We start from the raw sequence: 104,314 nt of genomic DNA, 5'->3' as shown, positions 1-104,314 counted from the left end.
TTCAAAGCTATATATTGATTCGATAATGATGTTCTTATGGATTGATCTTCTTTTTCCAGAATCGGTGAGCTATATTATGCTGCTTTTGTCACTGTAACTACTTGTTAATGCTTTGGCTTTATACATCTCTCAAGACTTTTGTTATGTTATGATCACTCTCCTCTTGATTGCTTGCTTCACAAACATGTTTAGGGCTTCATTTTTTTTCATATTGGTCTCTTTTGGTTTGAATTGATTATATCCTTCATTTGATGCCAGTCCTCCACAAAGAAGGTAATAGTGTCCATGTGATGATCTTGACTCTGAATCCAAAAGGTGTTGACATTCATGAGACTTGAGACACTAGGTGCTTGTGTTGCTGAAATTTTAGTTTCTCTCCTAAAGCTCATATCTTTTGGATGTTCAGGTTTTGAGACGAGACAGGGTCTACCTTCTCTGTGGTAGTGTCATTGGTTGCTAAACAAGGCCACAGGGGGGAAAACATGTGTATGATATGACGTGGAGAGGAAGCAAAGTAAGCTTGGTGGAGATGAGCTTGTTGCTGAGCTGGAAAATTCATGAACAATACTACATTATCCTTACTCTTGTTCTATGGTCTAATCCTTCAACTAGTCCAGGTCTTTCGTCTATAGAACAGCTGTGGCTAATATATGACAATACTACATTATCCTTACTCTTGCTTGCTTTCGGATACTGATTAGGATCATCTAGTTTTTCTTTAATAAAAAGCAGTTAATCATCAGAAGATTCACATAGCCATGAGGGTCCAAATGCTAGAGAGAAGAGAGCATTCTCACTAAAAAAGACTCCAGAAAATTCACTACATGTGTCAACTATACAGATAGCCAGTGAAGTCAATATTACACTACATAGAGACAAATCACAAATCACTTAGAAGTTCAGTTAATGACTCATCTTGGTTGACACTTCGGGCTCCTGAAAGATGAATGGTCGCCAACTGTAAAGCTTTTGTTGCTGCTGTAATATTGGTCTGACAGTCTTCTAGGTGTGCAACTGAATTTGCGTTGAGCTTGATCAAGGGAAAATGTGTTAACCATGACCGAAGCTTGTTCAGCTAGTCTATGTGCTTCAGTAAGTCGTTGAGATATACCATCAGGTGCTGGTGGTGGTGCTGAATCATTAACATGAGGTGGTGGTGGTGGGGCCTTGTTAACAGGAGGAGGTGGTGGCAGCAGTTGTGGTGGTGAATCGCTTGCAAAGTTACAGGAAGGGTATACCTCGCCGGAGAAATCTGAGATGATCGGAGAAGACGACGAGGAAGAAACGATTCTTTCACTTTCTCTCTGCCTTCGTAACGAACTCTGTTACCGCTACTCTGTTTTATAAACAATAAAATTGTTGATGGGCTCTTTTCTTTATTGGGCCAAATAACATTTATCATACCCATTTTAAAACCCACCTTCGATGTAAGTGTCCCACAAAATACGACACGTGTAATCATCAGGTGAGCCATCTGCTTCTCTTCTCTCCTCTCTTACGGATAGTAAGCAATAAAAAAAAATAGAAGTTTCTTCCTATTTTATTAATAAAAAATTAGATTTATCATTATTCCGCTCCCAGAAAAATATCTTCGGCTCAGGAGAAAGACTGTGATCGATGGCGGAGGGTGAAGTTACGCCCCCACCTCGTAAAGTTCTCATCATATCCGCTGGTGCTAGCCACTCCGTCGCTCTCCTCTGTACGTCTCACTCCCTAGAAAATGAGTTTAGTAATAGTTCGATGTTTGATTTTGAACGTTTTGATTTTTGGTTTTGGTTTGGTAGCTGGAGAGGTTGTTTGCTCATGGGGTCGAGGAGAGGATGGACAGTTAGGTCACGGAGACGCAGAGGATCGATCTTCCCCGACGCAGCTAAGCGCCTTGGATGAACACCAAATCGTTTCCGTTACCTGTGGTGCTGACCACACCGTTGCTTATTCACAGTCACGCTTGGAGGTCTATAGTTGGGGATGGTTTGCTTCTCATCAATTATCTCTTTACTATTTTTAATATCAATTTTTGGTGGTTAGATTGTGTTTTGTGAACAGTTACTTATACACTCGTTTGTACACATGTGTTTTTGCAGGGGAGATTTTGGGAGATTAGGCCATGGGAACTCGAGTGACTTGTTTACTCCGCTCCCAATCAAAGCATTGCACGGTGTTCGTATAAAGCAGATTGCTTGTGGGGATAGTCATTGTTTGGCTGTGACAATGGATGGAGAGGTGCAGAGGTATTTTACTCTTGTTAGCTATTCTTCTTCTCCTTATGTGCAATCAACAATCGCAGTAAAATGGCTTTTTATCCATAGTTTTTTATAATGTCAATAGATTCAAGTGTAGTTTTATGTATTTTGGTTATTTTGATATATGTGTATAAAGCTGGGGGCGCAACCAGAATGGTCAACTTGGTTTAGGGAACACAGAAGATTCTCTAGTGCCTCAAAAGATACAAGCCTTTGAGGTTTGTGTCGCTAGCTATATATTCTTCTTGTGGAATCATGTTAACATCTATTTGTCATTGTAGCTTTCTGAACTTACCAAACACACTGTGATTCAGAATTGAGTCAATGTTGGGTCCATACATTTTCGCAACTTGCTCTTTTTGAAAATACGAGTAATACTAATTAAGGGTCCACATCTGGTGGAGACATTTTCAAAATATAGTAAAAGTTACCGTATGTAGGATAGGAAACTAATACATGAGGGGGTCTAAAAATAGCTATAACTTTGTGTTATTATACTATCCGCAAACACAGATGTAAGGTAGGGTCTATTGATAATAGCTCTGACCAAGTAAATTAGAAGATTTATTGATCGTAGACTGTAAGTAGGTTGGTTACTTAATCCAAAGTGTTACATCGACGCTTCAAATTCTTAATGGGTGCAGGGAATACGAATCAAAATGGTTGCAGCTGGTGCAGAACACACTGCTGCGGTTACAGAAGATGGTGATCTTTATGGATGGGGATGGGGAAGATATGGAAATTTGGGATTAGGTGACCGGAATGACCGCTTGGTTCCTGAAAGAGTTACCTCTGCTGGTGTAAGAAGCTATCAGACTCTTGCTCTATATTTATTTGAAACACCTGCTATTTGTTTACACTTGCATTTGAAATTCAGTATACATGAAATGATTCAAATATAGTTCAATGAGCCTTGCCCTTGATTATACACTGCACTATATGTTCTCCTTAATCTGAACAACAGAGCATGGATCATTGAGATCATGCACCCTCACTAATACTCACTTTCGTGGTTGTGGGAAATAAAATTGTAGGGTGAGAAGATGTCGATGGTTGCTTGTGGATGGCGACACACAATATCAGTTTCTTACTCTGGAGCATTATATACTTATGGATGGAGCAAATATGGACAACTAGGACATGGAGACTTGGAGGATCACCTTGTTCCTCACAAACTGGAAGCGCTAGGCAACAGCGTTATCTCTCAGGTTTCACCTAGGCCTCCTAAATTGCTTATATTTATTCATTAAATAGGATTAATACTTGGGTGTTTTTCTTATTCTCGCTGCATGAATTAAGTAGTAAAAGTTTCTGACAGTTATTGTTTGTTGAAGAAGACCGTCTCATTGTATATATCTCTGCTGGTTGTGTTCTTCTGGCTCAAGATCTTCGGGATCATTTTTGGTTATTTTTCAGATTTCGGGAGGTTGGAGACATACAATGGCATTGACTTCTGATGGAAAACTATATGGATGGGGTTGGAATAAGGTCAAGCTATATCATCTACACATTAATCTGAGTTTTGCTTTCAGTTGCTTTAGGCATGCGCTTGAATAGTGTTTTAAGCAACAAAATCGACTATACTTGTCAGCAAGATATGCAATCCTTATACTGCGTTGCTAAAAGTAACTCACCTTGAATAGGGCAAGCTTCTAACTTACGCTCCTTTTTAGCACGCAGTTTGGACAAGTAGGAGTGGGCAATAACTTAGATCAGTGTTCTCCTGTGCAAGTGCGATTTCCCGACGATCAGGCATGTTGCTTTGACTTAATGACCCCTACAAGATTTTAAGCAGACAGCCTTTTTCACACTCTACATAATAATCAGCTCATGTCTCAATTTTGTTGCTTTTCTTTGCTAATACACACAAATATTTTCACAGAAAGTAGTTCAGGTCTCATGTGGATGGAGACATACCTTGGCTGTGACTGAAAGAAACAATGTGTTTGCTTGGGGCAGAGGTACAAATGGACAGCTCGGTATTGGAGAATCACTTGACAGGTGAAAGTGTGATAATTTTAGTTCAGTGTAACACAAATAAGAAGATCGGCCAAAGCCATTGCTTTACAGTTGCATTCAGTACCCATCGTTGACAACGTGAAATGGATGTTTGGTTTTCTGTCTTTGTAGGAATTCTCCAAAGATCATAGAGGCACTGAGGGCCTGACTGGTTCAAACGCAGCGGTTGCGGTTGCGGTTGCGGGAGTTTGTGGACGTGGGCGGTTGCGGTTTCTAACGGTTTTAAGAGATTTGTACGACTGGTACTGCGGTTAAAAATTGATGCGTTTGCGGGTGACTTATGACTGGTTAACTACCTAATGCGGTAATAGTCAAATAATAAATTAACAATATTTACATTTAATATAATTATAAAAAATATCAAAAATCATAAAATTATATTAAATATAAAATTTATATTTAGAAATTTATAATTTTAATTTTTAAAAATTTATTGAAATTGTTTTTATTATAAAATTTTATATTATTAATTAAAATATAATAGATATATTTTAATATTTTCATAATTTCAATTTTAAAGTTTTTATTAAATATTTTTACTTTTGTATATATATTGTTTTAAAAAAAAAGAAATTTTTTTTACCCTCCCGCAACCGCCCGCAACCGCAAACGCTAGCTGGAGCCAGCTTTTGAATTTATGAGATTCAGAGCGGTTTGAAACGGTTTGAAGCGGTTTAGAGCGATTTGAGTGATTGTTGCAAACCGCCGACAACCGCTACCAACCGCAAAAGCTGCGTTTGCGGGTGGTAGCGGGAAAACCAGTCGCCCCCTGAGTGTTGATGGAGCAAGTGGACAACATATAGAATCTTCTAGTTTTGATCCATCTTCAGGTGAAAAAGGACAAAAAAAACTTACAGTTTTTAAGTATTCTTAGAGTCATATATTTTAATTTCTCCATTGGGTTGTTGCAGGGAAAAGTTGGGTGTCACCTTCAGAGAGATATGCGGTTGTTCCTGGTGAAACTGTAAGCTTCTTTCCTTCTTACTTCCTAAGAATCTCTGTCCAAATGGCACAAGTGTCGTTTTGCTGCACCTGCTGAAAATGTTAGCATCAGTAAAAGATTGAAAGGCTTATAGATGTTTTAACGATTGAATCATCAATGCTCCTGAACTTTAGGTGTATACATTTGCTTTAAAGATCAATGATGAAGCATATAAGTGTGATTTTGATATTGGTTTTTTTTTGGCAGGGACAAACTGATAGTACAAGCAAAGGCAATGGAGGTGATATCAGTGTCCCACAAACTGATGCCAAGCGTGTTCGACTTTGAGCTGAGAGAAATTTTCTTTTAATTGTTCTTTTTGGCGTGTTTGGTCTCGAAGGTTATCAATGTACTATGTCTAGTTTGAGGTTTGCTTCTTTTTTTTTGTTGCTGTTAGTTTGCCCGTTGTAACTTGTTAATGCCTATTTCCTCCTCTTGGGTTCTTTCGCCATAAGTAAGATGGATAAGCCAAATGTTATATGTTCATATTTCTCAACAAGATAACTTCTAATAGGGGAAAATCGCAATTTAAATTCTGAGAGTGTCACATTCTCGCATTTTAAATACTGAACGTTTTTTACTAGGACTTTAAATTTTGAAAGTGACATTTTTATCATAACAAATCTCCAAGTCAACTAGGAGATATGTACTGTGCATTTTGTGATGACGTGTCGATTTCTTTTTTAAATAAAAAATAAAATACACAGAAAATTCAAAAAAATATCAAAAAATCGAACAAAATTCAAAAAATATAAAATTTCAAAAAATATAAAAAATAAAATTTCAAAATTAAAAATAAAATAAATATTTTTAAAAATTAATCCAATTATAAACCAATAAGTATATATAATATAATAACTTGAATGGTGATTCTAGATTCTGGTTTTTTGGTTTTTGATTTTTTTTAGTTTTTTTGATTTATTAATACTTAACTTGTTAAATTTCCAAAATTAATCCTATTATTGGTATTATTTATTAAAATGCTATTTATTTTAGTAATTTTAAGTTTCTTTAAAAAAGAAATTAACTTATAAGTGAAGTTCTTAAACTAGTAAATAACTTTGAAATTAAATAAATAACTAATCAAACTTTAGAGAAACTAAAATATATGTTACTTATCTAAGAAGTTCCACTCATACCAAAACCTAACATATACAAATCTAAAGGCATACCTCTCTATCTCTTAATTATATTTCAAACTAACTTACAATATTTTAGTTAAGGTCAAAAACATTTTAAGTGGTCTATGACATATTTTCTAGTTTCACAAAAAATAATAAATTAAGTATTAATAAATCAAAAATTAAAAAAAAAATCAAAAACAAAAAAAAAACAGAATCTAGTATACCATTCAAGTTATTACATTATATATATTTATTGGTTTATAATTGGATTATTTTTTTTAAAAAATATTTTATTTTATTTTTAATTTTGAAATGTTATTTTTATATTTTTTGAATTTTTCAAAAAAAAAATTGATTTTTTCGAATTTTTTATATTTTTTTGTTTTTATTTTAAAAAAAAAACGACACGTCTTCACAAAATGAACAGTACATGTCACCTCGTTGATTTGGTAAACAAGTAAACCTCATTGGAGGTTTGTTATGATAAAAATGTCACTTTCAAGATTTAAAGTGCTAGTCAAAAACGTTTAGTGTTTAAAGTGCAAAAATAAGACACTTTGAAGGTTTAAAATGTGATTTTCTCCTTCTTATAGTATGTTTTTTTGTCTGACAGATCCTTTTTTATCACAGTATATTAAAACATTATCTAGCAGATGATAGTGTTCCATTGATTTTTGGGATATTTAGAAAACTAATATGAAAATGAAGGAAATTCATCGATTCTTCTGGAATATTAAATTTTATTGACTCTCTATGGTTGTTGCCTTTGATGACCACTGAAAGTACAATTTAAAAGATGACAGCTGACAATTTATAAATCAATATCAAACTAAATAAAACTTCGTTGATAAAACTATGAAATTAAGGATCTTTGCGTTCTAATTTACAATTTCGGCTAGATTTTAGCCTTCTAGGCACACTTGCCACTTACATACACACATGCATGTTTCACGTTCCATGTTCTATACACTTACGTACACACATGCATGTTATCAACAATCCGAAAGTTAAGACTATCTAATAATATTCATTTTTCGACCAAGGTCCGGAGATTAATAATATGTAATTATATCCGTTAATCCTACTTGGCTATATAATATTCTAGTGGTAATGGATCGTTGAACATTTTCTATTTGGGGTGATTCTCTTCAAAGCTAAACCACCAAATTGCTCTTTTAAGTGTTTCTCTTTATGTGTCGGGTTACTTTCTCAGTTATTCGAAATTGACATGTCACTTAGATTCGATGCCATGTTACTACCTTCTTTTGTTAGTTCCATGTCACATCTTGTAAACTTTCTGAAAGATTCTTCGTGTCTCCTCCGCGAGTTTCCATTCCCCCGTTATTTGGAAATTTATTTAAAAATGAACGTTTTACCTCTAAAATATCACCGGCATATGAATAATAATTATGATGTGTATATATATCTTGTCCAAGTTTAATATTTTCTTATTTTAACAAGATTAAAATTTCTGTCATTTATTTAATAGATAAAGCTATGTTATTTATAAAGTCTGACTAATTTATTTATTTATAATCCATATATGGTTTAACAACAAATTTAAACTAACAAACTTTTAGTAAATAACACACCGATTATAAATTCACAACATATGATAAAATGTGAATAACGCAAGATAGTACACGAAAACGAAGAAGCTTATACATTATACACATTTCACCAAATGAAATATATGAATTTTAGCCATTGTCTATTGTTTGTTTCTTTTCTTCATCATTCATCATGGTTTTGTTTAGTAAGTAGTCTTGAACGGCTTGTAAACCTTAAGGTCAAGCATTACTCCAGCCACCGAGCCAACTCCGGCGACCACCGAAATCACTAAACAACCACCGCTCAGCATTTTCAAACAAACCCACTTCATACTCCATCTCTCAACTTTCCTCTGCTTTATATACATCTCCACCGGAAAATAAACCGTCAAAGGCCAAAACCCTAACGCTCCCAAGATCCCCACGACGTCGTTAAAGAACGGCATAAGCATCGATATCACGGTGGTCAAAACCACGAAACATGACCGGAACACTGCTCTGAAAACGTTGACTTTATACGGTGCCCTAACTCCAGGGATCCTGATTTCAAATTCCTTGGAGACCAAGTCACTATCAGGAAACCTAGCCGCGGCTTGTTTATCCACAAACGCGAAGATTGGCTGAGCAAAGACTTGGTAAGCTCCTACAAGGTGGATAACAATAGCGACGTTGGCCACGTCGAGGAGCCAAAACGGGTTGTAGAAACCGAAACCGGTTAAGAGGTTTCCTGGTGCTGCGTCTCCAAAAGCAGCGTAGCCCATGCAACCACATAGCATGTAAAACGTCGTCGTGACGGCTATGCTTATTCTTGTCGCTTGCTTCATCGTTTTTGATTCTGCTGGTGGAGATCTTACAGTGTCTTGAATCTCGATTAGGACAACGGAGTATGAATAAGCAAAGGCAATATCTCCAAGTGCTTGGAAGGTTCTCCATATCTTTTGGGTTTGAGTCACTGTTCCTATGCTTATGCCAGTGAGACTTCCCTTGAATACTCCATTAGCTGAAACCAATAAGAGTTAGTTAGGAACACTCTATTTTACTTGTCTAAGAATCTTTCTGAAGTTGCTCCCTCAGTTTCAAAATTTGTTTTAAAGTTTTAAGTTTGTGTGTAAGAGAACAAAAAATGTGGTTTTATTTTTTTAAGACAAATTTTAAATAAAATTCTGTATGTAACCTCACTATTTTAAAATGTAATAAAATAGATAGAAAAAACTGCTACTAGTATAAAGGATAAAAAATTAAATAGTTTTTAATTTATGTAAAAGTGTCCAAAATGACATTTTTGTGAAACATATATTTTTATGTACCTGCGACCTGAATGATTCCGAGAGCTAAACCTATTGCAGAATATGTGAAGGACATGATGGCAGCAACTATGGAGAGCCACCAAATTTGGTCAAAGTCTTTGATCTGAGAGAGCAAGATCTCTGTAACACCAAACATGATCATGTAGGGGTTGCTAGACATGTGACAAGGGTTCTTCCCTCCGCTCTCGTGAAAGCAGTTTGATCTCTTAATCGCCCTGAAAGCTTAAACCAAATTAAAAGGGGTTTTGACTCATTATTTAGTAGCTAAGGAAACTTCTTGTTGAGAAAGTGAGACTCACATCATGCTTATAGATGCTGCAATTGTGTAACCGACTGTGATTCCAAAAAGATTCAAGAACTGAATCAGACCACAAATCTTGAACCTAAACCCACCTGTCAGAACACAGAACCAGACAGTGTAAAGCATCACAAAACATATTAAGTAAAACTAATATAAGTTTAATTAACAGTACCGAGGATTGATTGGACAGCATCCATGTAAGTGTAGTTTCTCTTTCCGGAAACAGGATCACCAGTTCTGTAGCAGTCACTGAGAAGAGTGGAAGAGAAGTAAGTGACGAAAGAGAACAAGAACATCACTGCAGGTCCAGCGATCCAACCGAGTTGGCCTATGGCCCATGCTAGAGATAGAACACCAGATCCTATCACAGCAGTTATAATATGCGCACTTGCGGTCCAAACCGTCCCTGAACACAAAAACAAAAACAAAAACAAAAACAAAACAAAAAAAATATGAACATCTCTCGTCGGGCTCTTGATGATTTCTAAACTTGAAGTTTAAGTTAACTATACCTGATCTCTTAAGCCTTCCATCATCATCAAAACATTTGAAAGCTGGCCGAGAAACATCCATCTAGGGCTTAGTAAGACATCAAAGTTGTGAGGAATTACTATTAGTTCACAATACTGTTATAACTTATAATTAACGATTTTGACGGTAAAATATACTCCCTCCGTTTTATAATGTAAGTAGTTTTGGCTAAAAGCACAAAGATTAAGAAAATTATTATGTTTTAAAAAATATTGTATATTAAATAGGTTAGATATAACTTAACCAATCAAAAACAAGTTTATTTAATTTGATTGGTTACACTATACTCAATAAATGTAAAAGTTACCTAGAAATATGAAAACTACTTACATTTTGAAACAAAAAAATTTCCCTAAAACTACTTACAATATGAAACGGAGGGAGTATATTTTAGAGAGAGTAGTTTACCTCTCTGCTTATTGAGCCTTAAGAGAATAAGCTGTAGACAAAAGCTATATATGCACAAAACTAAACTCGAAGAAACTAAATAAAAAATGGACAAAGAAATAAATGCAAAAGGCAATGGGTGGTGAGAGCAATACTGCTGCTGCATGTTGTTTGTTTTGGGTCTGGTCATCTTATATAAGCCATCATAAGTGGAGAAGAGAATCTTATTTGCTTATAAAAACAATAATTGTTATTTACAGGTAAGATAAATGAAATTTGGCCACATGAGCCTTACACATTTGTACAAATCTCTATATAATATGCGTATCACTTAGGGTATCCAGCATATCTATATATATATATATATATATAACATACATTTTAAAAACAAAACATATTCGATACTACATATCAAGTTTTTGATTCTTAAAAAAAAAAAGGTTTTTGATTCTTTGAATGAAATTATTACTCAATAAAATAGATATATTTTGAGTATACGAGTACTCGAGTATTCTTACAAGCGAGTATGTACATGTACATGAATCTCACGATGCTATAACTTTTGAGGTAAATGAATTTGTAGTACTCGAGATGTGGAAATGGAACACGGAAACTGACAAAAACTACCCATAAATTATCTTCGACATACATTATAAATGTTTCAAAAACATTGCATGTGTCGGACAATATGGATAAAAAACTTTCCGAAAGTATTGTTATTTAGTTTTATTCTCCTATCTCTCATGGTATAATAACGTGTACTCTTCTTTTCAAGTGCTTTCATTCTTTTTTTTTGGTAACAAGTGCTTTCATTCTTTTCTCATCCATAATTGCAAAGTTCATGCCACGGCTAAATAGATCAAAACATTAGTGATTCTCTTGATTCGCAAACTGGATCGAAACTTCGAATACTTCAGTTTATTCATTATATGGGATATCCTAAACTTATAATAGGTCGAGTTGATATGTAATGTCTTCGAGTTGATATAGCATTAGCTAGGAACAAGTACATACATAAACATCATAAGGAATAATATTTACCTTTTTGGCTTGGATGTACAGAATGTATGTATATATAAATATTTCAACTTGGAGATTTTTAAGAATTATTGTTTCCTCCATTCTTTAGTGAAAATACGTAAAAAAAGAGAATCGAATGCTATATAGTGTACATACATTCTTAAAAATAATGAATCGAATGCTATATTCCCACAATATACTAAAATAAATAATATAGAAATATAAATTATGCTAAGAAAATATTAGTTATATAGTATAACTAAATAAAATTTAAAATGTATTGTGTTTAGTCTGTAAAAATTAGAAAAAAATAAAGGAGATTCTAAATTTGTTTATTTCATACTATGAATTTATTTTACCTAACTCAAAAATATATTGATATATAATAACAGTTAATAATAAAGTAAAATGTATAAAACAAATCATTATATATTAATAAAATCAAATAAGAAACATAACCAATAACATTATAGATTTATACAAAATATAACACTAAAATGTAAATTGTATCTTTGAAAGTTTTACGATGGTATTTGTTATATATTTATAAAATGAAAATCTACCTGTACGGATGTACGGGTGAAAAGTCTAGTAATCATTCTTACTTCAAATGCTTCCGAGCCCTAGGCTATATTAAAAATTATTGGATATTTATATACTAGAGCGAATGCTAAGTTTAGTTTTTTGTAATTTTTTTTTAATATTATCATAGGAATGTGTTTCAAAAAAAATAATTAACATAAGGAATAGCCGAACAAGTGCTGCATCAGCACATTATAAATCTTGTTATATTGTTTTATGCTTCTCGATTTCAAACTAACATGGGCTGAAATTTCTTCGAACATGTATCGATTATAGTTGTACAAAAAACTAAAATTGATAGGGTTCATACAAAAACTAAATTATGCAATTTTCGAAGAATAGTCCTTAAGGTGAAACTTAACTTTGTACTATAGCTTATTTGAACGGATGGATCCACAACATGAACAAAAAAAAAGATCCCGTTTTGATTTCGGTAAGTTTTTTTTTATCTATTTATACTATTTGGCATGACCGCATGAAGATTAAATGTTTTGATTTCGTTAACATTTTACGTATTCGTAACCAATAATATTTCCGTTTGCTAGTTCTATCAGTTCAAGTTCCAAAAGGTTAATTGTTATTTTTAGAATTCAGGCCAAAAAAATATTGGTTTAAACAAAAAACTAAAGCGAAAATGTGTGATCATAAGAGAATCGAATTTCCATGCAATTATGCAAGTGTTATTATCTAGCATAGTATCTTTGAACACTTTCAAAAACTCCTTTTGAATACCAAGATTCTTTTTTATTAATTAACTTATTATATTCATTACATTTAAATTCTGAAAAATGGTTTATAAATCACTCTATATATAAGGGTAAACTTTACACACTCAAGTCTCTACTGTAAACAGTACAAATTACGTCAAAGCTGTCTGAAAAAAGATGGAGAAAATCAAATCAAGCCTACAGAATCTGATTGATCTTTTATTATTATTTTTGAAACTGACCTGTGCAAATAACTTTTATTACCATGACTTCAAAACCGCGGTCATTACGTATCACATCTTTATTATTATTTCTAATCTTCTAACTATTGAAAGTCTAATTCGTAATGCTAGAATGTTCATGGATTAGTTAGGTGAAAAGTAAAGTGATCTAAGAATAATTTAGCAGAGATGAAAGATAAGATTGTTTACAAGTAGATATTTTTAGCAAATATAATTCATTATGATTATTGTCTACCGTCGTATCCTACCCAACATATAACATTATGTTCTATACACGGTGTATATATCGGTGTAAAAACATAACCAACCGTATATAAAATTCAAATTTCATATCTAATCTATATTTTCACATTTTGTTATGCGAAAGTCAATTATTTCCGTTGAATTAAAAATGTATGTTTACTGTGCCGTTAAGTTTTTAGAGGACGTGTATTAAAAACACTCAATATAAATAATATTTTTAGCTTAAAAGTACCGTGGATTTAGCTGGCTTGGGTCTTTATCGGCAGAGCAGATGATAAAACAGTAATAGTATTCTATAGAAACATAATGTTACAGAAATTGTATATGTTTTCTAATTTGTTTAATATAATAATTAGTAGAACAGTATGATCATGCTATTTAAAATTATTATAAAAATTAGTATATAATATATAATATATTTATTTTTAATGAATATATATATTAATATATAAAATTAAAAAAGTTAGAAAAATAATTTATTTTATTTAATAATTTCTAAATTATGTTTATATCGAAAAATATTATTTAAAAATAAATTTTACAATTAAAATATCTATTTTTTAAATAATATTTTACATTTAAAATATAATATAATTTTGGTAACCATGTCATTTGATGAAGGTCAAAAAGGTTTAAAACCTTTGTGGTCTCTGTTTTTCTAGAAAATAGCGTGGTTAGTCCACAAATTTAGGGACTATTATGAAATTTTACTATATTAAATGACAAAAAACTAAAACGATGTCCATATACCATGGAAAAGAGTTCAATATACATTAATACAAATGTAGAATGCGTTTATAAATTTTAAAATAACACTAAAGATCATAGGCTTCAGTATATAGAACCTTTACCAAAAAATTCAATATTTTTGTAAGGGTCAGTTAACACATAGATTTTAAGAAATATTAAAAAGAATGAAAATATTGTTTCAATGCATATTTGCATCCTTCACTAACATATGATAAAGGTCAAAGAGGTTTGAAACTTTTGTAATCTCCAATTCTCTAGAAAATATCGATTTTATAGTGGTTAGTCCACCAATTTTAGGGAGTATTACGAAGTTTTACTAAATTAATTGACAAAAAAAAACTATGCCAATGTACCATGAAATAGAGTTTAATATACATTAATACAAATTTAAAATGTGTTTAAAATTTTTAAAACAACACTAAATATAATAGGCTTCAGTATATAGAACATTTACAAAAAAAATTCATTTTTTGTAGGGTTTTAACACATAGATTTTGAGAAAAATTCAAAAATATGAAAATACTGTTATAATGCATAATTGCATCTTTCACTAACATATGATGAAAGTCAAAGAAGTTTGAAACTTTTGTTGTCTCCATTTCTCTGGAAAACAACGATTTTATGGTGGTTATTCTACCAATTTAGAGAGTATTATGAAGTTTTACTAAATTTATTGAAAAAGAATTAAAAGTATGCCCATGTAGCATGAAAGAGAGTTTAATATACATTAACACAAATGTAGAGTGTGTTAGAAATTTTAAAACAACACTAAAGATCATAAGCTTCAGTATATAGAACATTTACCGAAACAAATAGATTTTGAGAAAAATTCAAAAAAATATGAAAGTTATGTTTTAATGCATAATTGCATCCTTCACTAATATATGATGAATGTCAAAGAGGTTTGAAACTTTTGTTGTTTCCGTTTCTCTAGGAAATAGCGATTTTATAAGTGTTAGTCCATCAATTTAGGGCGTATTATGAAGTTTTACTAAATTAATTGACAAAAAATTAAAATGATTCTCATGTACCATGGAAGAGAGTTTAATATATATTAATACAAATATAGAATGTGTTTAGAAATTTTGAAACAACACTATAAATCATAGGCTTCAGTATATAGAACATTTGCCGAAAAACTCAATATTTTCATAGGGGTTACACATAGATTTTTGAGAAAAAATTCAAAAATAATAAAATTATATTTTAATGCATATTTGCATCATTCACTAACATATGTAGAAGGTCAAAGAGGTTTGGAACTTTTGTTGTCTCCGTTTTTCTAGAGAATAGCGATTTTATAGTGGTTAGTCCACCAATTTGGGGAGTATTATGAAGTTTTACTAAATTAATTGACAAAAAATTAAAAGGATGTCCATGCACCATGAAATAGAGTTTAATATATATTAATATACAAATGTAAAATGTGTTTAGAAATATTAAAACAACACTAAAGATCATAGGCTTCAGTACAAAGAATATTTACCGAAAAATTCAATATTTTCGTAGGGGATTAACACATAGATTTTGAGAAAAATTCAAAAATATGAAAATAATGTTTTAAAGCATATTTTCATCATTCATTAAGATATGATGAGTTCAAAGAGGTTTAGAACATTTGGTGTCTCCATTTTCCCAGATAATAGCGATTTTATAGTGGTTATTCCATCAATTTAGGGAGTATTATAAAGTTTTACTAAATTAATTGACAAAAAATTAAAAAGATGTCCATATACCATGAAAGAGATTTTAATATACATTAGGACAAATGTAGTATGTGTTTAGAAAATTTAAAACAACACTAAAGATCATAGGGATCATTATATAGGGCATTTACCGAAAACTTCAATATTTCGTTGGGGTTAACACATATATTTTGGGAAAAATTCAAAAATATGAAAATAATGTTTTAATGCATAGTTGCATCCTTCACTAACATATGATGAAGGTCAAAGAGGTTTGGAACTTTTGTTGTTTTCATTTCTCTAGAAAACAACGATTTTAAAGTGGTTACTCAACCAATTTAGGGAGTATTATGAAGTTTTACAAAATTAATTGACAAAAAAAAATGATGCACATTTACCATGGAAGAGAATTTAATATACATTAATACAAATGTAGAATGTGTTTAGAAATTTTAAAACAACACTAAAGATCATAGACTTCGGTATATAGAACATTTACCGAAAAACTCAATATTTTTATATGAGTTAACAAATAGATTTTGAGAAGAATTCAAAAATATGAAAAAATGTTTTAATGCATTGTTGCATCATTCACTAATATATGATAAACTCCAAAGAGGTTTAGAACTTTTGTTGTCTCCGTTTCTTTAGAAAATAATACTTTTATAGTAGTTAGTCCACCAATTTAAGGAGTATTATGAAGTTTTACTAAATTAATTGACGAAAATTAAAACGATGTCCATATATAATGAAAGAGAGTTTAATATACATTATTACAAATGTAGAATGTGTTTAGAATTTTTAAAAGAACACTAAAGATCATAGACTTCAATATATGAAGCATTTACCGAAAAAATTTAATAATTTCGTAAGGGTTGTTAACACATATATTTTGAGAAAAATTCAAAAATATGACAATTCTGTTTTAATGCATAGTTGCATCTCACAATTTAGGGAGTATTATGAGTTTTTACTAAATTAATTGACAAAAATTTAAACCATATCCATGTACCATGAAAGAGAGTTTAGTATACATAATACAAATGTAGAATGTGTTCAGAAATTTTAAAACAACACTAAAGATCATAGGCTTCAGTATATAGACTATAGAGTATTTTAACAAAAAAATCAATATTTTTGTTGGGGGTTAACACATAGATTTTGAGCAAATTTCAGAAATATGAAAATAATGTTTTAATGCATTGTTGCATTTTTCACTAATATATGATGAATGTCAAAGAGGTTTGGAACTTTTGTTGTCTTTGTTTCTTTAAAAAATAGCCATTTTATAGTGGTTAGTCTACTAATTTAGAGAGTATTATGAAATTTTACTAAATTAATTGACAAAAAATTAAAATGATGCTCATGTACCGTGAAAGAGAATTTAATATACATTAATACAAATAGATGAGGTGGAATCAGGGTCCCGATACGATCTCAGGATCTAAGAGAAAACCCCTAGGTTCTTACACGACCTCATGGTCCAATTACGATTTCAAGAACCTCCGGATTCCCATATGGCCTAACCACTATCCATATGGTCCATACAGCCCCCCGGACTCCAATACTATTTTAAATGTGAAATACTATTTAAAAAAAATGTTATTGTAAATTTATTTAGAAATCAAAATTTTAATTTTGTGGATATAAAAATAATTTTATGATATTATTAAATAAAATAAATTAATTAATTATATATTTTCTTTAATTTTATAAATTATAAACGTAAATGCTTTTCTAAAAGTTTCATATGAGAGCATTGATCAGAAAGCATTTGGAGAACATTAGCATTTAATAAATGCATTTCTAAATGTTTTTCTAACAAATGTTCATTGGATAATGTAGAGCTTAGTATTAGTAATAATGCTAATGCTGATGTACATCTTTAGTTGGTAGAGGAGTGAGTTTTCAGGGGTTAAGGAACACCGCAACGTGCAATTTCTTATTAGTTTGGTTCGGTCATTTTTTTTATTGTTTAAGGTATAATTTTTTTATGAACCAAATCGGACTGAACTTCCATTTGAACTAACCAAAATTTTGGTTCAATTCAGTTCAAAATTCCATGCCTAATCTATTCGGATTCAGATCGAATATTTTTAGTTCGCATTTCAGTTCTTATGCTCAGACTAGGTTCACTAATAATACTTTAGGTTTATATATATATATATAACAATCATTTATTTTCGGATTCGAACCCACTGGAATATCTTTGTATACAATGCTAAGGTGTTATAAAATTTCATATCAACAAGACTTATATATTGAATCATCCAATAAATTTTATTAATCACTCTAATTAACACAAAAATATAAAAAAAATTCAGACCCACAAACAATCTTCACGAAAGTTGAGATTGAGCTTGGTTAGAATCAATAACAGATATTGTATTCAAAGAGATCCCAAGAGGATCACCACCTTCCTCTTCAAAAACCACCAATAGATTTCCAGATGGTTTCAGAAACGCCCTTGGAATATGATATCTGCATCAATCAAATTAAAATTATACCCCCCAAGTAAAATGTTGTCGTAGTTCATAATGCGTAGTTAATGGACATGTGTGTCACTTACATAGATTGAGAAGGATGACCAGAAGGTGTGAGAAAGGAAACCCAATAACGACCAATGCTTTGACCATTCACCCATACTTCCCCTTTACCCATACTCCCCATATTAAGCCCCACCGGCCCATCTCCGTTCGGCTCGTCAAACATCGTCTGCATATAAATGAAAGTGCAAATGAGGCTAGAGTAAAATGTAGAAAGTAATATACACATTGTATAACCCATACACGTATTGATATATTAATATGAGATTTTAGTTTTATTTACAAATAATCAGATATATAGATAATAGAGGCATACCTTGTACCAAGCAAGAGGGCAATTCTTAATGAGTCCAGCGTCATTGGTACTCCGCTTTACGCTCTTTAGATTCGCCCATTGATGTAACCTAACTTTATCCCCAAGCAAACCCACCTTCACAAGACATACATGTTAGGTTATTTTACTTATTTATCAACACAACAAATTCATGACCTCAGACGTTTTCATATTACCAAGTGACCCCATTGATATCCACTCAAATCGATGGCATTTGTCTCACCACAGCTAATTTGAGCTTTGGTTAGTCCATAAGATTTCCTCTCCATGTAAGCCCCAGAGTCCTTTTATTCATAGGATGAGAAAAAACGTGTCATGGTTCTAATCTGTGTAATACAAGAAACTATTAAACCGGGGTTTGGTTTAATCAAATACCGTACCGGTAAACCGACCATGCCGCTAAGGATTGAAATGTTGTTTTGTCCGTTGATTAAGCTAACTGGAACTTGGAGTTTAACCACCGTGATGTTTCTGCTTCCATGCCCAGAACCTGCAAGAACACACTTCCACTATATTTGAAAATTGAACACATTCGTAACCAAAATAGTAATGTTCTAAAAAATGCGGCGAATCGGTCAAAACAAAACGATTTTTCTAAAATAATCTCTTATAATTGTGTACCTGCTAGTGCATTATTGACGAACACGTGAACCACATGTCCTAATGACTCAATGTAGAGAGACGGGTTCGCGCAAGGTGAACTCGACTCAAACCTTAAATTCATCGAGCCAATATTGTTTTAGTGGTGAGAAATAAACATTAGAAATATGACGAGAAACATGTCTAATATATTACCTTAAAGTGTACCAAAGATAATCAGTTCTGTCCTTTGTCAAGTTGGTATGTTCCAACAAAGCATTAGTCTTCAAAGGTGTGTCTGAAAATGTTGGGATTGATTCTCTAAACACTTCCCATTTGTCTGGAACATTGAACACCTGAACTGGTGTTGTAACTCTCATATTCTTCGCCACATTCACCTTTGCTGTTTCGTAGATTAGGGTTTTGCAATCCTGAAGAATACCAATTGACTTGGGAAGCAAGCTATACGCATTGTTTCTGAACTGCATTTGAATGGCTTTTCTCGCGTCGTTGTTCACCAGAAACGCAACGCATCCACTGTTCTCATCTTCAAAGACATAAGCTTGCTGCATTGGTCCCAAGGAGAGAACCGTTTGCTTCCCATGAAGCAGAGGATTTGCTGAGGATTTAATAGCAGCGTGAAGCTCCTTCAAGTGACCGTACTTTGGTTGTCTTAAAAGACCTTTAAACACAAAACAAGATCAGAATCAGGTTTGTTAGTTATCTTTCCAAATAATGACTGATGCTAAGAACCGGATTAAAGAGCTTTAGATCGAACCGTATTCATCAAGAGGAGCTTGATCATAATATCCTGTAATGAAATATGAAGATGATGTCCTTCCAAAGTTTGTTCCACCATGGTACTGTATAAATTTATGGTTGATGATTAGTTCCTAATGCGTATAGACAGGGACGTGCTAGGCACAGTCCAGTGAAACATTGTTTTCATCCTTAAAATTTTAAGAGATATTATACATAGATATATGCCTCTGAATAATTATTTTTTTTTAATTCCTTATAAAAATTATTTCTAAATATTTATGGCCTCTAAATTTTGAAGACCGCTAATGTTTAAAGAAGAAATATCGAATCTTAGTTACCATGTAGTAGTTAATGTAGCTTCCGTTTTTCGCAATGAAAAGAGCTGCATGGAAAGCTATATCCTCAGCAGATCTAATATAAGGTTCTCCTCCATAAAATTGATAGCTGTTTTTATCAAACATAGTTAATTAACTTCTTGGACAAGAAAAGGAAAATTCAAAATAGACAATAAAGTAAACCCTTACAAAGATGTCCAATCTTCAGTCCACATTTTGGGTTTATTAGGTGAGTTTGGTCCTGGAAATGTCTCGCCGCATCTCATTCCATTGCACGTATTGATCTACAAATTAAATCCTCGAATATTTAAGAGGAAAGAAACATTGATCTTAGATAAGTAACCGGTAGGGTACGGTACGAACCACTGGATCAGGAGCATCGGGCTGCTTGCACATTATCCATGGCACTCCGGTCTGAAGCCCTACTGCCATTTGAGCTGCCCACTTGACGTACGATGCTCCTTTCTCATGAAAACCTGCCTCCACGTTTCCGTACTCGTTCTCTATCTATATTATTAAAATCACACGAACTCAAACAAACACATTCACATCATAATTAGAAGCTAACCGGTCCGGTTTGACTAAACCGTAAGAACTTAATGTTACTATTCTACTATCAGCTATACTAAATAAACCCTAAAATGAAAAGTGTTGCCCCAGCTCATAACACTGGTTTCAAAGTCAATGATCATGATTGGGGTTGGTATGGTTAAGCACTGGTTCGGTTTAGTTAGTTAATCCTACTTTTTTGGTTTTGGGTTGGTTCCCTGACATTGGTTTCAGTCTTTCAGATGAACAATAATGAAGTTAATTTACCTGGGAAAGAATGATTGGACCTCCTTGAGACGCATATAAGCCCTCTGATTTCATCAAATTTACGATCTTACTGGTGAATCTTTGCATGTGGAACTTGAATGGCTCGTTATCGGTTCGGTATACCATACCGGGTACATCCCGTAACCAAAATGGCAATCCTCTGGTTAACCAAAGCGGTTGTCAAAATTATTCAACAAAATTTTCAATGTACAATAAAATATTATTTTTTGAGTTTATGAGTAGTATACCCATAATTCCATTCAGCTTCGACGAAGGGTCCAATACGTAGGCAGACATAGAGACCTTGTGATCTAATTTCTTTAATAAACTTCACCAAATCGTTTCTTCCACTAAAATCAAACTGCAAATGTTCATTTTAAGTTTATATCTTAAAGTTTAGTACAAAAAAAAATATCTTAAATTATTTTAGCAGAAAAAAACTAAATGTCATTCTGTTATATAAAAGTAACAAATTATAAATTTCACAGAGATAAATTAGTAAATGGACCAACCTGTCCGAGCTTAGGCTCATGGAGGTTCCAAAAAACGTACGTTTGGATCACATCGATGCCTCCTTCCTTTGTCTTCTTTATCAGAGACGGCCACATCTGCATAAACAAACACAATCATATATTTATTAAATTATTTTAAAGTTACAGTAAATCATTCAAATAATTGAAACATTAATGCATTTCGCAACAAGAATAAGACTGGTTGTCTTTGGATCCCCATTGATTAGAAATTTTAATGACATAAGAAGATTTGTTCACGTGATTGTGTTAAAGTTGTCAAAGGCCTAATGATAATAAGGCTAAGAAACAATGATCATCACATGTCACTTAGGTAAACGATTGTTTTTGTAGGCTAACAACAAAAAAAAATATTGTTATGTATTATTGTTTCACACATTTTGATCTTTTACTTAGTCTATTCATTTATTCAATCAATTTTATTTTTACTTATCAACCATGAGAAGACCATTAAGGAAGCACAGAGAACGAATATATGCTAATTAGTTTAGGATTGTAAATGAATTGATTCGCAACTTCTATCGATTATTTTAGTATATGATAATTTTTAGAAGTACAAAAAAAAAGTCCAAGAAGTAGACAATGACAACATATTAGGAGGAGCCTATAAAAAGAACAGAAACTGTGTCGTTTTGAGACCCGTGACTTTCATTTTCAGTAAAGTCAAAGAGTCAAAGATGTCGTGTTAGATGGAAATCTCTGTCTTAATCTTGATAGTGAAGCTTAATAGATATACCTTGTGAACCATACAATAAAATAATTTACAAATAATACTTGATAGATCAATTTCGCTTCACTACGTAATGCATGTCTTTTTCGATTTTAATGTATTATTTATGTATATAACTTTTCATAAAAATTTCAAAACTAATTATCACGTACACGGCATAAACTTCTGACTAGTGTTATTCCTACCTACTGATTTCGTACTTAATTACATTTTCAATCATCAAACAAAATTACCAAAAATTAAATACATCTTAATTTCCTAGAAAAGGTTTTAAGTAAAAAAGAGTTTCTCACGCAAGACGGTACATAAAATGCGAAAACACCTTAAGCAACTATAACTAATTATTTATAAAATAGTCTAGTTACATAAAGTATCATTTGATATATTCCAAAATTCATTTTTCAAGCAACCTCGCATCTAATTTGTGATATCCAAAATTAATACACTGGATTTATTTTGTCATATATATCAGAATTTTGTCATATTACATCAGTATGACACAAGTTCTGGTCCAACCATGTTTTTACAACCTACCATTATTGTTTACACTTGCCAAAATGTGATAGACATATACACATTATCACCCCCCCCCCCCCCCCCCCCTTTTTTTTTTTGAATTACCAAGATGTTCTGGCCGAAGCCGTAATCCTCTTAAATATAAAACCATAGCATGCACATCAATTTGTCCAAACACTCATTTAAACTAAGGACCTCTGGCACAATAGTTAGGGCATGAGCTAATGACCACATTATCTTATATTATACATATAAAATGAAGAACATTTACCTCGGGTGTGCTGCGAGGATAATGAATGGAACCGGAGAAGAGAAGTTTCCTCTGTCCATCGATAATCAAAGACCGTCCGTCATACGTTACTCCCTTCTCCGCCGTATCACCGCCGGCGGAAGCTGTGGAGAGAACAACAACCATCGCCACAAGAATCCAACACGATGCGACCCGACCGGACATCATCTTCTTTCTTTTCTTCCTCTTTGATGTTTAATTTCTATTACAGATTACTGTTCGAACATGTGTGTTTATATATACACACGCATCAAACACGTGGGCGTACGTATTAACGCATTACATAAGTCTAAAACAGCTACGGATTGACTAAAATGTCCTTCTGATAAGGATTCCATTCATTTTTAGTATGGTCTTTTTTTCTTTTGTCAAGGATGGTAACATATCAACCAAAGTAGTTAGTATCAACTATTAGGATAAGTACTATGTCGAGTCTCGACAGGTATTTATTATCTGGAAGATATTGAGTATCTAGGATAACTTCGTATATAATGTGCTATTATCTAGATATACACAAATCATAGTTTGCATATATATAAATCTAAGATAATGACTACATAATTTAGAATATAAAATTTATACTATTATTTGAGAAGTGAATTTGCTTACTTGTCATCTTCTCCATGATTTTAGTTAATATATTTACTTGTCATTTTTTCCATAATTTTAGAATAAGTCATTAGTTTAATTAATACTATTATTTCAAAATTTTGTTGATATATATCTATATATTTATCATGATATTTAAGATAATTAATAAACATTAACATATTCTACTGATATATATATATACTACTATTTTTAAAAAATATATTTTAAAATATATTTAATAAATAAATAAATATTAACAATAGAACTTTAAATATTATCAAGAATTTTCTGATTTATCATGTTCTCCATAATTTTAGATAACTTTGCTTATTTATCATGTTTTATTAGGTTTAAGCTAAATTATTGATTTATTATTAACTTTTAGTTGAGTCACTAATTTATTAATTTAAAAAATACTCTATTAAATCTTATATAATTAAAAAAGAATTTTATTTTAATAATATTAAATTTATATGTTATATTAAATATTTAGTTAATTTTTTATTTGTCATATTTTTATTAGGTTTTAGACTTTTAGCTAGGTTATTGATTTCTTATTAGTTCTAACTTATTCACTAATTTATTAATTTAAATAATACCCTTAATGAGTTTTATATATAATTCAAAACAAAATTTATTTTAATAATATTAAATTTATATGTTATATTAAATATTTAGTTAATTTTTTTATTTGTCATATTTTTATTAGATTTTAGACTTTTGGCTAGGTTATTGATTTCTTATTAGTTCTAACTTATTCACTAATTTCTTAATTTAAATAATACCCTTAATGAGTTTTATATATAATTCAAAACAAAATTTATTTTAATAATATTAAATTTATATGTTATATTAAACAATTGATTATAAAATAATATAATTAAACTATCAAAAACATATTAAAAAATAAGATAATTTTTATAAACATTGTGTTGTTATCTGGAAACAATATTTTTGATTATGAAAGTTAAAAAATTAAGATACCAAACAATTTATAATTAAATATTAGTCAAACAAAGAAATTTATATAAAATATTTTCTAAACTATTTCTATGATATGAGTGTTTTAAAAAATTTAACACAATAATAAGTATATATTTTGATGAAAAATATTCGACATATATAAATACTTTGATGTTTAATTTAAATATTTGAAAAATAGATAATAATTTATTATGTTAGTTTTAGATTAGTAAGACATAAATTAATAAGAAGCTTATACCCGCTTATGCGGACAAAACACCTAGTCACCAAGTATAAGACTAGCTATTCGGGGATTTTATAATTTAGAACGTAAAACTAAAATGAAATGAACAATGGATAAACTTTAACATAAAGATCATACCATTGTTGATTTGTGCTCATTGCCGAGATAAATTATCTTTGACAACATTTTTGGATTTGACTTAAGGTCATCGGTGCGAATCATGTGAGCCAAAGAAAAGAACAAGTGATTAGTAGTATTAAGTATTAACTAGTAAATGAAGGGTAAGTTCGTCAATAGGCAGAATTTCTGGAAAAGTTGAAGCGGGCAGAAAATGATTCTGGAAAAGTGATTCAGGGTTTTAGCGTGCACGACAGAGAAATTGGAACTTGGAAGACAGGACTTGCCCCAATACAGCCTTCACGTTAAGATAAACGTGGCTTTAAAATGGGTCTCAAGTTTTTCTCAAAGCCCTTAAACTGGGCTTATACATCTGGCTGCTTTGCTATGTATTACTTCTTCTTAAAAAAAGAACGTTTTCGAAAAAAGGTTTGAAATTAAGTGATATTTTAAAATTTCAATATAAAATTCACTAACTTTTATGTTATATGATATTTTATATCCTGCAGTTTGTGTTTTATTGGTTGAATTATGGTTAAATAGATTGTTAATAATGTTTTTATTCAAAATAAATATAAAAATAAATATTTTTAATCTGTGCACATAATGAAAGGAGTAATTAAAATTAGGTTTTTAGGGATAATTTAAAAAATACTTTATTTGCGATTTGAAATTTGACAAATACACTATATTTTATATTTTTTTGAAAACTACACTTTCTTATATGTAAAAAGACATTTTACCCTCTATTTTATACCTTATGTTAGTTTATAAATATTTTTCTACGAATCCATTTACAAAGTTAAAGAAACATTAGGATCAGCTTAACAAATGCACACACCACCTTTTTGGCATGATATGCTGATTATTTTCTTATCTTACTTGATTCTGGCGAACATGTTACATGTTATTCATACACTGATTTAATATATTGTTTCTCTGCTTAAGAGCCTAATAGAATCCATTATCCATTGTAAAACAGGATTTTTTATAACACTTGTAATCAAAGTATTCTTACAACGTGAGCCAAACAGGCCAGCAACAAAACCCAAATAAAAATACATCTTGTAACCAGTAGGCATCTGTAATTAATCATGAACAAATTTGGGAGAAAGTATCTTCAACGAGGCAAAAAGATCATAAGATTGTGAGAGAGAACCATTGTAACACAAGATTATTAGTTACCAACTACTAGACAACATTCTTCAACTATAAATTAATAAAACATGTTTTATAATTAACTGTCGTTTAAAAGTGGAAATGTTAGTCAAAGAGACCATCGATTATCGCATTACTCAGCTTTACGACTTCCGTCAATAAGCCGGCGTGCAACTAAGATGACGTCATCCCAATGACATACGCGATGAGATAACATATCACTACTCTGGTGCGGTGAAGCGCACCGTAACACTCGTCCCTTTCCACTCACGAGCCACAAATATATACATTGACCAGAGAACAACATGCACAAGCATACACCGAGAAGCAGTAGATAAAGGTTCGTGCAGATGACGGAAGCAATGACATCACATTCGATTACCCCAATTATTCCTCGACACGTGTGGCTGCGCGGTCAACGTTGAAGAGAAAGCGGTTGGTCCCGTCACACGTGTCGCGAAACCAAACCACCCACGTGCGGTTCACGAACCTCCTCTCCTATAAAAGCTCCATGGACTCACTCTCTTCCCCTCGATTACAATCGCCGATTAAAAACCAACAAAATGAAGGCGGAGCTAAATTTACCGGCGGGATTCCGATTTCACCCGACGGACGAGGAGCTAGTGAAGTTCTATCTCTGCCGGAGATGCGCGTCGGAGCCGATCACCGTTCCGGTGATCGCGGAGATTGATCTGTACAAGTTCAATCCATGGGAGCTTCCAGGTTATTATTATTACACGATCTCTACAAGTTCAATTTTTAAGTTTTTATTGATTTTAATTTTTAAATTACAAAATTCGATTTTTTTTTTAATTTTGTTTTTCAGACAAGGCGTTGTACGGAGAGAAAGAATGGTACTTCTTCTCACACCGAGACCGGAAATACCCAAACGGTTCGCGTCCAAACCGGGCAGCTGGAACCGGTTATTGGAAAGCGACTGGAGCTGATAAACCGATCGGTAAACCGAAGACGTTGGGGATTAAGAAAGCGCTCGTCTTCTACGCAGGGAAAGCTCCGAGAGGAGTGAAGACGAATTGGATTATGCACGAGTATCGTCTCGCTAATGTTGACCGGTCCGCTTCTTCGAACAAGAAGAACAACTTAAGAGTACGTAAATGGGCCTTGGGCTCTTAATGGGCCGTGACATCACGCTTTATTAACTGACTTTGGATCTTGTCTGAATGCATATGATTAATGGGTTCTTGTCGGAAAATTTTCGCAGCTTGATGATTGGGTGTTATGTCGGATTTACAATAAGAAAGGAACGGTGGAGAAGTATTATCCGGCGGATGAGAAAGAGAGGGTGATGATGATGACTACTAATACTACTACGACGTCGGATTCGAAATGCTCGAGTCACGTGATTTCACCGGACGTCACGTGTTCTTCCGAGGTTCAGAGCGAGTCGAAATGGGTTGTTGATCTTGACGACGCGTTTGATGCGTCCATGTTTGGTTCCTTGTTGCAAAATGACGCTTTTGTCCCTCAGTTTCCGTATCAGTCTGATTTCGCCAGTATGTTCGAGGACCCGCTGGAGCAGAAACCGTTCTTCAATTGGAGTTTTGGTTCTCAGGGGTAAAGTTGTAAAGGGGATAGAGTTTGAAGCTTTCTCAGAGTATCCGGCCACTGAACCGGAGGGGGGAACTCGGTGTCGGATCCTGACCCGGGAACCAAGCTGGGCTAAACAAGTTACTGAGACTTTCAACATCTGATGAAGGGACAAATGGTGTGTCCATTGGTCTCTATCAGACTCATCAGCAAGGTTGACTTATGTTTTTTTTGTTTTGTTTATAAAGTGATATTTAAAGAAACAGAACTGTAAAAGAAACAGTGACTATTTCAAATCACATATGTATTCATATATATGTTGTATATAACAATTTTTTTTTCTAGTAGTTGTTTAATATCTTTGTAATCACATTTTTAATTAATGAAAATTTATTTGCCTTTAAAAAAAATTGTATTCATCATAATCAACGAGCATGAGCTTATTTTTCTTTTGATGAAACAATGTACATTTTTATCTCCAAGATAAGATTACAAAGACTTTAAGAAAAGAGAGAGAGAGAGAGAGAGAGAGCAGAGAGATGGTGATGAATGATAGATTCAAGAGTTATTGTGAGAACTGGAACGAGAAGCCCAAATACCAAACACAAGAAACCAGAAGATGAATAAGATCGCCCAGTAGCGTGCAGGACCATACCTGATTCTAGTGAGCACAACCTGGTTTCAAGTTTTTTTTAGCGTTTAGTAAAAATAGAAGTCAATTAAAAAAAATCTGTAAAAAAATGAGATGATTTTTACTTACAAATCTGAAGAAGATGACTATTATCAAAGCACATAGTCCACCAAGTAGGATATGAATTCCACTCCTAGCAGTTTCCTGCACCAATTAAAACAACCATTAATCAACAAACTAATCATATACTCTCTCCGTTCCAAACGCAAATTAGAAAATGGTTAAATATTCAATTTTATTTTTATTTATTATCAAAAAAAATTGCAATAATTTTTTTCTTAATTTATATAGGAGTTAAAAAAAATTAATGACATAAATTTCATTGAAATACTAAAACGACCACACTTAATATTAAATGGACTGAGTATCAACTTAGATTGATGACATACCTTTCCAACACGAGGAGCAATGATCCAGACCAAAGTAACAGTGAGCAAACCGGTAGCAAGCAGTATCCCTGTCCCTTCCACAGCCCATTTAGTCGCACGGTTCTCCATAGGCAATACACCAAAGTTCACAACACCTAAAGGTTGCTCAGGCATAGCCTGAGAAGCTGCAACAGAGCTACTGTTATTGTTGTTATTCAAGGCATGTGGGCCAAACCATGAAGATATCTCACTAAGTCTTTGCCTTCTAATCACAGCAGCTTCGTCTGTATCCACGGTTGCATCTGTATGCAACGCCGTGTGGTCTCTCAAGGCGATGACCACTTTGTTGAAATCAGCAGTTTTAATATTCTCCGCAGCTATCCCACAGATCTCACACACGGTGGATCCATGGTTGAGGAACCATTTGAGCGCGCAGGCGTAGTGTACCAGAGCAAGCTCGTTTTTGCAAGAGCATCCAAGTTCGAGCAACGGATCCTGATGATGATGCAGGATTCCCATTTCGATATCAGTCTCTGTAGATTTGCTGACATTATCATCAACTGTTTCGTCTGCATTGGTTTTGAGAGTGATCCCCAAGAACCCTAAGGCGGCATCTCCTCGTTTGTCGGATTCTGCGGAGTGGCATACACGACATGTTGGTAGCCCTGAGTCACTGTCTGTACTGTAACGCGCCACGGTTGCTAGTTCATCGGTCTTGAGGGGTGGACAATCGTGATCATTGACTCCTGTCTCCAACTGATTCTCTTTACCCATCAAGCTAGGAATATAATAAAATCTTTGTCTCTTCACAGGACCACAAAAAATATAGATGGTTGAACTCCTAATAATATCTACTTTATAGACATTGATAAGACAAGACAAGTCAAGATCCAATAAAACAAAAGGACCTCACTCACTGTAACTTATACTATAGAATCACACTGAATGAGAAACAAACAAGAGAGAGATGGCCTATTTTGCATTCCTGCAGAGAAAGGCATTAAAAGATGTCATAAACATAAATAATGGAACAAGCTGATGGTCACATATCACTTTAACAAGAATGTTAGAAAGGGCAAACAAAAAAATTAAATAAATAGAATCCAAGCTTACTTACACTCACAAGGAACAATCCATAAACTAATGGTGATAAAGTAGCAAAAAAAACCTCATTAACGATTAAGGTATCATGCTTAAAGTGAGAATATGACTCTGTGAGAAGAATGTATCATTTATAATCAGTTTGATCACCATATATCAAACCAACCTTTCAGATATTAGAAGAGCCAAAACATGGCGAGATGCTGAGATCAATTCAAAACAAATGGGAAGTGACCAAAAGACATGAAAAAATGATGTCTGAAACCATTATAAACTTATTCTGCAGGTTGTAACTGAGCAGGATAGTTGCAGCAACTCCAAACGAAAGAAACCACTAACAAGTAAATAAACAAATAGTATAATATATATACACACAGAAGCAGATTAAAACATGCATTACTCTAAATGGTTTACCAAAGCTGATTAAGCAGCCATTACTTTTAACTTTTTAACTAAAAGGCAAATTAAGCAACTAGGAAGCAGCATGAAACTGCCATTATTCAACTTTTTTTTTAACAGAAGCATATTAAAGCAGGCATTACAGAAGCAGATTAAGGAGCCATTACTTTAATATTATTTTGAACTCAAGCAGATTAAGCAACTATTATTCCATGTTAACTGAAGAAGCATGAAGCAGCAATTATTCAAAAAAAAAAATTCACAGAAACAGACTTAATAAGTTAATATGTACAGAAGCAGATTAAAGCAGGCATTTCTCCAACTGGTTTACATAAGAAGATTAATAAGCAATCACTTTTTTAACCCAATTAGATTAAGCAATGTTAATTGAAGCAGCCATTATTCAGTTTTTTTTTTAACACAAGCAGATTTAATCAGCCATTACTTTATATTTATTTTAAATAGAAGCAGATTTAAGCAGCCATTAACTCAATTTTTAAAAGCTCTCTACCAAATCTCCACCACTGATTTTAATGGAGAGACACCCACTGAAAAAGACAAAGAAACAGCAGTTTCGTTCTCTCATGGACTCATGAGCCACCGACTAAAACAGAGACATCAAGATCTAAACTATATGCAAAAATGAGAGATCAACCACATGCAAATCTGAGCAGATTCGAACATTGCTAGATCAACAAACTTGGCGTGAAAAAAAAATGAATCTGGAGGGTTTTGAGTGAGCAAACAAACCTCTGGCAAAATCTGGGCAAGCGAAAAGTTAGAACCTTTGGAAAAACCAATCTCTGTTCATAGGTTTCTCCTCGAGTTCCGGGGGGTTAGGTAGCAGGATGTGTCTGGGGGAGGAATGCTATCTATCGTCTTTTTGAGCTAAAAGACGTTCAGATTCGAAAAAGAGTTCTTCCCACTATACATGGTGCGGAGAGCTGAGTGGTTTTTTTTTCTTTTCAAGATTCTTTTTTATTTTTACTTTCTTCTTTTCAATATATATATATATATATATATAACGTTTTTTTCGAGAAAACAAAACTGTCCAAATTTAAAGAAAACGATGATGATAAGTAATAAATGATATATAATTTTTTGAATTAATATATTATTTTCGAATTTATGAAAAAAAAACTGGACTTCATATTTAATAATCGTTTTTATTTTATTTTCAAATAATTTGAAATAGATAATGTAATCGTTCTAAACATTTATTTTTCTTTTAAAAGAATTAATATTATGTTGAATAACAATTCCGCATAATCTAGCAGAATTAGAAAAAAACTACTATTTTTGTATTAGAAAATCCAAGCATTGATTGTTTTCTTTTTAGCCAAAAGGCGTTGAAATTCTTTAGGATGTAAAGTATTAAAGTGAACATAATTAGAAACAGTGTTTCAAAAAAATAACATACTTAGAAACAAAAATCTCAATATATACAAAACATTATCTGGATAAATATAAAATAAAATGATGTCCCTTTTTGGCTATAACTTTTTCTTGAATATATGTTGCTTTGAAATTTGAAAATATTATATTTATTCTGGACAAAGGATGAATGGAAATGAGCTTATTATGTCGACTAAAAAATCCATATTATCTAGCAGAATTAGAAAAACCTACTATTTTTGTATTGGAAAATGAAAACCAAGCATATATTGTTTTCTTTTTGGCAAAAAGGCGTTGAAATCCTTTATGATTTACGGTTTTGAAATGAACATAATTAGAAACAAAAATCTTGTTTAAACACACAAAAAAAATAGAAACAAACATCTCAATATATACAAAGCACTACCTGGATAAATATAAAATAAAATGATGTCTCTTTTTGGCTATAATTTTTTCTAGAATTTTTTTCGCTATAAAATTTGAAAATGTTATGCTCTTTTCCAAAAATATTTATTCTGGTCAGAGGATAGATGGAAATGAGCTTATTTATCCAGAGCCGACCAAAAATTAAAAGAGAATAATTATAAACATAGAACAAAATAAAGATAGAAACGAGCTAAATCCATAAGACGTGAAATGATATCATAAACTTTAGTTTTGTTCCAATGTTAATACTGTTCAAAATTAAGGTGGGTGTAATCGCTAATTCTACCATTTGATTCATGTCTAAAAGAGGAAGAATCTGTTTAAACAAATATTAAAGTGCTGTTTCAGTTCGTCCTCTTATACAAGATTGAATGGACGGACAAGCCAGGCTGGTCCTTGGGCTTGGAGTGCTGAACCTAATAAACACCTCTCATACTCTATCCATTATACACGTAACTGAATCTTATACGAGAAGCTACGAATGGATGCAAATTAAGCCTTTCTTTTCTTCTGCATGGCTTTTGTATAATAACCAAAAAAACGACCAGAGTCTGTATGTATATTTTGATCAAAGTTTTTTACTCTTCTTTTCTCTCTTCTAGTTAACACTTTTCTGACGCCAATATTAGAGTACACTATACAATGACATTCTTCACAAACACCAGAGGCAAATAAAAATAAAACAAGGCAAAAATCTCGTACCCGGTCTTTTTCTAATTGGGTAAGAGTAAGACATTGTCAGCAAAATTTGTACTTCTTCTTCTTCTTCTAGAAGAGATTGAGAGCCATTTGTTGAAGAAGTTGTTTCTTTTGAGCTGCGTTTATCACTCCTTTGCATTCTGCATCCAGTAACACCTCGTTCATTATGGCCGCCGCATGGCCTCTAGGTTCATCTGATGCCCTTCTTAACATAAACACCTGCAACACAAAATCCACCCTTTACATCAACATCATCATTCATTACATGATACGCTTTTGTAGCCTTGAGATTTAGTCATATGATAGACGAGAGTGTGTGAGAATATGATGTACCTGCCCGTGGTGAGTTATCTCCAAGCTACCAGGTTGCTGAATAAACGGTTCTCCATCTATTTGAACAGGGAAAGGACTAGACACATGTATTCTTACTACGTTCCCCTGTGCTAACCTCCTAGCCTGCGAAAGACCGACCTGAAAGAAAGATTCACCCGTTTTACAAATTTTAGTTTTTTTAATCATTTAATATATAAATCTTTTAGCCTCCCACTGAATGAGGAATACTGCTAAAAGTTCATGCAGGTCGTAGACCTGTAGTTTCCCAAGGTGCCACGCGCCACGGACACATACGACCTCCAGAGTCTTGTCGTGCATAGACTGAATGCTAAAATTATCATCATCGTGTTCATAATCATTTTGCCAAAGATCTACTCCGCCCATGTAGCTTCCAATGTTAAGTACTATAAGACCCTCTGAATCCTGAAAGGAAAATAAATTAGAGACATCAGTTCCTAGAGGTAACAGCAACAATGGCAACGATGTTAACCTTTTGGTAAAATCCACTTCAGTCTCAATTACCAGAAAATCAAACGATGTTGTTCGCTATGGTTTTTTTTTACAAAGCAATTCTACGCTGCCCCATGCTCAAATTATACATGATATATGTTTAAGGAGTGCCCTAGATTTTGTCAAACTAAAACAAATTTTATTTTTGACCATCCAATCCCAAGTCAATAAGCGAATTGTTTTATGAATTTTCTTATTAAAATAAACTTAATAATTGATAATCAAATAGGAATATAATAATGTTGGGTTATTAAACCTTTTTCCAGCCGAAAAAATGAAAAAATCAATTAATATTAAGGCCCAATAGGCCAGGTTTCTTTGTAAATCTGCTTTTTATCTACGCCCAAGGCAGTGATAAAAGGAAACCAATCTGCGTTAACAAATCTATTTTTGACCATCAAATTCAAGTTGATAGTTAGATCATGATTATTAGAGGCTTTTAGGAATTTTTGCAAACTAAAATAGATTCTTAGCTTTTTTAATTAAAAGTTAAGATACGGATTTTCATATTCCGCTAAAAACCCCACCCTAAAAATTTCACCCTAATAACCCTTCGATAATCATGCTCTTAATCACTTGCGTATTTTTAATACTGAAATAAAATTAATTAACCTTTATCCATCCGAAAAAAAGGAAAAATCAACTAAGACTAAGGCCCAATGGGCTTAGTTTACTTTTTCAAAAAGGAATATAGCGAAGCCGTGTGAAACCCTAGATTTCCTATAAAATCAGAAGTCTTTGGTAAACCTTGACCTCTGTTTCCATAATCGATCATCTGCCCTCTTGGTGATTCGTTCTTTCCTATCTTCCTCAACTTCAAGAAAAGCAAACATGGAGCACGATCCAGAGCGAGAGTACTCTTTTCTCACTAGGGATGATCTCAAAGAGAAGATGAACAAACAGATCGATGATCTCTCCGATATCTTCCTGCTCTCAAAACCCGCTGCGACCGTACTCCTCATGAACTTCCACTGGGACTCGCAACGAGTTTCCGAGCGTCTGAGCGAAGACAAGGAGAAACTCTTGATGCGATCGGGTTTGATGAGTTCGAACTATGGTGATAGCTTCTTCTCCGTGGAGAAAAACCTAGCTATGCTGACGTTGGAGGCTAAAGACATGCACAGCGAGTACGTTCTCAGATCTTTCCTCGAGGAAAACAAGGGTTTGACGATCAAACAGTGTCCTGCACCGGGTTGCGGTTACTTCATCGAGTTTCACCGAGACATTGGTTTTGAAGAGTATGGTCTAAACGTTGTGTGTCTATGTGGTCATACCTTTTGCGGGAGGTGTAGACTTGAGTCGCACGGACCTGTGACGTGCAACAACGCTTCTGATTGGTTGAGAGACTTGGGGAAGTTATCAGAGTCGCTGAGTGTTTCTTGGATCGAAAGTAACACGAAGCCTTGCCCTCACTGCCAGTTTCCTTTGGAGGTTGGTTCTCGTTCGAGGCTGTTCCGGTTTGTGGAATGTCTCTACTGCAGGTTGGTGAAATAAACTGATCTTCGATTGTCATGTTTCTCTAATTAAGTGTTAATGATGTTTAAGAAAATCATTAAGCTTTAATTAGATTAGTGCCTAGGCTGCGCTTAAACTGCAGTTTGGTAAAGAAAAACAGATCTTAGTAATTAAATGTTAACAATGTTCAAGAAATCATTAGGGGTAAAAAAAATATAGTTCTAAGATTGTCATGTTTCTTTTATTAAATGTTAAACAATTGTTAAGACTTTAATTAGATTAGTGCCTAAGCAGCTCTTAAACTGCAGGTTGGTTAAAAAAAAGATCTTATTAGATTGTCATGTTTCTGTTATTAATTGTAAAACAATGTTCGAGAAATCGTTAGGCTTTAATTAATTTTTTTATAGGGGATTACTGCTTAGACGCCGCTTAAACTGATTTTTTTTTAAATAAATATTTGAGAAACGTTTTGTTGCCATGACCGATATTTAGTGTTGATTAATCATAAACTAACCTGTGAGTTTACTCTCTTGTTTTGTAGTGGTCGTTTCTGTAGCGAGTGTATGCAGACAGTGGAGTCCCACAACACGGCAGACGGATACTATGGAGCCTGTGTTGCACCGTTGCTACCACAACTCGTGAACGAACCAGAAGTGGTTGTTTCATGTGTGGATCGATGGGAGGCGAGCGATGTCGCAATGGTGGAAGCTAAGTCGGAGCTAGAATCTTTCGACGAATCCCACTTCACGAGCCAAGAGTACATACGGAACATGAGAGAAGGCTTGATGCTGATTGTTCAATGCAGACAGTTCCTCAAGTGGAGCTGCGTGTACGACCACGTCCACACCGAGTACCAAGCCTCTAAGAGGGAGTACTTGCGGTTCTTGCAAGATTTTGCGAGCACGCTCGTGCAGAGTTACTCGGAGACGCTGAAGGAAGAGACCGTGAAGGACTTTTCTGCGACTACTCATGAAGAGACTATTTGCCCCAAGTGGAAGTTAGCCAACGCGACGAGTAGTATTGGTAACTTCTTTTTTCACTTCAGTAAGACTTTGCAAGATGGGATAGATGACGTGAAGGTGAAGTCTTATGACAACTTTGCTGGTCCTTACTGGCTTTGTGATCGTTGTACCTCTGGGAACACGTGGCTTGATATGAGGTGTAAGATGTGCTGTGCTAGTGCAACTCCTGTGGAGAAGAAGCTGAGAGATTTGTCTCTTAACTAGGTTTCTTTAAAAGGAAAATAAAATGATTTAGGAGGCATGTTTTTTTTTTTGCTTTGTTTTTAATCTCTTTTACCATGTTTTGAAACTTTACATCACCTTATGTTTAATAAATAATTGTTTTCCATCAATGCAAGAATAGAAACAGAGCAAACTGTATTGCACTGTCTGCATAACCAACCAAATAGTAATTTCTTATGTACAGAGAGGCAGCTAATTAGATGTTATGGTATCATATGATCTATTACAAAAACAAAGGTTGTGTGTTTCGTTGGTAAATCTCACCTGTTTCATTCAATACAACTAGTAGTAAGTCCAGAATACTTTCTAAGCTGTAATGCAAGTTCTGTTTTATCTTCTGGTGAGCAATAACCAATTCATACTATGTATATGTTATGGTATGTCATATGATCTATTACACAAAGCATGCTTGTGTGTTTCTTTGTTTTTTTCACATCCAGATCAAGTACACTTTCTAAGAGCATCATTAACGCAGATGCTTAGAGGGTTGCTTAATGTTTTTAATAATTAAAAAAAAAAGGAAATGATGTAATATGTGAAGACGCGGAGCTTAATTTAGACTCACAAGCAGCGCGTCTTGTGGGACACGTGTTTAGCTCTCCGCGTCTCTTTCTCTCTCCCTCTCTCATTCTAGACGACTCCGCGTCTATCTCCTCTTCTCTCTCGCGAAAGCGATGCCTCCGTGATCTCTCCTCCTCGCCTCTCCTCCAAGTTAATCTCTCGTCGACTGAATCAGTCGAAGATGAAGCCTCCTCGTGTTGCTCGCTCTCCTAGCAATCTCTCGGCGACTCTCTCTCTCTCGATCTCCTCAACGCCTCTGTGATCTCTCCTCCTCATCTCTCCTCGAAGATTATATCTACTCCACCGAATCAGTGGAAGATGAGTCCTCCTCGTGTCTCTCTCTCTCCTAGCAATCTCTCGGCGACTCTGATCTGCGACGTTCTCGTCAACGCATCCGTCATCTGTTCTCCTAATCTCTCGTCGAAGATAAGCTCTCCTCGACGGTATCTATCCGAAATGGGCAACTTTTATCCAATCTATTTCACTGCCACAAAGTCCGAAAGCAGTGTTATTTGCGCAATACCAAGAAGCTGTCCGAAAAGATGTAGAGCGTGCTTTTGGAGTCTTGCAAGCTCGGTTTGCCATCATTAAAAATCCAGCACTTTTTTGGGATAAAGTCAAAATTGGTAAGATTATGAGGGCTTGTATCATACTCCATAATATGATTGTGGAAAACGAACGAGATGGAAACACTCAATTTGATGTTTCCGGGTTCCAACAAGGAGATGATACTGGAAATTCGCATGTCGATCTCACGTACTCTACAGATATCCCTACAAATATCGCCAATATGATGGGTGTTCGAACTAGAATTCGTGATCGACAAAAGCATGAACAACTGAAAGGTGATTTGGTTGAACATGTATGGCGTAAATATGGAGGTGATGATGACAACCAATGAATTCACATGTTTTTTTCAAATTAATCTCGTTTATTGTACTAATTTTTATTTTTATGTTTTTTTAATTTATGTTTCAAATGTTATCTTTTAATATTTATTTGTGTAATATATAAATTTTATCAAAAAAAACAATGTTTAATTTTTTAATAATAAAAAATAATTAAGCACCCCATAATAAGCACCTTGCATTGGAGGATTAAAATATACAAGTTTTCTAATGAAATGCTTAAATCCTATTTAATAATAAAAAAGTGATTAAGCACCCCATTTGGGGTGCTTTGGTTAATGATGCTCTAAGTATCTTATTCCATATTGCTGAGGATAATCTGTTAGATCCCTGATCAATCGTACTGGAATCAAACCGGTCTATTAACTCCAAACCGGCTTTTAAAAAGTGTAACTAAGTTGGAAATTTACGAAATTGCCCCTGTCTGTTAATAAAACTACAGTGGCAGCGTTCAGACATTTCTCTCTTCTCAGATTAGAACTTTCGCCATCTTCGATCCTCTCCCTTCATCGGTGTTTCATCCATCTCTAGAGTCGGTTCGAAGGACCTCTATCTCTCTGCAAAAGAGGTAAGTTTCGGGTAGATTGTAGATACACTTCTGATCAGGGATGTTAAAATGGGCTTGTCCTACCCATTTACGTCCAAACCCGTTTAATTTTTGTGTCCATATAAAGTCCATTTACTTAACAATATTAAACGGGCTTCGTCGGGTTTGTCCACATGTGTCCATTTAATAAATGGGTTTTGATAAAAATAACTGGACAGCCCATTAAATTCATTTAATTTTTTTTTCTCTTTTTCAACCTAATCTATCGTCGTTGTTCTTCCTCCTTCTTCACCTCCTTGGCTCTTTGCCTCCTTACGAAAGATCAAACTGCTCCAAATGAGTTTCTGATTCGAATCACGAAGCTTCTAGGGTTTTGATTTGTCTTCTAGAGTCGTTGTTCTTCACATACATGTGAGATGCTGTGCTCATATTCTAAACCTCATAGTGAAAAGTGGCTTAGCATTAGCGAACAGTCTTCTGCATAATATCCGAGAAAGTGTTAGATATGTGAAAGCATCGCCACAAAGACAAGAAGCATTTGCGGCATGTGTAGAGAGAGTAAGAATTACAAGTGGATTGGGGTTGTCACTTGATGTTCCTACTCGCTGGAACTCTACATATGAGATGCTTTTCAGAGCTCTCAAGTTTAAGGCTGCATTTGCTAGCATGGAGTTGTATGATCCAAAGTATAAGACGTTGCCTACAGAGGATGAGTGGAAACGTGGGGCAAAAATCTGTGACCTTTTGAAGCCATTCAGTGCTATCACGACTTCTTTTTCGGGTTCAAAGTATCCTACTTCGAATGTCTACTTCACACAAGTATGGAGGATACAATTGTTATTGAAGAGATATGCAGAATGTGATGATGATGGAGTGAGAGAAATGGCCAGAGAGATGCAAGTTAAGTTTGATAAATACTGGAAAAGTTACAGTGTAATCTTGGCTATGGGAGCAGCTTTAGATCCAAGAATAAAGATTGAGATGCTTGAAGCTGCTTATAAGAAATTGGATCCCTCTACTTCAAGTTTAAAGATAAAAGAACTCAAGGATAGTTTGTCTGCACTCTACAAAGACTATCAGAAACGGTCTCAAACAAGTTCTTCAGGTGTTTCACTCACACCAACTCCACAAGAGATTGTCACAGAATCTCCACTTGAAGATGATTATGATAATGTAAGTAATTTAATATAATTTTAGATAATTTCAGTCATGCTTTATCTTGAAATTGTTTATCTGATATAAATGTTCATAATGAAGGATTTTTTGAGTTGGAAAAGAGCATTGGAGGTGGAGTTGGCAACCCAAAGACACATTTGGATATATATTTGGAAGAGCCAAGGCTGAACAGAAGGGCTAACTTGGATTTGGATGTCTTGAATTATTGGAAAGAGAACCAACATCGATTTGGAGATTTAGCATCGATGGCACGTGACATCCTCAGCATTCCGATCACCACAGTAGCTTCAGAGTCTGCCTTTAGCATTGGATCCCGGGTTTTAACTCCATACCGAAACCGTCTCTTGCCTAAAAATGTCCAAGCTCTTCTTTGCACTAGGAATTGGTTGCGCGGTTTTGCTGAATACAAAGGTAATGCTAAAAGGCCGTTTTATTTTATGACTATATTTTCTTATAACTAATTCATATTATACTTTGTAGGTGCCATTGAAGATCTCTTTGATGAAAATGAAGATGTTGGAAAGAAAGCAAGTAATTATGGAGTGGAGTCTTCAACATCAAAAGATTGATATGTTTGCTGGAACAAAGGTACATAGTTTTCTGGTTCTGTTTTACATCAGTTTATAATTTTTTTGATGAAAATATATAATATGTTATGTTTTGAACATGGACAGATCCTGGTAGACGTTCAAGAAGGAAAAGAGTAACTTATGGACACTTAGTGTGAAGTGTGAACTTTATTTTTCAATTATGCTGTGACTGTGATTTGTAAACTTTGAATTTTTAGTTGAAGCAAAACAATGTAAGGTTCTGGATTCATATTTTATTTGACAGGTATTTAACAGGTTTCATCGAAAAGATAAGCTATGATATAAATAGATCATGTTCATTTTTTTTTTAAGTAAACGGGCTTGAAACGGGTTTGAAACGGGTTTAGTGTTAAATGGGCTTCACATAAACGGGCTCTAAACGGGTCTGATTTAAACGGGTTTTAAATGGACATCTATTAAACGGGTTTGGACGTAAACGGGCTTGGACGTAAATGGGCGGGTAAGCCCGTTTTAACATCCCTGCTTCTGATACACACATATCGCAGATAAGGTGTTCGACAAAATGTCTGAATGATATTTTCCCTAAGTCATTTAATTACTCTTTTAGGACATTGTAACGATTTTCCGACAAGATGCACGCGTTTCTCAAGGACATAGTCCCCGCAGCGCAGAACAACATAAACACGCGTTTCATCATCCTCGACAAAGCACGATCAATATCATCACCCCCGGCCGCGAGCGGGCAGAGCTGCATCGCGTTAGCTGCGGACGAAACGGCGGCGGTTCACATACAGCTGTGGGGAGACGAGTGCGACGCCTTCGAGGCGGGGGATATCGTGAATCTCACAAACGGGATATTCTCTTACGTGCGGAACGGTGGGTTACTTCTCAGAGCTGGAAAACGCGGGAAGATGGAGAAGGTGGGTGAGTTCGCGGTTGCGTTTGTCGAAACGCCAAACGTTAGCGAGATCCAGTGGAGTCCTGATCCGGAGTATCCTAAACGTTATATTCAGAACGGCGTCGTCTCGGCTTATTCCCGTATTTTCCCTCCTTTGCCTTGAATAAAAAAAGATTTGTATAAACACTTTAAACAAGACATACGAATGATAAATCAAATATTTGTACATGTTTAAAGATGAATCAATGGTTATTTTACGAGTAATTAATTTCCTGTTTTTATAAAGTTGCATGCAAACAAATATTTGATTAAAAATTGCATGTGTATTTACATTTATTCTATCAAAAGGGAAACAGTCTTGAAAAATCTACTTATAAAAGGTTGTTGGACTTATTTGTTAGAAATTTAACATGTCTTCTTTTATATAGTATCAATAATATTAACAGAGAATAAGACATTCATTAATAGCAGAATATTCTTTTAATTTTTGGGATTTAACTACATTTAAGCTAACAATAAAATCGACCAAATTAATTATATTTTACCCCACAATAATAGGTTAGTATGATATTTTACCAAATACAAGAGCGGTTATTTAATATTTATTCATTTCGAATATTGAATCACATCACATAGAATAAATATTTATTCTAAACGTGGACTAAGTAAACATACTAAAAATGCACTAAGATTTTTATACTAATTAACAACTTATCTATGTTTTTTCTGTAATTCAAAATCATTCAGAACGAAAAAAAATAAAAGGTTATAGATTAACAAACAAAATGACATCTAATTATTTTTTAAAAACCTATGTATCAATATTCAAAATAAATCATTCAAATATTATGCATATATTCAAAATAACAAAAAAAATTCTAATATAAACTAAAATACTATACTGTAAACCATATATCATATACATATTTTAATATCATTTATTTTAATTTTCATCCATCATAAATATTTTTTTGAATATTCCGTAAAACCAAATAAAAACTTTACCTAAAAATTAACATAATAAATTATTAAAGAAAAAATATTATAAAATTAACTTTTAAACCTAAAAAATTTACCTAAAAATTAATATTTTTTTGAATATTCCGTAAAACCAAATTAAAATTTTACCTAAAAATTAACATAGTAAATAATTAAAGAACAAATATTATAAAATTAACTTTTAAACCTAAAATGAAAACATAAACTTGTACTAAGTTATTTATAACAAAAATAAACTAATACTGTTATATCAATAATTTTTTTTCTGTTAACATTTTTTCGAATGATATAATAAAATTTTATTCAATTTTAGCTTTCTAAATATATGAAAAATTTAATCAAAAAGTTTTATCATGTTTTTTTGAGTTTATATGAGATCAATCGGTATCGTATTACAGGTTAATAGCAAATTTTTAGATTGTTATTAGATTTATCATATTTTTTATAAATGTGAACTGGATTATATTCTGGGTCGTCGAGTTGCGACCATGAGTCGGGATTGGATATAAAAATGGTGTTTCAAACTCAAACATTATGATACAACAACTTAAAAATTATTTATTTAATAAGAATTAAATTCAAGAAAATTTTGTCAAAAGGATAAAAAAAAAATACCCGCGCTTTCGAAGTACGGGTCAAAATCTAGTAAGTTTTAAAATTGAGTTCCAACGGCATGCAAACAAATATTTGACTTCTATAGGTTTATACACTTGTCTTTTCTGGATATAGACCACACAAGACTATTCTTTATGCTCTCATCATGCATGAATTTGATTGATACATATGTAAGGAAACTCATTTCTTTGTTTACTACAGTTTTTTTCTTATATAATATTCCATGTCAAAAATTATCTTGATTTTGATGTTCTTATAAAAATTGAAAAGCCATCTTTTCAAGGAAACAATACTTTCTTAATTATCCTTCAGTCTCTTTTGGAATTATCAAAGGAACAACTTGTTGTCTTTATAATCTCACTTATTCTCATTAAAATTCTCCTTAAAATAGATTGATAAAAAATAGCTTAATCAGATCATAACGTTTCATAGTTCCAAGAAGCTTAGGCTGGCCTTTGTACTTATGTTTACATTTTTCCTAACAAAAACGATTCACTTAAAGAAGCATTTGGTCGGGAAGTCCAAAAGTTATACATAACGACCTTACATAGATGAAACCTAAGGTGTACTCAAAGAAGCAACGACTTCTTAGAAATTTTCAACATGAAGACACATATAAGCAACCTGATATTGTTACATGGAGCTAACATAAGATACTTGGTCTTTGTCTTGATGTTGCTTCACATGCGTTTCGGGGGAACGTATTGTACACGCTCTTCTTGGCATACGTGCTGCGGCAAAACCACAAAGATAACAATGTTAGAGAAAGTGTTAAACTCAGAAACTGTGTTTTTTTTTTTTTGCTCTGGAAGCGAAAGTAAGGTGTGTTGTTGTTATAAGTTGAAGAGTCCTATTTCAAACAATGAAGTGATAAATATATATAAGTATACCTGCATTTCCTCAGTGAGTGGCTCTGAGACAGCAAGAGTGTAGCAACCAGGAGCAAACTTCCCTGTCAAATTCAGCAAATAGCACACAATTAGAGCTAATCACTACACAGACATATAAGTACAAGATTAGCCAAAGTATCTTGAAAATCTTTTCACATCAAAAGCCACATTCCAAAATGTAATGTTAGATTTAGGCTCTTGAGCCACATTATTCTAGAAAAAAAAAGAGAATCGCATAACTCTTGAATGTAAAAGTTATCTCTCACCATCTATTATATAATCTATCAGAGGATAACGATGGAAAGAAAGAAACGAGATGGTTTGCTGAGAGAGACAATCAACATACCGATTCTTAACCACCTAGCCGCCCAGCTTCTACTTGGATCCATCACAGAGATTATTCTGCAAACAAAAAAAAACATCAGCAGCAATAGATAAACACATCAATTTACAAAAATACAGACATAGTACTAGCTCCCTCACTCCAGTTTCCAAAAACAACTCTTAAAGCAGTAAGCATTGGGAGATTCACAGTTACTACTTATAAAGCACTGATCCAACAAAGGAATTGACTTTCATAGCAAGTAACATCACCACTCCAAAATTCAGAACTTTCCACTAATAAAAATGAAAACTTTTGAAACCCTAGAAAAATTAAAATTAAAACAAAAGGGGTTGTTTGGGCATTTACCCATTGAAATTAGGAGTCGTGACCTCGACGATACGCTCGTGATCCTCTTCCATCTTGAAGAAAGGACAGTTCTCGCACCCTGCGTCTCTGAACTGTTTAACAAACAAACAAAGCTTCAAGAAGAGAGAGAGAGAGAGATCGAATACAGACACCCTAATAAAGAAAGAGTGAAAGAGAGAGACCTGGTCATAGGTCTTGACGAGACGGCAGCGAAGACAAGCCCTAAGCTCATGGCCGAAGCTGGTCGGAATCTGTGCCGGTGCGCTTCCCATTACTTTCTTTCTTTCTTTCTCAATCAGACAAATCACCTTTCCTCCTCTTCCAAATCCGAACTCTCTTGTTTGGAAGACGACGAGCCGTGTGTTGGGCTTTATTTAAGGCCATTTTAACATTAATTGGGCCGTAAGTGGGCTTTAGTCAGAGCCTTCTTAACAAGTAAGTCGTTAAAAATATATGTTTCGAAGACAAAGCAGTTAGCCGCCAAAAAAAGAAGATATAAAAATCTCATCAACGTCTTCCTCTGTTAAGTAGAACCATTCTCCTCTGTTTTTTTCTCTCGTTCTACTGCACATTTTGGGTTTCTCCTATTCTCTCTGATCTTTGAGTTTCTGTTTTCTATCTCTCTACTCCACGATCAGTCTCTTGCTGGGCTTTGCTTTTTCTTCTTCTTCTTCTGTAAGATCAATCGCTCCTCTGTTTCTTGTACTGTTTCGCAACTTCTTTGATTATCATAGCCAGTTTTTTTCATTATTTTGATGATTTCATGGAATGAGTTTCCTTTGCGATTTCTGTTACTTCCGATTACTCTGTACTTTCAGATGTTTACTTCGATATTAGCCATTGAGTTATCTTGATTTCCTCGTAGACTAGTTTGTTCTTGATCGAACGCGTCAAGGGTTCTACTGATTCTCGTTTGAATAATCATTTACCTGTGAAAAGTTTAGATCTTTTTCATCTCAACGCTACTTCGCTATCACCATTCTCGAGTGTACAAGAGATGCTCTGTTTCAGTGTGATCTTTACTATGTTCTGTTTCTTTGTTTGTCTTTGTTTGTTTTTGATGGAACGCGTCAAGGGTTTTACTGATTTTCGTTTGATTAATCATTTACCTCTGTAAAGTTTTGATCTTTCATCTCAACGCTACTTCGCTATCACCATGCTCTGTTTCAGTGTGATCTTTACTAAGCTCTGTTTCAGTGTACAAGAGATGCTCTGTTTCAGATCATTTGAAAACGCTGTATCCACTTTCTTCAGGAGGAGGAGACGTAAAGAATGGTACTTTAGGCCCGAACGGTCTCGTCAAAACATCTGAGTTCATCAGGCTGATCATCGACGCACTTACTGTTGGAACTATTTTTTGAACATTGTGAATAATGTATTCATATGTAAAAAAAAGAAGTTTTATTTGAATGAGAAATGGAGGTCTAAATGGATTCAACGCACTTACCTCTCTCGGATTCAACGCCATCGCTACCGAGTTAGAGAAACAATCTCCCATTCCTCTTCACAGTCAAGCAAGCAAGCAGTTTCTTGAGCTAGTAAAGAACCAATAATGGTACAAAAGCATTGACGCAATGAAGCAGCTTCAACTGTCTGATGAAAACTCTGTGATACTACTCCTACTAGAGCAAAAGTACCTTGACTCTCTGAACACCATAAGGGAAGAGATACAACCTCTTGGCCTTGACCCACGTCTCCTCCACAAGCTCGCTTCCAAGATTCTCAAGCCAGATCCTGTTGGTGAAGAAGATACAGACGTTGTGAAGAAGAAACTGCAAGAGCTGCTTCCTATAGGAGTCTTAGTCCCAGAGAGAAGTCTGGAGTATCTCTTAGACGATGACCTTGATACTCAGCGGGGGCAATGCGGCTTCCATAATGTTCGTGATAGTGATTTGTCCTTATTCTCTTATCATTACTGTGATAAAAGAAAAATCCCTTCAGAGACTCTCCAGGTAATGAATAATGACTCGATATAACCTTTGGTGATTAGGAGACACTAAGTTTGTATATGTGAAATGGTTCAGGTATTGAGTGAACATACAGATAAAGTCTGGTTTTTGACGTTCTCACATGATGGCAAATGCTTGGCTTCTTCTTCCAAGGATAAAACAGCTATTCTCTGGGAGGTATGTAGCTATCAAATAATTTGTATATAAATAACTAGAATGATTATTACTAAAATTAACATCGTATAAGTCATGCATTTTTCAGTTTATCAAGTAGATGTTACTTCGAATAACAAGGAAAATTATGCAATATATCAATCATAGTTATTACCTAGAAACATATGATTCCAATACAAATTATTACCTAGTTATAGTTACATACAAATTCCCAAATATTAATAATTTGTATTTGGTTTGTATATAACTATAACTATAATAATTATAATAAAATTAGCAGTATAAGTCACGCATTTTTCAGTTTATGAAATAGATGTTACTTCAAATAACAAGGAAAATTATTCAATATGTAATAGTTATTACCTAGAAACATATGATTCCAATACAAATTAAACATATATTTTTCTTTAACAAAAAAAAGAAACATACAAATTATTAATATTTTCTGATTGACTTAGATATGCCTTTTTCAGATGGATGCAGATGGGAAGTTTAGGCAGAAGCATAAACTTGTGGGACACGAGAAGCCAGTAGTAGCAGTCTTATGGAGTCCTGATGATCAACAAGTCATTACATGTGGAGAAAACGAAGTCATCAAGCGCTGGGGATGCTGTTTCAGGACAATGTGTTCAAACCTATGGAAGAGTTGATGTTGGTTCCGTTTCTTGTGGTTGGCTTCATGACGGTTCAGGTATCATCGGCGCAATGTCAGACAGAAGAATCTACTTGTGGAGTTTAGATGGGACTGAGATGCAGCACGAGCAAGAGCAAAGGGCGCAAACGCTTTCTGATGTAGCCATGACGAGTGATGGGAAGTGGATTGTAAGCGTGGGGAAGGAGCAGCATGAGATCTCGTTGTTTAGTAGAGAAACCAGAGCTGAGAGAGTGATACAACTAGAGGAGAAAGAGATGATCACATCGTTCTCGCTTTCTAGAGACAACAAGTATCTTCTTATCGACCTCGTTACACAGGAGATCCAACTCTGGGTTATAGGAGGTGATGAACCGTTCTATCTTTCGGAATACGATGGACACAAGCGTACTCGGTTTATTATCAGGTCTTGCTTTGGTGGGCATGATGAAGATTTCATCGCTAGTGGGAGTGAGGATTCTCAGGTATGTTAGGATCTTTCTTGACTCTCAAGAAACATAATAGGTCTTTCTTGACTCTCAAAAATATAAGGTCTTCCTTGACTCTCAAGAAAACATTTGTGATGGTGTGTCTCTGTTGTTTGTAGGTATACATATGGCACGTAGCAAAAGGGTTGAGACCTTGTCGTGTGTTGCGTGGACATTCAGGAGCTGTGAACTGTGTGAGTTGGAACCCTGCTGATATTCATATGCTGGCTTCAGGGAGTGATGATAGAACCATCCGGATTTGGGGACTTGCCAAGAAGTAGAAGTGGTGATTCAATGGTTACTTTACTGCAAATTTGATTCATGTACATATGATAATATTCTTGTTCACATTTCTTCAATCTATTAATGTTTTTGCTTCATTTTGAGTACAATAGAGGGTTAAGAACTAAAATTTGAAATACTAATAGTGACTTGACTGCAACATTTGATTCATGTACATATGATAATACACCTTTTACGTTGGTTACTTGTTCACATTTTTTCAACCTATTGGTGTTTTTACTTCATTTTCGAATACACTAGAGAGATAAGAACTAAAGTTTGAATATTAATAGTGAGAAAAAGATAGCAAAAAATGCATTTTTGGGATTTTTTTTTGCTCTAATGTTGATGCTTCATTTACTAACTTGTTCATCTTGATTAACAAAACGGGAAACATTATAATTATTATTAGAAACTGGAAGGAAGCTAGAACACAAGAACAACAACATTTTTTAATTGAAAAAGAGTACAAATAGTTAGCAAAGACGAGTACAGTAGCATTTCCGGTGGAGACCATGGCAACGACCACCGGAAAAGCGCTCGCCACGGCAGATATTGGCACAGTTATGGTTGGACAAACATATGCTCCTGAAGTGATGGCTCCTTGATTGGCACATCCTTCCCTCTATCCCAATAACCTCCTCTATAATATTACACATAAATTAATTAATACACATTAAAAATGCAACATAAATGAATGGAGATAGATAGGTCATGTAACATGCTCTTCGCATTTATATATGAAAACATCTGGTTTTGGTTTGAGGTTAACTAGCAGTATGGTTTGAAACTCATGTATGGAGTAGTGTATATAGAAAGAACAAAAATGAATGAAGCAAAAAGCTTACGAGATGAGAAGAGGACTAGAAACAAGAAGAAGGCAGCGAAAACTTTGTTCTCCATTGAATATTGTATATATGAAATGGTATAAACGTGTAAGTGATGAGTTGAGCAAGGACCTAGGTCTCCATAACTCCATATATATAGAGAGAAAGAGTTCCATATGTAGTGTGGTTTAGGGCATGTTTTTTCCTCCACATAATGTAGTCAATGTTTCATTTTTTAACTATTGAGCACTAAGCATCGAGTGTCTAGCATTGGTTTATTATTTTATTGGTTCAGTGCTATGATCAAGGATATGAGGACAAACTAGCTTGGCATTGGTCGGCACATTACAATAAACAGCGGTAACAACTAGCAGGAGTACAAGTTAATTAATCCCTAAAATAATAAAAATTCAGTTTCCTTATTGGGAAGTGGTGAAAGAGGGGGTCAGTCACGTGCATACTTGTGCACCCGTGGTATGTCTCCAGTCTCCACATGACATGAGAACTGAAAACGGACAGTTTACCACACACCAAATCTTGATACTCACGTGACTAGGATTACTCTTATTTTTTGTAACTTAAACTAAGATTATTTTATGATTAAATACATGAAAAAATTCTTTTTTTGATAGTCATTTTTAATTTATCTTCACAAAAATAGTTTTATTGAGAAAAATGACCAAAATAAAATTTTATCCTAGGATTAACTAATCTAAACTTAGGGTTTATAATTAAAGGGTGAGATTTTGGAGATAGAGTTTCAAATTTAAAAAAAAAGTATTAAAATTTTCAAAATAAAAAGAAACTATTTTGATCATTTTCTTCATCAAAGACTATTTTTGTGATAAAAATTTAAAAATGATTATTCAAGTGAATTGCTCTAAATACATAGATTAAAAATATTCAATTTTTTTAGATTTTCTAAATAAAAACATTATTAACTATTCATCTAATCACAATATAACCAATAATAAAATAGAGTATATAATACCATTAGTTATATAATGTAAATTATTAATAAATTTTATATTGATAATTTAAAACATTATCTAATTTGAAACAAATGTTTTTTTTCTAAAACGTTAAATAATAAAATACGGAGGAATTTTATAAGACCAAACAAATGTATGGTTTTCAGCTGAGATGAGATGGAACGTTATAAAAGACCCATGTGAAATTATACATTCAAGAAACTGAATAGAATTTTCCACATTCAGCTTCATTACACAAACAGGAACAGCACACCACTCTAAATAGCATATAGCTCATGCTTCAACAAAGTGAAAGCAAACAAGTACCTTTACTCGTATACATAATCATATTTCATCTCATGTGCTATATTTTAATTTCACAACACTAGAGAACACCACAACATCCACACACAACACAAACCTTTTCTGTAAATTAACAGAATCTAGAAGGACCAAGACTAAAAGAATACATATACTTATCATGTGACAGAGCTTTTGGGGTGTTTCAGTCACTGAAGTCCACACTTCCACTGCGTGAGCTGCTTCCATCTTGGCTATGCAAAGAAAGGCCTCTCATATGACCTGGCAAACCTGAGGCGGCACCATCAACTTTCTTCTCCTTGAAGAACTTTTGCCTCTCAACGTGTTTAGCAGGTGGCGGTGGAATCACAACAGGCGAGGAGGAGGACTGCGAATGGCTATCACCACTGCTTGGTGATGACTCCTCTGATGGCAAAGGACGAATGAGTGGACGGTTTAGTCTCTCACTATGGATCGCTGATCCAAGTAAGACTTGTGGAGGAGGTGATGCCTCTTCTTCATCTTCAGGCATTGCTCTAGCTTTCCCTTTTCTCAATCTGCAGGCAAAACATTCACATGAAGAAACCATTTCATATTCTATAAATAATGCAAGGGGACAAACCTTCTGAATAACTGTTCAGGCTCCTCTTCTTCATCATCATCATCTTCAATGGAGATAGAGCTGCTTGGTTTCTGGTGACCGTTTGAGGTAGAATGGTAACCATTGGATGTAGTAGACCTGCCTGGCACTGTGATTCTACCAGAGAGTAAATCTTCATGTTTATTAAGAATCCTCTGAAGCTGCTCGTTCAATTCTATTGCTTGAGAAACTGCTCTTTCATCCCTGCATTAACAAAGCCAATCTACTTTGAGAAGAACAAAAAAAATGATTTTAACCATGCCATAATCCAAGGGAGAAGGAAACTTGCCTTGATGTCATGACGAGGTGCATTACACGCTCCTTCTGGAACGCGCATTGCTCCACAAGATCAAGAGTAAACTCATCTCTTGCTCCCTAAATGGTCAAAAGCAGATGAAAAAGAGTGGAGTTAACAATACAAAGTCATGGGGTTATATAGGCCTCGGCATTTCAGGTATCGGTTTGGTTTTTTTTTCGGTTTTTGTTTTTTTCGGTTCTAGACATATAGGATCCGTTCGGATGTTTAGAAAATTCGGTTTGGTTATTTCGGTTTGGGTAACAAAGTTGGGAACCAAGATCATTTCAGATCCAATTTGGTTATGGTTTATAAGTTAATTCTGGTTAAATTCGAGTTTTTTCAGATTAAATATCAGATTTTTTGGGTTTCCGGATAAAAATCTGGATAGTTTGAAGTATTTTAGAGAAAAAGTATTCGGGTAATTCGGTTTATGAATAGTAGTTTTAAATTATTTGATGATTTCAAAACTAAATATAGTTAATATTAGTAAGTATATAAACTATATTGTAGAAATTCGCTTATATTATATACCTCAGGATTTTGAGAATCAACTGCATCAAGCACTTCCTTCAAAACTTCTAATGCAGCACCAGCCTTTTGCAAAATGCTACACTCAAAAGAAATATATAACAACAGATTAATCTAATCTCTCTTAAAAATCTAGCAAACATTTAGCAGTTAGGTGACTGACATGTGGAGAAGAAGGAAGATTACCTAGAAGAAGAGGAGGTAGTTTGAGATTCTCGCTGCTGAGCAGGAGCAGGAGCAGGAGCAGCAGTCCTCTCTTTTCTAGCGGATGCAAGTTGTTCAATGAGCGTACTTCTTGGAACTGCTTGTGCAGTGACCACAACTGGTGGTGTGGAACTAGACCTCTGAGGAAACTTAACTCCTGCGTTCTGGAGGTAACAAAAAGGAAAATCTTAGTGTATTATGAAAAGATTCAGGGAACTAGAATGTTTTCAAAACTCACCACTAAAACATAGTATGCTGAATAGTACTGAGGGAATCTTCCTGAAGCGCCACCAAGAGAGGTTTGAGTTGCGTCAAGAAGGAGAAATATCCTTTCTCTTACAGGCAAATCCGTCTAAAGAATAAGCAAACTAAAATAAGTAGCTTAACTCTCAAATTAAGTTACATCTAGAAAGAGAGATGAAGAATATACTTTTTTCTTTACAATCTTCACAAGTGTAGGGAGGACACCTGTGTCTATAACCAGCTTATGAATAGTCTCTCCAATGTTGTTCATCAACATCTCCAGCAACTGCAAGAACAAAGAATATAATAGATCTTCCGGTAAAAAGAAAGATAGATTTAGAGACCAGGAGCTTTACCTGAACAGCATATAATTGAGTATTTGGGTTCTTGCTCCCCAAGCGTTTTTTGATAGCCTTGATAACATCTTTTGCTTGCCTGTTTTACCATAGAGAGAAAAACTCATTAACAGATGAAAAATGTTAGAAGTGTGTCCATCATATTATAAATCCTTAGGTGATTGAACATTCGACAAACAATAATTTATATTAGAAGATGTTATGGCTCCTCATTATACCTTTCATCACGAGCAGCTAGTTCACAGATCTCAATGTTTTTGGTCCAATCCATTTCAGCAAGCTTGTCACTTGTTGCAGAACTAACAAGCTCCGCAGCCATTTTTGGTTAATATCTGTTTTTAAGCCCAAAATAATTTAAGCAATTAAAGAAGAGATATTTGGTTCATGCTAAAAAAATGAAGCAACCAAAAAGAAATGTGTAAGGTGGATCAGGACCATAAAGGTTCACTCAAGAGAACCTACATTAGACTGTTAGATTGGTTCTGCTTCCAATGTGCAGTAGCTGCTAGTCTGCAATGAATAAGAAGATCATGTCAGATAGGAGAAAGTAAATCAAACGGTTACTATCTGGATTAGAAAAAAAAAAAGTCTTCAATTATAAATTCCTCAAAAGCATGAAATGTTTCAGACACGAGACAATCTGAGAATCAGAAACACCAAGTCACCAACACATGCCCTAAAATCAAGGAAGCAGACACGAACCAGATCACGAAGAAACATAATAAGACAAAAAAGATAGATTGATCACAAGCTGACACAAAAATAGATCTCAGACAAACAACAATCAAGTAACTTCATTGGATAACGATAGAGTGAAAAAAAAAACCTTACTTTCGATAACGGAGAGGGTAAGAAGAAAGAGCCGATAAACCCTAGTCACCTTGAGCATTTCACAGAGACTTTAAAAGAATAAAGACGAAGCCTTTTGCGCGTTGTCTTCACAGAATTAAATCAGAATAAAAGATTTAATTCCTTAATTAAAATCCTTAAAGACAGACAGTAATCTCTCTGTTTTTTTTTTTTTTTTTAACCACTTAACTTTTATTAAATTGTAAACGGATAATACAAGAGATTAATTAACCAAACAGGGGGCAAATCAAAAAACAAAGCAGAACCATGTTGGTTAGTAGCATATTTAGCAATAGCATCAGCCGCCTGATTCTTTTCTCTGTTTATAAACTCCAGTGAGCATTCCGGGAGAAGTTGCATCCAGTGACGAATATCGCATAACAAATTCCCCAAATCCACATGATCTTTAACTTGATTAATCGTCATACACAACTCTTGATTATCTCCTTCAAACCATACTCGTCGTAAACCACGTATCCAAACTTGCTGAAGAGCTATTAGGAAACTTAAAGCTTCCCCTTCTATAGATGTCAACATCTTTTGTACTTGAACACTTCCTGCACCCAAGAATTTTCCAAACTCATCCCTTAAAATCCAACCCACTCCATCCATTGTTCCTCCAGAACCAGAGCTATAGTCAAAATTGCATTTAATCCATCCTGTTGGTGGGGGTTCCCATTTTGACGATTTCACCTCTTGATATCGTGGTTCAGAGTTAAGTAGAACAACATTCCTATACCATTCCTCATTTGCCTCCATAGCCCGGCGAAGGTCCTCTATAGGATGAAGGTTTCTTTTTTGGAAAATGAATTCATTTCTTGACTTCCATAATAGCCAAAGAATCCAAAACACCAGTTGTCTTATACTTTCATTCACATGTAAGGACTCCATAAATTCAAATAAGACAAGTAAATTATCTTCCAGATTAAGAGTAAATACATGAGATGGCATAATACCTGAGCATCTCCACATTGCCATTGCATGAGGACACAAGAACAAGATATGGTTTATTGTCTCATCATCATGACAACATCGCTGGCAGGTTGGATCAATATTAATTCCCCGAGTACACAACTTTGTGTAAGTAGGAAGAGCACCAGAAATAACTCTCCATAAGAAATGTTTAATCTTCGGCAAGATATTCAGTTTCCAAATTTTCTTTTTAATGACCAGAGAGCCTTCCGGTCTGATAATGGCATCTCCCTCCTGATAAAGATGAGTTACTGTCCAATAACCCGACTTGACTGTGTATCTCATATCTTTTGTATAAGGCCAAATCATACTGTCTTCACTAGCATATCTAGACAGCTTTATCTTTAACACTTGATCTATATCCCCAGGCTGCAGAAATCTCTCAAGAGTTGATATGTTCCAAGAACAAGTATCCTTATCAATGAACTCCTCTACTTTCATATTTTGATTATATGACACTTGAGTCACCTTTCGAGGGGGCACCACCGGTAACCAGTGATCGAGCCACACATTTGTAGATTTTCCATTACCTATCTTTACACGAAGACCCTGTTGCAGTAGTTCTTTGCCTACTTGGATAGACTTATAGCCGTAAGAGGCATGCTTAAGATTCGAAGACTGAAGGAAAGTCATCGAATGGTGGTATCTGCCTTTATAGATTCTACTAAGAAGAGAGTTAGGGTTTTGCCATATCCGCCAAGCTTGTTTGGCAAGTAACGCTTTATTGAAACTATATAAATCACGAAAACCCATCCCACCCTCATTCTTTGGTAGACATAATCTTTGCCAAGATACCCAGGAGATCTTTCTTCTCTCTTCTCCTTTTCCCCACCAGAATTCAGATAGAATTGAATTAATCTCATCACAAGTGGTTTTAGGAATCAAAAAACAGCTCATTGGGTAAACCGGTTTGGCTTGAAGAACAGACTTGATTAGAACCTCTTTACCAGCCTGAGATAAGAACTGGTTGTGCCACTGTGATGTAATAATCTTAATCTTCTGAACAATGCCTTCAAACTCTTTGACTTTACTTCTACCAAATTGTTCCGGAAGTCCTAAGTACTTGCCCGCTCCACCAATGACGTGAATGTTTAGTATATTCTGAATTTGAACTCTTCTTTGATTATCTATTCTCGCACCAAAGATAATCGAAGACTTCTCCAAGTTAACTTTTTGACCAGACGCTTTCTCATACTTACCAAGAATATCAGCCATACAGGATGCATTCTCCTCATTTGCTTTACAGAAAAATAGAGAATCATCCGCAAATAAAAGATGAGACACTGATGGACATCTTCTTGCCAATTGCATTCCTTGAAAATTATTTTCTCTTTGTGCTTTATCAATCATCTGACTAAGAGCTTCTGCACAGATAAGAAACAGATATGGAGATAAAGTATCCCCTTGCCGTATACCTCTTGATGGTTTGATCTCTCCAAATGGTGTTCCATTAAGCAATACCGAGTAGGTAACAGATTTGACACATGACATAATCCATGAAATACAAATAGTATGGAAGCCCAACTTAACCAGAATATCTTCAAGAAATCTCCACTCTACCCTGTCATAAGCTTTACTAATGTCGGTCTTGATTGCCATATATTTCTCAGAGCAGTCCTTCTTTGATTTCAAAGCATTTATCAACTCATGAGCAACTAATATATTATCAGAGATTTGCCTTCCTGGAACAAACGCAGCTTGTGATTCCGAGATAATTACTTCCAAGCATTTTTGAATTCTCAAACCCAACACTTTGGAGATCAGTTTATACGCGACAGAACATAAGCTTATAGGACGATAATCACACATATTTGCTGCCTCAGGAAACTTCGGAATGAGGCAAATATTAGTATGATTAATCCCATTCTCCATTTCACCAGTTTCAAAAAACCTCTTTACCATCTGACAAACGTCCGGTCCAATAGACTCCCAAAATTGTTGATAGAATGCTGCAGTAAATCCATCAGGGCCTGGGGCTCGATCCGCACCAATTAAATTCAGAGCTTCTTTGATCTCTGTATCTGTAACCAAAGCTATAAGTCTCTCATTCATCTCCATCGTCACCCTAGGTTGGATATTAGGCAAACACTCCTCAAGAGATATTGTTGGAGATGATGAGAACATTTCTTTAAAGTAATCTTCAGCCACCCGAGCTATTGTTTCCTCTTGATAATGAACCACTCCATATTTATCACTTATTTTTGAAATTTTATTCTTGCTCTTCTTCATTTTCGTCAATCCATGATAAAATGGAGTGTTTCTGTCCCCAAGATTCAGCCACCTATTTCTACTTTTCAATTTCCAGTACTCCTCTTCGTCCCGATAGGCTTGATTCAACTTACCACGTAGCTCTTGAATATATTCAGTTGAAACAGTGCTATCTCTTATGGCTTGATCCAACTGATTACGAATCTCAACTATACTGACAGCCGAGTTCGTTTGATTTCTTCTTTTCCATTGAATTATCTCAGTACGGCAATGACCAAGTTTCTGATTCCAACCTCGAATAAATTCTGTTTGACCCCAAGTATCAATGACCGTATCCACAAATCTCTGATCTGTCACCAATCTTTTATCATAACAGAACAAGCCCTTTCTTCGACGATGTTTATAGTCAATGGAAATAACCATCGGTCTATGATCAGATTCCGCTATTTCCAAATATTCATTCACTGAAACCGGAAACTTATTCAACCAAGATGTATTTACCATAACTCTGTCTAAGCAACACTCAATGATCTCCTTTCTGCGACGGCCAACCCAACTAAAAGGGTTCCCTGACTGCTTCAAATCCTTAAAGTCACAAATCTGAATCATTGTATTAAAACTCTGAAAACTAGATAAAGCTCTTACTCGACCACCTATCTTCTCATTAGGATTTGTCATTTCATTACAATCACCACACAACATCCAAGGTCCCAATCGAGTTGTTGCTATGCGCTGAAGCTTCTCCCAAAGAATATGTCTTTCTTTCGGAACTGGATGACCATAAACGCAGGACAAGTAAAACTGAAAACATTGATATTCAACATGCAAATCTACAAGGCGAGCATCACTGGAAATACAAGAAACAGAAAGGAAAGACTTCCAAAAGACAGCTAATCCACCACTTAATCCTACTGGTGGTACAAGGATCATTTGATCAAAACCAAGATAAACTCCTATATCTCTAACATAGTTGTTAGCTTGCTTGGTTTCAATCAGGAACAACAAGTCTGGACGATACAACCTCTGCATCTCCTTTAGACGTCGAACTGTCAAGCGTTGTCCCAAACCTCGACAGTTCCACACCTCCACTTTCATGGTGCGTCTGGTGGAACCGGGCCCACCGCGCCTCTGTCGATCATTGAAGTGTGATCATGTTCCTGATCCTGACCATAGTCCTCCTGTAGCTGACGAAGTGCATTGAACTCCGCAGACATTCTCATCTTACCCACCGGGAACTTATCTATAGACTCCTCGCTTAGCTCCTCACGGCTTCTCTTACCCAAGCAAGTATCAGACACCTCCATCGTTTGATCACCCTGAAGAAACGATCCATACTGCCTAATGTCAACATCATCATAGCGGCGAGCTTCCCATTCCAAGATAGCATGATCTTCATCTTCATCCGATTCAACCTCTAGCTGCCCTTGGACTTGACCTTCCACCACTGTAGTCTGATGAGAAGAACTACCTTTCTCAATCAGGGACTCAACAAACTCTTTCCGTCTCTTCATTCTAACTGCTCCTACTCTGCTTTCATACTCTTGTTGCACCTCCACCATAGGAGCATCAGACCAGAAATTTTGCATTAGCGCAACAAAAGAACCTGAAGCAGAGCCTCTCACCGGATTCTGATTTGATTGTGCAGGCAGCACAGAAGCATCTTGTTGCTCCGGAATCTCCATATCACCAAGGCCTGGGTTATCTCCATCCTCTGCATTCCCACCATCACCATCACCATTCTGAGGATCATCATCTCCATTATCCTCCACCATCTGCGCACCCTCCACTGGCAAACAATCACCAGAGTCATGAGTGATCATTCCACACTGGTCACAGAAACCTTTCAGACGCTCATATCGGAACTGCAACAGCGTGTTGATTCCTGGTGAGAACTGAAAATTCCTCTTGAATTTAAGAGGGTTGGCAACATTCCAGTTGATACGCACCCGGACAAATTCAACCGCCGCATTCACTTCAGGCTTAAAGTCAACTTTCATAACCTCTCCCATTCGATCTCCAATATCACGGATGACCGGCTCAGACAGATACTCCAGAGGTATACCCCTTATCTGGACCCAAAATGGAATGTGGTTAAGGTTTTGATCATCCATACCCGCATTCCACCGGGAAACGACCAGCATTCGATCATTAAATGCCCATGGACCCCTTTCAAGCACAGATGATAGCATCTCCTCCGTAGGAAACACGAACTGGAACTTCCGCCTCTCTACAAGACGCCCTGTGATGAGACCCGGAATGCCCCACATCTTCGGTAAGGACGTCAGAAGCGCCCTTATGTTTTGCTTTGTTTGCATAGTTGGTCTTCCCATCAACGAGAATTGGTTCACCCTCCGAGCCTCAGAGCAGACAGCCGCCGACAGAGCCACCGGAGCATCATCAATTCCCAGACTCAAATCTTGAATTGCTCGTCTCAAATTATCCGCCATACTTGAAAGAGAACAATCGTAGCGATAAGTATATAGGATTTGGGTGGAAATTTTAGATCCCAATTTTGACAAATTGTGATCATATATAGACCACAGCACTCTCCAGTAACTTCTGATAACTGCTTCATCGTGATGGAGAGAAATCCCCACTACGGAGATAGAGGATTCATGGGAGGAATCGTGGAAAAACCACCCCACTACCAAATCAAATTGAGAAATATCAGATCGGGAAACTTCGAACAAAGAACAGAAAAATAACCGTAGAATCGCCTTTGCGATCGCCATTAACCGTTGTATTTACTTTTCTCTGAAGCCGAGCAGTTTCTATAGACAGTAATCTCTCTGTATATTACTACTGATGATGGTTTCCTTTTCTAATTAGGTGATTATTTTTTTTAATTTAAATAAAATAAAGGCTGAAGCCGACAGAGCACCGCCACGAGGGAATTGTCTGAAAGCGAGAGAAAAGGCTTTTTCTCCGTCTTGGTAAAGTCTTGTTGGCGCCGGAGGAAGGGAGATTATATTAAAGTCACATGCTTGTGAACTTTAAACCAGCAACTGACAGCCTGGTTGACCGCCACGTGTCGTACGCTTTTAATTACGTCACTAGGGGAAAGCGTTTTATAAAACACCTCTTGATGTTATTTGTATTAGGATGAAACGACGTCGCTTTAAGAAAGGAAACAAAACAATGCACAAAAGCCCAAAGAAAGCTCACAAAAGCTTGGGCTAGGATTCAGAGAAACTTGATTCAGACTTTCGCGCGAACCAAACCAAACCAAGTAAACCGCCAAATAAAAACAGTTGGACCAAGTGGCCTTATTACAAACTTACTTTTCCCATAAGAGTTGGATCATGCTCCTCAGAGAGATCTCGCACGAGAACCACGTTAACGTCCACATCAACTCCGCGGACATGTCTCTCTACCTCGCATTCGACTACTTGGAGCACGATCTCTACGAGATCATCAGACACCATAGAGACTAAGTAGGACATTCTTTAAACTAGTACACCGTCAAGTCTTTGCTTTGGCAGCTTCTTAACGGATTAAACTATCTACATAGTAACTGGATTGTACCCAGAGATTTAAAACCGTCGAATATTTTAGTTATGGGATTGTTAAGATAGCTGATTTAACCAAGTGGTTTTGGGCTAGTGGTAAAAGGCTCATAGTTGTGAATACTATCATGGGTTTGATTTCCTTTGGCCACCCGAATCACTTTAAGTGGTAAGAAAACGTGGATCTTGCGGGTCTCGAGGTGATTAGAAAGCTTTTGGGATCACACCACGATTATCAAAAAAAAAAAAGATAGCTGATTTTGGGCTTGCAATGATATACCAAGCACCGTTGAAACTATCCCTGCGATTTTGGTTTTCCAAAACCAAACCGTCGTTTTCAGTTTACGGAAATTTTAAAAACCAATTCTGAAATTAACCGAATTAAATTTCAGTTTGGTTCGGTTAGCGGTTTTTCGGTTTTCACTTTATTTCTTAAAATAATCAAATTTTTTTTTTGTTTTCGGTTAATTTTGGTATAATTTTCTCAAAAAATAGGATATTTTTGGTTAAACTCAGTTATTTCGGTTAAATTTGGTTATTGTTTTTTTCGGTTACTTTTGGTTCGATTTTTCGGTTATTTTGGCTGTTTCGATTCTTTTTAAAAAAAAAAAACTGAAAATCCAAAACCAAACCAAAAACCGAATTATTTTTCAAATTCCTAACAAACTAAACCGACATGAGATGGGGGAGTAGATCGATGCCAAGACCAATGGTTGGGCATAACATGCAGAGGATGCAACGTCAAGGCATGAAGGCTTATAATTTTCTAGCTCAGGCTGGGATGAACCCAAGTGCAGTGTCGTCTTAACCAACATAATAGCCCTAAGCAAAACAAAAAATATGGACCTTTTATGAATTTGTTTTTATATTTTTTCTCCATTACATTTCTTTTAACTTAGAATTAAAATAAGCTCTAAGACCTGAAACAAATAGAAGAAGAAAATATGTACCTTTTTATAAATTAGGTTTACTTAATTATGGATCCTTTTGCTAATTAACAGGGTAAAATGGACCTTAAAAATAACACCAGAAAATTTGTGGATCTATGAACCTATGCAAATGCCCATATTGTCATAGCCAAGAGCCCAAGTGTTCCTCTGCCGCAGAAACGCGGGATGGCTCAACCGCACCAGCAGAAAGAGGAAAGATCCTGGAATGGGTATGCCTGGTTAAGCACCTCCTAACAAGACCAGACGTCTCTAAGGTAAAGTCGATATCATCAGTTTCAATTTTTCGTAGCATTGGAATTTGTAATGAGCTTTGGCAGCGTTGTGATTTGCTTTAAAGTAGACTAGATTGTAATTCAGCATATGGTTTCTTGCTATTCATATGGATAGATTCTCTAATATTGTAAAAACATTCTCTCAAGTTCTTGTCTTAGTGAGAGCCAACCTAAGTTAATGGTTATACGTATTAAAGGTCTTTGTTACTTCGAAAGTTCTAAGTGGCTAACATTGAAATGTGAAGTAAGCAATATCGGAATTGACCAAATGTATATCTAACTATGGACTATTTCAACAAACAGGTTTTATATCTATATAGCTAGGTTTCTTTTTGCAATTTTTTGTATATCTTTTTTATCACACAGAAAATGTGTATATCATAAAAATAGCTAAACAATTGGTGATTTTGAATCTTTGATGTAATTTCTGTTTATGTAATCTTTATTTATTTAGTAGTGTTTTTCAGTGATATACTGATATTCAAGACTAGCACATTGTGTAGTGTAATACTACTTTACTTTGTGGTTGCACGAGATTCACGCTCTTGATAATATAACTTCCAGAAAACTGTGCTCCCACACAATATTCAATACATGCAATAAACAAAAATTCATACTACTTGTTTTTCTTTATTGTACTACTTTTATTATATAGTTTTTGGGATATTTTATTTCACCCTTCCATACACGCAATCATTTAAGGAATCTAATAAACTTTATGATTATTGGAGACGAAAATGCTATAATATTTAGGAAAATAACCAATCATTTAGAAAAATGCTGTAAAGTGAAAAACAAAAAAAAATATGGTCATGTGACAATAATTACATTCAAATGCAACTCTTACTATAAACCCATACCATTGTAATCTGTGTTTTGGGGCAGAGGAATGCTTTAGAATAGACTAGATTGTAATGCATCATGTGGTTTCTTTGCTATTCATATGTATGGATTATGTAGTTTTGTAAAAACATCGTCTCAAATTTTTGTCTTAATGATAACAAGTTTAAGTTAAATGGTTTTACCTTTTTTTTTTAAGGTATTTGTTGCTTCAGAAGTTCTAATTGGTTACCAGTGGAATGTGCAGTAAACAAAATCTGGATTGATCAAATGTTATTCTAGTTATTTTTATAACATTTTAATATTATATATATTAGTATGTATATATAAAGAAAAATCAAAACCCTGGTTGAAACTGGTCCGACCAGCTATCCAGTGATAATGCGGAGTCAATGTCCGGTCCGGTTTTCAAAACATTGTTATTTTTATAAATAACTTATAACTGTTAATATTTAAAACAAATAAATCTTTTTGGCTAGATGTGAAATATTATATGGTGATATGTTAAGTACAAAAATGTTTGCCTTCAAGATATCACATTTACTTTGTATCCTTAATCCATCAAATTGCCTTGTTTTGTATTTACACAATGTTTTCAAACTTATTCAAATTCACACGCCATAATGTATACATATTTTAATTTTATTAAAAATATGTATAATTATATAATTATTAACAATATGCATTGTGTAGATGACTACTTACTTTGTGGTTGGACGAGATTCACGTTCTTGATATAATAGAGCTTCTAGAGAAGGTATTACTACCACAGAATACCCCCACTATATATGTTACTCAAGAGCGGGTCCATAATTTTTTATATACGAGGCATAATTATTTTCCTAGAACTATTGTTTACATGATAAATATTTCAGTGAGGTGGGGCACATGACATACCTCCTCTTGTCATAGAACCTACCAAGTAATTCAACATATCCAATAAATAAAAATTCAGTAGTATGCATTGCATGCAGTAGATCCATTCCTATTATTTTGTTTATTTTGCCGACATTTTCCAGTACCTATTATTCATATAACTTCGGCGAATCTAACTTTTTCTTACTGTGTGCATTTTGTACGGATACAAATTTATCAAGTTGGATACAAATTTATCAAGTTGGATACATATTGCTTGTAAATAAATTATATAAACATGAGAGTATAGTCGTCAGGTAACCAAAATCAAAGGTAATCTAAAAGCATATTTACCAAATATGAGAGATTTTCAAAAATTATAAATAAATTTAGTGCTAAAATATTATATGAATATTTTAAATGTGTAATATTGAGTGGGATTTTCCTGTTTTTAGGTATCCACATAAAAATATTTATTATACGACTTTAAGAATCCATCAATCATAGCTATTTTCACCAATCACATTCAATTATTAAAGGAATATTTTAATAAAAGTTTCTATAATTGGAAGCATAAAGGTTTTAATATTGCGATAACCAATCATATAGAAACTAGGTTAAGACCCGCGCCTTGCGCGGGATAAACGTTATATATATAAATTATTTTATATATTATATGTTTATAGCATATTATGAAATAATAAAAATATTTTGAATAATTAAAAAGTCATTATCTACTACTTATATAATTAAATTGGTGCGAACATATAAATAAATTTAATAAATCGAAAAAATAATTTTTCTATTTGATATGATATATAATTAAATTTAAATGATAGTAACATATATATGGTATATGTTAATATTAATATTTATTAGATGATGTTTTTTGCTCATATTTGTTTTTATCATTTGTATCTGTTATAGCAAAAAGTCTAAATTATTGATAACAAAATTTTCACTGTGGGAATAATGGTTTAAGTAATTTATAATATTTTAAAAAATTAAGTTGTCAATATTTTTTCAAATTTTTTATCAAAAAAATGTTCAAAGTAAATTTTAAAATTACGATATTATGTATTTTTATATGGCATATAGTTTAATTTAAAATGATACATATATTTATATATCTTTTATTTTTGATACTTATTAAATGAGACTTTCAACTTATATTATTTTTCAATTATTTGTATCATGTCATAACAAAAGTTTTAAATCATAGATCAAAAAATTTGAATGTGAAACTTTTAACAGTTTTAGTAATTTATACTCGTTTTTAAAAATTCAAAATATAATATATAAATAATTTTTTGAATTTTTATTATATGGTTACTATGATTGTTTAATTAATTTTAATAGCTTAAAATTAAAAAAAAATATAATTATAATACACACTTATTTTTATCAAATCTTTATTACTTAAAAATCATTAATTGTCATATATACTTTAGCCACATTAGGCAATTCCGTAATCTTATTTAAGGAAATAATGAATCACATTAATAATGTATTTATTGTTGTTTAATAAAAAACTTATTATATATTTAAATGGACCAACCTATTTCTCTAAGGATTCTAAGAATCATTCTAGTGATGACACGTGGCTACAAAAAAATATTGCAATGCTTCTCAAATAATATATAGGGGATAAGATTCTAGAGTTTTCACACTTATTAAGAAAACACGTAAAATTTTGACAATAAATATATTATTTTCCGTGTTTAACTATTTCCTACGATTTCTAATATATAAAAATTCAGTAAACACAATTAATATATTTGAAATTTACAATTTACCATTTTTACATACATTGAAAAGGTAAAATATGAATTTTTTAGAAATATTTTTTTCTAAAACATAGATCATTCTGAAACAGAGGGAGAATAACTATGTTTAAGAGAGTTAAGTGATATACATATGAATGAAATATATTGTGCTCTAATAAATCTTATTTCTATATGCGTAACAAATAAAGGAATAATGTATGTGTGCAAATCTTTCTAATATCTTTGCTAAATATATGGAGTTAAATGTTACAAAAATATAAAATATAGAAATAAGATCCTGATAATAAATCTTTTATTGCTATGTTTTGCAGGGAACACTTGTGCGGGAAGCAATAATAAAACTTCCATTTTCAGCATTTAAGGTATTTTTATAACCTATATTAATCTAGTCACTTGTCCCAAAAAAAAATACTAATATAGTCAACAAAATTATTTTATAATTTATATATATGAACATTGACAAAATAAACATAACAAATTTTCTGAAATACTTGAATGATTGCCATTTGACTACGTACGTTCTCAGGGTTAATATGAAATATGTTATGATGTTTAAGTAGATGATCTCTTGTTAATATATATTGTATCATGTTAGGGATAAGTAACATGGGGTCAATATTTGCCACTGCCATCGAGCTACAAAAATTTAGTTATCAGGTAAACACATTTAACTCAAAACGTTATATAGTTACATGATACAATTGAGGTTATCACACGCTATTATTCAGTCTGGTATTGTTCATCATTGGTATCTAACCAATGTATTTGTGTGTTGGGAGTTATATGTATTGGAAGAAACCTTTCATGACGGAAATTAATTAAAGTGTATTCAATTAAGTTTTCATTCATAACTATGGTATATCTGGTACATTGTTAAACCAATTTGATATAATATGATTTTGTCTACGGACGATTACAATTTGTATAATGGGTCTACCACGCACACAATATAATAAAGGCCAAGTTGTAATTAAAATGGTAACTTGTATTAATTATCTCCCGTTACTATATGTATAATGTTGGTCGATGAATGGCATAAAAATGTAATTTTCCTAGTAACTAAAGGATTCTTTCAAAAGGGTTTTGAGAGAGGCTGAGAAGCTGACACATCAGCATGGTACTATAAGTTACAACTTAAACAATGCTCCTCAATTAATATATAGGGGAAGTGTGGTAAAGTGAAGTAATGTGACTGAAGAATAACTCATACGTGATACGCCTACTACATTCAAATGTAACTCTAATCTATATATAAAGTATAAACCCATACTACACCTTCACTCCAATTAACATCTAAACAAGCAATATTACCATCGGGAGAAAGGAAAAAACATGGCCGAGTTAGTCCCCTCGAAGTTCCAAGGAACATCTCCGGTAGATATTCCTATCGTCGATCTAAGTAACAACGAAGACCTAGTGGCACGTGCGGTGGTGAAAGCAAGCGAGGAATGGGGGATGTTTCTGGTGGTTAACCACGGGATCCCAACCGAGCTGATGCGGCGGTTGAAAGAACTTGGGACAGAGTTCTTTGAGCTGCCTGAGAAGGAGAAGGAAGCCGTAGCTAGGCCAGCTGATTCTATGGACTTAGAAGGATACACAACGGATTACGAGAAAGATAAAGAAGGTAGAAAAACATGGGCTGATCATCTCTTTCACAGTCTGGCCACCGTCAAGAATCAACTACAGATTCTGGCCTAAGAACTCTCCAGATTACAGGCACGAGTATAAGAATTTTGTGATCACTTTTATCCACTTATTTATTTTATTTAAAAACATTTTCCATTTTTAAAGATATCTTCGAATAGCAATAAATCAGTTTTTTTTTCAAAAAAAAACAATCAGTTTTGTTTAAAAAATAGCACACTCAAGAAAGATTATCAAAATAACATTTACTAAAAGGTATAAATACTTGCTTCGTTTCGATTTAATTGTCGTTGTAAGAAAAAAAATTTGTTTCAAAATAAGTAGCGGTTTAGAGTTTCAATACAAAATTTATTAATAAGATTTTTCATTTTATTTTTCTATTGATTGAAATATGATTAGGTGTATATGTAATTGTGCTTTCGTTTTGGAAATATACAAAATCATATGTTTGCATAAACCTAAAATGACAATTAAAATGAAACGGACGGTAGATATTTATATAAATGAGTTTATAGGGTGAGATTAAGGTTTATGATTTATGAATTATGATGTAAAATATTTTAGTGTTATTTTTTAATTTTTTTTTGAACACGTGCTATTCTTCATTAATAAATGATAGTTTGGGAAAAAATTTAAAATGTTATTTTTGTACAAAACTAAAAAATAATAATCAGGAAATTTGTTATTTTTTTAACTAACACATTTTCTCGCTTTACCAACTAGTTTTGAGTTAGGTTCTGTCGGAATAAAATCGTGTCCGACTTTTATGTAGAATGTATATTTGTTGAAACAGAGAGGTGAATGAGGAGTATGCAAGGGAGATAAAGAAGCAGTCGGAGAAGATCATGGGGTGGTTATCAGAAGGATTAGGGTTACATCGTGATGCATTGAAGGAAGGTCTCGGCGGAGAAACGGTGGAGTATCTGATGAAGATAATTTTCTATCCGCCGTGTCCAAAACTCGAACTGCTCTACGGAGCTCCTCATCACACAGATCTCAATGGAATAACGTTCTTGATCGCTGATGAGGTAGATGGACTTCAGGCGTACCAGGATAACAAGTGGGTCGACGTCAAGTATGATGACTCCAGCATCGTCGTCATCATTGCCGATCAAATCAAGGTATTAGACGAAGTCTCCAATATTAAGTCATGTTTGTTTAGTTTTGATTGTTGGGGATGTGTACAAGGCAGGCGACTGCCCTTGGTCGGATGAAATTAAGAGTCTAATTTTTAAAGAAAATAAATAAATATACATATATGTACATAAGTTTTATTTTATATGTTTCTATCTAAATTTAATTACATTTTATGCAATGGTTTTTAAAAAAAAATATTTGGAGTTTGTAGAGGATGAGCAATGGGAGGTATAAGAGTGGGGAGCATAGAGTGACGATGGATACGGTAAGGACGAGACTCTCGTGGCCGGTGTTCGCGGAACCGAACCTTGATCATGTCGTCGGACCTTTGGCGGAGCTAGTTATTGACGATGCTCCTAAGTTTAAGCCTTATGTCTACAGAGAGTACAAGTATCTTAAGATGAACAAGCTTCCTATCGACTGACGCTAATCTCAATGAACGACTGTTTCAGTTAATTGATGTTGGAAGTTTCTGTTAATTAATTATCAATGTACTATATGCTTTTATAAATAAATGCTGAAGCTCCGGTCTTTTAATCTATCCATGTGAGAAATGATATTTATTTTGCCTATCAAATTTATCTTAATTAATTAACTAAAATTCTAGAATAATATCAATATATTTAACCTACTATCGCGAGAATGTGTTGCATAGAGTGACGGTGTATAAAGAAAGCAGAAGAGTTACTATTTTCTACGTAAAATGCAAAAGGAACAAAAACCAAAAGGAAATATGGATTATATGATTCTAAAGTTCATATAAATAATAGGAAATTGATGCTTTTGAAGATTTCCTAAATATTCATGTTAATCAAAAATATGGTTTGTCGGCCAACAACATTAATTACTTTTGTTAATTTGGTCAATGGTGAAAAAGTTTTTTTTTGTTATTATCCTCATATATATTAATTTGGACTAATCTTTAAACTTATAAATATTTCAATGAGGTGGGGCACATGTACCTCCTCTTGTCATTGACTTACCTACAAAATGGTTCAACTTAAGTACCGAAAATCCAAAATTCAAAGGTAATCTAAAAGCATATTCACCACAAATATATATGAGAGATTCTCAAAATTTATAAAATAACTATAATGATAAATTTCAGATGTATGATTATTGAGTGGGCTTTTCCTGTTTTAAGATATTTTATTTTATAATTTTAAGAATCCATCATAGATATTTGCACCACTGACAATCAATTATTAAAGGAAGAGATAAAAGTTTTGAATCATTGGAAACATTTTAATATTCTGATAACCAAATAACCAATCATATAGAAAAATGTGGTAGAGTGAAGTAATGTGAGTATGTGACTGACGAATGACTCATACTGTCATACACCTACTACATTCACATGTACTCTTATCTATATAAAGTATAAACCCATACTACACCTTCACCCTCCAACTAACATCTAAATAAACAATATTCCCATCGTGAGAAAGGAAAAAAAAAAACATGGCCGAATCAGTCCCTTCAAAGTTCCAAGGAACATCTCCGGTAGATATTCCTATCGTCGATCTAAGTAACCCAAACGAAGACCTAGTGGCACGTGCGGTGGTAAAAGCCAGCGAGACATGGGGGATGTTCCAGGTGGTTAACCACGGGATTCCCATCGAGCTGATGCGGCGGTTGAAAGAACTTGGGACTGAGTTCTTTGAGCTGCCTGAGAAGGAGAAGGAAGCCGTAGCAAGGCCAGCTGATTCAACGGACTTAGAAGGATACACAACGGATTACAAGAAAGATGGAGAAGGTAGAAAAACATGGGCTGATCATCTCTTTCACAGGGTCTGGCCACCGTCAAGAATCAACTACAGATTCTGGCCTAAGAACTCTCCAGATTACAGGTACGAGTATTAAAATGTTGTAATTGTTCCTCTATTCCTCAAAGTAAGATTTTCTAGATTTATTTTTTGTTCCAAAATGTTAGATTTTCTAAAATTTTAAGGTACTTTTAGTAGTTAATGTTGAAAAGTTGTATACTTTTAAGAAACATTAATTGAAAATATTTGAATTGGTTGAATACTATTGGTTGATATTTTTATCTAATTAAGATTAATTGAATATAAGTTTACACTTTTTTAATCTGTGTGTATTAATCTTAAACACTCTATAAAATGAAAAAAAAAAGTGATTATTTATTTTGTAACAGGGAGGTGAATGAGGAGTATGCAAAGGAGATAAAGAAGCTATCTGAGAAAATCATGGGATGGTTATCGGAAGGACTAGGGTTACATCATGATGCATTGAAGGAAGGTCTTGGTGGAGAAAAGGTGGAGTATCTAATGAAAATCATCTTCTATCCGCCGTGTCCAAAACTTGAGTTGCTCTACGGAGCTCCTCATCACACTGATCTCAATGGAATCACGTTCTTGATCGCTGATGAGGTAGACGGACTTCAGGCGTACCAGGACAACAAGTGGGTCGACGTCAAGTATGATGACTCAGGGATCGTTGTCATCATCGCCGACCAAATCAAGGTAGAGACAAAGTTTTGAACATTTTCAGATAAGTCATGTTTGTTTGGTTTTGATTATTGGTACAAGGCCTGCTTAGCTATGTGCACGGTCCATGAAAGTCTAATATCTTTTTAATAAAAGATAAACATATATTTAAGTAAGTTTTAATTTATATGTTTCTATCTAAATTTAATAACATTTTATACAATAGTTTTCAAAAATAATGTGAGTTTTGTAGAGGATGAGCAATGGGAGGTATAAGAGTGGAGAGCATAGAGCGACGATGGATACGGTGAGGACGAGAATCTCGTGGCCGGTGTTCGCGGAACCGAACCTTGATCACGTGGTCGGACCTTTGCCGGAGCTAGTTGTTGATGATGCTCCAAAGTTCAAGCCTTATGTCTATAGAGAGTACAAGTTTCTTAAGATGAACAAGCTTCCTCTCGAGTGAATGAGTGATACAAATCTCATCATCCAGAAACAGAGGAGACAAGATCATGAACGACTGTTACAGTTAATTAATGCTGAAGTTTCAGTTAATTAATATTCAGTTTACTCTATGCTTTGAATAAATAAATGTTGAAGCACCTGTCCATGCGAGAAATAATATTTGTTTTTTTTTGTCACAAAAATAATATTTGTTTTGTCTATCAAATTTATACTTTAATTAATTAACTGATGATTTAGAGAGAAAACGATACTACATGTGCCTCGATACGTGTTTGCATTGAGTAGTCGTTTTAACCGACTATCGCAAGAACGGGTTGCATAGAGAGTGTCGGTGGATAAAGAAAAGCAGAGGATGTCGTGGCAACTTTCTGTCGGTGCTGATCCTGATGTGATCACCGAACCATAGCCGGAGCTCATTGTATCCTTCTATGTTCAAGCCTATTATCTGCAAGGACTATAAATAACGAGGCTTTTCGAGCTTCTTGTCGATTGAACCAAATGAGACTTCTTTCTACAAATCAAAATTAGAGTCACGTGTGTGTGAAAGTGTGTTTATAAAAGAAAAAGTTAATATCTTCTACGTAAAGTGCAAAAAGAAGTAATGAATCTACGATCCTAAAGTTCACATTCCCTCATTTTCAATTTAATTGTTGGTGTAGAATAAAATTTTTGTTTTAAAATAAATATTTATAATTTTAGTTTAAAATTTATTAACAATATTCGCTAATTTATTTTTTATTGATTAAAATATGATTAGGCATATAAAAAATACTATACACTATAAAAAAATAAGAAATTGAAGCTTTGAAGATTTCCTAAATCTTCATGTTAATCAAAAATGTGTTTTGTCGGCCAACAACATTAATTTCATTCATTAATTATTTGGTGAAAGTTTTTTAATTGTAATTAAATATTTGCATTAGTGCGCAAGTGGTATCGTTGTAATCAAAAATGAAAGCACCACCTACTTGTAAATTTGTAATCAAACTCCAAACATATTTGTAGGCTAACAAAGACAAAAACCAATGGTGAATTTCCTTTTGTTTTGTTTTGGAACCTAAACATTTGTTTTCTTGTAACTGCCACTAAATTTTTTGATAAATTTTAATCTTTGTCCTCTTCAAAATAAAGATAAATTAGATTATTTGATTATGAAAGGATTCTATATACAAATAGCATTAGTTGTTATATAGTCTTATATCATTAATTGATTATAAACTTCACGTAATAATTTGTGTTTTCTAGAAGGAAGGTTTGGGCCAAATTAAGGCCCATGATTTCCTTTGACCATTAATAGAAAACAGAATTAACAGAAACTTACGAAGATAACTTAAACTAAACAACACAGAAGAGCTACATGTCACTAAAACTACATGTAATAGAAAGATTACACTGTCACTGAATCAACACTCTCTAATTAATCACTTACACATTGTTTGGTCAGTTCTGATTCTCTTCACATCATATCAACCTTGAGCGAAGAAACTCACTAAACCTTAATCCTCTAGCTTTTCCTCTTCTCCTTCCTTCTCTTTGTCACTTCCAGCCTCAGCTTTCACCTCTTCTTCCTTCTCCTTCTCACTTCCAGCCTCAGATTCTTCATCTTCTACATCTGACATTTCACTAATTGCATCCGTGATAACACCCTTCACCTCTTTTTTTCTATGCAAGAGATCCACACCGAAGTGGTCGCCTGAATGTTTATTACAAACAGCAAATGTTACCAAAGAGCTCCCCCAACATTTAAACATAGATTGTAAAGTCAAAGAAACGTACTTAGCTTCTGTAGAATATCTGACAATGTCGCCTGTTATCAAGAAAAGCAATAGAGTATAAGAACACTGTTTCAAGAGTCTTTAGAACCATTATATTGAACTTAAGCTCACCGTGTTGAAGTCTACTTCCTTCAGCATTTTGGTCACCACTTCAAGCATCTCTTCTCTTGTGGGCTCTGCCTTGCCTTTCTTACTGGCTTTTCCTGCATCCAATCCATTATAGCATTGATAAAAACAGATTAACTTCACAAATAATTCAAAAATATAATTTAGTATTAACCTTTCTCTTTAGATCCCTTCGCTTGTGGCTTAATCAACTGTCTCTTGCTTTTCTCTTTAGAAGACTCATCATCATGATCAACTTTTTGCTTCTTGGCTGGGGATGAAGTTGGCTTTGCAACTCTTTTGGATGACTTTTCAGCAGATTTTTTAGAGTCTTTGGTCCCTGAGCTAATCTTTTTGGATGATGTTTTCTTATCAGATGGCTTCTTCTCATCTTCTGCTTCGTCTCTCTCCTCTTCAGTTTCTGTTTTCTCATGGTCACAATCTTCTTCTTCTGGTGCTGTAACATCTTCCTCATGAGTATCCTTACTGTCTTCAGAATCAGAATCCCCTTCATCCTTGCCTACTTCTTTGTCAGATGGATGGTCTCCCTTTTTAGCTTGTCTTTTCCTCTGTGCAGTAAAGAAAATGTTCAACAGCCGATAGATTAAGAACACAAATACTATAATTTAGAGATAAGACACTACAAACCTTGGCTGGAGTATCTGAAGATTCTCCAGATTTCCTCTTTTTCTGTGTGCTCTTGCGCTCTTTGGCTTCCTAAAATTTATAATTTCAGAAGAAAAAAAAAGAAGTTAATATACTCCCATACTGACGACAAATAATGTACTGAATCAAAGTCAAACAATACCTTTTCTTGATCAGCAAGTATAACATCTCTTGTTGCTTTGGGAGATTCCAAAAACTCAAGCACTTTGAAAGCTACTTCTTCGTGAGAGTATCAGGACAAGAGGGATTCTTAGAAAAAGGTATAATAAGTAGATGAATGACATATTCTTATGACTTACTTACTTTTTTAATGTGGCTTCTGTTAATAGGTATGTCAAGTACATCACAGAAGAAGATTAGTTTTTCTTTTATGCATTTGTCAAGTTTCTCCTTTACTTTTGCTCTTTGCTTCTCTTCCTAGAAAACATTTGTAAGTGTCAACATGATGCATAGCAAAATATGAATCCCTGTAATAAAATAGAAACTGAAATGGTGTTACCTCTTCCTCTGACCAGACAAAGCCAGAAAATTGACTAATATTTTTCTTAATCATCTGTGCCTGCAACAAAACTCTTTAATTAGACATCCATAGTGGACAAATGCGTGCAAGGGAAATATACATATCAAATGTGAAAAAAATGTGATCAAACATTTTAAAAAGCACCTTTGCTTTCTTCCCATACAGGATGGTGTGTAGTAAGATCAGGTTGCCGTCAGCTTTTCTCTTGGATAGTTGATGAGCCACTGAAACATTATCAGACATGCTTCCAATGGTAAATAAATGTAAACAAGAACACTGTCAAAATAACTAACTTTTGGAGCTGCTCAATTAACATCCACAGTACAGTTAGCTACTAAAGAGAAAACCAAACTGATATCTACAAAGGTAAAATCAAATCAAAGACAGTAGTTAATGGGCTAATTGGGTTAGCTACAAAATAAAATATCCCACCAGAGAGTCAGACTATCAGTATCCAATTATTGGAAGTAATAATATAATATCCAGGGGAAACCAAAAACTAAAGCTTCTCTAAGGCATTCATAATTTTTTCAGAACTGTCATGTGTTTAATACAATGGCTCTATCTATAATCTTACCAATGTAAAAATAAACAAAAAAAATCTCATCTTCTAGATTCTAAGGGATGTGTCAAACCATCAAAGACTGTTTCACTGTTTTCCACAAATCCACAAGAATTCAATCAAAACAAACACAACTATAAGTAAGCACACATACATTAATACATACCATTAGGAATCTCCCTGAGTGGTGTTCCAAGACCCTGTTACAACAAAAAATAATAATAATAATAAGAAACCTACTCAATTCTAAAGACAAAAGTAAAGTTTCTTTTTTTTCTTCAAAAAGTGATAACCTTTTCAATAGAAACGGACTTGTTCGGTATAGCACGCGTAGGAGAAGGCAACGAGAAACGCTCAACCTTCTTCCTCTCCCTCGTTGGCCTCTCACTACTACTCTGAGTCACCGATGAGTTCTTACTCACATTCCCTTCTTCTTCATCTTTATCTTCCAATTTTCCTCCCTTCGATCCATCCTCGTCTTCTTCTCTCTCCTTGGGACCATCACCAGCACCAATTTCATCCTTCGCCGGAGATTTGACTTCCGGCGTCGTCGTCTCTTCTAGGGTTTCAGTCGCCATGTGAGTCCAAAAGGGTAAAGATTTGAAATTTTTTAAAAAATTTAAACCAATAATTCAAGGAAAGTAAAACGATTAAGACAACAAAACAAAACCAAAGTTTCGTGATTTTCTGGAGACAAGAATTTGGAACACAAAGGGTGGGCTCTTTTGTCTCTCTCTCTCTCTCTCTCTCGTCAACGGAAATTTTAAGCTCGCGGCAAAACTATTCTTGTATATACACATACACAAACTCGGCCCAATAATCTACTAAGCCCACTTTTACTTTAAAATGGGCCTATTTAACTATTACGCCTACTTTCACCTCCCGATGGGCCTGTAACTTAATTGCTTGGCTCTAGTTGTTTCAAAAGTGGGCAGTAATGAAAGATACCATGCATTTTGTACAAGGAATGATTTAACATTGTATGACAGTTTTTTCAGTTCTTTTATTCTTATGTGAATTTTTATATATATTGGTACGGGATGAATCCTTGAAATGTTGCTATTAATTATCTATAACTCTTGAAAAGGTTGAAAAAGCATTGTACTATGTGATTTATTTTTCGTGAAATGGAATGGTGCGTATCTTACCTTTGTGAATATGTAAGAGCATGATTATTGAGAAGTTTTTAAGGTAGAATTTTTAGTGGAATATAAGAATCTGTCTCTTAACTTTTAATTAAAAAAGCTAAAAACCGGTTCTTAAATATTAAAAACCAGTTTTTAGCTTTTTTTAGTTAAAAGTTAAGAGACAAATTCTTATATTCCATTAAGCATCCGTTTCGGTGAAAGCTGAATCACAATCTATGTTATAAATATGATATAAAGTTATCTTTTAATTAAATTAAAAAACAAAAAAATTTAGAAATAGAAAGACATCTGTAGAAAAATCTTTCAAATCGTTATATGTGGTATCTCGTAGTAAAGACGTCTCTGTCCAATTCTTGCCTCTCTGATACAATTTTCACTTAGTTTATTATTTTTCTGACAAGAGACTTCTTTAGATACCATTCACTGAGGATGATGCCCTAAAAACTTCACCCTAAGAACTTCTCCAATAATCATGCACCTAACCATGGGGTTGTGGCCGGTCGTATTGTGGGTTCAAAATCTGTCCCCCCCCTGTATATATTATACATCTGCGTTGGCCAGGTGGTGTAGATATCTAATTCATACGTAGAGCAACTGTTGCTTGCATGTCCCCAGTGAACCTGCCTTCTAGAGATTAATCTGGGTCTCGCCCAAGACACCTTAGGTCTATACAAAAAAAAAAAAAGAATTTTTAAAAACCTTTTTCTAAATGCAATATGGACCATTGAAGTAAACTTAAAGAAGCAATTTGAAATGACTCAAAAAGAAATAACGAAATTAGCCATCCAACTATAATGCTACAATAGTAGGTCATCTTCAACCATCCATCTCACACCTTCTTTGCTTTTAACCCTCCACTAATTAGTGATGAGATTCAAACACCTTTTTCCAAATTTTCTTTTCTTGTTCTTATAAGAAAAGTTAAGTTTCTTTAGTTTAAAAGTATTTATAATTTATTAAAACAAGAATCATGTCTAAATCTCAACAAAGTTCCTGATAGAAATCAAATCATTTTATCATTTTAGGTAGATAAACATAAAAATAATAATTTGCTTTGTTTTCTTCTGTCACAGACCTACACTGGTTTCTTTTTTAATGTGTTTCACATATATAACTCGTTAACTGAGTGGACTTCAAAACCGTTGTAACAACATCATCTTCTGGTTTTTCCCCTTTGTTATGGGTCTACATCCTTCTTTGTGTGTGTTAGGCTGTTAGCCTTTCAATTATTTTATCTTTATATTACATGTTTTCACGATGCTGCTATTTTAGAATTAAAGTATGTACCAATCAACATTTATTTTATACTCCATGATGTAAAATCCAAACGCAAACGCAGAGAGAGTATATATGCATTACGTCAACAAACCATATAGATATTTAATTGGGTTCCGGAAGTGTTTATTACTATTAAAGAATATTGAAACGTTAGTTATAACCAACCACAACAATCAAAACGTTATTAAATGTATAAGAGACTGCCTGGATTGGTTTGAAGTAATCAAAATCTGAATCTGTTTTCCTCGCATCCAATCTAGAATATCCTGTAAGTGGACCTCCAACAAAAAGATATTGTACTACATTTGCTGTACGTCTTTACATGTTCTTGATTTTTAGTTAGCTATCTCGAATACCCTCTCGAATATGGGAGACGTTTAAATGTCAAAGGTCTAACAGGTTGGCTTATCACCTAATCTTAGATTTTTCTATATTGTAACGGGAATTCATATATATATATATATATATATGTTATAGACACTTTGGATAAGGCTCTTTTGAAATTCGTGACTTGAATCACGCGTTATAAAATAATTCAAAAATAGAGTTTAGAATAGCAACGTCAAATGATGATAAACTAGCTCTACATAATGTATAAGTTGACAGCAAATGGATAATTCTTTTTTTTTTGGCAGTACGCCAAAATCAAAACTCCATAAATAATTGAAACAAACAACAGCACTAACAACTGGGTCAAAAAATAGCATTAATAAAGATGGGTTTAATAACCTGAGTTCTATGAAATTCAGGTGAATTAACAGATGTTGATGGTGCCAACACTTTTAGAGTAGGGTTAAATGGTCGACTCAGTTACGGTTCGGTCGCAATCAGACCAAACCTAATATAATGAAATCCGGCCAAGTGTCTCGTATGATAACAACGTTGTTCTCTTTCTAGTTACGTTGTGATTTTTGTCTGTTAATATATTTGAATTGGGAATCAAAACTGATTCTTAAAAACCAACGTCTGTAATGGTGTCTCAGAGGTAGAGGCGTAGAGCATTGTTATTTTTAACTGAGGAAACAAACTTGCGGTTGTATAGAGTTGTTAATTTCACTAGTAAATTCTCAGGCTAACTAATGAAAGTATTATTTTTATAATGCACAGGCATGCTAATGCAAAATATAGTTGTTACCGATGTATGCATGCCTGCATAGCCATGCTCGATTATATATGGTTGTCGATATGTCGCTTAGGTTACGTATTGCATAAAGTAGTTAATTGTACGTGAATTTATTATTATTTTGTCAACCTACGTGAATTAACTAATTCTCTACGTTCATGCGTATACGTTTATATACATGCAAACAACACGTAACTAGAAACAATACGTTTTTAGCAAAAAGAAAAAACTAAAAACAATACGTATACATATATATACGTATATATATATTTGTCTGAAACGATATCAATTTTACCAAAAAAAACGTATATCTACGTGTCAACATGCATGATTTCGATTATCGACGTAGTTGATACCGATATGGTCCCAAAGGTTAACAGAAAGAAGAAAAGACCAGCAAAACTAATAAATGCTATAGTCCATCCACCCTATTTTCGTGAAAGAGAAACATATATTTTTTTTTTGTAAAAAGGTGAAAGAGAAACATATACTTCTAGAATTTGTAATTTATGATAAGTAAACTATTGTTAGGAGTTGATCAAAAAAAAAACTATTGTTAGGATACCAATTTAACAAACTCGTTACATAACTAAGGCAAATTATTTTATACAAAACTATGAAGAAAGAAAAATATCACGTACTAACGATTTTGTGCAATGCTATAAAACAAATAAAATAGAGAGTTTCCAAGTAAGCCTGCACTTGTAATACTTAGTTAACGAAAAAAACGGGTTACTATAATAATTTTTATGTTATTTCTATTACAGTTTAATACTTTGAAAAAAAAAACTAATACTCCTATCAATGGCAATTAAATATTATGTCGTTTTATGAAAAAAAATTCTAATCGCTATTTCTATCACAATTAATGGTAGTTCCTTTTTTTATAATAGTAGTTCTTGTGTTAGCTAAAAAACATTTCGTTTGCTGTAAAAATTTAACACTAACCAATAGTTTTCTTAAAAAAGGGAAAATAGTGAATTGATCTACCGACATTGGTTAGTACTATTTAAAATTGATTCATTATTTTTAGAAAGAAAACAAAAAATAAAGTGAATAAGTTACTTATTTTTGTCTACCAAAGTAAGGAGCAACGTACTATATTTTTTTTAATCTTGTGTGTTTCGAAGAGGAATCGAGTACATTTAATAAGAAAATAAAAACGGTGCGTCCAATAAAAGAAGCGACAAAAGTTGGAGTACGAAAGCACAGGTTTAGAGGAAGTGGTGGCGGTCACGTGGGCTCATACATAAAACTGTACGTCCTCAGAGAGATGGCACGGACCCATCACGTTAGGTCGACTTGTTAACACCGTCACATCATGGCTCGTTGTAGTATTATACCCTCACGATTCACGCGCTACACGGGTGAGAGAGAGAGAGAGACACAGAGAGAGAGAGAGAGATAGAGAGAGAGAGGTTTCTGGAGTCTACTACTTTGGCTGGAATAGAATGTTCTTTGTTCTTTTGCTTACCATGCGAAGACATCACGAGCTGTGTTCACTGTTTGCTTACTATTGAGTTCCGGACCAGAAAAATGATTTGGTTATTTGTTTGGCTGGAATGAAATTAGCTCTATATGAAAAAATTCTCGTATTATATTTGGTGTAGCACTGTAGCAGTATATATGTTGTCCATATTCAAATAAAACTAAACTTGATTGTCCACATTGTATAAAAATAATACTATTTTTCAGGGAATTAATTTTTCTGTTTATTGCTTTAAAATCTCAAAATGAAAAGCATAGGATTCTTGTTAATTTTATTTTATATGATTGATTGATACTACGAGTCACCGTTTAGTTTCTAGCAACACATGATGGACACAAATGATTTCAGAATAAATAATCATAAACTTTTAGGAAAAATAAAGAGTTAATCATAACACAATTCCTTTATCAAAAAATAATAATCATAACACAATTGACAAACGCCGATGGCATGAATAAACTAAGGAAGCATGCATTAAATGGACGAACCTATTTTGAGGGCTGTTCAATATGGTAAAACCGAACCGTACCGAACCGAACCGAACCGAAATAGACAATATGGTTTAGTTTTGGTATATACCATATAAACCGAATGGATATAATTTTATAAAAACCGTAGGATTTGGATATGGTTTGGTATATAACCGATTAAACCGAATAAACCGAACAAAACCGATTAAAAGTAGAAACATGTAAATATGTATCTATTTTATAACAATACATGAAAATCTATTTGTTATATAAGTTAAATTTGTGTTAATAACTATTACCATAATGTTATAGTAATAAAGAACATTATATAATTTGTAAAACACTTGAACTATAATTAAATAACAATACATCGCAATTCAGACATCTTTTTTTCTAAGTCCTTTTTTTTTAATCTTTTTGCTTTATTTTAGTATTCACTAAATTAATATGAAGATGGTAAATTTGATGGAAAATAATTAATGGAAAATTTTCACAACTTTATTCTTATCTATAAACAAACAAACTTTCCTGTTCAATCGAAAAAGCATGACTTTAATGAACACTAAATATGGAAGAGTGGAAAAAGTTTTTTTTCATGTTTCTGTTTTGTTTCATATTTTTATTTTCAAAATTTCAGGTTCTGATTTTAATTATAGATTTGATGATTTTATTTGATGGTAGAAGCATTTTTACGTTTTTGTTCATTTATTTGAACATGTAATATATTTTTTAAAAATGACTGCGTTGACAATATGACTCTAAAATTTATTTTATATGATCTCAAACTAAATAATTATGTTTTTTGGTATAAAACCGAATAAACCGAAAACCGACGGTATATAAACCGAACCGAACCGAAGTAAATATGGATTTAGAATGGTAATTATATTTTACTAACCGAAATACCGAAAACCGAAAAAAACCGAACCGAAACCGAACCGATATCCGGATTGAACACTCCTACATGCGAGATAAAGTGTTTCACCTAAGTGACCTAACTATTACTAATATTCACCGATAATTTCTTTTTACTCTTTTTTTTTTGTAAAACGGGGTTTATATATACTTTAAACAATGTGGTAATTTGAACCAGAAAAAAAAAACACAATGTGGTAACAAAAGGGGCATATTTGAAATCTAAAATCTACATGTAGTTTTGAAAAAGGATAGGGCGCAATTGCCCTCTCTTGAGCAATGTGTGGGACTATATCGATATGAACTCTAGAAAATATTTCCCACATATTCTTTTAGCGTTTGCAGTTTCTTTGTTACATTATGGAACATGCGTTTGGATTCTCGTCGCTGAATATCTGAGGGGGATATGCATTAGGAGGATATGCATGAGGAGGATATGCATTAGGAGGATATGCATGGGGAGGATATGCTTGAGGAGGATATGCATGGGGTGGATAGGAATGAGGATAGGCATAAGGCGGCATTGCCACACGCGGCGGCTGATAATGATAGTAGAAATATGGATTCTCTATCTTCTTCACCTCCACAACTTTTGCCTCTTCCTCCCCACCACCGCCATTCTCCCCCGCTTCACCTTTGCTGCCGTCACCTTCTTTCTTCTCTTCATCAGTCTTTGCTTTCTCGTCCTTCCCTTCCTCGCCTTTGGACTCTCCACCGCCATTTTCTCCTTTTCTTTCTTCATTCTTCTCTGCTTCCGCGGCGGCAGCAGCTTCCTCAGGTGGCGGCGGAGGTGGTGGGTCAATTTTCATAACTGCAGCATGTTTTCCAGTACGCTTGTAAACGTATTCTACGAGCTTTTGCGGTTCGAACACTCCTTTCACCGTCACTTGAGAAGCTTTCAAATCGGATTCAGCAGATTCCACTCCTAAAAGTTATTTGTTTCAAACAAAAATGAATAATTAAAAAAGCTACTAAAGTAGGGCTATATACATTTTGACCCTACTACATATAATTTATTAAAAAACGATAACATAACATATGCTTTTTAAAAGTTAGAATGACTATAAATAAATAAATAATACATGTGCATGTGTTTTAAAGTCGAAGCAATATCATCTTTTTTTTTTTTTTGAACAACTAGCAATATCATCTAGATTTGAAATTGTATGGACCAAATTTGATACGACTAAAGAACTAACGAAAGCTCTGGTAATCAGAAAAAGAACTAACGAAAGACGATATAAAGTTGGTGACAAGTGGATGATTATGCAAGATATTGAAACGTTTTATCTACCGAAGATAGTCAGGACAGACGAGAAAAAGGGCTAAAATCCCCCCCAAAACATATATTTTCATTTTAATTGTTACCTATCACTTTTCAGTAAATTTCCTTTAAGTTTGAAGTGTTGCTTTCACAGATAAAGCTATTGTAAAAAAAACAGATAAAAGCTATTAAATATTGGACTTATTGTATAAAAAGTCCAATATCTTAACCAATATTAGATTATTTAAACAATTTAGTAGAAAAAAACTAACCTTTCATTCTCATGATCCGTTTCTTGATCTCCGTCGCACAAGCTTCGCAATGCATGTGAACCTTGAGGACCACCGTAACTACTACGGGAGGCTGATACAAAAAGATCGTCGGAAATTTAAATAAAACGACTATGTAATCCAGATTCCATATATGTAAATTAAATTATAATAATAAAATCAGAAAAAATCTAGTTCTACAACCATCAATAAAAAGATAAAAATATACTAATCTACCAGTACACCCCCACGTGAATTCACTGGAAAGAGAGAATAATCTTATTTTAACTGAATGATATATTAATTAATCGTTACTCTGAATAAATAGTTATAAACATCCCCAAAAAAGCAACCCTTAAAATTACCTTTATTTATTTTTTTAAAAAATTCATTACTAGACAAAAAAAATTACAATAAAGAAAGTTACCTCCACTTTCTTCTCTTCCACTTTGGGCTTCTCCTCCTCTGCTTTCTTCTCCGGCGGCTGAGATGGCGGAGGAATAGGAGAAAGAAGCACCACTTCACGGTGGGTCTTCCTTTGAACTCTGGCTAAGATTTTCAATGGGTCAGCTTTTTCTCCCTTCACCACCACTTTACCCGCTTTACAGTCAGTCATCACATCTTCCACTCCTAAATCAATTAAACCAAAAATCCAAGATTCAAATCATATTTGTATATAGTCATATATATATATATATATATCATTATATTGCCATGTTTACCAAAAAACAGAATGTTATACTTTGATTGTTTCTTTTATTTATTTGTAATGGTAATACTTAAAAGCATAACCCAAACTTTGTGTGGTCCTACATACAAAATATATGACGAATATTAAAAAAAGACGAATATTAATTATACTTATACACCAAATTAACCAAAAACTGTAATTGGCAGAAACAATATATAGTTACAGTAATTTACTTATCTGATGCTTGTTTTTCTAATATGTAATTTGGTGGAAAAAAATCAAACGGCAATTTTTTGTTTAGAGTGTTTGTTTTATATATTTTTAAATGAACCACAAGATTAATCATCTTAAACAAATAAAATTGTGTTGTAAAAGCAGATGGCAAACGTTTGGATTTTGAGAAATTAGTCTATGAATAAAACGAAAATGTATTATTTCTTTTTAGAAGATTATTACATGTAGATGAAAATGCAGAACTGATATAAAGAAGTATGTACTTTTAGATATAGTATATTCTTAATACATACCTTCGAAGCCTTTGAGGCAACGGCGGACTTTTCTAGCACAGCCTTCACAGTGCATGTAAACTTTAAGGACAATCTCTTGCGGCGGTGGAGGTGGCGCTGGAGCCTCCGGTGCCGCCAGAGGAGAATCCTCTTTGGCATCTTTAGTAGCTTCTCCTTCTTGAGTTTTCTTTTCAGAATCTTCTCCCTTTTTCTCATCAGCCTCCACTTTCTTTCCTTCTTCTTTTTTCTCCTCTTCTGGTTTCTTCTCCTCCATTTTCTTCTCCTCTGGTGCTTCTTGCTTCTTCTCTTCCTGGAACCAAATAAATTATTAAAGTCTTAGTTAGAACAAAATTATTATTATTATTATGAGATTTGAAAAGATGATATAAGAGTTTGGGATTTTCTTGAACCTCTCCCATTTTTGTTTTTGGTTAAGTTTTGAGTGTTTCAATGTTCACAAAAAATTGTAATGCCCAAAGTGAAGCTTATAAATCTCTCTCACGCTCTCTCTCTCTCTCTAAAGAACCACTTGGGTGTTGGTAAGAAGGTGGAACTGTGGACCTCAAGATCTGAAAAGAAATGTAAATTATTTTGTTTTATTCCCTTTTAAACATGACTTATACGTGAATCTGTTTGAAGTTAATTGGTTATTATTTTAGTTCGTAATTTTATATTTCATTCAATAGTTTATCAGTCGAAATACACCTAATAGTCACGCAATATGTGTTTATCTATATGTAGCTGAAACTGTCGATGAAAAAAGTAAAGAAGTTTTTTTTTTTGAAACTGGCTTCAAAAAGAAAAGAAGTTAAAACTGTCAAAACGCAGTTCTAGTTCTTGAGATTGACAGTTAATGGACTCGCTCATGTATTTTTAAAAGTTATATCTTCAAATTTTAAATACAGAATTTTAATTAATGGTTTAAATATTTTATATAGCAATGGTTTTCATTTTTGAAATCTTTCCAAATCGAGCGTTGCCCTTGTGGAAACCAAATTAATTTCAAAATTATTTATTTTTACAAGCATTACAGATTTTATCTTGGTTGATATATAATTACATCAACAATATGTTTTTAAATATAAATTTCCTTGCTATTTTCAATAGAATTAAAATTATAATTACTTCTAAACAATGGATCAAAATACTCTCAGTCATAAATATTTTTAATCAAATTATTCTCAGTCGTAAATATTTTTAATCAAAATCTTCTAAGTCATAAATATTTTAACTTTCATATGAAAATTATATCTTCGTAAGTTGTTTGTTTTGTTACGGATTAGAAATAAGTAAATAACCCATGTATATATACAAGATAAACTTCTATACTGATATCTACCTAGTGAAAAGAAAAATAATTAATTCTTACAATCTCTAGAGAACTTCTTTACTCTCGAATTTTATACTGAATATATACATGAATATATGTTTAGAAAATATATACATAAATATATACACACACAATTGAGTAACGGAATAAAATGCATGTAACATGAGATGTTCATGGTGAAGTGAACAAACACGGCATTCGTGATAACAACTAATACCTGTGGGCGTTCTTGCTAAACATAAAGTTCCAGTGAACTTTTATTTTAAAAATCAATCTACAGAAGGGAGCACAATGGTGACATAGTGGCACATGTTAACCTTTAATCAATACAGCACACGCACATATATGTGATATTTATTATTAAAACCATAATTAATCACCAACTTTTTGAAAAACTGAATATTCTTGTCATATTGACTAACTGAAATCATTATGAAAGTACTCTACTCGGCGTTCATAAATAAACTTAGTAGAAATTTGAAGTAGCCAACGTGAGCTAGTGTTCCTTTTGTGTGGAAAAAACAATATTTTGTTACTGTTGAATATGGTTAATCACTTATATAGATAAGATATGGTATTATGAAACTAATAATTCTACTTATTAGTGGTCTCTGTCTCATTGGTGGTCTCTGTCTTCCAGAGTCGAGCTCTTGACTGTGGCAGCGCGTAAGTCTCTCTCTTTCCTGCAATAAAGGCGTCATCTTTTTGGAGTTGTAGCTTCTGTGAAAGCGGTATGGTCTGTAGAGTGTGGATAGGAGGTAGTTTGGCACTCGGTTCTCTTACTAGTTCGAAGGTTGCTCTTTTCCGGAGGAGGTGTGCCCGATATGTCTCACTGATCCTCTTGTTCGGTGGGTTAAATGGGTGTATACGGTCTTGGGTTTGGAGGGTTGGAGGCAGCAATCTCCAGTTCACCGTCCCGCACGACGGCACCGCCTATCTGTGGACTCCTCCTCGTGCTGCCGGTGGGGCGATGTTGAATGGGTTTGCAGCATCGTGATGTATTTCTTTGTGGTTGTGTTGATGATTGAGTCTCTTGGAAGCTGTAGGTCTTTACCCGTTGTTTCAAGGTTTGAGCCGCCTTTCTCTCTGGGAGCTCGCGGCAACTGAGAGCTTAGTCCCCTCACACTTCTCCTTTGGGTCATCGTCTCTACGTTACCTCCGGTTCATCTCTTAGGCTATTCTTCTTTGTAATAGAAAGTGCATTTTCATTATAGATGCTTTGTTTAGTTTTAATTTCTGCAATTCCGTTTCTAGTCTTCTTCGTATTTCTGTAAAAAAAGAAAATTTGGTATAATAATCTTAACATTTTACCAAAAAAAAAAAAAAAAAAATAATTCTACTTATCGTTCTTGGAGTAAATAGTTAAAATCCAGACTATAGTCTACGAATATAGTTTCCATAAGACAATTTATCTCTGTATTCTAAATTAATCTTGAACTATGCTTTCAAACTGATTTCTTACCTCAACTTATAAGTTCAATTGTCTTTCCTCTCCCAGATAGTGATTGAATAGAATTGATTTCTTACCTCGACTAAAAAGTTTATATGATGTTTTCCTTTTTTTGAAACAAGAAGATAGTGGTCTTTCTCAAAATAAAAAGAAAACATCAAGAAGAAGATAATGGTTGTGTTGTTTGTTGAAACCGAAAAGAAATTAAATCCTTGACAACATAGTCTTTTTATTATTTTATTCTGTGGCAAAATCTTGGTAACTTAGTCTAATTAAGTAATTTGTTGAATTTAGGGTAAGTATAAATGAACCACTTAGGGTGAACTTCCGTTACATCAAAGTAAGCGATGGCTGTTTATTGGTTATCTTTGTCAAAGTTAAAATCAAATGTGTTTTCTTTTTGGTCCATTTATACTGAATGCAGCGTTTTAGAAATTTTGTTTTCCGAGACTAAAAGCATGGGTTATTTAGCGAAATATAAGAAACTTTAAGAACCTTTTGTTAATCATGCTGTAAGTACAATGTCTTAGAAAGAAATACTTATACAGTGTATAGATATCAGCTGCATCCTCTACTTATATAACATTCAGATGAATCACCTGGATAAAAATGGTAGGGTAACAGACGAACAGGCAGATAATAAAAATACGTCGCTGGTTCCACCAGCATATATATATGTTTACCATCATCTACATGTTTCTCAAAATTCGATTTTCTCACTACAGTAGTATTATATAACCAAATATTTTTTGTTGACAAGCTCCAGTTACGAGTTTTAGATGAGTTTGTAAAATTTGTACATATAAATTTAGTTTGTTTTCGTGGAAACTGATTAGTATTAAGTATTAACATTATCACCTCAATTTTCCCATGCATTGAATCCTGACGTGGCGCCAGGTAAGACTTCACACGTTGGTGCAGGAACTTTGGTACGCACTGTGGGACAAAGTTTCGCATTACCGAGGCTTACACATGTGGACTTTGCGGACTTGGATTCTTCTCTTTTTTTTTTTGACTTAAAAAGAGTATATATCATTCTTAGTTTCTTACGTTTATTTTCCCTTGTTTATTTTGATACTTCAATGATAGTATCGAGCGCGTAAAATAAAATACGTTACAAAACATAGCAAACATAATTTTACAGAACAAAACATGCTAAAATAATGCTAGAAACAAATAAATTGTTTCAGGTGCTAACTTTGTTGGTGTAAAAGGGTGAGAAATCAAGTGATGAAATTAATAACTTACAATATAGAAAAAACTTATAATATAGCTGATCTAGTATAATTACGATTGCCTGTTTGATTCGTTATGTTTTTGGGCACTTAATAAGTACTAGAAACTGAAGCTCATCAGCACTGTTATACCAAAAGAGGCTCTGAATTTCCTTATAACATTTCCTATGTACAACTAATTTATTTTGAAATAATCTTAACTATACACATGCCAGTATAAAAGGTCAATGATTTTCATTTTAGTTTTAAATCAGTTGACGAAAAAAATACCCCAATTGTTATGAGTATAACCGGTATGCTCATATTTTTAATAATCCAGTTTGGTGAAATATGAGATTTTGTCGCTCTTTTATGGCAGTGATATAAATGATGGATATGGTATAATTAAATGCTTTCAGCAGAGAAAACGAATCCAAGAGCTGACGCAGAGTCAGCAATAGTAATGACGTAACGGCCGTTTTTGTTGGCTCTTGTTTTCTTTATTAATCCACATCATTCTTGAGTTGTGCCCACCTCAAACTCAACGGTGGAAGTTGTTGGCCTTGAAAAACTTTCAGTAGTGTTTTTTTTTCGATTAATTCTTTCAGAAGTTTAGTCAAAAGAGCGTGACAATAATTACCTAACTAAATACATGATTACAAAAGTTAACTGTGGTATATAATAAGAAAAGTTCATTCATCTAACGTTAGATTATTTATTTCCAAAGTGGTAATGAATTAATAATACTATTTTCTTGGCATTCTTTAGTAGAAATGGGTGAAAATGTACAATTACATGGTGATTGTGATGCAATGACACTTACGTTATAGTAGAGAATACCACATAACAAACGTTGAACATAATGTCATTTAGATCATTGGTTTATAGATATAATATTCTCCTCATTCATGTGTTTGATATAATCTTCTTTGATATGACCTCCTACCAATGTTTCATGGCCATGGTAGTTTTTCCACGTATTACGTGGTATTAGTACGATACCATCGATCTAAACAAACATTTTTAACCATATGTTAAAGTGTATATATATGTAGATCTTTGAGTGTGTGCAGCGTAAAACAAACATTTTTAACCATATGTTAAAGTGTATATGTGTAGATCTTTGAGTGTGTGCAGCGTAAAACAAACATTAGTAGAATAAACTTCACACGGAATTTTTATACATCTGCATAAGTTAAGTCACCGGATTTGAAGTTGGATTGGTTAAATACAATGAACCATCCAACATGCACACTCACGAGGCTGGTCGCTTTTCGTAACGCCTTTTAGAGAAAAAAACAATAGACATCCTAACAAAAACCAATAACACTTTAATGAAACAAATGTTGAGATTGGAAACAAGATTCTTCGTTTAAAAACTTAAAGATATATTGAACAGAACCAAAGATACTTTGTGTCTGCATCCAAAACAAGTACAATGTGACATATTAAAGATAAGATTTTCTTATCTCAATGTTTTGTGGGTTTTATTCTTTATTTTGTCTTGTCAGTGATATCCGAATATGTTTCCATTAGCTATTCAGTTTATCAACTCTAAATTGAAAGTTGAAAGTATGTAAATTTGTTTCACTGCACTTTGATAAGTGAAGGGAACTATTCAATTAGTTGTTTAGATTGATTTTTATGTTAAACAATATTTTATCATATAAAATGTCGCAACTAAAATTATATCCACAAAGCATCATAAGGTTTTAAAAACAAATCATTATACTCTTTTTTTTTGTGATCGCATATAGTTTTGAAAATTAAATAAGCTTTTTACAAAAAATTATATCATATCAAATGCATTAGGAACAAATAAAATTAAGATATTGGGCCTGATATCAAAGAAAATAACGCTGGGCCTATTTATAAAAAGCCCAATGTCATTTGTAAAAGAAAAAAAAGCCCAAACACATTCGCCGGAGAAGAACCAAATACATTATCATCTCACGGCGGAAGAAGAAGATGGAGAAATCGAAGAAGACAGATATGGCGTTCATCGCCTCCATGAACGACGATCTTCTCCAGAACATTCTCCAACGATTACCCGCGAAACCGTTTGCTTTCGCCTCCTGCGTTAACCGATCGTGGAACATCGTCTGCAATCGCATCCTCTCTCGCCCCAAAATGGTTTCTGCTTTCTCCAGAAACCCTCATCAATTCGTAAGCTCAGAAACCCTAATTTCATGTAAAGTTTTGATTTTGACATGTGGGCAATTATAAAAGAGGAACCTTTAGTGTAATTGTGTGTGTTTTTATTGCAGGAAGCTGTAGAAGAAGCAATTGATAAGGCTTTGTCTGATCCAATTCGACCAGATTTTGTAATTGCGAATATTACATGTGGGAACATGGAAGATACTTTGAGTCTGGTATATATGCTCGTTAATGCTCTTCCCCCATCTTTGTTTTTTATTGATTTTAATATTAGGTGATGATGTGTAATGTAGATAACTAAAAGAGTGGGAACAAGGGCTCCTGTTATTGTATCCATAGTTGCTGGAGTATTGGGAAAAGAAGTGTGTAACGACAAGGCTGGAGAGGTTTTGATTGTTTTTTTCATTTCCTCAAGAATAATTGAGTTTTGTTTTTGTTTTTCTAAGACTATCTCCAATAGGACTCTATTTTTTCCTCTATAATTTACACTAAAATAGAGTAACTCTATTAAAGTGTAACTTTTGCTCCAATGGTGTTATTCTATAATAGAGTTACTCTATTTTAGTGTAAATTATAAAGGAAAAAATAGAGTCCCCTTGGAGATGCTCTAAGCTTATATATCATGTTTACAGGTCAAACAGAATGATCAGGGCATGCACATTTGTCCAAGTTTTGCTATACTGTTGACCATTGGCTACTTGCCAGGAATCAAAGTTGACGTTATTCCTGTAATTCAATCAAAAGAGGTATTTATCTAACAAACAACCATCTGTGTACTCAACATTATAATTTGCTTTTTTTTTAATTGAATAGATTTGCTTCATTTGCTTATAGAAAAAGAAAACTACTGTGTATCATAATGCTTTTCTTTATAAATAGAGTGGGTATTGTGGATATCTTTGCAGGAGACTGAAGCTATGATTGGAGACAAATTTGTGATGGATATTAGGAACTTCGTGTCAGAGGTTTCAGATCATGCTGCACCAGCCTGTCTCATGCTCTTTGGGGTGAACTATACTTTGGGTTTTACTTGTGATATACGTGTGGATTGTATTCAATTCTATGCTTATGTGTGTGTTTGTGTCTTCATGCTGTATTTTGTAGGAGGATACTCATGCCACAGAACCTATCATTCGAAAATTGGGTATGAGTACTGCCTTGTGGTACATTTTTTTTCAATTTTTTAAAGCCAAAAGTATTTACTTATTTGAGACTGAAGTGCAGAGCACTATTGAAACATTTCATTTTTAATTAGTGTAATGTAATTTTTATGCATTGCAGACTATGCCATGCCTGCAGAAACCATTATTGTGGGTGATCAAAAGGGAGAGTTTTTACATAAACGTGCTAATGAATTAAGAACTGTTGAGTTGCATAAAGACGAGAGCAGAGTTCTTGCAGGTCTAATCTTCGCAAGAGATAGACACAGACCCATTGGTAAGTGTCTGTGCTTTTAATATCATCTACACCATGAGACGTTTGTTGATTACTTTACCCAAGTGTTTCTCAACTCAAGTTGTTGACGTATATGAAGCAGAAGCTGGACGAGTTCAGTTTCACACTGCAATATCAAGAGGATTGTCACCGGTTGATTTGAGGTACAAGGTGGCTAATGCCATTAGTACTCTCCCTAAATGGCCTGCTACACTTATGACAGCAAAAAGAATTGGAGAAGCGGAGGTTCTTGATGGAGAACAAATTCTAGATGACATAGAAGCAAATCTGGTACTCTTCTGAAAACTTTTCTTTATCCATTCTCTAGACTTTTGTAACTAAACTGATATGATATTCAGTTAGGAAACCCGCTCTGGGAGGCTGATCCATACATTGGAGTGATAAAAAGAAGAAAATACTCAGTTGGTTTGGATCAGAAGCCAAAGATCATGGCCTCACTTGTGTTTCATCAAGTTACTGGGTAAGTTTCACAAGTTTTATTACACGAAGTGTTCTAAAAATTGGTTTAGTCGGCAAATCGGGTATGAACGAAATGATTTTTTGAAATCATATTTTTTTTAAAATCGGTTTAGACTCTTAACCACTGCCTAGTGATGTTTGAACATTGAATCTGTTCCTTTTGACCCATTTAAGTTTTTTTTTTTTTTTTAAATACGTTTTGGTTTATGCAGAGCCGATGAGCAGTATCTTACAGTCAATGGCGCTGGAATCAAAACGGGTGACCATTTCCAAGTTTACATCCCTGATCTCAAAGTGGCTGAAGCATCACTAACTGCTGTTTCTTCTCAGCTTAGAAACATCATGTCCAAACCAAACAAACACGAAGTTGTTGGAGGGTTTGTTTTCGCCGGTAGTGGACGTGGCGACTCCTTCTTTGGCCGTCCAAACGCGGACACCTCACCGTTCTTGGAGAACTTCCCGGAGCTACGTTTTGGTGGTGTATTCTGCGACGGTGAAATCGGAAGAAGCTTGTCCGTGGATGAGGGAGAGGAGAAGCAAGTAACTATCAGTCAGAGATGTCTTCACGTTGTTAGTTCTGTTTATCTTATTGTCTCTTATGCATGTTCTTAATCCTAACACATCTGTTTGTTTTATGTTTTGAAGAAAAACTTTTATTTCAAATTATATTAGGTAAAATTTTAATACAAACTATCAATCACATTTGTATATTTTACAAATCAGTGTTCTCTCATTGTTGGTGGTGGCGGTGGAGTAACATAACTAAATGGGGGAGTGTCAGGAGTCACGCCTGGAGGGAATGTTATTGTATATAGAGTCATACTTGTATATTGAGTCCGGTACAGTACATATTGAGTCATACCGAGATTGATTCCGGTTTAGTCCTGTATATAAACTCACCTCTCTGTACATTTTCTTAATTAATGAGAATGAGGTTTATTTACTAATATGGTATCAGAGCAACAGAATCTCATTCCCTAACAAACTCTTCCGCGATTCGATTTCACCGGCGTCTCATCGGCGCTTCACCGGCGTTTCATCGGCGCTTCATCGGCGTTTTCTTCGCCACCGTACTCTGATCTTTCCGTTTCTTGCAACACTCACCGTTCTCCCGTGCAATTTCAGCTCTCGATCTTCACAATCAGCTGCGATTGATATCAATGGGAAAGCGGAACTGCAAGTCACGCTATCGTCGTTCTTCTCCAGATCCTCCTGGATCTAGATCTGGATCTCCATTAACTCCCGGTGCTGGTTCACATGCGCCGCGCGATAGTCAAGGAGCTCCTTCTCGTGTCAGTCCGATGCGATCTTCACCTTCTTCGTCCTCAGATCGTTTTGAGGTATCGAACTCTCCCGATAACATTCATTCGCCTTATCATCTACTTAACTCCGATCATCCTGGCTTAGTACTAGCTGCGGAACAGTTAGATGGTAACAACTACGGTGTTTGGCTTATCGCTATGACGACTAGTCTTGAAGCTAAGAACAAGCTAGGTTTCGTTGATGGATCCATAGTCAAACCTCCTGAGGCTGATCCCTATTATAGAATCTGGTGTCGTTGCAATAGTATGATCAAATCTTGGCTTCTGAATAGCGTTACTAAGCAGCTCTACACTAGCATCTTGTATTTCAAGAATGCTTCTGATATCTGGACTGATCTCCATACGCGCTATCACAAGTCCAATCTTCCTCGTTTGTACAAGCTTCGTCATCAAATTCAGGCTTTTCGTCAAGGCAGTCTATCTCTATCTTCATATCACACAAGGACTCAGTCAATGTGGGAAGAGCTGTCTAACATTCAGACCACTAATCACACAGTTGAAGAGCTATTAGCTGAGCGTGAGACTAATCGCATAATAGACTTCTTGATGGGTTTGAATGACAACTATGAGAGCATCAGAAGCAGGATTCTCATGAAAAAGACTCTACCTTCTTTTTCAGAGATATATAATCTACTTGATCAAGAAGACAGTCAGAAGGAAGCTTGCATTCAGTTAGCTGCTGGTGCTAATACTGCTACAGCTTTTCAAGTCTCTCAGTCTCCTGCCTCGACACACGTCAACTCTGCAATCTCTAATCCGTCTACTGGTTACCAAAGGAAAGATCGTCCCTATTGCTCATTTTGTCACCGTCCTGGACATGTTGTTGACCGGTGCTACAAAAAGCATGGTTATCCTAACAGCATGAAACCATCTCCTAAGGTTGACAGCATTGAGAGGTTTTCTCCTGCGGTTTCAGCAAATATTGCAGTTAATGACAGTGTTCAGTTGGTTGAGACTACGTCCGAGGATCTATCACCACAGCAGATTCAGCAGCTGGTTTCCTTCCTAAGCACCAAGCTTCAGCCTCCTGCGTCTCATCCCATTCCAGAAGTTCACTCTGTCTCAGCTTCCATCCCTTCATCTTCTTCAACCACTTGTCCTATATCCGGTAATTTTCATCCCTCCATTCTTTGTTCTTTCACCGGATTAGATAGGCCTTATGTCTGTTCCACAAACCAAAACATTACAGCTCTTAACGCATGGGTCATTGACTCTGGCGCTACTAATCACATCTGTCACCAAAAATCCTCTTTCTTATCATTTAAATCCCTCCCTGATACTTCTGTTTCGCTTCCTAATGGAGTAATGGTTGACATTGTCGGAATAGGTTCCATAGAGTTGGGTAGTGATCTTCGTCTATCTGATGTCTTGTATATTCCCCAATTTAAGTTCAATCTCCTTAGTGTAAGCTGCCTCACCAAACGTCTTCACTGTCGGCTTTGGTTTGATGAATCTTCTTGTGGTATTCAGGATCCTACACGGGAATTAATGATTGGAATGGGTAGAGAAGTTGCAAACCTTTACTTCCTGGATATAGAGTCTTTATCTTCTCCAGGTATATCGTCTCCAATAATTGTTGCTTCTGTTTCTAGTTTAGATACGTGGCATAAACGTCTAGGGCACCCCTCTATGTCCAAGTTACAAGCTATGCAAAACATTTTAGATTTCCCTAAGCATAGTAAACCTGATATTCATTGTAAAGTTTGCCATTTATCAAAACAGAAACATCTTCCTTTTACATCTAAAACAATTTAAGTGGGAATCCTTTTGATCTTCTTCATATAGATACTTGGGGGCCTTTTTCAGTTCCAACTCATGATGGGTTTAGGTATTTTCTAACCATAGTCGATGACTGTTCTCGGGCAACTTGGGTTTACTTACTTAAGTCTAAGTCTGATGTGCTCACCGTGTTTCCTAACTTCATAGCTATGGTCGAGAATCAATTCAATAGGCGGGTTAAGGCAGTTAGGTCCGACAATGCACCTGAGCTCAAATTCACCTCCTTTTATAATTCCAAAGGGATTATTTCTTATCATTCATGTCCCGAAACCCCACAACAAAATTCTGTAGTGGAACGAAAACATCAGCACATCTTAAATGTTGCTCGATCTCTTCTTTTTCAATCTCACATTCCCCTCTCTTATTGGGGTGACTGCATTCTCACTGCAGTTCACCTCATTAACCGTCTTCCTGCCCCTATTCTTAATGACAAAAGTCCTTTTGAAAAACTCACTAATAAAATCCCTGATTACACTCAGCTTAAATCTTTTGGTTGCTTATGCTACATTTCGACTTCCCCTAAGAACAGACATAAGTTTGATCCCCGAGCTAAAGCATGTGTCCTCATCGGATATCCTGCTGGTGTCAAGGGTTATAAACTCCTTGACATCGCAAACAACTCTATTCACATCTCACGTCATGTTGTTTTTCATGAAGAGCTCTTTCCATTAGTAGGTTCTGATCTCTCTTCTGATTCTTCAAGTTTTTTCCCTGATCAGATTCCTAAGACTCCTGTAACATCACTTCCTGATGATGAGACTTCTTCTCATTCATCTTCTGTAGAGAATCTGCCCACTGCAGTTCCTACTGATGTCACTGAACCTTCTGTTCAAACATCTAACAGGAGATCTAAACAGCCTGCTTACCTAAAAGATTACTATTGTAATGCAATAGGATCTTCAACCCTTCATGAAATATCTCAATTCTTATCGTATGGCAAGGTTTCTCCATTATACTTATCTTTTTTAGTTGCCATCGATAAAATCAAAGAACCCAAAACCTATTCTGAGGCAAAGAAACTTCTGGTTTGGGATGATCCAATGGACGTTGAGATTGATGCTTTGGAAGGAACTGGCACGTGGGAAATCTGCACTCTTCCTCCGGACAAAACTCCTATTGGTTGCAAGTGGGTTTTCAAAGTAAAATTCAATGCTGATGGTACAGTTGAGCGGTATAAAGCACGTTTGGTTGCCAAGGGTTTTACTCAGCAGGAAGGAGTAGATTATCATGAAACCTTCTCCCCTGTGGTCAAGCTTACTACTGTAAAGCTTATTCTTGCCCTCTCAGCCATTCATAATTTCTCCTTGCACCAATTAGACATCTCTAACGCCTTCTTGAATGGGGATCTTGATGAGGAGATTTATATGCAATTACCTCCGGGATATGCATCACGAAAGGGGGACTCATTGCCTCCTAATGCTGTTTGTAAGCTTCACAAATCTCTCTATGGACTCAAACAAGCATCAAGGCAATGGTTCCTCAAGTTCTCAACTACTCTTACCTCTTTGGGTTTCATTCAAACCTACTCTGATCATACGTGCTTTCTCAAGCATGCATCCTCTTTGTTCCTATGTGTTATTGTATATGTGGATGACATTATTATCTGCAGCAACAATGACACGGCAGTTGATCAGCTCAAGACTCAGCTCAAGTCTTTTTTTAAGCTTCGTGATCTTGGTCTCATGAAATATTTCCTTGGTCTTGAGATTGCTCGATCTACTGAGGGTATTCATATATGTCAGCGTAAGTATGCTCTTGATCTTCTTGATGATACGGGCTTACTTGGCTGCAAGCCTTCTTCAATTCCTATGGACCCTGCTGTGAAACTTTCAACCGAAACAGGAGGTGATTTTGTTGATGCTGGTGCTTATCGTCGACTAATTGGTCGCCTTATGTATCTTCAAATCACCAGACCTGATATCACTTTCGCTGTCAACAAGCTCAGTCAATTCTCTTCTGCTCCTCGAAAAAGTCATCATCAGGCTCTGCTTAAAGTTTTGCATTATGTTAAAGGAACAATTGGCCAAGGGCTGTTCTATTCTTCTCACGCTGAAATGCAGATGCAGGCTTTTGCAGATTCGGATTGGGGTTCATGTCAAGATTCTCGTCGCTCAACATCTGGTTTCTGTATCTTCCTTGGTTCTTCATTGATCGCTTGGAAATCAAAGAAACAACAGGTTGTTGCGAAGAGCTCTGCTGAAGCTGAGTATCGCAGTCTCTCGGTTGTCTCGGATGATCTACTTTGGTTTACTAACTTCTTCAATGAGTTACGTTTGCCTCTGTTGAAGCCATCTCTATTATTCTGCGACAACACTGCTGCGATTCATATTGCTCACAATACCGTCTTTCACGAGCGTACTAAGAATGTGGAGATGGATTGTTATAGTGTGCGAGAACGCTTGGTGGCTGGTATCTACAAGCTTCTTCATGTTCGAACTGATCTACAATTGGCAGATCCTTTCACTAAGCCTCTTTATCCAGCACCTTTCCAGAGACTAATGGGCAAGATGGGTCTTCTTAATATCTTCGTCCCATCTTAAGGGGGACTGTTATTGTATATAGAGTCATACTTGTATATTGAGTCCGGTACAGTACATATTGAGTCATACCGAGATTGATTCCGGTTTAGTCCTGTATATAAACTCACCTCTCTGTACATTTTCTTAATTAATGAGAATGAGGTTTATTTACTAATAGGGAACTTAGTTTCTTCATTGGACGGTGGTGGTGGCGGAGGAGTAACATAACTAAATGGAGGAGTGTCTGGAGTCACGCCTGGAGGGAATTTAGTTTCTTCATTGGCCGGTGGTGGTGGGGGAGGAGTAACATAACTAAATGGAGGAGTGTCTGGAGTCACACCTGGAGGGAACTTATCTGGCACTTCTCTCGCATAACCTTCACAAACAACACACACAACCATATCAATAACGTAACAAAATAAATTACCAATAACTCAACTCATTAGAAAGATGATGTTTCAATGATTTCAATATGGTTTGAAAACAATGATGATTTATATATGTTTTCTTGAAAATGTATTAAAAAATATTATCATGCACGAGGTGTGTAAACTTCTGGTTATTAAGAGAAAGGGAAGGAGAGATAGATGCATACAAGATGCAACGACTGTGAGGGCGAGTAAGAAGACGAGCTTCATTTTTTTTTTTTTTTGTTTAGTTTACAAAGTGATTTAGATTGTAAGTGATGATAACAGAGCTGAGGTTCTCTTCTTTATACATACATATACTGGGGAGCGTTACCTTTGTTCTACGTTGAATACATAAAGATAATTAATTTTGATAAATTACTAATTTGTCAAGTTTTGTTTAGATGCTTAGTAAGCATTGCTTACCAATTAAACATTAACTAGATTTTTTAACCGCGCTACGCGCGGATAAGATATTATATGTATTTATCAATTCTAAAAAATAATGTATAATATTGTATTATATTATTTAAAGAATAGAAAATAAGACTACATAAATAAATATATTTTTTATATTTTCTTTGTGGAAATCATTATGTTGTTTGATTGTTGTACTTAATTCACATATTTGCATAGATATTTGTGATAGATGAATAACTATATTTTTATTATCAGTAAATATATATATTTATTATATAATATAAGAAAAATAGAATTATTTACTTTTTAACAAACTTGTCTCATGTTGGGGACTCGGTTATAGACATATCATATTCGAATGAAACATTTTTACACTTATCAATCTTCTTAACAATCAAGAAACAAATCTGAATATCAAAATAATATCTCATACGATCTCTTTGTGGAATAACTGCTCTGAAAAAATTGAATTTATGCATAAAAAGGACTGGAAATGGATGTGCATATGTGTTATCTAAGTCAGCTTTACAAAAAACTATTTATAGTTCATATATCATTTATGTCCATCCTATTTTTTTGTCCATCATTTCTTAAACATCTTGAAATAAGTAATGCTAATTAATAATAAATTTTTTGCTCACAAAATAAAAATCAAATTTGTCTAATTATCGCTTAATTTGTCTAACTGATATATGTATTTCTCAATTCTAAAAAATAATGTATAATATTGTATACATTATTTAAAAAATATAAAATATGACTACATAACATAAATATATGATGACAAAAAAAAACATAAATATATTTTTTAAATTTTCTATGTGGAAATCATTATGTTGTTTGATTGTTGTACTTGATTCACATATTTGCATAGATATTTGTGATCGATGAATAACTATATTTTTATTATCAGTAAATAATATATATTGATTATATAATATAAGAAAAATAAAATTATTTACTTTTTAAACAAACTTGTCTCATGTTGGAGACTCGGTTATAGACATATCATATACGAAGGAGACATTTTTGCAGTTATCAATCTTCTTAACATTGAAAAAACAAAACTACATATCAAAACAATATCTCATACGATTTATTTGTGGAATAACTACTCTGAAGAAATTGAATTTAGGCATCAAAAAGAACTGAAAATGGATGTGCAGATATGTTATCTAAGTCTGCTTCACAAAGTACTATTCATAGTTCATATATCATTAATGTCCATTCTACTTTTTGTCCACCATTTCTTAAACATCTTGAAATAACTGATGCTAATTAATAATAAATTTTTGCTGAAAAAAAATCAAATTTATCTAATTATCGCTTAAATATTTTATTAATATGGTCTAAGAAGCTTTTAAGTGATATCATAGTTTAATTTATTAGTTTTTTTGTTAATTTTAGAGGTTTTGTATTTAAGATTTTTTTCCATATTAAGCTTCTATTTCTTTCACGGAATTGATATATATATATATATATCATAAAAATTACCATCAAATCAGTTTTACTTATTTATTATTTTGTTTTAACGAAAAAACTTTTTAATAATTTAATTTAAAATAAAATTATATATTAATTTGCTGTATTTTAACAATTTCATTGATTTAATTAATTTGCTTTGGTGGATAACTTAAAAAGTTTTCATATGAATCAGGGAAAGCAAGCTTATGTTGTTATATTATATTTATTTTGTGTATATAGAATCTATATATAATGCTAGTGTAATAAAGAAAGAACATTATTTTTTGTAACTTCAAAAAGATACATTATTACAATTTAAAATGAATCAAAATTGAATAAAATGGTAATTAAATATTTGTAAATCTAATTTTTAGTTGGATTCTCATGAAAAAAAAATCGATTGGTTAAACAAATGTTTCAAAATTTGTTGTGGTATTGTTTTGTCTATAAATTATAAAATTTATTGAATTAATATATTAATTATTGCATCCTTAAATAACATTTTATTAAGACATTAGAAAAATATGTTTTGAGTTGTTTTGTCAAATTGTACAAAAATCTATGCTTTTTCATATTTGTAACTTCAAAAGATACATTATGACAATTTAAAATAATCAAAATTGAATAAAATGGTAATTAAATATTTGTAAATCTAATTATTATTTTTATCTTGTTTAGTTGGATTCTCATGAAAAAAAATCGATAGGTTAAACAAATGTTTCAAAATTTGTTGTGTTATTGTTTTGTCTATAAATTACAAAATTTATTGAATTAATATATTTAATTATTGCACCCTTAAATAATATTTTATTAAGACATTAGAGAAGTATGTTATGAGTTGTTTTGTCAAAATTTTACAAAAATCTATGCTTTTTCATATTTGTCACGAAAATTATATGTTAAACTTACTTTTACAAAATCTTAACTTTATCACGAAAACAAAAATCTATGCTTTTTCATATTTGTCAACGTTCTCACACTTTCTAAGAATATATTAGCTTAGTCACTTACTTTTTTTTTTTTACAAAACAAAGTATCGGAGTCTTGAAAGTTGAATTCATATTATTGTAAATGTACATAAGAGTTTGTGATTATATACTTAGTGGTTTTTGTATATGTGTTCAAGAAAGTTTCAATGGCTTAGTGGTAACTGTCCTATATATATATCATACTATCCGGGTTCGATTCTCACCTTCGCATTGTTTTTTTATTTTTACGAAAAAAATGAGATGACATGGCAATTTCGGGTTCTCTGATTGGTTGATTTTTCTATCCTATGTGGACACCCTCTCCATGGCTTATATCTCCCTTTTAGTATAGTATAGATTACTGTATCTTTTTATTGCCTTTTCAAATCCGATTCATGCGGATTCTTCCGCCAACTACATTGTTATCATTTGAATAAATAAAATAAACATTTATTTTACCTCTTACTCTATTAATTTAGATTCATATTTTTTATCTACTATAGACAAGTTTTAGTAAGACCATTTGATTAATTACTTAATATGGCATAATGATTATTTTAGTCAAACAAATCTGTTGAGAAAATATAGATTTAATTTTTATTTTAACTATAAGAAAATCTGTTGAGAAAAAATCTAACCAAGTCTTATTAAAAGTTTTAAATATTTTTATAAAATAATGCAATAATTACTTTTATAATTAATAATGCAATATTATTATACATTAATATTATCTAAAATTTTATTTAAAACAAAAAATTAAAAATTGTTTGTTATTTTTATAAATTTCATAATATCTATTCTATTAATTTAGAGTCCTACTTTTTTATATAATATAGACAAGTCTTAGTATGACCATTTAATTAATTACTTAGGTCTATATTATTCAATCAACAATTGTTAGAAAATCATTTAGAGAAGCATTTACTAAATGCTAATGCTCTCCAAATGCTCTATGGCCAATGCTATCATATGAAGTTTTTAGAAGAGCATTTGCATTTATAATTTATAAAATTAAGGAAAATATGCCTTAATATGACATAATGATTATTTTTAGTCTAACAAATCTGTTGAGGAAATTTAGATTTAAATTTTATTTTTAATTATAATAAAATATGTTGAGAAAGAATCTAACCAAATCTTATTGAAAATTTAAATTTTTTTAAATAAAGTAATAAGTTCATAATAAAATATAATTTTATTATACATTAATATTATTTAAAATTTTAATTATAAACAAAAAAATAAAAATTGTTTGCTATTTTTTATAAATTTCATTATATATTATATTAAAATAGAAGTGTTGTATGAATTAATTAAAACAAAACTATATAAAAGTGCTAAATTCCTATTTTTTTTAAAGTGCTTTCATTTAAATAAATATGTGGATAGGAGGCTGAGGCTGATGATCCCTACATTGGAGTGATAAAAAGAAGATAATACTCGGTTGGTTTGGATCAGAAGCCAAAGATCATGGCCTCAGTTGTATTTCATCAAGTTACTGGGTAAATATTCACATGTTTCATTACATGAAGTGTTCTAAAAATCGGTTTAGTCCGCAAATTTTTTAAAATATAAAAAATTCAGTTTAGACGCCCGCCTAAAATTATTGAACAATGATCAGTTCCTTTCAACCCATTTAAGTTTATTTATTTGTATTGGTTTTGATCAGAGCCAATGAACAGTATCTAACAGTCAAAGGCGCTGGAATCAAAACGGGTGACCATTTCCAAGTTTACATCCCTGACCTCACAGTGGCTGAAGCATCACTGAGTGATGTATCTTCTCAGCTTAGAAACATCATGTCCAAACTGAATAAACAGGAAGTTATTGGAGGTTTTCTTTTCGCTGGTAGGTACGTAGTGACTCCCTTTTTGGTTGTCCTAACGCAGATAGCTCGCCGTTCTTGGAGAACTTCCCGAGTTACGTTTTGGTGGTGTATTCTGCCACGGTGAGATCGGAAGAAGCTTGTTAGTGGAGGAGGGTGAGGAGAAGGAAGAAAATAGCAGTGAAAGATGTCTTCACGTTGTTAGTTCTGTGTATCTTGTTGTCTCGTATGCATGCATGTTCTTAATCCAAACGCATTTGTTTCTTTTATGTTTTCAAGAGAACAAGACACATGAAATTTTTTATTTCAAATTATATAGGTAAAGTTTAAGACAAATTGTCAATCACATTTATATATTTGACGAATCAGTATTCTTGCATTGGTGGCGGTGGAGGAGTCTTATGGGGGGAACATGATTTCTTCTGTGGAGATCTCTCTTGCTTCATCCATCGGTAGTGGCGGTGTAGGAGTCTTATAACAGGGTGGGGGGAACATGATTTCTTCTGTGGACAGCTCTCTTGCTTCATCCATCGGTGGTGGCGGTGGAGGAGTCTTATAACAGGTGGGGGGTGGGGGAACATGATTTCTTCCGTGGACAGCTCTCTTGCTTCATCCACCGGTGGTGGCGGCGGAGTAGTCTTATAACAAGGTGGGGGGAACATGATTTCTTCCGTGGACAGCTCTCTTGCTTCATCCAGAGGTGATGGATGGAGTGGAGTAGTCTTATAACAAGGTGGGGGGAACATGATTTCTTCCGTAGACAGCTCTCTTGCTTCATCCACTGGTGGTGGCGGTGGAGTAGTCTTATAACAAGGTGGAGGGAACATGATTTCTTCCGTGGACAGCTCTCTTGCTTCATCCAATGGTGATGGCAGTGGAGGAGTATTATAGCAAGGTGGGGGGATCATAATTTCTTCCGTGGACAGCTCTCTTGCTTCATCCATCGGTGGTGGTGGCGGAGGAGTCTTATAACAAGATTGGGGGAACTTATTCGGCATCTTTCTCGCACAACCTTCACAACCAACACACACAACAGTTTCAATAAAGAAACAAAATAAATTACCAATAACTCAACTCATCAGAAAATGATGTTTCATTATAGTTTGAAAATAATGATCATTTATATATGTTTTCTTGTAAATGTATAGAAAATAGTATCATGCACGAGGTATGTGTAAACTTTTGGTTATTAAAAAAAGGAAAGAGAGAGATGCATACAAGATGCAATGACTCCGAGAGCGACAGAGAAGATAAGCTTCATATTTTCTTTCTCGTTTACAAGTGATTTAGATTGTTAAGTGACGATGACAAAGGCTAAGGTTCTCTTCTTTTTATATAGATGTACATGGAGAGGGTTACGTGCATTGTTCTAAATTGAATAAAGATCATTAGTGTTTTAGTGAAATGCTAAGTTATTGAATAAAGATAATCAATGTTTGAGTGAATTGCTAATTTGCTACATTTTACTTAGATGCTTATCAATTCATTCACATTAATTATTGTTAACTTTTGAATAAATTTAATAAACATTTTTTTGGTAAAAAAATATAATAAACATTTATTATGCCTTTTTATTAAAAAGGAGCTCTGGCTAAAACAATTCTTAGCAATAAAAAGGAGCTCTGGCTAAAACCCTTATCATCTATGACTATATATTTGTTTTTTTAATCTTTGGTTTAGTTTATATATACATTTAATTTTGTTCAAACTATATAGTATATACTTCCATTTTTAACATAATTTCAAATCAGCCTTTTATCTTACCTTTTAGCTTTATTTATTTTAAATCATCAAACTTTACAAATCATGATGTAACTTTATTTTTAAATTTAAAGATTACATCAAAATTATACTAATTTTTGCCAGTCATAATTAGTGTTTTCTTTTGTCAGCAGTTTTTTTATTATCAAAAGTTACAAAAAACTATATATATATATATATATATATATGTTTTAAAACATCATATATATATATATTAAAAATTCCTACATCTTTATTATTTAGGCTGTAGAGTATGTAAAATGAAAAATCATCCATAATATTAAATCAGTTCAAAATATAGGTAAAACTAATTACTATTTAGATATTAACTTTTATTATAAGTTTAAAATCTATAGATAATTTTTTGGAGTAATTTTATAAACTATTATTTTTAAATAACATAAACTGTATTTACATTTATATTAAATAATAGTAAATTTTGATCATTTTTATTTTATTATAATTAAATATTTTAATTAATTATGACTTGGTATGGTTTATAAATTTAAATTTGTTCAGATCATACAGTAGTATAGTGTATAAATTTCCATTTAATGTAATTTCAAATTCGACTTTATTTCAGAAACTTATAATATCTATATTATTAAAGTTAAAGTACACATTGAGATTGTTTGGCAATATGGATAGTAGTTAAAAAAATAGTAATGTTTGGAAACATGGATAGCAGTAAGTTAGAAAAAAATAATGGGCTTATATACTAAAAATATTGGAATTTCATTCCATTATATTAAAAGTAATGTGTCTATGTTACTTGATATATATATTCAAATCAAAATAATAATTTAAAATGATTTATATCAAAAATCATTCAAATTTTGATTTTACTAGCATATTTCCAAAAATATTTTAAAAATGTTTTCAATATATATAAAAAAAATACATTACAAAGCCCAATTTCAAAACACTAACTTAAATTATGGTTTTTATAATTTCACATTAAATTTTAAAATTAATATATGTGTATTTATATG

General features: G+C 33.8%; 16 protein-coding genes and 3 pseudogenes across 18 annotated transcripts; 9 read left to right on the top strand and 10 right to left on the bottom strand.

Moving 5' to 3' along the window:
* The first annotated feature begins 1,495 nt into the window (after positions 1–1,495).
* Positions 1,496–5,757, top strand: LOC125581586 (ultraviolet-B receptor UVR8). The gene is made up of 13 exons (XM_048747280.1): positions 1,496–1,699; positions 1,785–1,971; positions 2,085–2,231; positions 2,380–2,461; positions 2,888–3,043; positions 3,278–3,451; positions 3,660–3,731; positions 3,924–3,995; positions 4,126–4,244; positions 4,374–4,403; positions 5,037–5,092; positions 5,174–5,226; positions 5,452–5,757. Exons 1-13 carry the CDS (start codon positions 1,618–1,620, stop codon positions 5,530–5,532), a joined length of 1,311 nt encoding a protein of 436 aa, XP_048603237.1. The 5' UTR covers positions 1,496–1,617; the 3' UTR covers positions 5,533–5,757.
* A 2,257-nt stretch (positions 5,758–8,014) lies between these two features.
* Positions 8,015–10,611, bottom strand: LOC106405100 (amino acid permease 4). 2 transcript variants are annotated; one of them, XM_048747278.1, is made up of 6 exons: positions 10,466–10,611; positions 10,039–10,105; positions 9,699–9,932; positions 9,525–9,618; positions 9,226–9,440; positions 8,015–8,918 (listed from the first exon to the last, which is right to left on the bottom strand). In XM_048747278.1, exons 2-6 carry the CDS (start codon positions 10,097–10,099, stop codon positions 8,122–8,124), a joined length of 1,401 nt encoding a protein of 466 aa, XP_048603235.1. In that variant the 5' UTR covers positions 10,100–10,105; positions 10,466–10,611; the 3' UTR covers positions 8,015–8,121. The 2 variants fall into 2 exon arrangements, with proteins under 2 accessions (XP_048603235.1, XP_048603236.1); XM_048747279.1 differs by having other exon boundaries at positions 10,039–10,099; positions 10,466–10,605.
* Positions 10,612–17,932: 7,321 nt separating this feature from the next.
* Positions 17,933–23,496, bottom strand: LOC125581585 (beta-galactosidase 6-like). The gene is made up of 15 exons (XM_048747276.1): positions 23,093–23,496; positions 21,558–21,653; positions 21,294–21,406; positions 21,046–21,205; positions 20,593–20,736; positions 20,419–20,513; positions 20,233–20,338; positions 19,911–19,995; positions 19,349–19,814; positions 19,175–19,266; positions 18,934–19,043; positions 18,730–18,837; positions 18,536–18,649; positions 18,243–18,388; positions 17,933–18,154 (listed from the first exon to the last, which is right to left on the bottom strand). The coding sequence occupies exons 1-15, from the start codon at positions 23,276–23,278 to the stop codon at positions 18,013–18,015; spliced, it is 2,163 nt and encodes a 720-aa protein (XP_048603233.1). The 5' UTR covers positions 23,279–23,496; the 3' UTR covers positions 17,933–18,012.
* Positions 23,497–26,742: 3,246 nt separating this feature from the next.
* On the top strand, positions 26,743–28,133 carry LOC106405141 (NAC domain-containing protein 102-like). The gene is made up of 3 exons (NM_001315627.1): positions 26,743–26,906; positions 27,010–27,290; positions 27,406–28,133. Exons 1-3 carry the CDS (start codon positions 26,747–26,749, stop codon positions 27,760–27,762), a joined length of 798 nt encoding a protein of 265 aa, NP_001302556.1. The 5' UTR covers positions 26,743–26,746; the 3' UTR covers positions 27,763–28,133.
* Positions 28,131–31,267, bottom strand: LOC106405131. Its single transcript, XM_013845732.3, has 4 exons — positions 31,041–31,267; positions 28,812–29,775; positions 28,492–28,566; positions 28,131–28,406 (listed from the first exon to the last, which is right to left on the bottom strand). The coding sequence occupies exons 2-4, from the start codon at positions 29,562–29,564 to the stop codon at positions 28,290–28,292; spliced, it is 945 nt and encodes a 314-aa protein (XP_013701186.2). The 5' UTR covers positions 29,565–29,775; positions 31,041–31,267; the 3' UTR covers positions 28,131–28,289.
* Positions 31,044–33,566, bottom strand: LOC125581584 (diacylglycerol kinase 2-like). Its single transcript, XM_048747274.1, has 3 exons — positions 33,399–33,566; positions 33,144–33,281; positions 31,044–33,029 (listed from the first exon to the last, which is right to left on the bottom strand). Exons 1-3 carry the CDS (start codon positions 33,525–33,527, stop codon positions 32,880–32,882), a joined length of 417 nt encoding a protein of 138 aa, XP_048603231.1. The 5' UTR covers positions 33,528–33,566; the 3' UTR covers positions 31,044–32,879.
* An 827-nt stretch (positions 33,567–34,393) lies between these two features.
* LOC125574916 (probable E3 ubiquitin-protein ligase ARI15) lies at positions 34,394–36,533 on the top strand. Its single transcript, XM_013822993.3, has 2 exons — positions 34,394–35,134; positions 35,650–36,533. The coding sequence occupies exons 1-2, from the start codon at positions 34,485–34,487 to the stop codon at positions 36,332–36,334; spliced, it is 1,335 nt and encodes a 444-aa protein (XP_013678447.2). The 5' UTR covers positions 34,394–34,484; the 3' UTR covers positions 36,335–36,533.
* A 1,652-nt stretch (positions 36,534–38,185) lies between these two features.
* LOC125581583 (SOSS complex subunit B homolog) lies at positions 38,186–41,257 on the top strand. Its single transcript, XM_048747273.1, has 2 exons — positions 38,186–38,389; positions 40,703–41,257. The coding sequence occupies exon 2, from the start codon at positions 40,728–40,730 to the stop codon at positions 41,154–41,156; it is 429 nt and encodes a 142-aa protein (XP_048603230.1). The 5' UTR covers positions 38,186–38,389; positions 40,703–40,727; the 3' UTR covers positions 41,157–41,257.
* A 1,738-nt stretch (positions 41,258–42,995) lies between these two features.
* On the bottom strand, positions 42,996–44,543 carry LOC106382908 (transcription elongation factor SPT4 homolog 2). Its single transcript, XM_048747275.1, has 5 exons — positions 44,371–44,543; positions 44,189–44,280; positions 43,844–43,899; positions 43,498–43,559; positions 42,996–43,338 (listed from the first exon to the last, which is right to left on the bottom strand). The coding sequence occupies exons 1-5, from the start codon at positions 44,458–44,460 to the stop codon at positions 43,288–43,290; spliced, it is 351 nt and encodes a 116-aa protein (XP_048603232.1). The 5' UTR covers positions 44,461–44,543; the 3' UTR covers positions 42,996–43,287.
* Positions 44,544–45,597: 1,054 nt separating this feature from the next.
* LOC125582523 lies at positions 45,598–46,411 on the top strand (annotated as a pseudogene).
* On the top strand, positions 46,168–47,819 carry LOC125581582 (WD repeat-containing protein 26 homolog). The gene is made up of 2 exons (XM_048747272.1): positions 46,168–47,427; positions 47,550–47,819. The coding sequence occupies exons 1-2, from the start codon at positions 46,867–46,869 to the stop codon at positions 47,709–47,711; spliced, it is 723 nt and encodes a 240-aa protein (XP_048603229.1). The 5' UTR covers positions 46,168–46,866; the 3' UTR covers positions 47,712–47,819.
* A 273-nt stretch (positions 47,820–48,092) lies between these two features.
* LOC111209772 (defensin-like protein 6) lies at positions 48,093–48,676 on the bottom strand. The gene is made up of 2 exons (XM_022709779.2): positions 48,561–48,676; positions 48,093–48,355 (listed from the first exon to the last, which is right to left on the bottom strand). The coding sequence occupies exons 1-2, from the start codon at positions 48,613–48,615 to the stop codon at positions 48,189–48,191; spliced, it is 222 nt and encodes a 73-aa protein (XP_022565500.1). The 5' UTR covers positions 48,616–48,676; the 3' UTR covers positions 48,093–48,188.
* Positions 48,677–49,820: 1,144 nt separating this feature from the next.
* Positions 49,821–53,063, bottom strand: LOC106405175 (TOM1-like protein 5). Of its 2 annotated transcripts, XM_013845767.3 has the most exons (11): positions 52,911–53,063; positions 52,542–52,589; positions 52,298–52,411; positions 52,080–52,158; positions 51,911–52,009; positions 51,719–51,832; positions 51,463–51,644; positions 51,280–51,355; positions 50,740–50,825; positions 50,433–50,654; positions 49,821–50,367 (listed from the first exon to the last, which is right to left on the bottom strand). In XM_013845767.3, exons 3-11 carry the CDS (start codon positions 52,396–52,398, stop codon positions 50,016–50,018), a joined length of 1,311 nt encoding a protein of 436 aa, XP_013701221.2. In that variant the 5' UTR covers positions 52,399–52,411; positions 52,542–52,589; positions 52,911–53,063; the 3' UTR covers positions 49,821–50,015. The 2 variants fall into 2 exon arrangements, with proteins under 2 accessions (XP_013701221.2, XP_048603227.1); XM_048747270.1 differs by lacking the exon at positions 52,542–52,589 and having other exon boundaries at positions 52,911–53,055.
* A 12,511-nt stretch (positions 53,064–65,574) lies between these two features.
* LOC106405224 lies at positions 65,575–67,638 on the top strand (annotated as a pseudogene).
* An 846-nt stretch (positions 67,639–68,484) lies between these two features.
* On the top strand, positions 68,485–70,256 carry LOC106382906 (flavonol synthase 3). The gene is made up of 3 exons (XM_013822988.3): positions 68,485–68,949; positions 69,255–69,582; positions 69,800–70,256. The coding sequence occupies exons 1-3, from the start codon at positions 68,561–68,563 to the stop codon at positions 70,010–70,012; spliced, it is 930 nt and encodes a 309-aa protein (XP_013678442.2). The 5' UTR covers positions 68,485–68,560; the 3' UTR covers positions 70,013–70,256.
* A 1,037-nt stretch (positions 70,257–71,293) lies between these two features.
* LOC106379072 (DEK domain-containing chromatin-associated protein 2-like) lies at positions 71,294–74,407 on the bottom strand. The gene is made up of 11 exons (XM_048747269.1): positions 73,933–74,407; positions 73,806–73,839; positions 73,222–73,301; positions 73,057–73,116; positions 72,857–72,974; positions 72,700–72,776; positions 72,540–72,608; positions 72,067–72,460; positions 71,898–71,989; positions 71,788–71,818; positions 71,294–71,704 (listed from the first exon to the last, which is right to left on the bottom strand). The coding sequence occupies exons 1-11, from the start codon at positions 74,215–74,217 to the stop codon at positions 71,508–71,510; spliced, it is 1,437 nt and encodes a 478-aa protein (XP_048603226.1). The 5' UTR covers positions 74,218–74,407; the 3' UTR covers positions 71,294–71,507.
* Positions 74,408–80,372: 5,965 nt separating this feature from the next.
* LOC106405253 (heavy metal-associated isoprenylated plant protein 7) lies at positions 80,373–83,373 on the bottom strand. The gene is made up of 5 exons (XM_013845831.3): positions 83,203–83,373; positions 82,814–83,102; positions 82,023–82,225; positions 81,599–81,689; positions 80,373–80,987 (listed from the first exon to the last, which is right to left on the bottom strand). The coding sequence occupies exons 1-5, from the start codon at positions 83,209–83,211 to the stop codon at positions 80,416–80,418; spliced, it is 1,164 nt and encodes a 387-aa protein (XP_013701285.2). The 5' UTR covers positions 83,212–83,373; the 3' UTR covers positions 80,373–80,415.
* Positions 83,374–88,698: 5,325 nt separating this feature from the next.
* LOC106405274 (F-box/LRR-repeat protein At5g63520) lies at positions 88,699–91,523 on the top strand. Its single transcript, XM_013845849.3, has 10 exons — positions 88,699–88,952; positions 89,054–89,158; positions 89,237–89,329; positions 89,576–89,689; positions 89,849–89,950; positions 90,048–90,087; positions 90,225–90,380; positions 90,481–90,668; positions 90,737–90,858; positions 91,070–91,523. Exons 1-10 carry the CDS (start codon positions 88,755–88,757, stop codon positions 91,467–91,469), a joined length of 1,518 nt encoding a protein of 505 aa, XP_013701303.2. The 5' UTR covers positions 88,699–88,754; the 3' UTR covers positions 91,470–91,523.
* Positions 91,524–102,548: 11,025 nt separating this feature from the next.
* Positions 102,549–104,314, bottom strand: part of LOC125582522 — a 5,006-nt pseudogene continuing 3,240 nt past the window's right edge.

Source organism: Brassica napus, chromosome C2 (assembly GCF_020379485.1).
Source record: "Brassica napus cultivar Da-Ae chromosome C2, Da-Ae, whole genome shotgun sequence".
NCBI lineage: Eukaryota > Viridiplantae > Streptophyta > Magnoliopsida > Brassicales > Brassicaceae > Brassica > Brassica napus.
Note: the sequence above shows the minus strand (reverse complement) of the source record. Positions and strands in the feature narration are given on the sequence as shown.

Excerpts from the sequence above, each read along its gene's own strand:
- LOC125581586 (XM_048747280.1), top strand. The coding sequence starts at position 1,618 with ATGGCGGAGGGTGAAGTTACGCCCCCACCTCGTAAAGTTCTCATCATA. Across the intron at positions 4,245-4,373 it reads ATTGGAGAATCACTTGACAG|GAATTCTCCAAAGATCATAG; the intron begins GTGAAAGTGTGA and ends CTGTCTTTGTAG. Across the intron at positions 4,404-5,036 it reads AAGATCATAGAGGCACTGAG|TGTTGATGGAGCAAGTGGAC; the intron begins GGCCTGACTGGT and ends TCGCCCCCTGAG.
- LOC106405100 (XM_048747278.1), bottom strand. The coding sequence starts at position 10,099 with ATGGATGTTTCTCGGCCAGCTTTCAAATGTTTTGATGATGATGGAAGG. Across the intron at positions 9,933-10,038 it reads TGGAAGGCTTAAGAGATCAG|GGACGGTTTGGACCGCAAGT; the intron begins GTATAGTTAACT and ends TTTTGTGTTCAG. Across the intron at positions 9,619-9,698 it reads TGCTGTCCAATCAATCCTCG|GTGGGTTTAGGTTCAAGATT; the intron begins GTACTGTTAATT and ends GTGTTCTGACAG.
- LOC125581585 (XM_048747276.1), bottom strand. The coding sequence starts at position 23,278 with ATGATGTCCGGTCGGGTCGCATCGTGTTGGATTCTTGTGGCGATGGTT. Across the intron at positions 19,815-19,910 it reads AGCTCCTCTTGATGAATACG|GTCTTTTAAGACAACCAAAG; the intron begins GTTCGATCTAAA and ends TTGTGTTTAAAG. Across the intron at positions 19,267-19,348 it reads TATCTTTGGTACACTTTAAG|GTTTGAGTCGAGTTCACCTT; the intron begins GTAATATATTAG and ends GATGAATTTAAG.
- LOC106405141 (NM_001315627.1), top strand. The coding sequence starts at position 26,747 with ATGAAGGCGGAGCTAAATTTACCGGCGGGATTCCGATTTCACCCGACG. Across the intron at positions 26,907-27,009 it reads CAATCCATGGGAGCTTCCAG|ACAAGGCGTTGTACGGAGAG; the intron begins GTTATTATTATT and ends TTTGTTTTTCAG. Across the intron at positions 27,291-27,405 it reads ACAAGAAGAACAACTTAAGA|CTTGATGATTGGGTGTTATG; the intron begins GTACGTAAATGG and ends AAATTTTCGCAG.
- LOC106405131 (XM_013845732.3), bottom strand. The coding sequence starts at position 29,564 with ATGGGTAAAGAGAATCAGTTGGAGACAGGAGTCAATGATCACGATTGT. Across the intron at positions 28,567-28,811 it reads TTGCTCCTCGTGTTGGAAAG|GAAACTGCTAGGAGTGGAAT; the intron begins GTATGTCATCAA and ends TAATTGGTGCAG. Across the intron at positions 28,407-28,491 it reads TAGTCATCTTCTTCAGATTT|GTTGTGCTCACTAGAATCAG; the intron begins GTAAGTAAAAAT and ends ACTTGAAACCAG.
- LOC125581584 (XM_048747274.1), bottom strand. The coding sequence starts at position 33,527 with ATGGGCGGAGTAGATCTTTGGCAAAATGATTATGAACACGATGATGAT. Across the intron at positions 33,282-33,398 it reads GGCACCTTGGGAAACTACAG|GTCGGTCTTTCGCAGGCTAG; the intron begins GTCTACGACCTG and ends TCTTTCTTTCAG. Across the intron at positions 33,030-33,143 it reads AGATAACTCACCACGGGCAG|GTGTTTATGTTAAGAAGGGC; the intron begins GTACATCATATT and ends TTTGTGTTGCAG.
- LOC125574916 (XM_013822993.3), top strand. The coding sequence starts at position 34,485 with ATGGAGCACGATCCAGAGCGAGAGTACTCTTTTCTCACTAGGGATGAT. Across the intron at positions 35,135-35,649 it reads GTGGAATGTCTCTACTGCAG|TGGTCGTTTCTGTAGCGAGT; the intron begins GTTGGTGAAATA and ends CTTGTTTTGTAG.
- LOC125581583 (XM_048747273.1), top strand. The coding sequence starts at position 40,728 with ATGCACGCGTTTCTCAAGGACATAGTCCCCGCAGCGCAGAACAACATA.
- LOC106382908 (XM_048747275.1), bottom strand. The coding sequence starts at position 44,460 with ATGGGAAGCGCACCGGCACAGATTCCGACCAGCTTCGGCCATGAGCTT. Across the intron at positions 43,900-44,188 it reads ACGACTCCTAATTTCAATGG|AATAATCTCTGTGATGGATC; the intron begins GTAAATGCCCAA and ends TTTTGTTTGCAG. Across the intron at positions 43,560-43,843 it reads GGCTAGGTGGTTAAGAATCG|GGAAGTTTGCTCCTGGTTGC; the intron begins GTATGTTGATTG and ends TGAATTTGACAG.
- LOC125581582 (XM_048747272.1), top strand. The coding sequence starts at position 46,867 with ATGATCAACAAGTCATTACATGTGGAGAAAACGAAGTCATCAAGCGCT. Across the intron at positions 47,428-47,549 it reads GTGGGAGTGAGGATTCTCAG|GTATACATATGGCACGTAGC; the intron begins GTATGTTAGGAT and ends TGTTGTTTGTAG.
- LOC111209772 (XM_022709779.2), bottom strand. The coding sequence starts at position 48,615 with ATGGAGAACAAAGTTTTCGCTGCCTTCTTCTTGTTTCTAGTCCTCTTC. Across the intron at positions 48,356-48,560 it reads TCTAGTCCTCTTCTCATCTC|AGGAGGTTATTGGGATAGAG; the intron begins GTAAGCTTTTTG and ends GTAATATTATAG.
- LOC106405175 (XM_013845767.3), bottom strand. The coding sequence starts at position 52,398 with ATGGCTGCGGAGCTTGTTAGTTCTGCAACAAGTGACAAGCTTGCTGAA. Across the intron at positions 51,356-51,462 it reads ACTACCTCCTCTTCTTCTAG|CATTTTGCAAAAGGCTGGTG; the intron begins GTAATCTTCCTT and ends TTTTGAGTGTAG. Across the intron at positions 50,826-51,279 it reads TTGATTCTCAAAATCCTGAG|GGAGCAAGAGATGAGTTTAC; the intron begins GTATATAATATA and ends TTGACCATTTAG.
- LOC106382906 (XM_013822988.3), top strand. The coding sequence starts at position 68,561 with ATGGCCGAATCAGTCCCTTCAAAGTTCCAAGGAACATCTCCGGTAGAT. Across the intron at positions 68,950-69,254 it reads AAGAACTCTCCAGATTACAG|GGAGGTGAATGAGGAGTATG; the intron begins GTACGAGTATTA and ends ATTTTGTAACAG. Across the intron at positions 69,583-69,799 it reads TCATCGCCGACCAAATCAAG|AGGATGAGCAATGGGAGGTA; the intron begins GTAGAGACAAAG and ends TGAGTTTTGTAG.
- LOC106379072 (XM_048747269.1), bottom strand. The coding sequence starts at position 74,217 with ATGGCGACTGAAACCCTAGAAGAGACGACGACGCCGGAAGTCAAATCT. Across the intron at positions 72,461-72,539 it reads CTTCAGATACTCCAGCCAAG|AGGAAAAGACAAGCTAAAAA; the intron begins GTTTGTAGTGTC and ends TTTACTGCACAG. Across the intron at positions 71,705-71,787 it reads AGATATTCTACAGAAGCTAA|GCGACCACTTCGGTGTGGAT; the intron begins GTACGTTTCTTT and ends ATAAACATTCAG.
- LOC106405253 (XM_013845831.3), bottom strand. Across the intron at positions 82,226-82,813 it reads TTGCCTCAAAGGCTTCGAAG|GAGTGGAAGATGTGATGACT; the intron begins GTATGTATTAAG and ends TAATTGATTTAG. Across the intron at positions 81,690-82,022 it reads TGGAAGAGAAGAAAGTGGAG|CCTCCCGTAGTAGTTACGGT; the intron begins GTAACTTTCTTT and ends TTTTTGTATCAG.
- LOC106405274 (XM_013845849.3), top strand. The coding sequence starts at position 88,755 with ATGGAGAAATCGAAGAAGACAGATATGGCGTTCATCGCCTCCATGAAC. Across the intron at positions 89,690-89,848 it reads CTGTAATTCAATCAAAAGAG|GAGACTGAAGCTATGATTGG; the intron begins GTATTTATCTAA and ends ATATCTTTGCAG. Across the intron at positions 90,859-91,069 it reads GTGTTTCATCAAGTTACTGG|AGCCGATGAGCAGTATCTTA; the intron begins GTAAGTTTCACA and ends TGGTTTATGCAG.